Here is a 144,179-nt window from a genome sequence, read left to right as displayed (position 1 = left end):
TGCATCTACTCACACCACTCATACTGTAAAACCAGTCCAGTTCAAAGTGAATGGCACAGATCCATATATGGCAATGGCTATTTGCATATAGGCCTATTGCAGTTCTGATTGGTTATGGCGCACAGGTCTGTGTAGAGTACAGGACTGAGTCTTGCCTGTCAGTGCTATAAAATCCTACTTCAATGCCCTCTGCCTACAAGAAAATTGCTTGCACAGATAGTTTTGCATACTAAGTCTTGCCTAGGTTGTTGTGTTTCAGTATGTTACATTGAAAGTGACTAATATTGCGTTGATTCAGCACAATTCCCACAGTAGAGCGAAACATTGATAGTGTTAACTAACGGGGAATAGTTCAATCTCGTACAGCACAGGCTGATATTTCTTCTGCATGGCAGTCCGATGGGAGCTGCCAGCCGTGCAGGAGCGCTGCTTAGAGGGAACATTGCCACAAACCAACCACCCACTTATGCTCATACACACAAACTACAGGATTTACGTTGCCTCTGTTTAATATCATTGGGGGTAAAGTATGCATTCTGCATCACAATTCTGTCACTGTATGAGAAGTGTACAGATATTATTTACAGAAGGCATGGGTCTGCAGTGTGTGTGCATAGAGAAGATGTCAAGGGAAAGATTAGAGTTGGGACTCGTTTGTGTACAGTAGAGTGCTAGTCGCCCACAACAGACTCCCAGTTGAGTGGATATCCACACAGGATGTTATTTAAGGATGCTGACAACTGCTTGCCATCATGTAATGCTTCAGTTGGGGTTATGACAGGTTTATGTCCAACCCATCCCAAACGATCTCAATTGGGTTGAGTTCGGGTGATTGTGGAGGCCAGGTCATCTCATGCAGCACTCCATCACTCTCCTTCTTGGTCAAATAGCCCTTACACAGCCTGGAGGTGTGTTTTGGGTCATTGTCCTGTTGAAAAACAAATGAGCACAAATTAGATGGGATGGTGTATCGCTGCAGAATGCTGTACTGTTTTAGCGACTGCACTAGAAGAAACTTTCAAAGTTCTTGCAATGTTCCGGATTGATTGACCTCCATGTCTTAAAGTAATGATGAACTGTCATTTATCTTTGCTCATTTGAGCTGTTCTTGCCATAATATGGACTTGGTCTTTAACCAAATAGGGCTATCTTCTGTATAGCCCCCCCCCTGTCACAACACAACTGATTGGCTCAAACACATTAAGAAGGAAAGAAATTCCACAAATTAACTTTTTTTAAAGGCACACCTGTTAATTGCATTCCAGGTGACTAGCTCATGTAGCTGGTTGAGAGAATGCCAAGAGTGTGCAAAGCTGTCATTAATGCAAAGGTTGGCCACTTTGAAGAATCTTAAATATAAAATACATTTTTGGTTACTGCATGATTCCATATGTGTAATTTCATAGTTCTGATGTCTTCAATACTATTCTACAATGTAGAAAATAGTAAAAAATAAAGAAAAACCCTTGAATGAGTAGGTGTGTCCAAACTTTTGACTGGTACTGTAGATCCCAGAAGACTGAAATATAACAACACCGTTTGACTTTGAAACACTGGATTTTCTGTGTAAACATTCCACGCATGAGGCCACTAGAGGGCGATTTGGTCATTTGACTGCAGGAAAGGGCTACCTTCTGCTTCCTGTCAATGTACAGACACAGCTGCCTAGAGGTGTTTACACTCTTTGGCCATGTGACTGGCTTCTGAGCTCTCTCATTGGGGCACTATTCTGCTCTAACCCTGATTCCCCCTTCTATCCATGTGGATGTGTTGCCTTCAGTGGCTTTCCCCGTTGCATCTGACTTCTCTCTTTGATGCTGTCGCAGTCTATCAGAGCGATGCGGCCCAGTGAACGTGACAGGCTGGTAAGTTGGACTTTTTCCTTAATACTGAATGATAGACGGTCATGTTTGAAGAGATTCCAGAATATTCCCCTGAGCCAAAGCATCTCTTTTTCTTTCTCTTGGTTTCAGCTTTAAAAAATACAGTGCCGTCATTCACACGCTGAAAAGGAGTGGTTATGTCATTGGCAGACTCTGCAAAGTACACTAACTTTGCTACTGCGAGTATATTCAGAAACTCACCAACCTTGAACGCATTAAGACACATTACATTTATAATTCCTGAGCACATGATGTAATACGTTTCTAAAAAGTTCAACTTCTGAAGTGAGAGAAGGTTCTCCTGTTATCTGTTTCCCCCAAGGATGACATCTATCAAAGCGCATTGTATGATACATTACATTTATTACGTTATCAGAAAGTCCTCTCTCCCACAGTCCTGGACCAACAAGGCCTTATATTGTGCTTACTTCCTCTCCTATTCCAAGGGGCAACAGATTATTACTGCAGCTAAAAATGGCCACAGCTTCATATGGGGCGCCCCCAATAGCGGAGAGAACTGGGCCTGGGATGTGGAGAGAGGGGACCTATCAACCAGAATACACGTTTTTTCCTATGTAGGTCGAGTCTCAGGCACTTTTATGATTTATAATTGCAGATCCCTGACACTTAAAAGTCCTCCACTCCACGCCTCCTCAGATGACCGAGCGCTGGTGTGAGACACAATTAAGGGCAGGCTGTCTGTTTTTTAGCTCATTTATTTTTTATAATGATCGCATCAAATTTCATTCTCGCTAATCTGCAGACACTGTGGGGAGAGTCTATTAACATAGACTATACCCACAGACAGAAACTGGGAGCGTCTCAGTAAGAGGGGCATCTTTGAAAGTTAGAGCTAGTCTTAAAAATCGTTGCCCTTTCAGAGTGATGACTCACCAATTGAACACGCCAGCCTGGTTACAGGGACAACTGTCTGGGCTTGGCACTCTAAAAAGGGCAAGGACTTCGTCTCCATGGACATCGTCCTGACAATTTTCCACACCATGATAACAACTCACCTGGATTACTGTGCCACAGCGTGGCTTCCCACCCTACATCAGTGCAATAAGACAGGTCTTAACCAGCTACAGCTTCCCACCATGCATCACTGCAATAGCCAGCTACATTGTATCATCAACAGGGCTGCTCGTATCAACACATAAAGAAAGAGGTTCTTCTGCAAAAAGCTGGAACCACGGACGGCCAGGATCCATTACAACACCCTAGTGACTGTTTTCAAGGTGACACAGCACAAACTGCCTGAATACATGTCAGACCTGTTCAGGTGTGAGTCTCCACCCATCCTCCGGGGGACGCACCAGAGCAGCAGTCAAAGCCTATGACCAATGGGACAAGCACCTACTGGCACAACCCTCAGTTAAAACCATTTCAAGGCAGTCTGCAGTTCTTTGGACCATTGCTCTGGAACAAGCTGGACTTATCCACATGCCAGCTAGCTAGCATGTCTGCCTTCAGAAGAGCAGTGCACATCGCTGCAATGTGAGCGTGGTTTTGTACGTATGCCAATGTGTATGCTGTATATGTTTTCATTGATTCTATGGAACCCAAGACTCCCCGGCAAACAGTGGCGAATGTTACTGAGTGGACTATCCCGGCTAAATAAATGAAACACCTATTGTTTCATATATCTGAAGGGTTATTTAAGCAACACGGCACAAGGGGGTGTGGTATATGGCCAATATACCAGGGCTAAGGGCTGTTCTTATGCACAACACAATGCGGCGTGCCTGGATTACAGCCCTTAGCCGTGGTATATTGGCCATATATCACACACCCCAGAGGTGTCATATTGCTATTATAAACTGGTTACCAAAGTAATTAGAGCAATAAAAATAAATGTTGTGTCATACCCGTGGTATACAGTCTGATATACCACGGCTGTCAACCAATCAGCATTCAGGGCTCAAACCACCCAGTTTATAATTAGTCATTTTACCTTTTAGTGTAATGCCCATTTCTTATGGCAGTGGGGTGAATAGGTATGTCGAAAAATAGATTTATCCAATCATTCATGAAATCCCTATAAAGAATACTTGTTCATGCTTCATATCAATTCTTATTTTATCAATTAACAATACATGAGTCATTGCATGCAATCACATCCATTACAACATACTCACACAATTTAAGTTGGGTTAAAGGCCCAGTGCACTCAAAAATGTGAATTTCATGTGTCTTATATATATTTCCACACTATGAGGTTGGAATAATACTGTGAAATTGTGAAAATTATGATAATGCCCTTTTAGTGTACCATGCTGGGTGAAAAGGCCTGACATGTCAAATCACAACTGGATTGTACAATATTTGCCCATTATTCTTTTATCTTCAAGTTGGTTGTTGATCATTGCTAGACAGCCATTTTCAAGTCTGCCAGGTTTTCAAGCTGATTTAAGTCCTAACTGTAACTAGGCCACTCAGGAACATTCAATGACGTCTTGTTAAGGAACTCCAGTGCATATTTGGCCTTGTGTTTTAGGTTGTTATCCTGCTGAAAGCTGAATTTGTCTCACAGTGTCTGTTAGAAAGCAGACTGAACCAGGTTTTCCTCTAAGATTTTGCCTGTGCTTAGCTCTATTCCATTTATTTTGATCAACAACAAAAATAACCTAGTCCTTGCCAATGACAAGCATACCCATAACATGCTTGAAAATATGAGGAGTAGGTGCTTCTTAACATTTTTTAAAACAATGGCAGGGATAGCTTGGCAAAATCAGGCAGGAATGAGTTACAGGTAAGAGCTTCTATAGGTAATTCAGAATTGAGAATGAGTTGTTCTTGAATATGGGTGACATAGCTATTGTCTGTTTCTTCTTTCTAGTTATGGAATTCATTTGTGGCTGTAAAATTGTTTTTGAAGAAAGAGGGTAATAAGTGATTTAAAGTTCCGTAAAGAAATTGAGAAACTTGAAAAAAATGTTTTGATAAATATTCAGGAGAAAAGCGGTGCTGAATGGTCTCTAAAACAGAGTGTTTTTGCAGGCGATATTGATAGCAGTATGGTATGGTGTGTGCTGGCCCATATAATGTTACAGTAACTGATGAATGGGAAGATCATTGTGTAGTAGAGACTGAGAGCAGTGCTTCTGTTTAGGAGATCTAATTTTGCCAAGTATTTTTGCCGATCTTAGTGGTTTCCATGACAATTAAACATCAATCAGAACACCAAGAAAGCAGATTTTACAGGCATGATCAACAGGTATACAATGAATATGGATCCCTATATAATTTGTATTGTATTTGTATTTTTTGGACCAAATAATATATATATTTTTTTATTGAGTGACAATTTGTTCATTTTAAACCACTTTGAGTGTAAGGGTTGCGGAAGTCAGACGCAGGAGAGCAGAGATAGGTAATAGCCAGAGCAGTTTAATTACAATACCCACGGCATTATAAAAATAATCTACATGGGTACAAAACCCGACGCGCACCAGTAACATAGCTGTTACGGATACAGGTATCCTGTGTATGTATCCTGTGTTGTTTTCTCTCCTTCTCCCCTCACAGGTGAAAATCATCACTCCCCAATCAGTCAACAATCAAAAGACACACCTCCTCCTGTTTCCTACCCTATCACAGTTCCTTTCCCTTGGTTTAAAAACCCCATCAGTAGTTTGCTCTAGAGCTCAATCTCTCTGTAAATGCCATGTCTGTAGGTCTCTGTGTTTCACTCTCTCTGTGTATTAACCTCTCTTTTGTTTGAGCACCTCCATAGCACTTTGTCATCACCTGTGAGTATTGTTTTTGGTTATGGTGTTTGATTGGTGGTGGGAAAAGGGGAAACCAAGACAAGTCGCTCATGGGCATACACTACCCGTAGGTAAACTTTGTTAAATACACTAGTTAGAACTGGGTGGACCACCCACTGTATTTTTGGTTAGTCAGTTAGCTGTTGTTAAAGTAGGCTAGTCTAGCTTAGGGGTGTTTTTGAATACTTATTGTTTCTTTCTTGGGTCCAGCTCAGCCCCTTTTCCTGCTCCCCCCATTACCGTGTGTTTACAAATAAACCTTGAGTTTGATGGTAGATCTCAGTTGTCGTGGTTATTTCGTTCACTCTTTTATTTGTCACAATTCTAATTTGCATGAGTTATGTTACAGGTCTCACTACCATCCCCCACTAGACTGTCGGGCCAAAAGGGATTCGTAACAATAGCGTTCAAGGACTTACAAACCAAATATTCCACACAATGACATGGGGGGAACAGAGGGTTAAATACACAACAATTAATGATGGAAATGGTGTGTGAGACAAAACAAATGGAAAATGAAAAGTGGATCGACAATGGCTAGAAGACCAGCGACACTCCCCCAGAAACCTACCCACATCCTGATTTAACTCTCTCTACCTGGCCGTTATTCTCAGTGTGAAAACCTGAGGTAAGGCTGACCGAGACCCCAGGCGTTCCATAAACGCCCTTCAGACCCTGAGACATTTATGGTCTGTTTTATATATCTTAGAGGCTATTTATACAATGGTTATAAAACCTGTATAAGCTGTATTTATAATTACATGACAATACTTTTGGTTGACTATACTTCCTGTACACAATTTCTGATACATCACATACTTTTATTTTTCTGCATAACTAAAAGCAAGAAATGCATCAGGAAATGCGATCCAGAGGACTGATCTCGCTATCCAAGGCCAACATGAGTAAGGTCTTTAATCAGGTCAACACGGGCAAAATCACAGTCCAGAAGGTATTCCGGGGGGGGGGGTGAGTTCTCAGAGCATACGCAGATCAACTGTCTCAGAGCATACGCAGATCAACTGGCAGGCATAATCGAAGTCATTTCCGACCTCTCCTTGTCCCAGTCTGTAATCCCCATGTGTCTTAAAATGACTACAATAATTCCTGTTCTCAAAAGCACTTAAGGCTTTATGCTACAATGACTAAAGCCCTGTAGCACTCACATCTGTAATCATGAAGTGCTTTGAAAGTCTGGTTATGGCACACATCAACTCCATCATCCCAGACACCGTAGACCCACCTCAATTTGCATACTTCCTCAGCAAATCCATAGATAACGCAATCTCAATTGCACTCCACACTGCCCTATAGGAATACCTATGTGAGAATGCTGTTCATTGACTACAGTGTTCAACACCATTATTCCCTCCAAGTTTGTCCATCCAGGACCTCTATATCAGGCGATGTAAAAGGAAGGCTGGGAAAATCATTAAAGACTCCAGCCACCCAAGCCATAGACTATTCTCTCTGCTTCCGCATGGCAAGCGGTACCGGTGCATCAAGTCTGACACCAACAGGTGTCATCCCCAAGCCATAAGACTGCTAAATAGCTAACAGAATGGCTACACGGACTATCTGAGTTGACCCTTGTATTTCATTTTTATTTTTGCACTGTCTCTATGCACACTCACATGATTCTACACCTCATGCACACTGACTCTCCAACACACAAATCATATACACACACATTTACACAGGCTCTACACACACGCACTCACATACAATCATAATTTACACTGCTGCTATTCTGTTTATCATACATGCTGAGGCTTATACATACAGCCTTATACATACACTATACATATAGTATACTATATACAAAAGTAGGTGGACATCCCTTCAAGTTAGTGGACTCGGTTATTTCAGCCACACACCTTTTGCTGACAGGTGTATAAAATTAAGCACACAGCCGTGCAATCTCCATAGACAAACATTGGCAGTAGAATGGCCTTACTGAAGAGCTCAGTGACTTTCAACGTGACAACGTCATAGGGGGCCACCTTTCCAACAAGCCAGTTGTTCAAATTTCTTCCTTGCTAGATCTGCCTCTGGCAACTATAAGTGCTGTTATTGTGAAGTGGAAACATCTAGGGGCAACATCGGCTCAGCCGTCCACACAACCTCACATGACCGCCGAGTGCTGAAGAGCGTAGTGAGTAAAAATAATCTGTCCTCGGTTGAAACTCTCACTACTGAGTTCCTAACTGCCTCTGAAGAAATGTCAGCACACAAACTGTTCGTCTGGAGTGTCATTAAATGGGTTTGCATGGTCGAGCAGCCGCACACAAGCCTTAGATCACCATACGCTATGCCAAGCTTCGGCTGGAGTGGTGTAAAGCTCAGCGAATCTGGGTTTGGCGGATGCCAGGAGAACGCTACCTGCCCCAATGCATAATGCCAACTGTAAAGTTTGGTGGAGGTGGAATAATGGTCTAGGGCTGTTTTCATGGTTCAAGCTAGGTTCGTTAGTTCCAGTGAAGGGAAATCTTAACGCAATAGCATGCAATTACATTCTAGATGATTCTGTGCTTCCAACTTTGTGGCAACAGTTTGGGGAAGGCCCTTTCCTGTTACAGCATGAGAATGGCCCTGTGCACAAAGCAAGGTCCATACAGAAATGGTATGTCGAGATCAGTGTGGAAGAACTTGACTGGCATGCACAGAGCCATGACCTCAACCCCATCGAACACCATTGGGATGAATTGGAAAGCCAAATGTGAGCGAGGCCTAATCGCCCAACATCAGTGCCCGACCTCACTAATGCTCTTGTGGCTAAATAGAAGCGTGTCCTCGCAGTAATGTTCCAACATCTAGTCAAACGCTTTCCCAGAAGAGTGGTGGCTGTTATAGCAGTACAGTGGGGACCAACTCCATTAATTCTCATGATTTTGGAAAGAAATATTCAATGAGCAGGTGTACACATACTTTTGGTCATGTAGTTTGTCTACCTCTATCACTCCAGTATCCCTGCACATTGTAAATATGCTATTGGAACTGACCCTGTATATAACGTCTTACTTCTTCTGTTCATATTATTTCTTATTTTTATTTATTGTGTGTTTTTGTTCTATCTTATGGTATTTTTTGTACTATATTGATATTGATTACTGCACTGTTGGGTTTGGAGCTTGCAAGAAAGGCATTTCACTGTACTTGTGCACATGAAGCTTGTAACAACTTGAAACTTGACCTATGCCTCTACTGCCATGCATTCTAATTAGACTGGTTTTGGATTTCTCTCTGGCCAAGATGGCTGACATTTTGTCCCCATTCTGTAACTTTGAGGGTTTATGACATAGCCCCTCTAGTGATTTAATAAGATCTCTATTGTCATTGAACTGATAGAAGGTAGGTAGATAGGTAAGCAAAATGGTTAGTGAGGTCTCCAGAGAGACATGGCAAGGTAGAGGTACAGCAGGTGGTATATGTTCGGAAGTAGCTGTTTTAGGACCGAGAAGGGTGTGCTTGAAAGGATGTACATAATTCTGCAATCTTGGGTTGAATTGGAGAGAGTCAATAAATCTTAAATCATTTTCCACTCACAGTCTGTGCCTGTATTTAGTTTTCATGCTAGTGAGGGCTGAGAATCCACTCTCACATACTGTAGGTATGTGGTTGCAAAGGGCATTAGTGTCTTAACAGTGCAATTTACCAAGGCAAGAAACTCTGAGCGCAGCCCTATCCAGAAATCTCGCAGTGGCTTCTGATTAAATTCAATTTTGATGAGGCTCTCTTGTTCAGATATCGGTAGGTGAACTGGAGGCAGGGCATGAAAGGGATAAAGAATCCAATTGTTTGTGTCATCCGTTTCAGGAAGGCACCTGCGTAATTGTGCACCCAGATCACTCAGGTGCTTCGCTATATCACATTTGACATTGCCCGTAAGCTTGAGTTCATTTGCACACAAAAAACCACACAATTATGAAAAGACCTGTGTATTGTCATTGTTAATGCGGACAGAAAAGAGCTCCAACTTCTTAAGCATAGCCTCAATTTTTCCCCGCACATTGAATATTGTTGCTATTGGTGGATCCTGCAGTTGACCCAAGTGACGTCGGGAGAAACTACTTGCACGCTCGTTACCACTTCACTATGTCTCCCTGTCATGGCTTTTGCGCCATGTACAGATACCAACACATCTTGACCACCAAAGTCCGATTGATGTCACAAAGCTGTCCAGTACTTAAAAAAGATCCTCTCATGTTGTCCTGGTTTCCAGTGGTTTGCAGAAGAGGATGTCTTCCTTAATTGACCCCCCATAAACGTAACGGACATATACCAGGAGCTGTGCCAGGCCCACCACGTCTGTTGACTCATCCAGCTGTAAAGCATAGAATTCACTGGCTTGTATGCGAAGCAGTAATTGTTTCAAAACATCTCCTGCCATGTCACTGATGCACTGTGAAACAGTGTTGTTTGATGGAGACATTGTCAATATAGTTTTTGGCCTTTTCCCCCAGCATTGTCCCAGCCATGTCTGTGGCAGCAGGAAGAATTAAGTCCTCCATAAAAGTATGTGGCTTGCCTGTCCTAGCCACTCAGTAGCTCACCCTATAAGATGCTTCTAGCCCCTTCTTAATAATGGTATCTGTTGCTTTTATACATGTCTTACTACTCGAAAGTCATCTTTATTCTTAGCTCAAAAAATTCCCGTGGCTTATTTTTCAAATTGCATGTTTCATTTCTAAATGTCTGCGCAAGAGTGAAGGTTTACAGCGAGAGAGTAACGGTTAATGTGATTGGATGTTAATTATTTGACTAGGCTTCCTGTATTTGACATTGTGTTGTTATTTCACTGAACACTAGATGGTTACATTTTATTTTTGGCAGTGAAATGAGGCTATTCAGTTGAGAAAAAAACCTCACCCAAATGTATAGCCCAGTTGGAAAATATAAATGTACTGTTTGAAAATGTGAAAAAATATATATATTTGGCGTACCCCCAACGGCATTGCATGTACCCCTGGGGGTAAGCGTACCCCAGTTTGGGAATACCTGCTGTAGATGACCCTTGTGTAAACTGAAATGACATTTAATTTAAAAATATATATAATTTGTATTTATTTGCACCAAAGAAAATAAGTGATAGACAACAATGAAAATAAATAAATAGAAAAGTGTGCGGATGTGGTTGGAAGCACAAAGGCTTATACAAAAACAACAAAAACAACATACAATGTATAATCATAAAAAACTGTATTTGTTTTGTTTAAATGTGTGTGCATGTGAGTGTGTGAGAGTTAGGCTATATGGAGAACATTACTGGGTAGTTTGGTTCATCAGGCTGACCCTCAGTCACTTTTTAGTTATTGAGTTATTGAGGGATGATGATGTTTTGGCAATGTGAAGATAAAAATTCCAGAGTAAGGTACCTCTGTATCTGATAGAGAATTGACTATGTGAGGTGTGGCAGTGGGGAGGGTGAAGGTTATTGCAGTGGTGTCACGAAGTGGGCTAGTCCTCTAGCCATCACCGCTCCATCTTTCATTTTCCATTTGTTTTGTCTTGTTTTTCCGCACACCTGTTTTACATGCCCTCATCACTCTATGTGTATATTATCCTCTGTTGCCCCTATGTCTGCGTGTGTAATTGTTCGTTACGTGTCATGTGTGATGTTCCATGCTGGTTTTTCGCCGGGTCTTGTTTTTCGCCAGGTCTCGCTTTTCGCTTTTGCCTTTGGCGGGTGTGTCGTTACGCAGTTGTGTCCGACTGTTTCCCTTCTGCCAAATAAAGTGCGCCTGTTCATTCATCTCTGCTCTCCTGCACCTGACTTCAGTTAACCAGTTGCGCACACAGTTGACAAGTGGATTTCAGAATGAACCTGTAAGAATCCATCGAAGGGTTTAGGTAAACTGTCTGGGAGGTATGAGTAATTGTAGATGAAAATGCATAATTGGTGTAAATGTATTTCATATGATGTGTAATTTGTGTAGGTAGGAGGCATATGTACTGGCCCAGACAATATTACAGTAAATGAGATGTGGGTTAATTAAGCATAGTATAGAGTTAGGAAGCAAGCCTGATAAACCATACTGTCACAATCGTCGTATGGAGTAGACCAAAGCGCAGCGTGGTTAGAATACATTCTTCTTTATTAATTAAGAACACAAAAAACACAAAGAACACTTTGCGTGACAGTACCCCACCACAAAGGTGCGGACTCCGGCCGCAAAAACCTAATCTAAAAGGGAGGGTCCGGGTGGGCCTCTTTCACGGCGGCGGCTCGGGTGCTGGGCGTGGACCCCACTCCACCATAGTCTTAGGCCGCTTTTCTGGCATTCCTAGGACTGGCAACCCTACTAAAGGACCCCACTGGACTGAGGGGCAGCTCCGGACTGAGGGGCAGCTCCGGACTGAAGGGTAGCTAGCTCAGGACTGAGGGGTAGCTCAGGACTGAGGGGTAGCTCAGGACTGAAGGGTAGCTCAGGACTGAAGGGTAGCTCCTGGCTGACTGACGGCTCTGGCAGGTCCTGGCTGACAGACAGCCCTGGCAGGTCCTGGATGACTGATGGCCCTGGCAGGTCCTGGCTGACTGACTGCTCTGACAGGTCCTGGCTGACTGGTGGCTCTGACGGCTCAGGACAAACTGGAGACTCTAGCAGCTCAGGACAGATGGGAGACTCTAGCAGCTCAGGACAGACGGGAGACTCTAGCAGCTCAGGACAGACGAGGCGCACTGTGGGCCTGGTGCGTGGTGCCGGCACTGGTGGTACTGGGCCGAGGACACGCAGCTCAGGGCGAGTGCGGGGAGGAGGAACAGGGAGAACTGGGCTCTGGCGACGTACAGGAAGCCCGGTGCGGGGAGCTGCCACCGGAGGGCTGGTGCGTGGAGATAGCACCGGATAGACCGGACTGAGAAGGCGCACTGGAGATCTGGAGCACTGAGCCTACCCAACCTTACCTGGTTGAATGCTCCCCATAGCCAGGCCAGTGCGGCGAGGTGGAATAGCCCGCACTGGGCTGTGCAGGCGAACCGGGGACACCATGCGTAAGGCTGGTGTCATGTATGCCGGCACCGAGGAGACACACTGGAGACCAGATGCGTAGAGCCGGCTTCATGGCACCTGGCTCGATGCCCACTCTCGCCCGGCCGATACGATGAGCTGGAATGTACCGCACCGGACTATGCACACGCACCGGGGACACCGTGCGCTCCACCGCATAACACGGTGCCTGCCCGGTATAACGCCCTCTCTCTCCACGTTAAGCACGGGGAGGTGGCGCAGGTCTCCTACCTGACTTTGCCACACTCCCCGTGTGCCCTCCCACAACAAATTTTTGGGGCTGCCACCCGGGCCTCCAGCCGCGCTGCCGTGCTGCCTCCTCATACCGACGCCTCTCTGCTTTCACTGCCTCCAGCTCTGCTTTGGGACGACGATATTCCCCTGGCTGTGCCCAGGGTCCTTTGCCGTCCAGAATCTCCTCCCAAGTCCAGAAGTCCTTTGATTTCTGCTGCTGTCCATGACCATGTGAATCCATTATTTTATTGAATGATGAAAAAAACACAAAGAAGACTTAAACAAAAACAACAAAACGAATGTGACGCTATGATAACGAGTGCCGACACAGGCAACTACACATAGACGAAATACCCAAAGAAGATGGCTGCCTAAATATGGTTCCCAATCAGAGACAACGATAAACACCTGCCTCGACTTGAGAACCAATCTAGGCAAACATAGACCAACATAAACACCTAGATGAAAACAACCCCATAAATCTACAAAAACCCCTAGACAGTACAAACACCCTAGAATAAGACGAAAACACACATATCACTCATGTCACACCCTGACCTAACCAAAATAATAAAGAAAACGAAGAATACTAAGGTCAGGGCGTGACTGTCACGGGATACTAGGAGTGGTGGGTTGGAATCAGGCGCAGAGAGCAGGGTTCAGTATATCGTGATTTATTCTCCGGCCAAAAAATGGTCACGCCAACATAGAATAGACCAGCCCAAACACAGGACCAAACAGTCCAGAGAATACACACATCCAACAGAGTAACAAAAAAACAATCCCGCACAAAACAAGGGCGGGACAACCTACTACATATAGGGAAGCTAATTAAACTAAAATACACACAGGTGAAACTAACTAAGACAAAACCAACAGACAAACGAAAAAGGGATCGGTAGCGGCTAGTAGGACAGTGACGACGACCGCCAAGCACCGCCCGAACAGGCAGGGGAGCCAACTTCGGGGGAAGTCGTGACAGTGACACATACCATACATCTTTCTGACGATACCAACAGATTTAATCACTTTGCTGGAGACAAGTCGAATACTGTATGATCTTTCCAGGATAACTTTTCATCAATTAGAGCTCAGAGATCTAGTGGATGTGACTATTTCATTCCCACCAATTGAGATTATGGCTCTTTTTCATACAATATTTCTTATTCTTTCTAGTGAATACAATAAAGTTAGATTTTTTTTTACATTTAAAGATCATTTGTTTATCTGGAACCATTCAGAAAATTAGGCCATGCCTGAGTATGCTTCATTAATTAGTGAATCTAAATTATTGTGTGATAAAATCAAATTGGTGTCATCAGCAAATAGAATGGAAAGTACGGTAGAAGACACAGCAGCAAGGTCATTGATATAGATTAGGAATAATGAAGGTCAAATGATCAAACCCTGTGGGACGCCACAGGATATCTTGGCCCTGGTAGATGCATAGCCGTTTGCATAAACAAATTGTTCTCTATCATAAACATAACAACAGCATATAACTAATTATATGTCTAATCATGGAAACCGTAATAATGCAATTTAGAAAGTAATATTTCATGATCAACTGTGTCAAACACTTTGGATAAATCTAAAAAGATGCCAAGAGTGTATTCATTGTTGTTAAGGGCTGTAAAGATTTAATCCACAAATTGCAAAAGAGACTGTGGAATACTTTTTACCAAAGCCATATTGGTTCTCATATAGAACACAGTGTTGATTTAAATATTTCAACATTCTCATAAACACCACTTTTTCTAGTATTTTTGAAAAACATGGTAATACAGATATTGAGAGATAAATCGTGAAAGAAAAGGAGGATTATTTATTGACACAAGCGGGGAGCCCACCCAACAGTGAGTTGCAGTAGTCCAGATGGGAGAGGACAAGTGCTGATTAGGACCTGCGCCGCTTCCTTTGTGAGGTAAGGTCGTACTCTATGGATATTGTAGAGCATGAACCTGCAGGAGCGGGTCACAGCTTTGATGTTTGCGAAGAACGACAGGGTGTTGTCCAGGGTCACACCAATGTTCTTTGCACTCTGGGAGGGTGACATTGTGGAGTTGTCAACCGTGAAAGAGAGGTCTTTGAGCGGGCAGGGCTTCCCTGGGAGGAAGAGAAGCTCTGTCTTGCCAAGGATAAGCTTGAGGTGATGGGCCGACATCCAAGTTGAGATATCTGCCAGGAATGTGGATCGGGACCTGGCTGTCAAAAGGGGGGAAGGTGAAAAGATCATGTGAGGATATGACGGAGCCTAGTGACTTGGTGTATAGAGAGAAGAGGAGAGGGCCTAAAACCAAGCCCTGGGGGACACCAGTAGTGAGAGTACGTGGTGCCGACACAGATCCTCTCCACGTCACCTGGTAGGAGCGGCCTGCCAGGTAGGATGCAATCCAAGAGTGTGCAGAGCCTGAGATGCCCAGCCCGAGAGGGTGGAGAGGAGGATCTGATGGTTCACGGTGCCTAGGAGGATGAGAACAGAGGAGAGTCAGCTTTGGCAGTGCGGAGAGCCTCCGTGACACAGAGAAGAGCAGTCTTGGTTGAGTGACCCGTCTTGAAGCCAGAATGGTTAAGGTCAAGAAGATCATTCTGAGAGATTATTGAGTTATTGTGATGGGATTGTTGTAGATGTCTTTTTCTTATTCAACAGTTGATTGATGATTATCCAAGTTGACTTTAAATTATTTAATGGTTCTTGGAATTTGTTAGTCAAATATATTTTGGAGGATATCCGAAGAAGGTGACTAAATTTGTTCTTAAACTTTTAGTAATTTTCAGAATTCATGGGAGAAGGATTTGTGAGAAACTTTTTATACAAATTTTTTTTTTTAACATGATGTTTTGAGACTGATTGTAAACCAGGGTTTCCAGAACCCTTCTGCTGCTCTCTTACGTGGCATAACTGAGGGGAAACAATTCAGAGATGTGATAAAAGTCTGGTAAGCAGACTCCACATAAGCCTGATTATAAACATTTTCCCATGAAATATCATCAATCAACATCTTAAAGCGCTCACAATTACTTTTAATTTCCAACTGCCAAAAAGAAGTGGAAAATTGGAAAGTGGTCTGAAATGTCAGTATAATGTATGCCTGTATTAGCCACAATATTCATAAAAAAATCATATCAATAAGGGTGTCAGATAAACTGGTCATCTGGTTTGTAAGTCGCTCTGGATAAGAGCATCTGCTAAATGACTTAAATGTAAATGTGTTGTGATCGTATAGATGAGGGGATACAGATAGCTGGAGTATAAAGTATTCAAAAACACAGATCAGTGAGTGGTTCTCATTTTGAAATAGGTTTATGTTGTAATCACCCAATAGAAAACACATTTTATCTTATATTAATCAAATGTAAGGTTGATGCAAGGATATCAATGAAACTACCAATGTCAGAATCGGGTGGCCGATAGATTATCACTTTTTTTATTACCAAAAAATGAACAGGAGGGCATTTCTATGAAAAGAGATTGAACATCAATGTTATCATATGTAAGTGCAAGGTCCTCGCTTACAAAGAACTGAACATGTTTCTGAACAAAAATGGACACTCCTCCCACTCTTTATGTTCTACAGTGCTGAACAGCATTATAAGGAGACATGTCATGAAGCATGGTTGTATATATATAATATATATATATATATAAAAATATATATGCCATTTAGCGGGAGACACAGTCATGCATACAAGCATGGGTGGTGAATCTCATCTGTACCAACAGCTATGTTTCTGAATGGTTTCTGAATGGTCAACAACTATCACGTTTCAGGTATGACCCAGATGCAGACAGTGTCAAAGAAACAAAAGTTTATTTCTAAAACAGGGGCAGGCAAACAACAGGTTAAAGGCAGACAGGGATCAATACTCCAGAGAGGTTGCAAAGGGTCCAGAACGGCAGGCTGTCTCAGGGTCAGAGCAGACAGGGATCAATACTCCAGAGAGGTTGCAAAGGGTCCAGAACGGCAGGCTGTCTCAGGGTCAGAGCAGACAGGGATCAATACTCCAGAGAGGTTGCAAAGGGTCCAGAACGGCAGGCTGTCTCAGGGTCAGGGCAGACAGGGATCAATACTCCAGAGAGGTTGCAAAGGGTCCAGAACGGCAGGCTGTCTCAGGGTCAGGGCAGACAGGGATCAATAATCCAGAGAGGTTGCAAAGGGTCCAGAACGGCAGGCTGTCTCAGGGTCAGAGCAGACAGGGATCAATAATCCGGAGAGGTGGGGTAATGTACAAAAACGGCAGGTAGGCTCAGGGTCAGGGCAGGCAGAACGGTCAAAACCTGTAAGGACTAGAAAACAGGAACAAGAAACAGGCAAGAGCAGGTGAACAAAATGCTGGCAGGTTTCACAAACAAAACAAACTTACAACAGAAAAACAGAGAACACAGGCATAAATACACAGGGGATAATGGGAAAGACGGGCAACACCTGGAGGGGGTGGAGACAAGCACAAAGACTGTTGAAACAGATCAGAGTGTGACAACAACGGAAAGTTCATGACTGAAAGAAAATGGATAATGAACAAGGTGGTCAAGATTTTTAGGAAGAGTGTAAACGTTCAAATGGAAGGTAGTAAATAAGATTGTCTTGGTATTAGATCAACTGCTACACAGGTTGTTATATTGCTTAAGTTTATAGTAATCACAAGTGATAGACTTATTTCTGGATATTTCAGGAAATTTGAATCTGGATCAACACAAGAATTGTATTTATTGTTCGCTTCACTAATATATATATGGGTTAAAGACCATGTTTTCAGAGTTGATATCCTGCCCAACTAGAGAGATACACAGTCGAAATCAACCAGAGAGTGGAACAGAAACATAGAAGTGCATGCCTCACATGTCCAATGCAACCATACAGTTGTATTAGTTTTATCAATAAGGGTGGACATCCTATGGAATGCACATTGAGCCAGTCCACATAACACCACTGAAGACTTCAGAGGGTTGTGGCATTTGGAGCAATGTGTGTTTTTGGTCATGAGGTTAAGAGAGAGAGAGAGAGAGAGAGAGAGAGTGTGTGTGTGTGTGTGTGTGTGTGTGTGTGTGTGTGTGTGTGTGTGTGTGTGTGTGTGTGTGTGTGTGTGTGTGTGTGTGTGTGTGTGTGTGTGTGTGTGTGTGTGTGTGTGTGTGTGTGTGTGTGTGTGTGTGTGTGTGTGTGTGTGTGTGTGTGTAAGGAAGTAATCAGCCCATGCACCTGATTCCACAAAAGTATTGATTTCTATGTTTGTTTTCCAATGGTTGAATTATGGTATGAAGATCTGTGAAATATCATCAACAACAATTAAAAACACCTGCTTGTTGCTCAGATACAACCAATAGAACTGACAGAAGGTCTCAACTGCCATATGTCTTGGTCAAATATGCAATGGTTGTATAACACTCAATAACAAACGACGACAGTTCTGTACAAACTCTTAATGCTTTTAAACAAAAAGTTTGATTGTTGGGCTGAAAAAATGATCTGGCAATGAGTCTTGTTGGTTCTGATTTTTTAAAAGTGATTAAATGATTTTGTTGGAGCACATATATGCTTAATGGCGTTGGCAAATTAGTACAATTAATCAGGAGTGTAAATGAGTTATTGATTTAGCGCTTCAAAAGGAAAACATTCCATTCCGGCGTTCTAGCGAGGTAGCTATGAATCATGATGAAATGACCACCTTGTTTACTTTACTTTCTCATACTAGTTCAGAATCAATTGAGGCATTATATAATCATTTACTCACCCTTACAAAAAAAGACTGCCGTTTTGAAACTGCAGTAAAAGTGCAGTAACTGCAGTCGACTGTGGTATTTTTGACCCAATAATTGCAGAATAACTGTAGTGTACAAAATTACTGCAGCAAAAACACTGTTATTTTGGACAAAGTATTTTTTGCATACTGCAGTTATACTGCACTCTGACAGAATTATTTTATTCATAAAGGCATAAATAACCTATCATATCAGGCCTCCCCGAGACAAAGTCAATTCTCGGGTATGAATGTTTGCTTCAATGATGACAAATGTGCATTCATTTATTTAATACTGATACTGCATTTCAGTCACACAACTCATATAATAACGTCCATATTAAAATATCATGGCAATATGCACAGGTTCATCATGTGAGATTTGAATTTATTTTCCGGGTTTTATTGTTCCTACTATAAGCACATTGTAGGAGGTTATGAAATCTGAAATCTGTTTTACATTACATTTAGGATGTTACGTAAGTGACATCATCATCATGGGACTGACACGCATAACTGTGAGAGAGGCATTATCTCAGACAAGTCATGGCAGTGTGGATTGGATTCAACAACTGGGCTTTGATGATTGCAACATCACAGTGCTGGAGAAAAATGATATGCTCCATCAAAGTGCTGAGAGGTAAAGCAGAAAACTAGAAATGCTTCAGTGCCATCTAGTGGTGGATCTGGGGGGAACAGGTGGAATTCACAGCAAAAACTGCACTGTATATCAAGTCCCAACCAACAAATAGTTACAAAGAAAGGTCAGGGACCATAGATCCTAATAATTGTATGACATGTTAATGTATATGGAGTTTGTAGATCATTAAACTGTACTTCATTTGGATGGGAGTAATCGTCATTGGACTTATTAAGAAAAACATCATTGGATCTATTGGACTTCACCACCTTGCCATAAACAATGCAGATTGTTTGCGTCCTCACTCATCTGGGTATTATTGTCAATTCTGTAAATATTTGAACAAATTCTAATCAAGTATTGGGCATCTAGTTTTTTATCCTTAAAATCACATTCTGATGCCTTCATCGCTCACCTAGATCATTGTGAGACATCTGTATGAATGAGCCTCAAGATGACATTGCCCAGAATTAATTAACTTGCTCACTCAACAATTTCCAGGAAAAAAAAGCCATTTTCAGGGAGTACGTTTTCATCTAGCCACCAAGCTCATCATCTCTGTTACGCCATGATAACCATATCATTATGCCTAGACACTCTTGTACTTCAAAATGATTGTCTTTGCCCACATATGCAAAAAAAACAGGTCATCTTCTGTTAGATCCATGAAGAGCAAATAAGGAAAGAATAAAATTGAATCTAGTTTAACAAAGACTATACATTTATCTTTAACACATTATATCACACACGTTTGTCTGATCACACACACACACACACACACACACACACACACACACACACACACACACACACACACACACACACACACACACACACACACACACACACACACACACACACACACACACACACACACACACACACACACACACACACACACACACACACACACACACACAACACACCTTGCCCTCATGCACATTCATGAGCACACTCCATACACACACATCCTCAAATCCAGTTCTGTCCTTGACAGGGTCACATACAGCTCAGCTTGCACTCTCTCTTCCCTCTTTCTCACTACACTGTTTAATATTATGTATGTCTACTAGGCTGGTTTGATGTTATATATGCCTACTATATAGAGACTGGTTTAATGTTATATATGCCTACTATATACAGACTGGTTTAATGTTATATATGCCTACTATATACAGACTGGTTTAATATTATATATGCCTACTATATACAGGCTGGTTTAATGTTATTTTTGCCTACTTTATACAGGCTGGTTTAATGTTATATGAGTCCTATATTCAGGCCAACACTGGAATCTCAATCGAGCCCGTTGCTAACGGACTAAGTCCTACCTCCACGGCAAATGCCTGTGAATCTTAAGTGTGGCCCCGGACAGCGCCACTGAGCATGATGAATGGCCCTGTGCTGCACTGCGTTCCGCTGCTGTCACAGTTTGCCAGTTGGATGGCTCGCCTGATGGACATAATTGGAATGGACAAAGTCTGGATGGTGGCTGTTTGTAACACTACAGCACGGCATAGGCGCACACATTTACAAAAACGAATACGTTTCGTCTGTCAACAACGTTGAATACAAATATGTATTTGAACTAACTGCCAATTGCCCGTGGGGGTTGGTCCTTCAGTCGGTCAACATTGGAGACAAAATATCCCCATTTAAGTATTATTAACCCGACTTCAAAATGCGTATCTCTGTCTGTGGCCAATCAAGACGTGTTTGTTCCTGACCCTAAGACATGTTCACAAGACGGAAGGACATGCAGGCTGATGCACGCATACTTACTGACGTGTTGCAGGTGTGTAAATGGTTTAGCGCATGTGCCAGGTAATTGTCATGTTTTGTCTTATATTGTCTTGTCATTATGCTTTCCCTTCTGTTCGTTTCCCCCTGCTGGTCTTATTAGGTTCGTTCCCTTTTTCTATCCCTCTCTCTCCCCCTCCCTCTCTCTCCTCTCTCTATCGTTCCGTTCCTGCTCCCAGCTGTTCCTCATTCTCCTACTCAATCATCTAGTCTTTTCACACCTGTTCCCTATCTTGTCCTCTGATTTGAGTCCCTATTTCTCCCCTTGTTTTCCGTTTCTGTCCTGTCGGATCCTTGTATTATGTTCGCCGTGCTGTGTCTTTGTCTCGCCCTATCGTGTCTTGTTTCCCTCAGATGCTGCGTGTGAGCAGGTGTCTGAGTCTGCTACGGTCGGTGCCTTCCCGAGGCAACCTACAGTTAATGGTCGAGTCTCCAGTCTGTCCTCGTCACTACGAGTGGAATTAAGTTTTTTATGTTTTGTTTTCTGCTCTGATTGTCCAGGAGTATTGCCTATTTCCTTTACTGGAATAAAGACTCTGTTTTCGCCAAGTCGCTTTTGGGTCCTCATTCACCTGCATAACAGAAGGATCCGACCAAGAATGGACCCAGCGACTATGGATTCTCTCTACTCTACTCTCGAGTTCCAGGGAGCGATGCTCGGCAGACACGAGCAGGAATTGTCTGCTGCTCGGCATGCCGTTGAGACCCTGGCCGCTCAGGTCTCCGATCTCTCAGGACAGTATCAGAGTCTTCGTCTCGTGCCACCAGCTACTTCCTGGTCTTCCGAGTCTCCGGAACCTAGGGTTAATAACCCACCATGTTACTCTGGGCAGCCCACTGAGTGCCGCTCCTTTCTCACCCAGTGTGATATAGTGTTCTCTCTCCAACCCAACACATACTCAAGAGAGAGAGCTCGGATTGCCTACGTCATATCACTCCTTACTGGTCGGGCTCGGCAGTGGGGCACAGCTATCTGGGAGGCAAGCGCTGAGTGTACTAACGATTATCTGAACTTTAAAGAGGAGATGATAAGGGTTTTTGATCGTTCAGTTTTTGGGAAAGAAGCTTCCTGGTCCCTGTCTTCCCTATGTCAAGGTAATCGATCCATAACGGATTACTCTATAGAGTTTCGCACTCTTGCTGCCTCCAGTAACTGGAACGAGCAGGCGTTGCTCGCTCGTTTTCTGGAGGGACTCCACGCTAAGGTTAAGGATGAGATTCTCTCTCGGGAGGTTCCATCCAGCGTGGATTCTTTGATTGAACTCGCTATTCGCATTGAACGACGGGTAGATCTTCGTCACCGAGCTCATAGAAGAGAGCTCGCGTTAACTGTGTCTCCCTCTCTCCGACACTACCATCTTTCCCCACTGACTCAGGTGTTGAGCCCATGCAGCTGGGGGTATTCGCATTTCGACTAAGGAGAGGGAACGGAGAATCACCAACCGCCTCTGTCTCTATTGCGGTTCCGCTGGTCATTTTGTCATTTCATGTCCAGTTAAAGGCCAGAGCTCATCAGTAAGCGGAGGGCGACTGATAAGCGCTACTAGACGGTCCTCTCCGTCAAGTACCTGTACTACCTTACCGGTCCATCTACGCTGGACCGGATCGGCAGCTTCCTGCAGTGCATTAATAGACTCTGGGGCGGAGGGCTGTTTTATGGACGAAGCCTGGGCTCGGGAACATGACATTCCTCTCAGACAGTTAGGGAGCCCACGGTCATGTTCGCCTTGGATGGTAGTCCTCTCCCCAGTATATTATGTGAAACCCTACCTTTAACCCTCACTGTATCTGGTAACCATAGTGAGACCATTTCTTTTTGATTTTTTGTTCACCTTTTACACCTGTTGTTTTGGGTCATCCCTGGCTAGTGTGTCATAATCCTTCTTTTGAATGGTCTAGTAATTCTATCCTTTCCTGGAACGTTTCTTGTCATGTGAAGTGTTTAATGTCTGCTATTCCTCCTGTTTGTTCTGCTCCCTCTTCACAGGAGGAACCTGGTGATTTGACAGGAGTGCCGGAGGAATATCATGGTCTGCGCACGGTCTTCAGTCGGTCCAGAACCAACTCCCTTCCTCCTCACCGGTCGTATGATTGTTGTTCTGATCTCCTCAAGAAGCGTTTTGCATCCGCTCCTATCCTTGTTGCACCTGACGTCACTAAACAGTTTATTGTCGAGGTTGACGCGTCGGGGGTGGGCGCTCCGATACTGACGATGGGGTCCACCCTTGCGCGTATTTTCTCATCGCCTGTCACCGTCGGAACGTAACTATGATGTGGCTAACCGTGAACTGCTCGCCATCCGTTTAGCCCTAGGCAAATGGCGACAGTGGTTGGAGGGGCGACCGTTCCTTTTGTCGTTTGGACTGACCAAAGGAACCTTGAGTACATCCGTTCTGCCAAACGACTGAATGCGCGTCATGCTCGTTGGGCGTTGTTTTTCGCTCGTTTCGAGTTCGTTATTTCTTATTGCCCGGGTACTAAGAACACCAAGCCTCATGCTTTATCCCGTCTCTTTAGTTCTTCTGTGGCTTCTACCGATCCCGAGGGGATCCTTCCTGTTGGGTGTGTTGTCGGGTTGACTGTCTGGGGAATTGAGAGACAGGTTAAGCAAGCACTCACTCACACTCCGTCGCCGCACGCTTGTCCTAGTAACCTTCTTTTCGTTCCTGTCTCTACTCGTCTGGCTGTTCTTCAGTGGGCGCAGTATTTAATACTTTCCTTTATTCAACATTCAACCCACTGTAGGACTAACCACACAGACAACCGGTAGGGTATGTTCAAATGTAACTTTATTCAGCATTCTGGCTTCTAAGGAAACGTTCCACGTTTTTCCACTGCTTAGTTGTATGCTGTATACCAAAAGCTGGTTTTCACAGGCTGATTCATCAGCCGACACAACAGTTATAACATATTCTACTCACACGCTCTTCTCTTCATGGGTTCTGGATGCAGGATAAACACAGAGTTGATTGCACCATGCACTGTCAATGCTGAAGAGCATCCATCCCGTATTAAGAGGATCTTCCCATGTCTTCAAGGAGGAAGATAATGAAGCCGGACACTGTCCTTATGCATCAATACAAAACTTACTCCACTGAGATTGTTTGCTCTTCTGTCATGATCAGGCTGTGACCACATACAGTACTGTGTCTCATTTTTTCACGCCTTGGTCATTGTATTTTGTGTTTTTGTTATATGTTTGGGTAGGGCAGGGTATGACATGGGTTTATATGTTGTTTTCGTATTGGGGTTTGTATTATTTGGGATCGCGGCTGATTAGGGGTGTGGTATAGGCTTGGCTGCCTGAGGCGATTCCTAATCAGAGTCAGGTGATTCTCGTTGTCTTGGATTGGGAACCGTATTTAGGCAGCCTTAGTTTCGCTTTGTATTTCGTGGGTGATTGTTCCTGTCTCTGTGTAGTTTCACCAGATAGGCTCGGTCACTTTAGTTTTTCTTTTTACTTGTTTTGGAAGAAGAGAACGAGCGCCATTCTCCTTGCGGAGATGGTGCTAAATACATCTACACGGTCGGTCCCTGGGATTGGGCTGGCCAACACGATTCGGTTTGCTTGGAAGGAAAAGGAGTTGGAGCCTTTAGGACGGGAATCGTTTGGAAGGACAATATTGATGGGGATTCTAAAGCTGACGGTGAAGGACGTGTTTTGTTTCCAAGGCAACTCGTTGGAGGGAGCATACGATGTGGCGCTATATACAGAGGAAAAACACGATGATATCCTGAGGAGGGCAAGAGCGGTGGGAGGTGAGAGGCCGATGTGCCACTACGAAATAACAAGCCTGGCGAAGAATAACTTTAGGGTTGTAACTGTCAATATTTACAACCCTTACGTTAAGGACGAAGAGGTGAGGGCTTTTCTGGGGAGATACATGGATAACGTCTCCTCAGCAAGGCACCTCAAAGACTCCCTTGGGTTTTGGAATGGGAGGAGAGGATTCCATGCCCTCCTCAGAGAGGACCCAAGGGGACATGGTGGCTACCTCCATCCTCCTGCTATGTTCTCCCTAGGGGCTGACAGGGGGACGTTGTTTTATGCACGTCAGCCCCCATTTTGCAGGCGCTGTATGGCCTACGGTCACATATTCGCCTCATGCAGTGCAAGAAAATGCAGATTTTGTGCATCTGAGGATCACGAGGCGAGGGATTGTGACAAGCCTAAGACGTGCCATGGGTGTGGCTCGTCAGCACACCTGTGGAGGGGGGTGCCCGGCCCGTCAGAGGTCATATGTGTCTGCGGCTGGGGGGGGAGCAGGAGCGGGGGATGGGGGAAGAAGAGGAGGGGAAGGAAGCACGCCTCATGACCAGAGTTCAGGTCCAGAGGGGAAGGCCACAAGGAAGGAGGAGGAGCCAGAAGCGGCGGATGGAAGAGAGAAGGAAACAGAAGGCACAGGAGTAGGAGAACCAGAAAAAGCGGCGGAAGAAGGCAACCGAGTGGAGGAGCATGAGAGAGAAGAAAGCGAGGGAGCAGTGGTGGAGAAGGAGACGGTGGAAGAGAAAGTGGACTGGGGGGAAAGTGCCCTGGTGGAAGAGATGAGGGGTATGGTGGAGGAGCTGGCGGGGGGGGAGGGTGGTATCTCTCCACTGCCGCCATCACCAAAGAAGAGTATGAAGAGGAGGGAGCGATTGGCCGACAGTGAGGGGGAAGGGATGGCCAAGAGAGTGATGGGGCGGGAGAAACCTCTGGGTTGCTGCTGGTTTCCCCAGGCCCTCAACTTCTGTTGGGTGGGGACACACATAACAAGACTCAGGACTGGGTACAAGAGGAGGTGGGGAGTTTTTTGTTTGGGGACTCAGCCTCCCCAATTTTTTTCCAAACCAGCTGCAGCACTGGGGAGGGGGAGGATTGTGGGGGTAGACCCAGGGTGCAGGGCACCCCGGAGCCAAACACTATTCCTGCATCCTGGGATGGTGTGATGGAGGAAGAGGGGGGGATGTCTGGATTACGAATGGTGTTCTCACCGGTAGATATGGAGCAGGGGAGCATCGGGTGAATCTCCTGTTTATGGTTTCTTTCTGTCTGGGTTTAGAATTTGAGTGTATTACATGTTTTTATTTTTTTTCTTGGAGTCTAATTTTACTTTTGTTAGTTTAAATGTAAGGGGTTTAAGGGATTTTGTTAAGAGGAGGGCGGTTTTTAGTTATTTGGAGGGTGTGGGGTTTGATTTTTGTTTTTTACAGGAGGTTCACCTGAGGGATGGAGGGGATGTTATTAGGTTTAAGAGGGAGTGGGACAAGGGGGAGTCGGTTTGGGGTGTTGGGGGTGCACTCATCGGGGTAGGGATTTTGTGTGGGCACAGGGAGGTAAAAGTGGAGGATTCTTTTGTGGTAATGCAGGGGAGGGTTATAGGGGTGGATGTCACGATATGGGATTATAAATTTAGATTAGTGGTGGTGTATGGGCCACAGGTGGTGGCAGACAGGAGGGAGATGGTGGACTGTCTGACGCCCCTGTGTGTCACAAATAGGGAATTAGTGATAGGGGGAGATTTTAATACAGATTTAGGAAGAGGGGGGGGGATAGCAGTGCAGGCGCCATTGCCAGGCTAATGGATTGCCATGGTCTGGTAGATGGTGGTCTGCACACTACTCCAAAAATGGACGGTCCTACATGGCGTAACTCCAGGGGGGTTGAGTGGAGGCTCGACTATATTTTTGTACCCAGGTCTTTGGGTAAGTTGTCTGGGCAGCTGTTGCCTGTTTTCTTTTCGGATCACGACGGGGTGCTCCTGCAGGTGGGGTCGCCAGTCTGCCTCTTTGGTAGAGGGTACTGGAAGCTAGATCGGGATGTGCTGGAGGAGCAGGCTTTTGTTGACGGGTTTTATGGTTTCTTTTGGAGGCTTGAGGGCCTCCGGTCCATGTGCGAGGGGGTGTTAGAGTGGTGGGAATTAGTTAAGGTGAGGATTAGGGCTTTTATAATAGGGTATTGCAAGAGGGAAAAAGGGAGGAGAGGAGGGAGGTGGATCATATCCAGAGGTTAATTGAACTCGAATACGAGGCAGGCAACCTCGGCGGGTCGTTTGACTGGGAGAGATCCGCAACCCTAAAGGCGCAGCTCAGGGAGTTGCAGGAGCGGAAGGCTCGAGCTTTCCTTGAGCGTGCGCATAGTGGCTTTCTAGAACATAATGAGACTTGTTCTGCTATGTTCTTTAAGTTGGTTAGGGCAAGACAGAGTAGGAAGGTAATGCATGGTGTTAGGGAAGAAAATGGTAGTATAGTTAGAGAACCAGAGGATATGGTCAGGGTGACAACTGATCATTTCCAAGGTTTATTTAAGGAAAGGGAAATAGATGTAGAGCAGGGAAATGTGTTTTTAGAACACTTGTCCAGGCGGTTGCCGGAGGACATTAGAGAAGTGATGGAGGCCCAGATCTCACTAGAAGAGGTTGAGAGCGCTCTTAGGAGGATGGGAAAAGGGAAGGTGCCTGGGATAGATGGGCTGCCGGCTGAGTTTTGTCTCAAGTTTTGGGGTATACTTGGACCAGTGGTCCTCGAAGTCTTGAAGGCCATCCTTGAGACGGGGTCCCGGGGGGATCAATGGCTGTTGGTGTGCTGTCACTTTTATATAAGAAGGGGAAAGTAACAGACCTTGGCAACTGGCGGCCGTTGACCATGCTGTGTGTAGATTACAAGCTACTTGCAAAGGTTTTAGCAGACCGGTTGCGCACAGCCCTTCCCTACGTCATTCATGAGGATCAGACGTGCGGGGTAGAGGGCCGCTCTATTAGATGGAACCTACAGTTAATCAGGGACTCCATCGCTTGGGTTGAAGATAGAGGTCTGCCTTTAATGGTAGCAGCGCTAGATCAGGCGAAAGCCTTCGATCGCGTGAATAGATTATTTTTATTCAGAGTGTTAGGTCGATTAGGATTTGGGGAGAAGTTTATAGGATGGATTCGTACATTATATGTCGGAGTGGGGTGCCGAGTTAGTGTAAATAGTCACTTGGGTGACGTTTTTGACCTCTCGTCTGGGGTCAGGCAGGGGTGCCCACTCTCGGCTCTCCTCTTCGTTCTGTACATGGAGCCTCTGGGGGCTGCCATTAGGGCAGACGCAGGGGTGGAAGGCTTGCTGATCCCTGGAAGTGGTGGGCTGCGTGTTAAGATGACGCAGTACGCCGATGACACTTCCTTGCTGTTGTGCAAGGACTCGTGCCTGACAAGGTCCCTTGCCATCTTTGGGTATTTCACCCGTGCGTCGGGAGCAGTTCTGAAACATGCAAAGTCTTCCGTCAAGTTTTTCGGAAGATGGCGCGGTAGAACAGATGTGCCTGGGGGGTTATCTCTCTGTGAAGGGGCCCTGAGGATTCTCGGGCTCCATTTTGAGACCTCTGGCTCAGCGACGCTAAACTGGAACATGCGTATCGCAGTGGTACAGAGGAAGCTAGCAATGTGGAAGGATAGGTTTTTGTCTTTCATGGGCAAAGTCCTGGTGGATGTGTTGCCGTCTCTTTTGTATTTGGCATACATCTACCCATTGCCGGCTTGTCTGAGGAGGCCTCTAGTGAGACTTGTGTTTCAGTTTATGTGGAGTGGCAGGTGCGAGTGGGTCGCCAGGGCACGCATGATCTGTCCCATCTGGGAGGGAGGTAGGGGGTACCACATTTCCCCCTCAAGCTGGACTCAATTTTTGTTTCTTTCTTGTTAACGGAGCTTGCTCAGCCAGTGATACACCCGTCCGGTTACCTCCTGCAGGTGTTTTTCTCGTATCAGGCGAGAAGCATAATGGTGTGGTCTAACACGGGTCCTCGGGCGGAACAGCTGCCGTGGCACTTTGGTCATGCGGCCAAGTGGCTGCGTGCGCACCCTGAGGTTGAAGTTGCCCGAGTAGGTTTAGATCACAGGCACCTGTACGAGGAGGTCAGAAAGGCAGGGAGGCCGGCGCCTGTAGTGGGCATCTCGGAAGTGGTCTGGGAGGGAGTGCAGGCGCGGGGTCTGGATAACAGGCTCAAGGACCTGAATTGGTTGTGCCTTCATAAGTGTTTGCCGGTACGTTCCATCTTGTACCGGTATAATTTGGTGCAATCCCCCACCTGTCTAAGATCCTCTTGTGGCAGGGAGGAGACTGTGCGCCATGTCTTTTGGGACTGTGCCTTTGCCGGAGTAGTATGGGCTAGGGCACGGGTGTTGTTAAGTTTGGTAAAGGGGGATTTTGTATTGACGTGGGCCAGGTTAGAGAGGGGTGTAGAGAGGGGTGTAGGGAGAGCGAGAGGGACGGATAGGGACAGGTTTCTCTCTTTAAATGGGGGCTGTGGGAAGCAAGGCAGAACATGGTGAAGACAGGGAGAGATTGGGGGGTGGAAGGAGATTTGAGGGGGAGGATGAAGAGGGAGGAGAGGAAGTGGGGGCAGCATGTTGCTCGGGAGAGGTGGAAGGGGGGTTTAGGGCTGGGTGTCATTTAGATTTGTAAGAGGATAGATTAGGGACGGGGAGATAGGGAGAGGTATTTTGTAGGGTAACGGTGAGGGAAGATGCTCCCCTGAGGTTTTGTTTGGGGTTTATGTTTTAGTTTAATTAGTTTATTTAAAATACCATTATTTGTGCATGTATGTAAATTCTGAGTTGTAAAGAATGAATGGTATTGAAGATAATAAATTATTTTATAAAAAATACAAAAAATAGGCTGTAATAGTTTCACGTTCCGTTTGTTGTTTTCGTCTTTCATGTACCGCATTTCATTCATTAAAGTCATGAGTAACCAACACGCTGCATTTCGGTCCGACTCTCTTCCTTCAACAGACGAACGCCGTTACAGAATCACCCACCACTCATGGACCGAGCAGCGTGTAAACTGGCAGGAGCGAAAGGAGGACGTTATGGACGGTAGAGGCATGGAGTATACGATGTGGGAAGAAATCGACAGGTGGGCGGCCGACCCAGAGAGAGTGCAGGCGCCCGCTTGGGATTCGCTGCAGCAATGCGAAGAGGGCTATAGGCGAATGGAGTCAATAAAAAAGAGAAGGCGGCGCAGAGAGAGAGTGGCTGAGTCAGGGTTCAGACCTGAGCCAACTCTCCCTGTTAATCGTGAAGAGCAGTTGCAGTGAGAGAGGCTGCACCACTTGGAGAATTGGACATGGGAGGAGGAATTGGACGGGAAAGGACCATGGGCTCAACCTGGAGAATATCGCCGTCCCAAGGAAGAAATAGAAGCGCTGGTATGAGGAGGCAGCACGGCGACGCGGTTGGAAGCCTGAAAAGCAGCCCCAAAAAATTATTGGGGGGGGCTAGAAGGGAGTATGGTTATGCCAGGTAGGAGACCTGCGCAAACTCCCTGTGCTCACCGTTGGGCTAGAGAGACTGGGCAGGCACCGTGTTATGTTATGGAGCGCACAGTGTTTTCAGTGCGGGAGCATAGCCCGGTGCGGCACATACCAGCCCTTCCTATTGGCCGGGCTAGAGTGGGCATCGAGCCAGGTAAGCTTGGGTAAGCTTGGGCAGGCTCGGTGCTCACGCCTGCACGGTCCGGTCTATCCAGAGCCACCTCCACACATCAGTCCTCCGGTAGCAACTCCCCGCACCAGGCTTCCTGTGCGTGTCCTCAATCCAGTACCACCAGTTCCAGCACCACGCACCAGGCCTTCAGTGCGCCTCGCTTGTTCAGCGCAGCAAGCGCTCCCAGTCTGCCCAGCGCCGCCAGTCTGCCCAGCGCCGCCAGTGCTCCCAGTGCCCAGCCAGTGCCGCCAGTCAGCCCAGCGCCCCAGTCTGCCCAGCAGCGCTCCCAGTCTGCCACCAGTCAGCCCAGCGCCGCCAGTCTCCCAGTCCCAGCGCCGCCAGTCAGCCCAGCGCCGCCAGTCTGCCCAGCGCCGCCAGTCTGCCCAGCGCCGCCAGTCTGCCCAGCGCCGCCAGTCTGCCCAGCGCCGCCAGTCTGCCCAGCGCCGCCAGTCTGCCCAGCGCCGCCAGTCTGTCAGGATCAGTTAGATCCACCAGTCAGCCAGGATCCACCAGTCTGCCAGGATCCGCCAGAAGTGCCAGTCAGCCAGGATCTGCCAGTCTGCAGAGAGCTGTCAGCCTGCATGGAGCAGTCAGAGCTGTCAGTCTGCATGAAGCAGTCAGAGCTGTCAGTCTGCATGAAGCAGTCAGAGCTGTCAGTCTGCATGAAGCAGCCAGAGCTGTCAGTCTGCATAGAGCAGCTAGATCCGCCAGTCAGCCATGATCTTCCAGATCTGCCAGACAACCAGTCTCTTCCAGATCTGCCAGACAACCAGTCTCTTCCAGATCTGCCAGACAACCAGTCTCTTCCAGATCTGCCAGACAACCAGTCTCTTCCAGATCTGACAGACAACCAGTCTCTTCCAGATCTGCCAGACAACCAGTCTCTTCCAGATCTGCCAGACAACCAGTCTCTTCCAGATCTGCCAGACAACCAGTCTCTTCCAGATCTGCCAGACAACCAGAATCTTCCAGATCTGCTTGTCAACCAGGATTTACTGGAGCCTACTACCTGCCTGAGCTTCATCTCAGTACTGGGCTTCCTCTCAGTACTGGGCTTCCTCTCAGTACTGGGCTTCCTCTCAGTACTGGGCTTCCCCTCAGTCCCGGGCTGCTTCTGTCCCGAGCTGCCCCTCTGTCCTGAGATGCCCCTCTGTTCCGAGCTGCCCCTCTGTCCAGAGCTGCCCCTCTGTTCCGAGCTGCCCCTCTGTCCCGAGCTGCCCCTCTGTCCCGAGCTGCCCCTCTGTCCCGAGCTGCCCCTCTGTCCCGAGCTGCCCCTCTGTCCCGAGCTGCCCCTCTGTCCCGAGCTGCCCCTCAGTCACGAGCTGCTCCTCAGTTATGTGGGGATCTGGGTGAGGACTATTAGGCCATGGTCGGCGGAGAGGGTGGATTATCCCAGGACGCGAAGGGGAGGAACAAGGACATTAATGGAGTGGGGTCCACGTCCCGAGCCGGAACCGACACCATGGACAGACACCTATCCGGACCCTCCCTATGCTTTTGAGGTGCGTCCGGGAGTCTGCACCTTAGGGGGGGGGGGTTCTGTCACACCGTGGTCATTGTATTTTGTGTTTTTGTTATATGTATGGGTAGGCCAGGGTGTGACATGGGTTTATATGTTGTTTTCGTATTGGGGTTTGTATTATTTGGGATCGCGGCTGATTAGGGGTGTGGTATAGGCTTGGCTGCCTGAGGCGATTCCTAATCAGAGTCAGGTGATTCTCGTTGTCTTGGATTGGGAACCGTATTTAGGCAGCCTTAGTTTCGCTTTGTATTTCATGGGTGATTGTTCCTGTCTCTGTGTATTGTTCACAAGATAGGCTGTAATAGTTTCACGTTCCGTTTGTTGTTTTCGTCTTTCAGTTAATTCATGTACCGCATTTCATTCATTAAAGTCATGAGTAACCAACACGCTGCATTTCGGTCCGACTCTCTTCCTTCAACAGACGAACGCCGTTACACATTTGAACTATTTACAACTCCTTTCACATTCAAAGTCATCAATACGGAATCGTTCGTTCCTGTCCTTGTTGGCCACTGTGCTCAAACATATACTGAGTTTGTTCCAAGCTGTGAAAATACTTCTTGTTGTTATTCACCACCCCTTCAGCCATTACACATGTTTTCTAGAGGGAACTGGCAGTTAAGAGCAGCTAAATGCAATCCCCTGTGGAGAGGAACTACTGGTTCATGGCCATCGGTTTGTAAGAGAGGAGCTAGACTGTTTGCAGACATATCAATCAAATTAAATCAGTAAAATGTATTTATAAAGCACTTTTGTACATCATCAGCTATCACAAAGTGTTATACAGAAGCCCAGCCTAAAACCCCAAACAGCAAGCAATGAAGATGTAGAAGCATGGTGGCTAGGAAAAACTCCCTAGAAAAGCAGGAACCTTGGAAGAAACCTGGAGAGGAGTGAAAACCAAAAACAGTTGGTCCGGGACAATGTAGCACGTACAGTGAACGGGTCAGGGTTCCATTACTGCAGGCAGAACAGCTGAAACTGGAGCAGCAGCCTGACCAGATGGACTGGGGACAGCCAGGTGTCATCAGGCCAGGTTGTCCTGAGGCATGGCCCTAAGGGCTCATATCCACCGGGAGAGGAGGGAGAGAGGGAGAGAGAGAGAATTAGAGAGAGAATATTTAAAATCCCACAGGACACCAGATGAGACAGGAGAATTACACCAGATATAACAGACTGACCCTAACCCCCCGGCACAGAGACTATTGCAGCATAGATAATGGAGGCTGAGACGGGGGGGTCGGGGGACACTGTGGCCCCCGTCCGACGAAACCCCTGGACATATCTGCCCATCATAGATACTGGAGACTGAGACGGGGGGGTCGGGGGACACTGGGGCCCTGTCCGACGAAACCCCTGGACACATCTGCACATCATCAGTCAGGTGGTTGTATTCTCAAGTAAATAGGCTACCTTTCATAACTCCCACACAATATTTGCATGTTATAATGTCGCCACAGTGTTGTGTTGGCAACAACCATAATTCAACAAATAATTACTTGTGTACTACAGTATATAGAGGTTAGGGTTTTTCTAATTCCTAGCCTGGGTACCAGAGTGTTTGTGCTATCATTCCACTCCTTGTCACTTCTTGTCATGTGACACAGAGTACAAGGAGTGGAACATTAGCACAGACAGGCCTGGATTTCAGGCTACATTTCTCCTCCGTCTTATCTTCTAACTAAGCCGTTTGACAGGATGAGCTGAGCAAGGCACTGTACAGAATCACTGACCTACAAATCATTTTCCATCCCAAATAACTTTTCATTATGCTCTCGCAGCAGCTTGCACACACCTATCCCCTGGAACACCCTATAGTCTATGACCATGGAGGATTGCCATTGCTGCAGTACCAAGTGAGATGGCAGCCCAGGACTCCAGTTCACATATTCTAAAATCTTCCCTTGACTTTCCATCCTGCCGCCTTGTGACTTTGTCCTCCTGAATTGTCCCTTTATGATCCGTATTATCTTCCTCAATAAATCTTTAAATAACTATGTACTTTGAGGTGTTGCGTCAAGAGAATTGGGAAGTGTAGAGTATTGCTTGGCACACATACGTACCATGAATGGAACTTCCACAGGCACCGTAGTCCAATTACAACCCTCTTCCTGGAATCTGCCCAATGCCACATCACCTACAGGTACAAAGTGTAAACACATCAGGAAATGTTCCCACTTATAAGCACAAACATGTCTTGAGAAATGATCATCTTGAATACTCTGCTGCTCAGTCTGTGTGCACCACAATGTCAGCAGCCATGGACTCAATCAGTTGTTCAATATGTCTGGATCTACTGAAGGATCCGGTGACTATTCCCTGTGGACACAGCTACTGTATGGGCTGTATTAAAGATTGCTGGAATCAGGATGATCTGAAGGGTGTCTATAGCTGCCCTCAGTGCAGACAGACCTTCACCCCAAGGCCTGCTCTGAAGAAAAGCACCATGCTAGCAGAATTGGTGGAGACTCTGAAGAAGACAGGACTCCAAGCTGGTACCCCTGCTCACCATTATTCTGGACCTGGAGATGTTGCGTGTGATGTCTGCACTGGGAGAAAACTCAAAGCGGTCAAGTCCTGTCTGGTGTGTCTGGCCTCTTACTGTGAGACTCACCTCCAGCCTCACTATGAATCTCCTACCTTTAAGAAGCACAAGCTGGTCAAAGCCTCCACACAACTAGAGGAGAAGATCTGTTCTCATCATGACAAACTGGTGGAGATTTACTGCCATACTGATCAGCAGTTTATCTGTTATCTGTGTACAATGGATAAACATAAAGGCCATGATACAGTCTCAGCTGAATCAGAAAGGACTGAGAGACAGGTAAGGACAACAACTCTGTAATAATTGTTCATTCACAGTATCAATGTGAGAATACTATCAATTACAAAATATTATTCACTGCACATATATTTCTGTATGACATTGAAAAGGAAGTCAGCCCACACCCAATAACCTAAGGCTGGCAGGTAGCCTAGCAGTTAAGAGCATTGGACCAGTAACTGAAATGTGTCTGGTTTGAGTCCCTGAACCGGCAAGGTGGGTGGGTGTGTGCCCAGGACCGAGTTAAGGAAATCCTGGATTAAGGCAGCCACTGTCACCTCTCTGATTCAGAGGGGTTGGGTCAAATGTGGAAAATATATATTGGTTGAATGCATTCAGTTATGTATATCTCCTATCCCTGAGCTAATGCCTAGGCGTTGAGTGCTTTTGCAGGCTTATGTGCTTTTTTGGCACACAGGAGACCTGGGATAGAATATGATTGGTCATGTGCATACAGACACGCATGTGACTTTTCTTCCATAAGTAATGGACTTTGACCTATCATGAAGTTTGATCTGTTCTCAGTAAGACAGAGTCACTTGTACACATGAACAATGGACTGACATTTGTTTTTTTACACCAGAGTCAACTGGGAGAGAAACAGAAGGAAACCAAACAGAGAATCCAGAAGAGACAGAAAGAGATACAGGATGTGAGACAGGCTGTGAAGTCACTCAGGGTGAGAGTTGTTGACCATTTGGATGTATTTACTTAGAAGATAGTCCCCTTTAAAGTAAACTACAGTAAAACTGAAGCTGGGCCATGTTCCATTCCCACTGATCCCACTGTTGGGAACAAGTTGTCTGGGTTTCTTGTGAGAGCTGAGTGAATGAACTGGTTGAAATGGAACCCCTCCTCTCTTTGTTTGTTTCCTAAAAGCGCTCTGCACAAGCAGCAGTGGGAGACAGTGAGAGGATTTTTACCGAGCTGATCCACTCCATTGAGAGAAAGTGCTCTGAGGTGAAAGAGCTGATCAGAGCCCAGGAGAAGGTTGAAGTGAGTCAAGCAAAAGGACTTCTGAAGCAACTGGACCAGGAGATGGCTGAGCTGAGGAGGAGAGAGGACGAGTTGGAGCAGCTCGCACACACAGAAGACAACATTCAATTCCTCCAGGTGATACTCTCTGTCCCCAGCATCAGGTGTTACTGCTGAAAGTGAAATGTTTGTATTTCTCAACAATAATATTTTCTGTTTTTTTATGTCTCTGTAGAGTTTCCAGTCTCTCTGTGTCCCTCCTCAATCTGAACACTTACTCAGCATCACTGTCAACCAACACGTCTTCTTTGAGGATGTAAGGAAATCAGTCACTGAGCTAAAAAGCCAATTAGGAAAAATCTGCTTTGGGGAAATTGCCAAGATCTCTGTAAAAGGTAGGTAACCTAGGCAACTACTGAGCCCTTTGACTTTCTGTAATGTTTTTGTCATGATCAGTATTGAACTGTGTTTATATATTTCATTTCCTATGTTTCCATAGTGACAAAAGTCCACATTGTTCCACCTTCTGAGCCCCGTTGTCTTCCGTCATTTGGCACAACTCAGTCTGGACTGTCAGTTGGTGGATTAGCATCACATGGGAATGACACCACCTGTCAGAAGACAAGGCCTGAACCCAAGACCAGAGAGGAGTTCTTAGAATGTGAGGAAAGAATATACCCCAGCTAGTGCATAACGTTCTGAGAACCATTCGTTTCTTTGAGCTTTGTGAGAGCATGGTTATTTTGCATACAATCTTTCCACAGTATTCTGAGAATGGTGCAGGATACCCAACTAGCACATAATGTTCTGAGAACCATGTTTCTTAGGTAGGAATTTTAGTAGTTCAGCATACGGATTTCTACATGTTTCCTCATTCTTTAAAAAAAAAGTGCTACCGGTTGCCTTCAGACAAGTGCCGTGACACTTGTGGGGGTCGTAGAGCAAGTTAGTTTGTAGCCCAAATGGTTCGGACACTACCAAACAGAGGTTGGCACATCGAGATCGCCACTTTACATAAAAACCACAAGAAAACATTAAGTTCAAAGAACATGCTATGAGTGTTATTTAAAAACATATACATTCCGTTCTCAGCATCAACAAAACTCTATCTTGTTCATAAGTGTGTTCAGGTGTGTCGGCCGCATCCACTAATTGGCCACACCTGCTCTTAATGAGTGCTTGCCAGCCAGCACATTTTGTTCCTTGGAAGTTATGGGAATGTACGTTTTTGGTTTCCCACTGGTTCTGGGAACGAAGCCATACATTTCTTAACCGGTAAAACTGAGTGTTTTATAAACGTTCTGAGAATGAAAGTAAAAAAATGTAAATTACTAGGCTGCAGGAGGTTCTGAGAATGTTTTACTACGGTTCCCTGAAAGTTTTCCTGGGAGGTTTTATTAACTTTCTGTGAACAGAAATGATAGATTATTTGAAGGTAATTAAATAACATTCTAAGAACATGTTTCAATAAGACGTTTAATTACACTGCTAACTCAGTTTGGGTTAACTGTTTACAACTCCAAGCACAGATAGGACACCTAGGAAAGTCATTTGCTTAGGCATTAATTATGCATTTATTTTTTATTGTGGCACGGTGTCAGTGAGCCTCAAACCTATGATCTTCTGTTCTCTATTCATGGAATTAGTCCACTACACCACCAGGACAGTTGTGATTCATTTTTTAAACTTATACAAACCTGTTTATTATAGTCTATTCAAACAGACCATATTTCAACATAAAAAATCACTCATTAATATCAATTAGTGGGCGTGGCCAGCATACCTAAACACACTTCAGAAGATAGAGGATAGAGAGAGTTTTGTTGACGCTGAGAACTGTTTTTTCCTTCCCACCTTCTGACACCCAGGTGGCAGCACACATTGTTGCGTGCCTAGCAGATATCTTAGCTTGGATGTTGGCCCACCACCTTAAGCTCTACCTCGACAAGATGGAGCTGCTCTTTCTCCCGGGGAATGCCTGCCCACTCAAAGAAGTTTGACAACTCCACAGTGTTCCCCACCCAGAGTGCAAAGAACATTGGTGTGACCCTGGACAACGCCCTGTTGTTCTCTGCAAACATCAAAGCAGTGACTCGCTCCTGCAGGTTCGTGCTTTACAACATCTGTAGAGTACAACCCTACCTCACATAGGAAGCAGTGCAGGTCCTAATCCAGGCACTTGTCATATCCCGTCTGGACTACTGCAACTCTCTGTTGGCTGGGCTCCCCGCATGTGCCACCTGGAACTTGACCAGAATGCTGCAGCCCGCCTGGTTTTCAACCTTCCCAAGTTCTACCATGTAACCCCACTCCTCGGAACACTGCACTGGCTTCAAGTTGAAGCTCGCATCCACTACAAGACCATGGCGCTTGCCTACGAAGCAGAAAGAGGAACTGCCCCTCCCTACCTTCCGGCTATGATAAAACAAAAAACTTACGTTCACACAGCTTCCAAAGAACCAAATGTGCTAACTGGGACTGTACAATGCACATGAATATACTACACACACCAACACCTGGATGCACACATACATTTCACCTGTTGTTTTGTCTTCCTCCTCAGATTCCTGTCAGCTCACATTGGATCCCAACACGGCATTTAACTGTCTGTGTCTGTCTGAGGGGAACAGAAAGGTGACACGGCGTTATAAGGACCAGCTTTATCCTGCCCATCCAGACAGATTTACCACCTACCCCCAGGTGTTGTGTGGAGAGGGTCTGTCTGGAGCCTGCTACTGGGAGGTGGAGTGGAGCGGGGACTGGGTTGATATAGCTGTCTCATATAAAGGGATAAGCAGGAGTGGACCTGACGAGGGTTTATTTAGAAGCAGTAAACAGGCCTGGTGTTTGGAGTGTGATGCTTCTGGTTGCTCTTTCTATCACAATAATAAACCGATTGTCATACCTATCTCCTGCTCCACCAGAGTAGGAGTGTACCTGGACCACAGTGCAGGAACTCTGTCTTTCTACAGTGTCTCTGACACAATGACACTCCTCTGCAGAGTCCAAACCACTTTCACTCAGCCCCTCTATCCTGGGTTCACTGTCTCTAGAACTGTGAATATACTGAAACCAAACAAGATTATTATAGCAAACTAAAACGAATCTTGAAAAAACTATTTAGTAAACCGAAATAAAATAACAAACTAAATTGTAAAAATACATAAATAAATAAACAAACATAACCTAACTAGGCAAGTCAGTTAAGAACTAATTCTTATTTACATTGACGGCCTACTTGGGAACAGTGGGTTAACTGCATTGTTCATGGGCAGAACGACCGATTTTTACCTTGTCAGCTTGGGGATTCAAATCAAATCAAATCAAATTTATTTATATAGCCCTTCGTACATCAGCTGATATCTCAAAGTGCTGTACAGAAACCCAGCCTAAAACCCCAAACAGCAAACAATGCAGGTGTAAAAGCACGGTGGCTAGGAAAAACTCCCTAGAAAGGCCAAAACCTAGGAAGAAACCTAGAGAGGAACCGGGCTATGTGGGGTGGCCAGTCCTCTTCTGGCTGTGCCGGGTAGAGATTATAACAGAAAATGACCAAGATGTTCAAATGTTCATAAATGACCAGCATGGTCAAATAATAATAAGGCAGAACAGTTGAAACTGGAGCAGCAGCACAGTCAGGTGGACTGGGGACAGCAAGGAGCCATCATGTCAGGTAGTCCTGGGGCACGGTCCTAGGGCTCAGGTCCTCCGAGAGAGAGAAAGAAAGAGAGAATTAGAGAGAGCATATGTGGGGTGGCCAGTCCTCTTCTGGCTGTGCCGGGTGGAGATTATAACAGAACGTGGCCAAGATGTTCAAATGTTCATAAATGACCAGCATGGTTGAATAATAGCAAGGCAGAACAGTTGAAACTGGAGCAGGAGCATGGCCAGGTGGACTGGGGACAGCAAGGAGTCCTCATGTCAGGTAGTCCTGGGACATGGTCCTAGGGCCCAGGCCAGTTGAAACTGGAGCAGCAGCATGGCCAGGTGGACTGGGGACAGCAAGGAGTCATCATGTCAGGTAGTCCTGGGGCATGGTTCTAGGGCTCAGGTCCTCCGAGAGAGAGAAAGAAGGAGAGAAGGAGAGAATTAGAGAACGCACACTTAGATTTACACAGGACACCGAATAGGACAGGAGAAGTACTCCAGATAAACAAACTGACCCTAGCCCCCGACACATAAACTACTGCAGCATAAATACTGGAGGCTGAGACAGGAGGGGTCAGGAGACACTGTGGCCCCATCCGAGGACACCCCCGGACAGGGCCAAACAGGAAGGATATAACCCCACCCACTTTGCCAAAGCACAGCCCCCACACCACTAGAGGGAAATCTACAACCACCAACTTACCATCCTGAGACAAGGCCGAGTATAGCCCACAAAGATCTCCGACACGGTACAACCCAAAGGGGGGGGAAACCCAGACAGGCCGACCACAACAGTGAATCAACCCACCCAGGTGACGCACCCCCCCAGGGACGGCACGAGAGAGCCCCAGCAAGCCAGTGACTCAGCCCCGTAACAGGGTTAGAGGCAGAGAATCCCAGTGGAAAAAGGGGAACCGGCCAGGCAGAGACAGCAAGGGCGGTTCGTTGCTCCAGAGCCTTTCCGTTCACCTTCCCACTCCTGGGCCAGACTACACTCAATCATATGACCCACTGAAGAGATGAGTCTTCAGTAAAGACTTAAAGGTTGAGACCGAGTTTGCGTCTCTGACATGGGTAGGCAGACCGTTCCATAAAAATGGAGCTCTATAGGAGAAAGCCCTGCCTCCAGCTGTTTGCTTAGAAATTCTAGGGACAATTAGGAGGCCTGCGTCTTGTGACCGTAGCGTACGTATAGGTATGTACGGCAGGACCAAATCAGAGAGGTAGGTAGGAGCAAGCCCATGTAATGCTTTGTAGGTTAGCAGTAAAACCTTGAAATCAGCCCTTGCTTTGACAGGAAGCCAGTGTAGAGAGGCTAGCACTGGAGTAATATGATCAAATTTTTTGGTTCTAGTCAGGATTCTAGCAGCCGTATTTAGCACTAACTGAAGTTTATTTAGTGCTTTATCCGGGTAGCCGGAAAATAGAGCATTGCAGTAGTCTAACCTAGAAGTGACAAAAGCATGGATTAATTCGAGCTGACAAACCCGTTTTAAAAACTAAAACTATACTGAAACTATTATCTTTGACTCTGCAAATATCTAATAGGGTTTTCAATGGGGTTTTCAAGCTTTTAAGGTGTTTTCAAGCTAGTAAATCAGGAGAAGCCGATGTTTAAAATAGACATAGCTTGTGCATCACTATCACTAGGGACAGACTTTGATTTGGAGGCCACAGGCAGATGCCAGTCTGAGCCCACCCTCCCCCCTTGAACGAAGCAGATTAAAAAGGCTAATTGAAAACCTTTGAAATACCCTTCATTAGTAAAGGTCTTTGCATCACCACCTAAAGGGGTGGGCAATCATTTTGGCTCGAGGGGCACAACTGGAATCTAAAATTCAACAGACTTTTTTTGGGACCAGTTTGTGTGTCAAAAGCAATTTGCGGCCCAGAAACAGGGCAGTTGTTTGAAAATAAGTATCATTATAGTTTCTACATACAGTGGTTCCTCCCTTAAAAGTTACGTCATACTGAAGCACACCTTGTGTGCTGCCGCAGCATTCTGTGGCACGTCATTTAATTCTCAGCCATTTCTTCTGTTACTGCAAGTTATTGCTAGTTTGACCACCAGAGGGCATCCTTGAGAAGCATTTGATAGTACTCCCGTATTGGCATTACCAGAGAATGTAAAACCTTTTTTGTAATAACATAGTATATGGGATTAATTTTAAGAAATTTGGCTTAATTAATTTGATTAATATTATGATGTTTCTATTCAGAGAAAAAATATGCACAGTTTGTCTCTACGTTAGCTAACATATTCCTCTCAATTGTACATTGTACATTTTTGGCTTGACTCGTTATGACGTTATAACTACTTACATTTGCCTCCCGTAATGTTTTGTCAGCCATGACCGGACCAAGGTTCAGCGTTGTAGGCGTACATAGTTTTTTATTTGATGACACCAAAAGCAAAATAACGACTAAAAACGAATGTGCACAGTTCAGTAAGGCAAAGAAACAATACAGAAAACAAGATCCCACAAAACCCAAATGGAAAATGACAACCTATATTAAATCCCCAATCAGAGAAAAACGATAGACACACTTGAACCACACTCGGCCAAAACCAAGAAATAGAAAACATAGAATGCCCACCCAAATCACACCCTGACCTAACCAAATAGAGAAATAATAAGGCTCTCTAAGGTCAGGGCATGACAGGAGGCTACTTTGAAGAATATACAATATATTTGAATTTGTTTAACACTTTCTGGGTAACTACATTGTTCCATATGTGCTATTTCCTAGTTTTGATGTCTTCACTATTATTCTACAATCTAGAAAATAGTACAAATCAAGAAAAACCCTTGAATGAGTAGGTGTGTCCAAACTTCTGACTGGTACTGTATGTGGTAGTGGAGTAGGGGCCTGAGGCACTCACTTAGTGTGTTGTGAAATCTGTTACGAATGTATTGTAATGTTTTTAAATTGTATTTTGCCGGACCCCGGGAAGAGTAGATGAATGGTGATCCATAAGAAATACAAATACAAATGATACATTTTGTGTTGTGGTGGTGTGACAGTGTTATATGATGCACTATTTTATATTTTATTTTATGTGTGATGTAAGTGTCTTAATGTGTTTGGACCTCAGGAAGAGTAGCTTCTGCCTTGGCAGGAACTAATGGGAATCCCTAATAAAATAAAAATACAAATGTCCATGTACTCTTATAATCTCCACCCGGCACAGCCAGAAGAGTACTGACTACCCCTCAGAGCCTGGTTCTTCTCTAGGTTTCTTCCTAGGTTCCTGTCTTTCCAGGGAGATTTTCCTAGCCACTGTTTCCTACATCTGCATTATTTCCTCTCAGGGGTTTTAGGATCAGGTCTCTGTAAAGCACTTTGTGACCACTACTGTTGTAAAAAGGGCTCAGTAAAGACAATTGATTGACTGATTTATACTAAGCCTAACCCTAAACCTGACCCAATAGACAGTTCACTAGACACAGACCACACCTCCAAATGCATAGTTATTACAAGATTTATTTAGGAAGATTAAAATGATGATTCATGAGGAAAAAGTCACAAGGTGGAACGATGGTTGAACAGTTGGAGAACTGGAATATGGGAAATGGCTCTCATTTCCCTTGGCAGGGTGATTGGCGTGAGCGAGGTGCTGCGAGAACATGCCCACTGGGCTCACATGTCAATTCAACACCTATTCCACTTTGGTTCAACGTCATTTCATTGAAATGGCGTGGAAATAAAGTTGATTCAACCAGCGGGTAATGTGTTGTTATTTAAGATGCAACTTGATTTATTGATCAGTGATTCTGTACAGTGCCTTGCTCAGCTCCAAATTTGAGATTTTTTGGATTCAAGCACAGTGTCTTTGTGAGATGCAGAGTAGGTGAACGGATGATCTCCGAATGTGTGCTTCCCACCATGAAGCATCTAGAAGGAGGTGTGATGGTGTGGGGGTGCATTGCTGGTGACACTGTCAGTGATTTATTTAAAATTCAAGGCACAATTAGCCAGCATGTCTGCCACAGCATTCTGCAGCGATACGCCATCCCATCTGGTTTGCGTTTAGTGGGACCATCATTTGATTTTTCGACAGGACATTGACCCAAAGCACACCTTCAGGTTGTGTAAGGGCTATTTGAGCAAGAAGGAATGTGATGCATCAGATGACCTGGCCTCCACAATCACCCAACTTCAACCCAATTGAGAGGGTTTGGGATGAGTTGGACCACAGAGTGAAGGAAAAGCAGCCAACAAGTGCTGAGCATACGTGGGAACTCAAAACTGTTGGAAAAGCATTCCAGTTGAAGCTGGTTGAGGGCATGCCAAGAGTGAGCTTGGTGTCATCAAGGCAAAGGATGGTTACTTTGAACAATCTCAATAACACTCATAATTCCATGTATGTTATTTCATAGTTGTGATGTCTTCACTATTATTCTACAGTGTAGAAAATCCCTTGAATGAGTACATGCATCCAACATTTTGACTGGTACTGTATGTGTAGTACGTTATTTTACTGTAGTCATAGTTTCACCTAGAAGTGTGCATCACTGAAGAACTGGTAGTTCACTGCTGTTTGAGAATGACTCAACATTTGGGCTGATCTATGACCTTACAGAACCTCCCCTGGTCAGAGGGGGATGAAGCGGCCTCACAGAGCAACACACAACGGCACTTTATGGACATACATCAGACATAGATTGGTGGTTCTGTAATGGCCAGAAAACAGAGTTAATGAATATACTGTGCACAATACAATCTCTGACACTGCTTGAGGAACACAGAGTAGGACGGTATGTGACATGCAGTAATGAGGATGGACATGTGTCCAGTGCCCTAACAACTGGCCCCTAGCAACCAACCAGTGGTCAGAGCCCCAGGTCACAGAGGGGGCAGAGATCAGCAGGCAGACACCCCGACTCTTGCCGGAGAGGGCTCCTACTACAGAGGTTTATGAGGGCTGTGAATTACAGACACCGACAGGGAATTCATAACAATTGCCGTGGGTTTGTAATAGAGGAGCAACCAATCCGTTTTGTGGTTATGTGCCCAAGTAAATAAGCTACTTTTCACAGCTTTCCCACACAATATGTTTTGCCACATTGTTATGTTGGCAACAACCACAATTAAACTAAACGATTGCTTCTGTGCTACAGTATATGGAGAATAGGGTTTCTATGTCTCCAGTGTTTGCAAGCCTCCCTCCTTTCTCCTAGCTTGAGTACCAGAGGGTTTGTGCTATCGTTAGCACAGACAGGCCTGGATATCAGGCTACATTTCTTCACCCTCGTATCTTCTAACTAACCAGTTTGACAGGATCGGCTGTCAAGGCACTATACAGAATCACTGATCTAGAACTCATATTCCATCACAAATAACTACTCATTATGTTCTCGTAGCACCTTGCTCACACCTATCCCCTAGAACACACTGTAAGTCTATGACCATTGAGGATCGCCACTGTTGCCAAGTGAAATGGGAGCCCAGGACTCCAGTTCACATACTCCAGATCACCTCCTGATCTACCATCATACTGCCTACAGACTGTTCTCCTGAGTCGGCACTTTAATCTTCCTCAATAAATCTGGTTATAGCTATGTACTTGGAGGTGTAGTGGTCTGCATCGAGTGAATTGTCAGTTTGGGAGAATGGAGTGTTGCATGACACACATACTATAAATAGAACTTCCTTAACCACCTCTGTCCAATCACAACCCTCTTCCTGGTGTCTGTCCAACACAACACTGTGTACAACCAGGAATGTTCCCACTCAAAAACACAAACAATTCTAGAGCAACGAAAGTAGTATCATTCGGCTAGTGTTTGCACCACATTGGCAGCAGCCATGGACTCAATCAGTTGTTCAATATGTCTGGATCTACTGAAGGATCCGGTGACTATTCCCTGTGGACACAGCTACTGTATGGGCTGTATTAAGGACTGCTGGGATCAGGATTATGTGATGGGTGTTCTGATCAGCTGCCCCCAGTGCAGACAGACCTTCATCCCAAGGCCTGTTCTGAAGAAAAGCACCATGCTAGCAGAATTGGTGGAGACTCTGAAGAAGACAGGACTCCAAGCAGGTACCCCTGCTCACCATTATGCTGGACCTGGAGATGTTGCGTGTGATGTCTGCACTGGGAGAAAACTCAAAGCGGTCAAGTCCTGTCTGGTGTGTCTGGCCTCTTACTGTGAGACTCACCTCCAGCCTCACTATGAATCTCCTACCTTTAAGAAGCACAAGTTGGTCAAAGCCTCCACACAACTAGAGGAGAAGATCTGTTCTCATCATGACAAACTGGTGGAGATTTACTGCCATACTGATCAGCAGTTTATCTGTTATCTGTGTACAATGGATAAGCATAAAGGCCATGATACAGTCTCAGCTGAATCAGAAAGGATTGACAGACAGGTATTGACAATCTATAATTCTGCTCATTCAGAGTATCACTGTGAAAATACCATTCATTGCTGAACATTAGTCACTACTGTACAACATAGCTTTGAAAAGGAAGTCAGCCAACACCCAATAATCTAGCTGTGCTAATATACACACTCATGTGATGTTACCTTTACTGAGACCTGAATAGTTGCATTGGCTCTTTCAGCTAATGCCTAGGCTTTGGCTTAGCAGGCTAATGATATTTTCTGGCACGCAGGAGATCTGTGATCGAACACGATCGGTCACACTCATACAGACTCACACAGACACGCGCATGTCTTTTCCATATTGCATAGACTTTGACCTATCATAAAGTTTGATCTGTTCTCATTAAGACAGAATCACTTGTACAAAGGAACCATGGGATTACATGTGTTTCCCTGCAGAGCCAGGTGGGGGGAAAACAACAGAAATCCAAACAGAGAATCCAGGATAAAGAGAATGAGATGCAAGAGGTGAGACAGGCTGTGTATTCACTCAAGGTGAGTGTTGTTAACCATTTACATCTATTTACTTAGCAGTTAGCCCTCTAAAGTGACTTATTCCTTCTAAACTAAACTGCAGAAAAACTGGAAAATATGTTCCAATCCTATTGAGCCCCTCTGTAGGGAACATGTTGCTGGGGTTCTGACGAGAGCTGAATGAATGGGCTGGTTAAAATGCAACCCCTCCTCTCTTTTGGCTTGTCCTAACAGTGCTCTGCAGAGACAGCGGTGAAGAACAGTGAGAGGATCTTTACTGAACTGATCCAGTCCATTGAGAGAAGGCGCTCTGAGGTGAAAGAGCTGATCAGAGCCCAGGAGAAGGCTGAAGTGAGTCGAGCTGAAGGATTGCTGAAGCAACTGGACCAGGAGATGGCTGAGCTGAGGAGGAGAGAGGGCGAGTTGGAGAAGCTTTCAAACACAGAAGACAACATTCAATTCCTCCAGGTGATATCAGTGACTCTCTGTCCCCAGCATCAGGTGTTTACTGCTGAAAATTATTTTTTAAAACTTTCACAGCAATAATCTTTTTTCTGTTTTCTAATCTTTTTTTGTTTCGTGCATCTGTAGAGTTTCCAGTCTCTCTATGTCCCTCTTGGATCTAAGGCCTTACCCAGCATCACTTTCAATCAACACGTCTCCTTTGAGCATATAAGGAAATCAGTCTCTGGCTGAAAAGTCAAGTTGAAAAGATCTGCTCTGGGGAAATTGCGAAGATCTCTGTAAAAAGTAGGTAACATACTGTATTAGGTCAGTATATGCGATGCAAGTTAGGGTTCGATTAAATCCATAGAGCAGATAATCTGCATTGTAGCGAGCTTGATATTTAAGGGTCATTTCCGATTGAGCCGACACATGCAGCGTTTACTTGTCACGCCTTGGTCATTGTATCTTGTGTTTTGTTATATGTTTGGGTAGGCCAGGGTGTGACATGGGTTTATATGTTGTATTTCGTATTGGGGTTGTATTAATTGGGAGTGTGTATTATTAGGGGTGTGTCTAGTTAGGCTTGGCTGCCTGAGGCGATTCCTAATTGGAGTCAGCTGATTCTCGTCTCGGATTGGGAACCGTATTTAGGCAGCCTGAGTGCGCGTTGTATTTCGTGGGTGATTGTACCTGTCTTTGTGTTAGTCACCAGATAGGCTGTAATTAGTTTCTCTCGTTTGTTGTTTTCGTATTTCAGTTATTTCATGTACCGCTATTTTCTTCATTAAAAGTCATGAGTAACCTACACGCTGCATTTCGGTCTGACTCTCTTCAAACAGCAGACAAACTACATTACAGAATCACCCACCACCATTCACAGACCGAGCAGCGTGTGAACTGGCAGGATCTGAAGGTGGACGTTATGGACAACAGAAGCAAGGAGTATACTACGTGGGAAGAATTCGACAGGTGGGCGGCCGACCCAGAGCGAGTGCAGGAGCCCGCCTGGGATTCCCTACAGCAATGCGAAGAGGGCTATACACGTATGGAATCGAGAAGGAAAGCATTGCTATACAGAGCGAAAACTGAAGGTAACAGGGGAAAGCGCAGAGAGAGAGTGGCTGAGTCAGGAAACAGACCTGAGCCTACTCTCCCTGTTAATTGTGAAGAGCAGTTGCAATGGTAGAGAATGCATCATTTGGAGATTTGGACATGGGAGGAGGAATTAGACGGTCAAGGACCCTGGGAGCAGCCGGGAGAATATCGCTGTCCCAAGGAGGAAATAGAGGCAGCTAAAGCGGAGAAGCGCATGTATGAGGAGGCAGCACGGCGACGCGGTTGGAAACCGGAAAGTCACCCCAAAAAATATTGGGGGGGGGGCTAAAAGTGAGAATAGTTATGCCAGGTAGGAAACCTGCGCATACTCCCTGTGCTCACCGTTGGGCTAGAGAGACCGGGCAGGCACCGTGTTATGCTATGGAGCGCACGGTGTTTCCAGTGCGGGTGCAGAGCCAGCTGCGACACATACCAGCCCTTCCTATTGGCCGGGCTAGAGTGGGCATCGTGCCAGGTAAGCTTGGGCAGGCTCGGTGCTCAAGAGCTCCAGTGCGCCTGCACGGTCCGGTCTATCCAGAGCCACCTCTACACACCAGTCCTCCGGTAGCAGCTCCCCGCACCAGGCTTCCTGTGCGTGTCCTCGCGCCAGTACCACCAGTTCCAGCACCATGCACCAGGCCTCCAGTGCGCCTCGCCTGTTCAGCGCAGCCAGTGCTTTTCTCCCCTCCTGCGCTGCCGGAGTCTCCCGCTTGTTTAGCGCAACCAGAGCCTTTCTCCTCTCTTGCGCTGCCGGAGTCTCCTGTCTGTCCAGCGCCACCAGTGCTCCCAGTCGGCCCAGCGCGTCCAGTGCGCCTCGCCTGTTCAGCGCAACCAGAGCTTTTCTCCTCTCCTGCACTGTTGGAGTCTCCCGCCTGTTCAGCTCAGCCAGAGCCTTTCTCCTCTCCTGCGCTGCCGGAGTCTCCTGTCTGCCCAGCGCCGCCAGTCGGCCCAGCGTTACCAGTCTGCCAGGATCCGCCAGAAGTGCCAGTCTGCCGGGATCCGCCAGAAGTGCCAGTCTGCCAAGATCTTCTAGATCGGCCAGACAACCTGAATCATCCAGGTCCACCAGCCAGCCAGGATTTACCGGAGCCTACTACCTGCCTGAGCTTCCTCTCAGTACTGAGCTTCCTTTCAGTACTAGGCTTCCTCTCTGTACTGGGCTCCCTCTCTGTACTGGGCTCCCTCTCAGTCCCGGGCTGCCCCTCAGTACTGGGCTGCTTCGGTCCCGGGCTGCCCCTCTGTCCCGGGCTGCCCATCTGTCCCGGGCTGCCCCTCTGTCCCGGGCTGCCCCTCTGTCCCGGGCTGCCCCTCTGTCCCGGGCTGCCCCTCTGTCCCGTCAGCTGATTCTCGTCTCGGATTGGGAACCGTATTTAGGCAGCCTGAGTGCGCGTTGTATTTCGTGGGTGATTGTACCTGTCTTTGTGTTAGTCACCAGATAGGCTGTAATTAGTTTCTCTCGTTTGTTGTTTTCGTATTTTCAGTTATTTCATGTACCGCTATTTTCTTCATTAAAAGTCATGAGTAACCTACACGCTGCATTTCGGTCTGACTCTCTTCAAACAGCAGACGAACTACATTACATTACTGTGAATGCAGTCTCCACGAACTCGCTACCATTGCCTTTAAATGCCATTCACGCTAGAACGCAGATATTCCACGCTACGGAATTAATCGAGATCCTATCTGCCATTTAGTAAGTTCAGTACATTTGGTGAACTTTATGCTTGAATGTTTGTTCTCAATGGAGAACCTTTTTCAGTTACTTATCCCATTGACTTGCTGTAATGTTTATGTCATGATCAGTGTACACAAGTGATACTTGATTTCCTGTTGTTTCCATAGTGACAAAAGTCCACATTGTTCCACCTTCTGAGCCCCGTTGTCTTCCGTCATTTGGCACAACTCAGTCTGGACTGTCAGTTGGTGGATTAGCATCACATGGGAATGACACCACCTGTCAGAAGACGAGGCCTGAACCCAAGACCAGAGAGGAGTTCGTGGAATGTGAGGAAAGAACATTCTGTACATACACGTGTACAAAAACACACACACACATGCATACGCATGAGGACACAAACATGCACACATACATTTCACCTGTTGTTTTGTCTTCCTCCTCAGATTCCTATCAGCTCACATTGGATCCCAACACAGCACATAAAGAGCTGCGTCTGTCTGAGGGGAACAGAAAGGTGACATGGAGTGACAACGACCAGCTTTATCCTGACCATCCAGACAGATTTACCACACGCCCCCAGGTGTTGTGTAGAGAGGGTCTGTCTGGGGCCTGCTACTGGGAGGTAGAATGGACCGGGGTGGAGGTTTGTATAGCTGTCTCATATAAAGGGATCAGCAGGAGAGCACATAATGAGTGGTTAAGAAGCAGTAATAAGTCCTGGTGTTTGGAGTGTGGTGCCTCTAGCTGCTACTTCTATCACAATGATAAACAGACTGACATACCAGTCCCCCGCTCCACCAGAGTAGTAGGAATGTACTTGGATCACAAGGCAGGAACTCTGTCCTTCTACAGTGTCTTTGACGCAATGACCCTCCTCCACAGAGTCCAGACCAATTTCACTGAACCCCTTTATCCTGGGTTCTATGTCACTACGTCTCTCAAGATAGTGACACCGACTCAGTGATGAGTTACAGTTAGTTACAGTGATACATTTAGAATAAAGACAAGCAAAAGGGTCAGAATAGTGAGCGGAAAGATCCATATTATAAGATTAAGAAGTATTATGAAGTTTAAATAAATGTGCACATAAATTACCGTGATTCTATTGCCTTAGTGCATTTTTCTAAAATGGGTTTTGTATAAAACTCCCACTTACACAGTCAGCATGAGCCCTCTACCAGAGAGGAACAGAGGCAGGTACGGTATGTAATATAAATACCTTGTCTTTATACTGTGGCGTGTATTCACGGACGGCAAGGGTAGCCAGGCTTCCCCATATATTTAAAAAAAAATGTCTCATTCATCTCTCTCAGTGTGTTTATCATTTTCCATCAATTCGCAAGGGGCTGAATCTCACCGAAGAAATCATTTGAGCGAGGGAAACAGTGCCCCTCTGTCTCAGTATGTGTAGCCCAAAATAGTATAACATGTTGCCGCCGTAGCATTTGATTGATCGATGCCAGCAAGCATTTGGACTTCCTTGATTAAAATATTATAAAATAATTAGCCAATCAGCATTGAAATGTGCTGAACTCTGGGTTGTCCTGGTGCAGTAAAACGCCCCCCAAGGGAGGGTAGTTTGGATTTGGCTTCACACCATTTAAATCACCTCCCTATGCTAAATGTAATTTTCACGAAAACGTGTCTGTTTCTGGTCTGCTTGTGTTGATGTCTTGCAGTAGCTAGCTTGCTAAATCGTCCTTTTCCTAAGCCGTGGGATGGAGATGGGGACTTGGAATTGTGGTTTTGGCTTAATTCTCTGTACAGGTCAATGATTATGATCTAACCAAAAATGAAAAGGTTGTGTCACCGGCCTTTTTTAGCTCGGTAGCCTCTGGCAACAAAAACAAAGAGTGTACTGTACGACAGAGTCATAGACTGTTTTGCCAACATGAAAGATAGGAGGATGGTATTGGCGTTCAACTAGTCTACAAGAAGTGTGAACACGCAGACATATACACACACACACAAATCCGTACCATGGACAGCCGCACAACATTTATTGGACTAAATTGTTTCTGATATCATTAAGTTTGTTTTCAGTGTATTAAACTAAGCATAAATAGCCTTATTGATTTGATGATGTTTACATTTTTTAATTGAAATGGTGCTGGAATAGCAGAGGCGGTGCTCCTGTTGTGTTTGTGCTGACTTGTGGTAACTCCGTGATTCTAAATCAGTAGTTGTTTAGTAAACTGTTGAAAACATTAACTTGCTTGACCGTACTGCAGGTGATATAACTATTTGTTACAGCTTTGTGGGCTTCACCGGCACAGCCAGAAGAGGACTGGCCACACCTCATTGCCTGGTTCCTCTCAAGGTTTCTTCCTAGGTTTTGGCCTTTCTAGGGAGTTTTTCCTAGCCACTGTGCTTCTACACCTGCATTGCTTGCTGTTTGGGGTTTTAGGCTGGGTTTCTGTACAGCACTTTGATATATCAGCTGATGTAAGAAGGGCTATATAAATACATTTGATTTGATTTGATGCTCTTCGGTTTTGTAATGAAACAAATGTATGTGTAGTTGAATTTATTCCACCACTGTGTGATTGTTGTTTTTTTGTTGTCACTGCCTTATTGTATATCATGGTGGCATATGAACAAATGGGTTATAGAGCAAACAACACTATCATCACAACAGGTTGTAATATGGCTATTTCACTGGCTTGGCTTATTTTCCTTAGTGATTTTACCCACACACCACTACTGTCTTTATATCACAAACAGTATACTACATTACTATTACTATCACAAACAGTATACTACATTACTATTACTATCACAAACAGTATACTACATTACTATTACTATCACAAACAGTATACTACATTACTATTACTATCACAAACAGTATACTACATTACTATTACTATCACAGTCTTACTACATTACTATTAATATCACAAACAGTATACTACATTACTATTACTATCACAAACAGTATACTACATTACTAATACTATCACAAACAGTATACTACATTACTATTACTATCACAGTCTTACTACATTACTATTAATATCACAAACAGTATACTACATTACTATTACTATCACAAACAGTATACTACATTACTATTACTATCACAGTCTTACTACATTACTATTAATATCACAAACAGTATTACTACATTACTATTAATATCACAAACAGTATTACTACATTACTATTAATATCACAAACAGTATTACTACATTACTATTAATATCACAAACAGTATTGCTACATTCAATAATTGTATTGTCTGAGCATTAATACCAGTTACTTTGATATTTGGATCAACTTCTCTGGGACCGTTACAAGCATCAAATGATCATAGACAGATGGGATTCTTATAGATGGAAGACACTACCTATTGTTGACATCCTGTATACTCCTATACTAGAGCGGTCCCTATGTTATGTTACATTGCTATAAAATTACAAGATTGTTACTTTGTAATAAATACTCTCTTTGTAGTTTCTCATTTGCACCGACTAATGTGTTTGATACAATTCAAACATGTGATCAGTGTTAGGCATGAATAAAACCCCGTCTTTGAGAATAAGTTGAAATAGTAATATAATTAAAATTATTATTCTGTTTTTCACATTTTGTAAAAACATACTTTACCATAAATTAGTGCTTAATATTTCAGTAAAAATTATATTTTCACAATATATATTTAAACAAGCAGCCATAAATCTGTGCTGTATTGTTCAGGTCAGATTTGTGTTGATCATTTAGTCCACCAGGTGGCAAACTATGCATAGTTTACGAGACTACAGTAAGGTAGGCAGAGCGCTGGTGTTTGGAGTAGTACAGAGCTAGGATTTACACCTAATCCCAATCGCATCTCTCATCATTTTAAAGGTAATGAGATAAATGCACATAGGATTATCAATTAAGGACATGCATACACCAAGCAGCACTACCAAGCATACACCAAGCAGCACTACCAAGCATACACCAAGCAGCACTATTAATTGAGGGCAGTAAGATACAGTAGTTACCATTCTGCCTGATTTAAAAGACAAGTGGTTTAATAAACTATGATCACATGAAAAAATTATAATCGCTGGATTAATAACTCTACTCTACCTACTCTGTACTGGTACCCCCCCTGTTTATAGTCTCGCTATTGTTATTTTACTGCTGCTCTTTAATTACTTGTTACTTTTATTTCTTATTCTTATCCATATATTTTTTAACTGTATTGTTGGTAAGCACTCGTGAGTAAGCATTTCACTGTAGTAAGGTCTACCTACACCTGTTGTATTCGGCGCATGTGACTAATACAATTTGATTTGATTTGATCAGCTTTGCATCTGGATTTGTGGATTTTCTCCCATTCATCCTTGCAGATTTTCTCAAGCTCTGTTAAATTACATGGGGAGTAGCGATGAACAGCAATCTCCAAGTCTTCCCAGAGATGTTCAACGGAATTCAAGTCTGGGCTTTGGCTTGTTTTAAAGTAATTCCAGTATTGCTTTGGCTGTATGCTTGGGGTCATTGTCCTGCTGGAATGTAGATCTTCTGCCTAGTCTAAGGTCGTTTGCACTATGGAGCAGGTTTTCATCAAGGATTTGCCTGTACTTGGCTCCATTCATTGTTCCCTCTATCCTTACCAGTCTCCCAGTCCCTGCCGCTGAAAAGCATCCCCATAGCATAATGCTGCCACCACCATGCTTCAGGGTACGGATGGTGTTAGATGGGTAATGAGCTGTGCCTTCTTTCCTTCAGTCATAGCGCTTTGCATTCAGGTCAAAGAGTAAAATGTTTTTTTCATCAGACCACAGAATTATGATCTCAGAGTCTTTCACGTGTCTTCTTACAAACTCCAGGCGTGCTGTCATGTGCCTTTTTCTCAGGAGTGGCTTCCATCTGGCCACCCTACCATAAAGTCCAGATTGGTGAAGTGATGTAGAAACAGTTGTCCTTCTGGCAGGTTCTCCCATCTCAGCCGAGGAATTATGTAGTTCCTTCACAGTGGTCATTGTTTTCTTGGTAACTTCCCTGACCAAGGACCTTCTTGCCCAGTGGCTCAGTTTGGTTGGACAACTAGCTCTATTTTTTTTTCCATTTCCCAATGATGGAGACCACTGTGCACTTGGAAAATTTCAACATTCTAGAAATTGTTTAGTACCCTGATATATGCCTCATCACAATTCTATATCGGAGATCTACAGACAGGCCCTTGGACTTCATGTTATAGTTTCTGCTGTGACATGCACTGTCCCAGAAACACACTGGGACCTTATATAGACAGGTGTCACGCCTTGGTCACTGTATTTTGTGTTTTCGTAATATATTTGTTCAGGCCAGGGTGTGACATGGGTTTATTGTGTTGTCGTATTGGGGTTTTTGTAGGCATTGAGATTGTGGTTGATTAGGGGTGTGTCTAGTTTAGGCTTGGCTGCCTGAGGCGGTTCTCAATCAGAGTCAGGTGATTCTTGTTGTCTCTGATAGGGAACCGTATTTAGGTAGCCTGGATTTCACTGTGTATTTCGTGGGTGATTGTTCCTGTCTCCGTGTTAGTGTTCACCAGACAGGCTGTATAGGTTTTCACGTTCCGTTTGTTGTTTTTGTATTTATTAAGTTATTTCATGTATCGTCATTTGTTTTATTAAAGACATGAGTAACCACCACGCTGCATTTCGGTCCAACTCTCTTTCGACAAACGAAGAACGCCGTTACAACAGGTGTGTTTCTTTCTAAATCATGTCCGAACAATTGAAATAGCCACAGATGGACTCCAATCAAGTTGTACTGACATCCAAAGGATGATCAAAGGGAATTGAATGAACCGAGCTCAATTTGAAGTGTCGTAGCAAAGGGGTGTGAATACTTAATGTAGGGAGATATTTATGTATTTCATTTTCAATAAATGTGCAAAAATGTCTAAAAACGTTTTCACTTTGTCATCATGGGGTGTTGTGTGTAGATGGGTGAGATTTTTTATATTTTTTTTATCAATTTTGAATTCAGGTAACACAAAAAAAATGTGGAATAAGTCAATGTCAGTACATACACATGGGGGTTTTGCTTTATACATTTTTTTAAACCAGGTTTTCTGTTGACTTGCACTGTATGAAATGGAATGGAGTTCCAGGCATTTATGTCTCTGTATAGTTTTATTTAACTTGGCAAGTCAGTTAAGAACAAATTCTTATTTTCAATGACGGCCACGGGGGAACAGGGGCCTTGCTCCGGGGCAGAACGACAGATTTTTACCTTGTCAGCTCAGGGATTCGATGTAGCAACCTTTCAACCTCTCAAACCACTAGACTACCCGCCGCCCCAAAATAATACTATACGTTTCCTTGAATTTGTTCTGGACCTGGGGACTGTGAAATGATCTTGTGGGGAGTTGTGTGAGGAGGTGTGTGTGACAGAACTGTGGGGTAAGTTGACTATGCAAACAATTTGGAATTTTCAACACATTAATGTTTCTTATAAAAAGAAGAAGTGATGCTGTCTGTCTTTCTTAAATTCTTAGCCAGCAGAGACTGGCATGCATAGTATAGTACTGATATTGGCTCTCTGATCACAATGAAGAGCAAATCGTGCCGCTCTGTTCTGTGCCAGCTGCAGCTTAGCTAGTTCCTTCTTTGCAGCACTTGACCATATGACCAGAGGATAATCAAGAGGAGATCAAACTAGAGCCTGCAGTACTTGACCATATGACCAGAGGATAATCAAGAGGAGATCAAACTAGAGCCTGCAGGACTTGACCATATGACCAGAGGATAATCAAGAGGAGATCAAACTAGAGCCTGCAGGACTTGACCATATGACCAGAGGATAATCAAGAGGAGATCAAACTAGAGCCTGCAGGACTTGACCATATGACCAGAGGATAATCAAGAGGAGATCAAACTAGAGCCTGCAGGACTTGACCATATGACCAGAGGATAATCAAGAGGAGATCAAACTAGAGCCTGCAGGACTTGACCATATGACCAGAGGATAATCAATAGGAGATCAAACTAGAGCCTGCAGGACTTGACCATATGACAAGAGGATAATCAAGAGGAGATCAAACTAGAGCCTGCAGGACTTGCTTTGTGGAGTGTGGAGTCAAAAAAACATCTACGTTTTAACACCAAGTAATTCAGTCTCCTCAACTTGCTCAACAGCTACAACAATAATTACCAGATTCAGCTGGTGTATAGAACTTAGGGAATTATTCATACCAACACAATGCTTTAAATTATGGGTTAAAACTTTATATGGTATTCTTCTGTATTTACAAAATCTCAATTGCATGGCTTAGTCTTTTGGTCTCTTAAATTAAGAATACACATTATTGAAACATTCAAACCAGCACTTCAGAAATGCACTTTGGTGAAAAACAGACTAAAATGAAAAATAATTACAATTTTAATTGACAGGTACATACATTCTATTTTGCGACTATATTATGACGTGTTTGGAAGAGTTTTAGAAAACAGGGGAAAACAGGGGGCATCTGTGTATGTGAGGTGGGCACATCTACCACTTTGTGTAGCCATTAGCGACGTTACTGATGAAAAGTCTCTGGTAGATGGGAACGCTTCCCCAAAAACCTTCTCAATTACAGTAAATGTCAGCTACAAAGTAGCTTATGTTAGCTGGCAGAATGATATCATGATTATTTGCATCACATGTGGTCACAAAGTGCTTTACAGAAACCTGACTGTAAAACCCCAGAGAGCAAGCTAGGAACAACTCCATGGAAAGGCAGGAACCTAGGAAGAAACCTAGAGAAGAACCAGGCTCTGAGGGGTAGTCAGTACTCTTCTGGCTGTGCCGGGTGGAGATTATAAAACTACATGTCCATTTGTATTTGTATTTTATTAGGGATTCCCATTAGTTCGTGCCAAGGCAGAAGCTACTCTTCCTGAGGTCCAAACACATTAAGACACTTACATCACACATAAAATAAAATATAAAATAGTGCATCATATAACACTGTCACACCACCACAACACAAAATATATGATTTCTATTTGTATTTCTTATGGATCACCATTCATCTACTCTTCCCGGGGTTCGGCAAAATACAATTTAAAACATTACAATACATTCATAACAGATTTCACAACACACTAAGTGAGTGCCTCAGGCCCCTACTGTGACAATACAGAGGCGGATGCAAGATGCAAGCAACGATGGTTTAATGAATACAATTTATATCAGCAACAGGACAGACAGACTGTACTCAGACGGAATCCGACCCAGGGACTAGAGCGCATCTTCCGATGATAGCGTGCTGAGAAATCCAGGGGAGTGTGTCCGGATGGGAAGGAAGGAGCACAGCAGATAATCCACACAAGGGCGGCGAGAGATGAGCACGGACACACGACACAACCTCAGGGAAGTAACAACGATCTGACAACAAGAAACACTGGTTACAGAACATATAAAGGGAAGATAAGTGGTTCCAGCTGGCGCAGACAATCAGGCCGAGATTGGGAACCACGCCCACACAAACACGGGAGAGAGAGAGAGAGAGAGAGAGAGAGAGAGAGAGAGAGAGAGAGAGAGAGAGAGAGAGAGAGAGAAAGAGAGAGAGAGGCAGTGGATTCATGAACCGTGACAGTCTTCTGTGTTTGAGAGCTGCTCCAGCTTGGCGTCTCTCCTCCTCAGCTCAGCCATCTCCTGATCCAGTTGCTTCAACAGTTCTTCATCCCGACTCACTTCAGCCTTCCCCCGGGATCTGACCAGCTCCTTCACCTCAGAGTACCTTCTCTCAAGGTGGCAGGTAGCCTGGTGGTTAGACTGTTGGCCTAGTAACCGAAAGGTTGCAAGATTGAATCCCCGAGGTGACGAGGTCAAAATCTGTCGTTCTGCCCCTGAACAAGGCAGTTAACCTAAAACAAATGTTCCTGAATAAAGCCCTGATCATCTACATACAGTGGGGCAAAAAGGTATTTAGTCAGCCACCAATTGTGCAAGTTCTCCCACTTAAAAAGACGAGAGGCCTGTAATTTTCATCATAGGTACACTTCAACTATGACAGACAAAATGGGGGGAAAAAAATCCAGAAAATAAGTATTTGGTCACCTACAAACAAGCAAGATTTCTGGCTCTCACAGACCTGTAACTTCTTCTTTAAGAGGCTCCTCTGAACTCCACTCGTTACCTGTATTAATGGCACCTGTTTGAAAATGTTATCAGTATAAAAGACACCTGTCCACAACCTCAAACAGTCACACTCCAAACTCCACCATGGTCAAGACCAAAGAGCTGTCAAAGGACACCAGAAACAAAATTGTAGACCTGCACCAGGCTGGGAAGACTGAAACAAGCAAGATTTCTGGCTCTCACAGACCTGTAACTTCTTCTTTAAGAGGCTCCTCTGAACTCCACTCGTTACCTGTATTAATGGCACCTGTTTGAAAATGTTATCAGTATAAAAGACACCTGTCCACAACCTCAAACAGTCACACTCCAAACTCCACTATGGCCAAGACCAAAGAGCTGTCAAAGGACACCAGAAACAAAATTGTTTGCTAGAGAGCATTTGGATGATCCAGAAGAAGATTGGGAGAATGTCATATGGTTAGATGAAAACAAAATATAACTTTTTGGTAAAAACTCAACTCGTCGTGTTTGGAGGACAAAGAATGCTGAGTTGCATCCAAATAACACCATACCTAGTGTGAAGCATGGGGGAGCATGCTTTGGGGCTGTTTTTCTGCAAAGGGACCAGGACAACTGATCCGTGTAAAGGAAAGAATGAATGGGACCATGTATCGTGAGATTTTGAGTGAAAACCTCCTTCCATCAGCAAGGGCATTGAAGATGAAACGTGGCTGGGTCTTTCAGCATGACAATGATCCCAAACACACCTCCCGGGCAACGAAGGAGTGGCTTCATAAGAAGCATTTCGGGATGAAGGACTGTTGAAGCAACTGGACCAGGAGATGGCTGAGCTGAGGAGGAGAGACGCGAACCTGGAGCAGCTCTCAAACACAGAAGACAACATCCAATTCCTCCAGGTGACATCAAGGGTTCTCTTTCCACAGCATCAGTTGTTACTGCTGAAAGTGAAATGTTTGCATTTCTCATCTTTTCTCTGTTTTTCTGATTTGTCTTTGTAGAGTTTCCAGTCTTTCTATGTCCCTCTGTTACCCAGCATCACTGTCAACCAACACGTCTTCTTTGAGGATGTAAAGAAATCAGTCTCTGAGCTGAAAAGTCAAGTTAAAAAGATCTGCTCTGGGTGTATTGCCAAGATCTCTGTAAAAAGTTGGTAACTTATCTGGTCATTGATATTACTAAACCAATTACCTAAACATCTTTCAACTATTGAGCCTATTGAATTCATGTTTATGTCATGATCAGTATTGAACTGTGATATTTCATTTCCTATGTTTCCATAGTTACAAAAGTCCACATTGTTCGATCTTCTGAGCCCCGTTGTCTTCCGTCATTTGGCACAACTCAGTCTGGACTGTCAGTTGGTGGATTAGCATCACATTGGAATGACACCACCTGTCAGTAGACGAGGCCTGAACCCAAGACCAGAGAGGAGTCTTGGAATGTGAGGAAAGAACTTACTGTACAATGCACATTAATATACTACACACACAAACACCTGGATGCACACATACATTTCACCTGTTGTTTTGTCTTCCTCCTCAGATTCCTATCAGCTCACATTGGATCCCAACACAGCACCTAAAATGCTGTGTCTGTCTGAGGGGAACAGAAAGGTGATACGGAGTGATAACGACCAGCTTTATCCTGACCATCCAGACAGATTTACCACACGCCCCCAGGTGTTGTGTAGAGAGGGTCTGTCTGGAGCCTGCTACTGGGAGGTGGAGTGGAGCAGAGGGGCTTATATAGCTGTCTCATATAAAGGGATCAGCAAGAGAGGAAATTATGAGTGGTTTGGAGGCAGTAATCAGGCCTGGTGTTTGGAATGTGGTGCCTCTCGCGGTACTTTCTACCACAATGGTAAACTGACTGCCATGTGTGTCCCCCTTTCCACCAGAGTAGGAGTGTACCTGGACCAAAGGGCAGGAACTCTGTCTTTCTACAGTGTCTCTGACACAATGACCCTCCTCCACAGAGTCCAGACCCCATTCACTGAACCCCTCTATCCTCGGTTCTTTGTTGATAGATCTGTGAAAATAATGACATCAACACAGTGATAAATGCCAGGATTCAATCTGAGCACTCTAGTCAACAATGCAGCTTCTGGGTCAATCATTATAGTAAAATATTTCCATTGATGGGTCAATTCCCTTCCCATGATTTTACTGTAGTCACATAGTGTTACCTCACTGTGATTCAGTTATGGTGTTTATTGATCATGTATGGATCGACAGATTATAATCATATTGTATTTCGGTCAAATTAATATTTTCACAATGATGTACTTAAAACAAGCAGCAATGAATCTGAGCTGTTTAGTTCAGTTCAGATTTGTGTTGATCGTTTAGTCCACCAGGTGGCAAACTATGCATAGTTTACGAGACTACAGTAATGTAGGCAGAGCACTGCAGTTACAATGTCTTTGAAGTGCAGGACTAGGATTTAAACCTAATCTCAATCTCTCATCAATTTAAAGGTAATGATATAAATTAGGATGATCATTTAGACATGCATACAATATTCAGAGTAGTGCTGCTATAAATTGACGACAATTAGATAGAGTAGTTATCATTCTGCCTGATTTTTTTTTAAAGATACGTGGTTTAAACTATGATTAGGAATTATAGGCCTAAAGGATCGTTTGGAGGAAAAAAACTTAGTGCTGGATAGCTAGGTTTTCAATTACACTTGGTCTTCAACGTATTACTACTGACATTGTGTTTTCAGATGTATGTTTAGAAGTGATATATCCAGTCATCAATGTTATGAAATGTGTCTCCAGTCTACAGATGGCTGAAAGCTGCAAAGATGGCTGCAGCCAGATATGCCTGGAATTGCAGACACCCACTCAAACGTTTTGAGTTAAAACTATCTACAACATTCTTCTGTGTTTACAAAAGCTCAATTCCATGGCTTGTTCTCTTGGTCTCCTATATGAAGAATTCACATTAATGAAATAATCAAACCAGTGGTGAAAAACAGACTAAAATAAATACACTTCATTAGGACGATATGATTGTATCTGCAGTGAAATAATGAGTGAAAAGGAAATACAATCCATAATCATGATTTTTTTTCTGAATACTTGTACACCACATTACCTAACATGACTACAAAGGACGCAGAGGAACACGCAAACCATGCAAATGAACCCATCAACCCCTTCCATCATCCCGACCGCGCACTTGGGACAAGACTGCCATTGTCTCAGAACCCAGCCACCGTCCACCCCCATTCCCACTCCAAGCTCCCTGCACACTTCAAGGAGAAACAAGGAGACTGTTGGTGACCTAAAAGTAACTGCCAGTGAAGAGCAGGCTTGGGCCCATTGTTTCAAGAAGTCTCATACACCACTATTGTAAAGGCCCCCCCCCCTAATGATTCGTGTAATTGTGTTCATGTCCTCAAGTTGGACAGGGGTTCTCATCAAGCCGCATGCACAGTATCTTTGTTGTCTCATATTACATACAGTATTCTGCAACAGGACTATGTTAGGTTTCTATAAGGCTTTCTAAATCGCCATCCACTACTACATGACTGGAGAATAGGAAGCGAGTCCCACACACACATCACATTCAAGTGTGCGCACACACATGCACGCACACACACAAATGCACACACACACACACCATCTCAATAGACTGTGTAGTAGGGTGATGAATGTGTGTGGTGCAAGACTCTAAAAATTATGTTTGAGGGATTCTCTTTCATGCAAGGAGCTATAGCCCAAACCAAGAACTTCTGAACATGGACCCCTAGGAGATGAGTTAGTGGTGGGGGGCTATGGTTAGATATGGGTCAGTGAACTGGAGGCAGGGATTTTTTATATCCAATTCTCATTGGTTCCAATAGTGTCCATTTATCATACCTTTGTAACATTCATATTAAAAATATAAGAGTTGTGGTGGTATACCTTTAATGTAGCATATTTACCATACATTTTGATGTCTATTTGATCCATACATTTTGAGGTTTATAATGTATTGTCTTTGTTGAGGCATCACTTTACTTTATGAAGACATTAGGCTTATCCTGTAACTACACTTTCAATACTTATTCCACTTTGTAGGCTGGGTACTCTGTTATAACATCTGTCAAGTGTTAACGTGTACAACGCAAACAGATGACCATCATATAAATGATATGGCCATATTCACTGCACATAACGACAAGAAAAGATTGAATGGGAGTGACGTAACTTGACGGAAGTAGCCTACCTCACCGAGAGGGAGTGAGTGGCTCGCCTATGTGGGAGTGAACGAGAGAAAGCAGTTGCAGACAACCCTTGGATAGGAAGCCCCTTCTGGAGCTGGCTGCATGACCAAGCGTCGCTGAAATCGTCGGCAGAGAAGCCACAAAGTAACCTGCGCTGTTCAATTCTTAGAAATCTTCTTCCTTGTGCGTATGTTTTTTTTTTGTGTTAGCTATTTCTCTGTGAAATAAGAGTAGTCTTTTAAGAGCAGCCTTGCAAAGTATTCCTCTTCCGTCTTTCTGGAACTGTAGTAAATGTCAAGAGTATTGAACCCCAGAACGGATAACTGTAACTTAATCAACAACTTCGTTTTTCCAGATAAATACACAATATCGATTGACGCAAGCGATTGAAACTCTCGGACGCTCATGTTGACGTGAGGGTCAGCTGAAAGGATATCCAAAACTTATTACTGTTCGGTCTTGTTCCAATGGATTCCTGAAAGGGGGCGTACCATAAGCAAGGAGAACCAGACATTGCGCGCCGATCATGCTACAACATGGACGCATTATACTGTAAAGTTGACTTGCTACTGGAACTCGAAATGCATGTGATAGAATAAGAATAGCATTATTTATTTGATCTGATTAGATATGTGTATGTGCATGTTTTAATCAATTTGTTCAAGAAAACAGTATTTCCACTTTATTTTATTTGAGGCTATATGCCATTCGGAAATACTGTTTGATTTCATGTATATTTCTTTTTTTCAGAGCTGGAACAAGTGTTGCTATGCAAGTAATGTGCTGTAGCAATATGTTAGAGATGCAATTTATCGTCTGATACCATATCTAATTTTAGGGGATATCTTGTAGGTCGTCTCAACCAACCATTGGAAATGTATTCTGCGTAAAAAGCTTGCTGGGTATTAGGCTATAGCACCATGATGGCAAACGATAATCCTTATAACAGTCGCTTTATTGTTGAAAAATACATACATCACAAACTGTTGAAGAAGGGATTTGTATGGGAATTTTATCCGGAAAACGATTCCCCAAATAATGGTTTTGGGGAGCCCTCTCCCCCTAACTCCCCCGAAGTTTTTGCACGGAGGTCCCAACCCTCCGCGGAAGGCGTGGACACTGACTCTCCGCTCCAAAACAGGATCCCGCAACCGGACCGACATGCCCGGCTCCATAGGGTGCTGCGCGAGGCGGGGGACGAGATTGAAATCATGTATCAGCGGGACTTTACAGAGATGTCGGGGCAGTTGCATTTTACGCCCAGTACAGCACAGAGAAGGTTTACTGCTGTTATAGAGGAGCTCTTCAGCGACGGTGTAAACTGGGGTCGGATTGTGGCTTTCTTTGAGTTTGGAGGGACAATGTGCGTGGAGAGCGTCAACCGGGAGATGACGTCCCAGGTAGACAACATTGCCCATTGGATGACAGAGTACCTGAACGGACCCCTGCAGAACTGGATCCAGGAGAATGGTGACTGGGTATGTCTGTTAATAAATCATTCCACATTTGCTCAGCCTCTATCCACCTATCACACCTTTGCATCAGTTGCAAATACAATCACTTCTCATCAGTGCCAAGTGCATAAATATACAGTTTATGAATCCCTTCAGGTCTGCTATTTTGATTGACCAAAAAAATTCTGTCTACTAACACATGTCCACCACCATCGTCTAACATTTGGGACTATATTTCAGCCAACCCTGTTATCATGACTAGGGCAGTAGCCTGACCCTACATGGACAATGATTGATTTGTTGTCTGTTTCCGGGGTCCTTATATCTCCTGGCCAATATTTCAGTCAATCTAGGGAAACCGTACCCTAACCCTATTCTGACTGAAGGTCAAGCAGACACATTCAGAAAGCCCACACTGAATTATCTTCACTGCATACCACTCTGTCATTAGTCCACCAGATGTTTGGAAACGCCTGACTTCCTTTCTCTCCCCCAACATCTGTGGTTTGAGTGGAACTGCTACACAGTATGATGTCTCTGAGGAGAAAATTGGCTTGTTTCCGCAATTCAAGTTTGAATGAATGAACACAGCGTTTCCCTATTTAGAATCCACATCAAATGGAGAGAAAAAGCCTTCCCTCTTTTAGCCTCTGCTCTTAGTTCATTAAATCCCATCCGTCTGCTTTACCGCATCGCACTAGCATTGAATAATTGAAGTCTGAAATTGGAACAGGCACACCATGCTTTCATACCCACCAATCCTGGTGTAATAGATGTCTATGTTGTAATAATAACAACCACACTCCTTATGTTGTTAATTCACTCCTCTGTCATTTATTTACACATTTGCAACATGAGCAAAGGAACTGGTCAAACAGTGAACATTGGTTACAGGGACTTACATTTTAATTTGGGGTGAAGTGAATTGAAATGTCATGATATTGATGGGGTAATTTTGCTGGCTCTTCATGTCCTCTATACTTGACCTGTCACCGTAGTTGGGGTGGAGTGCATGGTTTCCAAGACACAGGCAGATCTTTCCAGACAAGCAGATACTGTATGCATAGACTGCTGTATAAAGGGAGAGTGGAGGTGGTAGCTGTCTGGACTGAGCATCAACTGGAGCAGAATAAATGGCAGAGGCCAAAGGCTTCCCCCACCAACTCCAGGACGGCTAGGGAAATCACATTCTCATTGTATAGTTATGTGGTGTTGTCCCCAGAAACAAGAAGAACTGTGTGGATGTGTGCATGTTTGTGTGTCTTTATAATATATTATTGCATAGCTGTAGTAATTTCTACTCGTTCCATCAGAAAACTATTAGGAAGCAGTCAGCACTGAGGTACTTTTCAAATTAAATCAAAGTTTATTGGTCGCGTATACTGATTTGCAGATGTTATCGCAGGTACAGTGAAATGATAGGAACACAATCTTCAATAGTGCAGTAATACCTAGCAATATTTTTGTATTTTTAAAAACACAAATAATCCAGAAAAATTAAGAAATATCAGGAGTGTTACGCGTGCTCCCTCTCCGGCCTCTAGGTCACCAGGCTGCTTGTTATGGTGCACACCTGTCACCATCGTTACGCGCACCTGCACGTCATCAGACTCACCTGGCCTCCATCACTTCCCTGATTACCTTCCCTATATAATTTATGTCACTCCCTTTGGTTCCTTCCCAAGGCGTCATTGTTTCTTGTCTGTGTGCTGTGTTTCTTGTTTTGTATTATGTACCGTTTATTTTATTAAAACACTCACTCCCTGAACTTGCTTCCCAATTCTCAGTGCACATCGTTACAGAATGATGCCTCATCTAAGGGAAGCATCAGGGAGTGTTTTTTTTGTATCGGTGAGAATGACGTCGGGTCCAGGAGCCGCTATAGGCTCTCATGCCTCAGACAGATCGCCAGGCTCCCCTGCCCTCCGCCGGATTGCCAGGCTCCCCTGCTACAGCTGGCTCGTTGGGCTTTCATGCCTTCACCGGCTCGTCAGGTTCTCATGCCTCAGCCAGATCTCCAGGCTCCCCTGCCTCAGCCGGTCTGTCAGGTTCCCACGCATCAGCAGGGGTGACCGGTCTGCTCCTGATCCACGGGATTGTCCCTCTGGTTGACGTCCTGCAGTGGAGCCGAACGCGCCGGGTAGGGAGTACTGTCACGTATGCTCTCTCCGGTGCTCTAGGTCGCCCTGCTCCCACGTTTCAGCCGGACTGACAGGTTTCCCGCGCCTCAGCAGAGGTGACCGGTCCGCTCCTGATCCCCGGGATCTTACTTTTGTTCGGTGTCCTGCGGCTGGAGCCATGCGTCATGGAGGGGGTACTGTCACATATGCTCCCTCTTCGGCCTCTAGGTCACCAGGCTGCTCATTATGCCGCACACCTGCGCGCCATCAGACTCACCTGGACTCCATCACTACCCTGATTACCCTCCCTTTATATGTCACTCCCTTTGGTTGCTTCCCCAGGCGTCATTGTTTCTGTTTCTTGTCTGTGTGCTGTTAGTGTTCCTTGTTTTGTATTATGTTCTGTTTATTAAAACACTCACTCCCTGAACTTGCTTCCCAACTCTCAGCGCACATCGTTACAACAAGAAATGTCAGAGACCGGAATATATACTGTACAGTTGAAGTTGGAAGTTTACATACACTTAGGTTGGAGTCATTAAAACTAGATTTTCAACCACTCCACAAATTTCTTGTTAACAAACTATAGTTTTTACAAGTCGGTTAGGACATCTACTTTGTGCACGACACAAGTAATTTTTCCAACAATTGGTTACATACAGTGAATTATAAGTCATAATCTGTATTTATTTTTTTTTTTTTTACCTTTTATTTAACCAGGCAAGTCAGTTAAGAACATATTCTTATTTTCAATGACGGCCTGGGAACAGTGGGTTAACTGCCTGTTCAGGGGCAGAACGACAGCTTTGTACCTTGTCAGCTCGGGGGTTTGAACTCGCAACCTTCTGGTTACTAGTCCAACGCTCTAACCACTAGGCTACGCTGCCGCCCCGTATCACAATTTCAGTGGGTCAGAAGTTTACATACACTAAGTTGACTGTGCCTATAAACAGCTTGTAAAATTTAAGAAAATTATGTCATGGCTTTAGAAGCTTCTGGTAGGCTAATTGACATAAACTGAGTCAATTGGAGGTGTACCCGTGGATGTATTTCAAGGCCTACCTTCAAACTCAGTGCCTCTTTGCTTGACATCATGGGGAAATCAAAAGAAATCAGCAGACCTCAGGGGGAACAAGGTGTAGACCTCCACAAGACTAGTTCATCCTTGTGAACAATTTCCAAATGCCTGAAGGTGCCACGTTCATCTGTACAAACAATAGTACGCAAGTATAAACACAATGGGACCAATGCAGCTGTCATACTGCTCAGGAAGGAGAGACGTTCTGTCATCTAGAGATGAATGTACTTTGGTGCAAAAAGTGCAAATATTTCCCAGAACAACAGCAAAGGACCTTGTGGAGATGCTGGAGGAAACCGGTACAAAAGTATCTATATCCACAGTAAAACAAGTCCTATATCGACATAACCTGAAAGGCCGCTCAGCAAGGAAGAAGCCACTGCTCCAAAACCGCCATAAAAAAGCCAGTCTATGGTTTACAACTACACATGGGGACAAAGATTGTAATTTTTGGAGAAATATCCTCTAGTCTGATGAAACAAAAATAGAACTGTTTGGCCATAATTGTCAATTTGTGTGTGTAGGTGGCTGGAAAGTCGGAGGGGCAGGTTTCAGGTCGAGAGCCAGACCCAGAGCCCCGGTGCCTCACTGCGGTGACGATCTGCGGCAACTTTCTGGTGCAGTACGGCGCTCTAAAGGTGGACATGGGCGGCGTCCCATGTTTCCTCTGCGCGCCGGAACCAGTCGTCCACCACAGGAGCCTCTGTCTGATACCCCAATACACACTGAAATAGAGAAAGGTTAGTGGAGGAGTGGCGGAGCGAGTTCTGGGCCACCTCTGCCCAGGGCACGAACGCCGCCCACTCCCCCAGCCGGTCCTGGCAATAAGACCTCAGAAACCTACCCACTTCCTGGTTAATGACCATAATAATGATCCACAACGACCAAGATTGTGGTGTTACCCTATGAAGGTGGAAGATCGGTTATAAAATCCACCGACAAGTGTGACAACAACCGTTGTGGAACGGGTAAGGGTTGTAACTTACCTCTGGGCAGGTGTCTAGGAGCCTTGCACTGGGCGCACACTGAGCAGGAGGAAACATAAACCCTCACATCCTTAAATAAAGTGGGCCACCAGTACCTCCCACTAAGACAGCGCACCGTCAGACCGATCCCAGGATGACCAGAGGAGGGTGACGTGTGTGCCCAATCGATCAGCCGATCGCGGACTGCAGATGGAAAGTACAGACGCCCAGCTGGACACTGAGGGGGAACGGGCTCTGCATGTGACGCCCGCTCAATGTCCGCGTCCAGCTGCCACACTACCGGCGACACCAAACACGAGGCTGGGAGTATGGGAGTGGGATCCATGGACCGCTCCTCTGTCATACAGCTTGGACAGTGTGTCTACCTTAACTTTCTGGGAGCCTGGTCTGTAGGAGAGGGTAAACACTAAACGGGTGATAAACATGGCTCACCTTGCCTGGCGAGGATTCATTCTCCTCGCCGCCCGGATGTACTCCAGATTGCGGGGGTCAGTCCAGATGAGAAAGTGGCGTTCAGCTCCCTCAAGCCAATGTCTCCACACCTTTAAAGCCTTAACGACAGCCAACAGCTCACGGTCCCTCACATCATAGATTTGCTCTGCCGGGCTGAGTGTCTTAGAGAAGAAGGCACATGGGCGGAGTTTTGGTGGCGTACCCGAGCCCTGAGAGAGCGCAGCTCCTATCCCAGCCTCGGAAGCGTCCACCTCCACTATGAACGCCAAAGAGGGATCCGGATGGGCCAACACAGGAGCCAAGGTAAACAGAGCCTTCAGGTGCCTAAAAGCCCCGTCCGCCTCAGCTGACCACTGCAAGCACACCGGGCCCCCCTTCAGCAGTGAGGTAATGGGAGCAGCTACCTGACCAAAACCCCGGATAAACCCTAAGAATCGCTGCACCTCCTTCACCGTGGTGGGAGTCGGCCAATTACGCACGACTGCAATGTGGTCACTCTCCATCTCCACTCTTGACGTGGAAATGCGATGCCCTAGGAAGGAGACGGACTGTTGGAATAACAGGCATTTCTCAGCCTTGACGTACAGGTCATGCTCCAACAGGCGCACCAGGGACACATGCTCGGCACGTGTAGCGGAGTATATCAGAATGTCATCAATATACACCACTACACCCTGCCCGTGCAGGTCCTTGAAAATCTCGTCTACAACGGATTGGAAGACTGATGGAGCATTCATCAACCCGTACGGCATGACAAGGTACTCATAATGCCCCGAGGTGGTACTAAATACCATCTTCCACTCGTCTCCCTCTCGGTACGCACTCCGGAGATCCAGTTTAGTGAAGAAGCGCAACCCGTGCATTGACTCAATCGCCATGGCGATAAGAGGTATCGTGTAACTGTACCTCACCGTGATTTGGTTTAGACCTCGATAATCAATGCACGAGTGCAGACCTCCATCCTTCTTATTCTTCTTCAAAAAAAAGAAAGTTGAGGAGACAGGTGAAGTGGAGGACCGAATGTACCCCTGACGCAGGGAGTCGGAGACATATGTCTCCATAGCCACCGTCTCCGCTTGCGTCAGGGGATACACGTGACTCCTGGGAAGTGCAGTGTCTACCAGGAGATCAATCGCACAGGCACCCGTTGATGGGGTGGTAATTGAGTCGCCTTTGTTTTTACAGAAGGCGAGAGCCAAATCGGCATATTCCTGGGGGAATGCGAACGGTGGAGACCTGGTCTGGACTTTCCACCGTAGTAGCACCAATGGAAACCCCTAACACCTACCTGAGCACTCTTGTAAACACCCTGTGAGAGCCCTCTGTGGCCAAGAAACAGTGGGGTTATGATAAGCTAACCAGGGTAGGCCTAGCACCATGAGGTAGGCCTAGCACTGCGAGAGGCCAGCAGGTTGTCCAGCCGGATGATCAGGTCCACCAGCTGGTCGAAGGTCCACCTCCATATCCGGTGTACTTTCTCCTGCTGACTTCATATTTAGGGTCAGAGATTATGTCATGTCGTGTGTGTAGGTGGCAGGGAAGTCAGGCGCAGGAGAATCAAACTTGGTATAATGGAGTAGTTTAATAACGTAAAACACACTCCAAAAACAAAGTACATAATCAAATAAAATGTGGGTACAAGAACCCGTCGCACACCAATCCATAAATCACGAGCATAACAAGAAACAATCTCTGACAAGGACATGAGGGAAAACAGAGGGTTAAATGCACAACAATTCATGAATGGCATTGGAACCAGGTGTGTAGGAAGACAACACCAAACCAATGGAAAATGAACCGCCGAGCACCGCCCAAACAAGGAGAGGCATCGACTTTGGTAGAAGTCGTAACAATAATGACCATCGTTATGTTTGAAGGAAAACGGGAGAGGCTTGCAAGCCGACGAACACCATCCCAACCGTGAAGCATGGGGGTGGCAGCACCATGTTGTGGGGGTGCTTTGCTGCATGAGGGCCTGGTGCACTTCACAAAATAGATGGCATCATGAGGTAGGAAAATTATGTGGATATATTGATGCAACATCTCAAGACATCAGTTAGGAAGTTAAAGCTTGGTCGCCAAATGGGTCTTCCAAATGGACAATGACCCCAAGCAAACTTCCAAAGTTGTGGCAAAATGGCTTTAGGACAACAAAGTCAAGGTATTGAAGTGACCATCACAAAGCCCTGACCTCAATCCTAAAGAAAATTTGTGGGGAGACCTGAAAAAGCGTGTGCGAGCAAGGAGGCCTACAAACCTGACTCAGTTACACCACCTCTGTCAGGAGGAATGGGCCAAAATTCACCAAACTTATTGTGGGAAGCTTGTGGAAGGCTACCCGAAACGTTCGACCCAAGTTAAACAATTTAAAGGCAATGCTACCAAATACTAATTGAGTGTATGTAAACTTCTGCGACACTGGTAATGTGATGAAAGAAATAAAAGCTGAAATAAATCATTCTCTCTACTATTATTCTGACATTTCACATTCTAAAAATAAAGTGGTGATCCTAACTGACCTAAGACAGAATTCTTACTGAAAACCAGACATCTACATTCAATAAGAGTCGAAGGACAGAGGGATACACTAGCTAGAACCTTCTCATCATGGATCTGGTAGGACAAAAAAGCATGACGGTGGCTGGCCGATTTGATTGTTTCCCCCCATGGTGTTCATGTACTGTATGATCAAATTAATTAATTTTGAGAAACATTGAGAAATAGTTTGACCGATTAATTTTTTTCATCTAATTGATTTCCCTTTTGATAATCAGCAAGCTAGCTAGTTAGCTCTCATGCCAATTTCAGGTCTTTCTAAAATAATATCTGACACTCTGAAATATGAAGTTAACTTTCTAGCGCATCATGCTTTGTGACATTATGTTAGCTAGCTATCTCCAGTTATATGTGTTTTCAGTTATTGCATCTGCATGCCTGTTATGTTCTCCCTGGTGCACTTGTTCGTTCGTGAGCTGGCTGCTCATTCTAAATTGTATAATCTAATCTGTTCAAAACAGTAGCAGCGTGTGCAGCAATAGCCATTCCGTTTTTGACATGCAAAAGTGAAATAGGTGTATTTATCCTGTTGTGCAAATGCACAAATCGTTTTATATATCATCTAAAAGAAATTACTTGTAGTTGGAAAACTTGGCATCCTATTTCCTACTCAAACCACCCTGCACCCCGGGTATTCAGCCAATCAGCGACCGCCACTGGCTGTACTTATTATCCTTTCTTTTGAATCCATGTGATTCATTAGTCCTCGGATAAAGCCTGCCGAATAATTGCACCGTCTGTGGAGAGGACATGGTTCAGCTGCGCTACCCTGTGCTTTTTCAGTACAACTGATATTCCAGATCCCCTGCTGGGACAACCCCAGTTTACCAGCATGTGATAAGACCCTTGTTTTGTATTAACCCTCTTTGATTTCTGTTTTCTTTTGAGTTTCTACAGAATTTCCTCTAGACGTGCTTTTGTATTTAGTCTACAGTCAACTGTTTGTGGTGACTTAACAACACCTGTGAAATGACACAGCAAGACATGATATCTAGTTGTTTATTCCCCCGAAAAGATTTTGACTTTGACTGCGGTCTTTGTTTTGGAAGTTTGATCGTCTGGGGGAATCCAGCCCAAACAAATCAGTGCTGATGATATGCGTTGTAAATAAGGTGGGGAAAAGGATAGGAATATTTAGAGGCAGGTAAAGGTCACTTGACATTGTGGTAACGGGACCACTCTTTGCCTCGTGGGTGTCTTGCAATCGAGTTTGGATATTTTCATGAACCCCTTTACTAAAAATAGCCCATAGCTACATTGCAGTTATCCTAATGACAGCTTAGGATAAAGACTTATGTATTGTACTAGTATAGGCTACAGCAGAGAACATCCCAATTATACTCTGATTCCCTATCTCTGTTATTGCAGAGTAGCCAGAGTATGCTCTGTGGGCCCATTATGGAACGCACTCTCTCTGTTTGTCCAGCTTCTTCTACGCTGGGAAGATTTTCCAGCAAATAACCATTTCTGCTTTGTCCGTCAGAAAATGGTTTCATCACAATCAAGGAGCTGCATATAGTAGTCTTCAATTAGTTGGATGAGTTTTGATGTTCTTTAGGTCTTGGATTCGAGCATTGTTCTTTGTTGATGTGAGGGGATAGAGAGCCGACTTTGCTCTTTCATGTCTAAATGTAAAAAATGAACAAAAGGCTCCTCAAATTTAAAGTCACTCACCCTCTAGTACTGTGTAGTTGGGAATGTGTCAAGGTAAGACATGAATGGCATGATGATTTGCACTTGCCTGACGACTCAAACTGAATTCTTCCGCTGCTCTATTGTCTGCTACATACTTCAGTCTGAGACTGCCATCTTGAAGTAATTTGTGATGGGTGTCGTACAAAACAAAGTCCTCAATGATTGGATCATCTCTAACCAATCACAGTATCAAAGCCAATGCCGAATTTTCAAAATGCTGCTATAACTGTGTGTGTTCAGGCCCTGGCCGAATCTCCTGCTATCTGTGACCAATCAGACAGTCTAGAATGGATTTCCATTCTCAAAATCGTTGGGGAGGTACTCAGCTCCAGACTCATTGCAGAGAAGAAACTTACATCAGTGGGCGTGGCGTAGCACTTGGCCTGAGCAAGGAGTTTGGGTAGCCAGGCAAGAGGTGCACTACACCATGCTGTAGTTCACAGAAGACAGTCCAATAGTTAAAATCACTAAACTGGAAATATCAGTATCACCAACCAGATAAAATAATTTACACATTTCTTTACAAAGTAAAAAACTAAAAAAAATACATTGGCAGGAAACTACTTGGCTATGCAAATGAGGACAGGTGAAGGGTGTTGATTTGCAAGTGGCAGATTGCAGTTTGCCTAACAAGTTTTATCTATCTCTTACCATGCTACAAATGATCAATGGTGGTTATCATAATCACTGTACATATTCCTAACTGCCTATAATGTGGACGAGGGAGAAATTACATGAATTTAATTGGAATAGCCCACTTGTTAATGTACTCCTCTGCTCTTACCTTTTGGCTCAGTTTGAGATGATTGCAGTTAGCCTATTGCTATTAAAATCATTGAAATAATTCCTTTGAGCAAAATCAAAACTAATGAGCGATAACAAACTATTAATTGCCTTAATAGAGCATAAATATCTCTGCAAACTTAATAGTAAATGTATTTTTTATGCTCAATCAGGGTGGGATGCTCGGTGTCATTAAGTTAACAACCTTTCCGCAGTTAGTTCGTGTAGACATTCAGGTGCTCAACCCACGCATCACATACCTGTGGCTCTTGCCATTTGTTTGTCTCGATGAAGGACACTAATTAGCTATGTTTAGCAACAGGTGGAGCTCAATTAAGCATGTTTGACCTTGTTGATATTTCTGGGGGTTTAATAGTAGAAAGGTGTTCAAAGGAAGAAAAAAGCGAAGGCGCTTCAATCAGTGGAAAGCTACTCTGTTATTAATTTCCCTGTGTATGTACTCCTTACCAAGCACTTACAAGTGGCATTATTTATGAAAGCCAACTGGACACAGAGTTGTATGTGAAAATCCCCAAAGATAAAGAAAAGAAAAACCAAGGGGGAGCTTTTCTCTTTCTGTTGTTTCCCCCGAAAAATGGCTTCAAACGAACCCACTGTATATCCTGCAGCTGCTGTACTTACCCTCACCACCTCAGGCTATGAGGGCAGAGGAGAGTGAGGAAAAGAACCAGGAAGAGTTTGAAAAGAGAAGCGAGCCAAGCTGATTGTAGAGATACAGCTTCCAATTGACTCATTCATCCCCCCTCTCCCCTGTAACTATTCCACAGGTTGTTGCTGTAAGTGTTCTCAGTCAACTTACCTTGAAAAGGAAAATCAAATAATAATACAATTGTATCCCCCTGTTGCAGGATAATTTCCTGGACATGTGAAACTCCTTGTGTATTTGAGGTTTAAAAAGGCTTCTAAAGTTTGTAATTTTTGACTTTGAAATTTCAGACTTGATTTTTCCCTTTCGAAAAATGTCCAGTTGTTGCAGGATAATAACCCAAACGTTACACTGTTGAATTCATGTGCATTTGACATTTACTGTACTTTCCACTGCATTTGTTGATAACAATATCTCAAAATATTCAGGGTACATTCAGTAACATAATAAGAATATTCATGGTAAATGTGGGGTAGGTGCAACATAAGACAAAGTAATGACAAAGGTTTGAGTGAGAGGACTAATTAGTGGTCTCAAGTGGCCAATACACCTCTCCAAAGTGTGCAAGGTTCCTAAGTAATTTCAATGCACTTTTATGACTCAAAGAATAGTCTTCAACTATAAGGTGCCTTTTTTGAGCTCTCCTAAATGGGCCGTTGAGGAACTAGAGCAAGTACACTTGTAGTTGTTTTGTTGGGACACAACCTTGCATCCCCGCCATCACACAATTACTGTTGCTGTTTATGCAATCCAAAAACGGCCCATTGCGCAACCTGGGTCAGGTGGGCATCATTTGAAAGTCTGTTCTATTGTCAAAATGACTAGCTAAGTTCTAAAATACAATCTTACAGTGTTAGGCTTTCATAAGACAATTCTGAGAAAAAATATCGTAATTTTGGTGGCATAGAAATGAGTCATGGATGCTTTCAGGTACATACTCCGCAGCAAATTTATCACAATAGACAAACATATGCTCATTCTGTTCAGAACCACTTTTTAGTTCTTTATATAAAATGAATGTGAAAAAAACCATAGCAGAATTTCAGAAAACTGCCGCAAAATCAAGCATTTTTGGCCACAGAAATCACAAACAAAAAATTGCAAAATCCTGGAGGGACCGACTAACCTAATTGACAGAGTGAAAAAAAGAAGCTTGTACAGAATATAAATATTAGCAAACATGCATCCTCTTTGCAACAAGGCACTAAAGTAATACTTCAAAAAATGTGGCAAAGCAATTTATTTTTGGTCCTGAATACAACGATTATATTTGGGGCAAAAACAGTACAACACATTACTGAGTACCCCTCCTGGGGAGTTTTTCAGAATAAAAACTAAAAACAATGGAGCTAAGCACAGGTAAAATCCTAGATAAAAGCCTGGTCCAGTCTGCTTCCATCAGACACTAGGAGTTGAATGTACTTTTCAGCAGGATAATAGCCTAAAACACAAGGCCAAATCTACACTGGAGTTTCTTGCCACGAAGACGGTGGATGTTCCTGAGTGGCCGAGTTACAGTTTTGACTTAAATCTGCTTGTAAATCTATGGCAAGACTTAAATGGTTGTCTGGCAATGATCAACAACCAATTTGACAGACCTTGAAGAATTTTTAAAATAATATTTTTTTAAATCTTCTTCACTTGTGTTGAGAGGTTCAGAGTTTCATACCATTTCAACGTGGAGCCATCGCATTAAATTATTAAGTATGAGAGTATTTTTGAAAAGATAGAAATTTGATTTTAGTTTTCTAATGAGATAATTGTTTTTCATATAAGCTATGCACAGTCAGTAGCCACGGCAAAGTAATAATAATAATAATAATATATGCCATTTAGCAGACGCTTTTATCCAAAGCGACTTACAGTCATTTGTGTCAGCATGACAGAACGCCCCCTTTGGCCAGAGTGCTTAAAAGGACTCGCTAAGAGTTAACATAAAAGATCAAGCAGAGGTACAGTGTGAGCCGGACGTTACGAATGGTTAGACTAGACTAGAAAGCGTGGAGCAGTGGCTCCACGTTGAAATGGTAAGAAACTCTGAACCTCTCAACACATGTGAAGAAGATTTAAAAAATTACACCAGAACATTCACAGTCTGCAGCTGTGGATGTAAAAGTGGTCCGATAACTTTGACTCGAGGGGGGAAGGATGACATCCCTTCTCGGACAACCGTTGGTGCATCTGAAGTATCTGTCTAACAAAGCTCTTACAACTAAGGACATTCTGACCTCTGGTGGACAACCAGAGCATTACACCCATCCAGCTCCTTCCTCAAAGAAGGATCGATTGGTTTCAACAGAAACGACAGAGAAAGACATCTACGCGTAAATATATACATTGTATTTCTTATCCAAATGAGCAGTGGGTCATTGACCCCTCCCTTTTATAACCAACCGGGTTTTCATTGTATTACATTTCTAATCAATAATCTATACTGTTTGTGTTTATGTATTCTGTGTTATTATTTAGTTAGTAAATAAATTTTCAGCCAATTTGTGTATTGCTCATTCATCAACAAGGTTAGTGTGTATGCGACGTTCAGAAGGAGATTGATATTAGGTAATGATTATTAAGTGACTGTTATCGATATAATATATATCTATATATCTTCCAAGAGATTAATTCAGGAGATGGAGATGGTAACTCGTGGGGCGGCAGGTAGCCTAGTGGACAGAGCGTTGGACTAGTAACCAAAAGGTTGCAAGATTGAATCCCCGAGCTGACAAGATAGAAATCTGTCCTTCTGCCCTCTGAACAAGGCAGTTAACCCACTGTTCCTAGGCCGTCATTGAAAATAAGAATTTCTTCTTAACTGATTTGCCTAGTTAAATAAAGGAAAAAAATTAAAACAACATATTCCGTGGTGCCCCAAATTTCTAATAAGTTAATTGTTATGTGATTCATTTACTCAAGTCGATAAATAACAGTCGTCAGATTAACGATAGTCACGTCACGACACTGGGTACTAATTAAGTATCTTACTGTGATTGTTTTCAATTGAAATGGTCAAAAAGAAACAAAAATAGCTTCTTAGCAAAGAGTAATTTCTCAAGCAAGAATTTTGCGAAGACTGGGTGGGGGCGGGAAAAAAGAAAATGTGCTGTTATTGGCATAGAAGTTTGGAATTATCTTTCTTATTGGTCTATTAAATATTTTACTGCATGATGTCACCATGGAAGGCCCAAACTTTATCCCGCCAAAACAGGCAGAAATCAGGCAGTATTTTTCAAACAGCTCTTACGCTAAAAGGGCATTATCATCATATTCACAATTTCACAGTATTAGTCCAACCTCATAGTATGGAAATGATATAAATCACAGTTTTTGACTGCACTTGGCAATTAGAATTGCAGGAAATGAACTTTAATACTAAAGCTGTCTCCACACACACACTTACTATTCACCACAAATGACTATTTATGTATATGCCAAGCAAACCTGGGTTCAAATTATATTTGAGCATTTTTTATTTATTTATTAGCCTGCCTGAGGTGGCAGATGGGTGGTGTTTACTTTTGTCCTGGTTCCTTTTCACCAGGCAAGCTGAAACAAATCCAGATAAAATAGCATATGAATCCAGATCCAGATCCAGTAAAGGACTGTATAGAATACAGCCGGTTGGGGTCGCCCCAGTCTCTGCTGCAGACTGGCTTGGGTGATCCTTTGTTGACCAAAGCAGATTTGTCTTTTGTGAGGACTGTGGACATCTGATCGTAAATTATTTCAATCCCATTTTAAAGTGACGGGCTACTCGTATATGTTTTGCAAGACTTTTGTCCATCTGCTTTGGCTCAAAGCTACCAGCTTCCAATATGCTACCCCTCAGTCAGTTATTATCAATTACTGTGAGTGAGAGAGAGTAAGAGGGATGATTGAGAGACATATACAACAACATAACTCAGAAGAATTGCCAACATAAAAAGCCATAGGCTTTGGAACGTAAAAGCTGTACAGTAGCATGCTATAAATTACTTCAGAGCTCAGGCTCTGCGCATCACAGCTCTGTATAAATTTTGACTGACAGATATTCTGAACTATGCGTGACAAGAAGTTGTCCCCATCCCTCCCGGTAAATGGGTAACTTTTGCACATTTTGTTGTCTGAGTGAAGGAAATACTGTAAATTAAGATGACTCAATGTATTTTGAAAGATGACACGTTGAGGATTATAATGAATACCGCTTTGATGTCATACAAGCAATTCAAACACCCGTGAGTCCAAATGTGCACTCCACGTAACCCTAACCCATAGGGTGCTCTTTAATGGAAGCCTCTACAACATAATCCAGGTAGAATCAGGAATTCCCCAGGGCAGCAGTCTAGGCCCTTACTTTTTTCAATCTTTACTAATGACATGCCACTGGCCTTGAGTAAAGCCAGTGTGTCTATGTTTGCTAATGACTCTATACATGTCAGCTACTACAGTGAGTGATATCACTGCAACACTTAACAAAGAGCTGGAGTTAGTTTCAGAATGTGTGGCAAGGAATAAGTTAGTGCTAAATATTTAAAAAACTTAAAGCATTTTATTTGGGACCAATCATTCACTAAACCCTAAACCTCAACTAAAACTTGTTATAAATAATGTGAAAATTGAGCAAGTTGAGGTGACTTAACTGCTTGGACTAACTCTGAATTGTAAACTATGGGCAAAACATGTTGATACAACAGTAAAATGGGGAGAAGTCGGTCCCCCTTTTTAACAACACTATCAAGGCAGGTCGTACAGGCTATAGTTTTGCTGGACTACTGTTCAGTCGTGTGGTCAGGTGCCACAAAGAGAGACCTCTGAAAATTAAAATCAGATTCAGGTATCATTAATAATAAGCATGTAAATCTCTCAATGCTCAAAGTGGAGGAGAGAGTGACTTCATCGCTACTTTTTTGTAAGAAGTGTTGAAATACTGAATGCACCGAGGTGTCTGTTTAAACTACTAGCACACAGCTCGGACACACATGCATACCCCACAATACATGCCACCAAAGGTCTCTTCACAATCCCCAAGTCAAGAACAGACTATGGGAGGCGCACAGTACTACATAGAGCCATGACTACATGGACCTCTCTACCACATCAGCTAACTGATACAAGCAGTAGAATCAGATTTAAAAAATGGATACAAATACACCTTATGGAACAGTGGGGAATGTGAAGACACTCATACTGTACACATGATAAAACATGCACTCTACACACACGTACACATGGATGTTATATTGTAAATATGTGATAGTGAGTGGTAGCCTGAGTGAACGCACTAAATGTATCGAGTAAAGTGTTATTTTAAATATTATGTAACTGCCTTAATTTAGCTGGACCTCAGAGTATGGAGATCCTTAATAAATAGATTGTGATTTATAGTGGACCGATTTTGGATTGCGTAAACAACAACAGTAATTGTGTGATGGCGGGAAAACAGGGTTGTGTTCCTAACAAAAGAACTACAAGTGTGCTTGCTCTAGTTCCTCAACGGCACAGCTAGGAGAGCTCAAAAAGTGCCTCATGGTTGAAGACTCTTCTTTGTGTTATAAAAGTGCATTGAAATGACTTAGGAACTGTGCACACTTTGGAGAGATACGTGGCCCCTTGGAGACACCAGTTAGTCCTCTCTCATATTTTTTTGCCTTATGTTGCACCAACCCTACATTTCCAGGAATAGTCCTATCATGTTACTGAATGTATCCAGATTAATTTTCAGATTTTGTTGTTAACAAATGCAGCAAAAAGTACAGTAAATGTGAAATGCACATAAAATCAACAATGTAATGTTTGGATTCATAGTTGTCAGGTGAACTGAATCTTCCCATTATCTCTAAACTGTTTCCTTTCAATTGCTACCATGATTATACATATGCTTTTCATATTTGTTCTGTAATAAACATTTCAATTTAGCTCTTCCTCTCTATATAGGCCATATATGGTTAAAAACTGTTTATGAAAGTATCCCCCCCCCGAACCCTACACATCTCCAGACTCATTCGATTAATGACACACCATCATCCGCCTCCGGAGGGACGTTGCTCATGCCATTAGGTGACCAAAAATGACGTCCATGGGCTTTGTTCCGGTATGGGACATCAACATCAAACCCTTTTCCCAACAATGTCTAGTGTTTGGAATGTAGCCTGAAGATAATGATCTTTACGTGAAGATGTCAGTTTAGTTTCGTACGGTGTTATGTATTTCGGCAGCGCTAAGGTATCCAATGACTGTCCTGATCTTGCACGGAGATGGGGACAAAGCACCCTGTCAAGTCTTAAAAAGGGGAGGCTTTTTCCCCACTCCTTTAGCTGTGGAGTCATCTGTCTCCCGCACAAAGGGAAATCCGATTTTGTTTGACAAAAAAACCCTGCCGGTACCATGCAAGCCACCCCCCTCCCCTTCAAAACACGGCTGATTCAACCACCCACACAAAAGTTGTCAGCCCTGACGGTTGGCACATAGGAACACTTAACTGTAAATCCATGTCTCCCGCTCAAAGCGGGTACAGACACATACTGTACACATAAACAGACAAGTACAAAGACACAACAGACTGCTATTTGCACAAAAGGACATACTGTACACCCATGAAAATGATTCAGACTTGCATAAGAACATAATACTGAATATATACACACATAATACATACACACACAGGGTGCACATGCTGAAAACAGAAATGGGCAAAAGACACATGTTCAGATCAATATAAAGGCTATGTATTTGGTGTGCTGGTTGCACCACACGGGTCTTACGTGTGGGAGGGTGTGTGGGCAGGTTTGGTGGGCTTGCTAATGGAATTAGTCTGGGAGCAGGGTACGGATTGCTTTGTTCCCTTAGATGTGTTGCTTGTAAACAGTCTGTTCTGCCATTGCCTCAGTCTCAATTCTGTGATTTGTTAATTTCCTCAATATACACCGATATAAAAGTCTCTTGCATGTAAATACTGGTTATCCACCATGTTTGTTTGTGTGTTGTGCTTGTCTTCATGTTTTGCTACATTGCTGTGCTTCCAATGTCTCTTTGTTTCTCTCTTGTGTACAAGCACTAGTTTGTTTTATTGTCCATTTCCATCCTGTATTTGGGTCTATTAAAACACAATTATGTGCGCTAGTTGTTGAAAATTGTATGATGCAAATACTGTATATGAACATTTCTCTCTGCACTGATCTGGAATCAGGAAGGAATGACGAACTGTCCTTAAGGACTCGATTTAATCCCTATTGCTGAAGATCTGCGCGATTGAAATGAAAATGTAATTTCCGATTGAGCCGACATACAGTATGCAGTGTTTACCGGGAATGCATTCTCCGCGAACACCTTTTAATGCGTTGCGCTAAATAACCCGTGTTTTCATTAACATGCCATTACAAAACCAATTTGTCTCAGTGGAGGTTTGTCAAAAGTGTGGCACAGCACACACACGTCCATTCCAAGTTGTTTCTTTCCCTTGGCTCGCGTTGTCTGGAGAAAACAGATTCTGGTTCCCCTTAAAGCAGTGAAGAGGGGCTGAAGCCAAGTGGTCCCCCTCTCCGGCACCTCCAGGACGGGTTCTGGCTCTGCCGCCGACCATCTGCTGCACTGTTTGCACCCGTCATTGCAGGGCCTGTAATCCCGGAAAAAGCGCACACACAAAAAAATGTATTTCCTACCAACGGTCCAACTGGAGCTCAGTACGTAAAAGCATGAATCCCCCTCTTTCATATGTCCACAGTAAGATTCTCTCTCAGGACTAGAGATAGCCAGCAGACAGCAGATAGCCAGTATTTTGTGTGTGCTTTACACTGTTGTGCCCTCTATTGAACAAAATTAAGAGGTTGGTAATCCTAAAAAACAGTGTTCCACCCAGGAGCCGTTGCTCCCTGCCACTGTTGAATGCTAATAAGCCATTGTTAAAAAGATTCAGCAAAGTTTAGGCAGCACTGATGTCAGATATGACAGAATCAAAGTTTGGATAAGTCAACCCGTAACTATGTATTTTAGGTTCCCTCCAATGTGCAATGAATTATTAATCATGCTGGGGAAGGAGGCAATCTTCTTATGTTAACATTAAACATACTGACCCTTTGAAAAATGAAGTCGCTCATTAGCTAGCGACTTCAAGTCTCTCTTGACTGGGTAATGCCTCGGGTCATCCAATAGACCTGAGATATTACTCAGTGCTTCAGTGGTGCTTTGAGTTGGGGCCATTTAAAGCTCACATTTAGGTTGTGTCCCAAATTTGAATACCTCTCCTATTAGAATACTTTTTATTAGAAATGTCTCAAAAATCAACACTTGTGTTTTGGAGACTCAACTCATCCATGTTCCACTGAACTGCTCATAGGCACATGGCTGCATACATGATTATTCTATTAGCTGCATGTTATCAGTCATTTAATCAAATGATTGTAGGTTTCCATAGAAGCTGGTGGATATGCAAGATCATTGGCAGGCTTCGGTCTTCTAAATAAATAATGCATCACTCTGTCTGTCTGTCTGTCTGTCTGTCTGTCTGTCTGTCTGTCTGTCTGTCTGTCTGTCTGTCTGTCTGTCTGTCTGTCTGTCTGTCTGTCTGTCTGTCTGTCTGTCTGTCTGTCTGTCTGTCTGTCTGTCTGTCTGTCTGTCTGTCTGTCTGTCTGTCTGTCTGTCTGTCTGTCTGCCTGCCTGCCTGTCTGTCTGTCCTGCCTGCCTGCCTGCCTGCCTGCCTGCCTGCCTGCCTGCCTGCCTGCCTGCCTGCCTGCCTGCCTGCCTGCCTGCCTGCCTGCCTGCCTGCCTGCCTTCCTTCCTTCCTTCCCGCCACCCGTTCCTGGAGCCAATTTCCTGTGTAAATGAATCATTAATGGTGATGTTAATATCCAACCCCTAAATGTGCCGCGCTCACAACAAGAGGGCCATGTCCTCTTCTCTGCCGCCCAGTCATGTTCTTGTATGTGGACACAGCTGGAAGCGAGGACGTGTTCACACCTCACAGATGCGTATCGTGTCGTCACAAGACGTCATGGGGAGGGTTGACAGCAAGCTAAACATAGCAACCCCTGCAGTGCAGTGTACACATCATGCGCAACACATTTACTGTAGAAATGTATTAACATGCAATGTACAGAATGCTTCCTGCTTTCCTCACATTGTCCTCCATTACTGGCTGTAAATATAGGCTATATGAGAAAGCATCTAGCAATGTTCCGTTGATGTGCTAGTGTTCTTGCACTTAAGGAGCTGGGTTGAACACTTTGACTCTAAGAAATAAATTGTATCATCCATAGGAATCACAAGTGAAAAATACACTACTGTTGCGAATCCTGGCTTGAGACTTCCAATTGTTTTTCAAACAACCAAGCTCTATCACATGTGTCGAACTCATGGCCCACGAGCACATTCAACACTTCCTGCGGGTGTTTGAGTAAAAGAATATTGACATGTATAGAAATGATAATAACCCTACATTTTACAACCCAACATTTATAGTCTCTTCACTCTGTCCAACATTCATCGAAACAAAAGCTAGACAGTCGTGGAACATCAAAAATTCCAAAAGCGTTGATAGAGAACTATTTTTTGCAAATGTTGATATCGAGGAAATATTATTCATTTGAAATATTACCCTCTGAATTTGGCCCGCGGGGAAAATGAATTTGAGGCCACTTCTCTATCAGAAGTGATTGTCCACTCATAAGACTGAGGACATGCAGTACCAATTCCAACCCCACCCTACCCTCAATCTTCATTGTGTCTGGGGATTGTGGGGGGATTTCCTGGATCATACAGAAGCCATGGTCAGTGCAGCTGGATTAGTGAAAGGCACGCCAGGGTCGTCAGTTGTCCCCATGCCTCATTCACAAACCACCATGGTTATTATCCCAACAATTCATAAACTGTGTCGTAATTGGGTCGAGCCGTGGCCACAAGCAGACTGAAACAGGAAGTCTTTGTGTGGGGCGCCATGATGTCTTCCTCCTATAGCCTCAGGGTTACCCCTGCCTTGGCAACACATTTCAACCGTCCATGCCACAGCTGAGGCTTCTGGAAGGGCAACAGCTACATATTAGGCCTTTTCAAAATATATATAACTAACTTAAGTTCAAGTGTTCACCCCCTGCTCATGCCTATTTTTTACAACATCACATAATCAGCAAGAGACTGCAAAAAGATGCTGGTATGATCCAATTCTAATTCAAATCGAGATTCGTTATGGCTACTAAAAAATACCATTCTCATTCACTAACTCTGCCAAATAAGTGTCCATTTCCAATGATGCTTCTTTTGCAAGGGGGATGTCATTGACAGTCGCGGTATTGTAGTCTGTATTCAGTCAGACAAGGGCTTTCTTCAGAGAGAGGAGGAAGGCAGGACCCACCTCCTATCCCAGGACCGTAGTGATACGGTTACATATCGGGATATTATTTTTGACAATATTGCAATATTATTTTTGCGCTAGTCGGCTGTACCTACACCAAAATTCGAGTATTTCTTTTACATAGTGAGCCAATATTTTTTTCAGCACTTTTATTTCCCTGACTGATCAAAACTCGTTTCATCATGCACTCTCTTGTCTCTGCAGCAGACATATGGTGAGCAATATGTTTGGAACATAATCGCAATAAAAAATCATCACAGTATCGAATCGCAATACCTATAGAATCGTGAAAACCTCAATGTATATCGTTTTGGCACCTAAGTATCGTGATCACATAGTATTTTGAGGTCCCTGGCAATTCCCAGCCCAACAGGACCGCATCATGATTGATAAGCATCTAAACTTTTAAGTTGTCAAAAAGTTCAGGTGGTGCTGAAGCTGGCAATGGTGGTGGCAGCAGATTGGAGTCCTCTCATAGGCTAAATCGGGCTCCTCCCACGGCTCAGCGTTCACCTTTGATGAGAGCTGATGGGGTTTGAAGATCCCGGGAGAGGTGGAGAGGGGGATGGCGAGGAGGGGGTATACCTGAGTGATGAAGGGAGATGAAAGTGAGGGAACTGTCACATTCCAATGTAGTCGAGTGAAGAAACTTTCTCACAGATTTGCATGCGCACACACACACACACAAACACACACACACACACACACACACACACACACACACACACACACACACACACACACACACACACACACACACACACACACACACACACACACACACACACACACACACACACACACACACACACACACACACACACACACACAAACATATACACACACACATGAACCCAAATACACATCTAGGTGCTAGTGTTTATAACAACATTCATGTACAATATATTGTATGTACTCACACATACAAACACACATTTGTACTTTGTTGCAAAGAGAATGCCTCATAACCATCCTTGTGTTTGTTTGGCAGACAACACTCTTGGGAAGGTTGCGAAATGAATTCCTCCTACAAGCTGCTTTGTGGGTGTTCTGCTCAGCTTAGCTTCAGAAACAGAATCTGTCCATGGATAAACTTCACCATCCCTGATGTTATTAGGCTTGTAGTGAGCTGTCTCTACTCCAGTGAGCTGTCTCTACCCCAGTGAGCTGTCTCTACCCCAGTGAGCTGTCTACCCCAGTGAGCTGTCTCTACCGCAGTGAGCTGTCTCTACTCCAGTGAGCTGTCTCTACTCCAGTGAGCTGTCTCTATTCCAGTGAGCTGTCTCTACCCCAGTGAGCTGTCTCTACTCCAGTGAGCTGTCTCTAATCCAGTGAGCTGTCTCTAATCCAGTGAGCTGTCTCTACCCCAGTGAGCTGTGTCTATCCCAGTGAGCTGTGTCTATCCCAGTGAGCTGTCTCTACCCCAGTGAGCTGTCTCTACCCCAGTGAGCTGTCTACCCCAGTGAGCTGTCTCTACCGCAGTGAGCTGTCTCTACCGCAGTGAGCTCTCTACTCCAGTGAGCTGTCTCTACTCCAGTGAGCTGTCTCTATCCCAGTGAGCTGTCTCTACCCCAGTGAGCTGTCTCTACTCCAGTGAGCTGTCTCTACTCCAGTGAGCTGTCTCCGCTCCAGTGAGCTGTCTCTACTCCAGTGAGCTGTCTCTACCCCAGTGAGCTGTCTCTACCCCAGTGAGCTGTCTCTACTCTAGTGGAGCTGTCTCTACTCTAGTGAGCTGTCTCTACCCCAGTGAGCTGTCTCTACCCCAGTGAGCTGTCTCTACTCTAGTGGAGCTGTCTCTACCCCAGTGAGCTGTGTCTATTCCAGTGAGCTGTCTCTACCCCAGTGAGCTGTCTCTACCCCAGTGAGCTGTCTCTACCCCAGTGAGCTGTCTCTACCCCAGTGAGCTGTCTACCGCAGTGAGCTGTCTCTACCGCAGTGAGCTGTCTCTACTCCAGTGAGCTGTCTCTACTCCAGTGAGCTGTCTCTACTCCAGTGAGCTGTCTCTACCCCAGTGAGCTGTCTCTACCCCAGTGGAGCTGTCTCTACCCCAGTGAGCTGTCTCTACCCCAGTGAGCTGTCTCTACCCCAGTGAGCTGTCTCTACCGCAGTGAGCTGTCTCTACCGCAGTGAGCTGTCTCTACTCCAGTGAGCTGTCTCTACTCCAGTGAGCTGTCTCTACTCCAGTGAGCTGTCTCTACCCCAGTGAGCTGTCTCTACCCCAGTGAGCTGTCTCTGCCCCAGTGAGCTGTCTCTACCCCAGTGAGCTGTCTCTGCCCCAGTGAGCTGTCTCTACTCCAGTGAGCTGTCTCCGCTCCAGTGAGCTGTCTCTACTCCAGTGAGCTGTCTCTACCCCAGTGAGCTGTCTCTACCCCAGTGAGCTGTCTCTACTCTAGTGGAGCTGTCTCTACTCTAGTGGAGCTGTCTCTACTCTAGTGAGCTGTCTCTACCCCAGTGAGCTGTCTCTACCCCAGTGAGCTGTCTCTACTCTAGTGGAGCTGTCTCTACCCCAGTGAGCTGTGTCTATTCCAGTGAGCTGTCTCTACCCCAGTGAGCTGTCTCTACCCCAGTGAGCTGTCTCTACCCCAGTGAGCTGTCTCTGCCCCAGTGAGCTGTCTCTACCCCAGTGAGCTGTCTACCGCAGTGAGCTGTCTCTACCGCAGTGAGCTGTCTCTACCGCAGTGAGCTGTCTCTACTCCAGTGAGCTGTCTCTACCCCAGTGAGCTGTCTCTACTCCAGTGAGCTGTCTCTACTCCAGTGAGCTGTCTCTACTCCAGTGAGCTGTCTCCACTCCAGTGAGCTGTCTCTACTCCAGTGAGCTGTCTCTACCCCAGTGATCTGTCTCTACTCCAATGAGCTGTGTCTACTCCAGTGAGCTGTCTCTATCCCAGTGAGCTGTCTCTACCCCAATGAGCTGTCTCCACCCCAGTGAGCTGTCTCTACCCCAGTGAGCTGTCTCTACCCCAGTGAGCTCTCTCTACTCTAGTGAGCTGTCTCTACCCCAGTGAGCTGTCTCTACCCCAGTGAGCTGTCTCTACTCTAGTGGAGCTGTCTCTACCCCAGTGAGCTGTGTCTATTCCAGTGAGCTGTGTCTATTCCAGTGAGCTGTCTCTACCCCAGTGAGCTGTCTCTACCCCAGTGAGCTGTCTCTACTCTAGTGGAGCTGTCTCTACCCCAGTGAGCTGTGTCTATTCCAGTGAGCTGTCTCTACCCCAGTGAGCTGTCTCTACTCTAGTGGAGCTGTCTCTACCCCAGTGAGCTGTGTCTATTCCAGTGAGCTGTCTCTACCCCAGTGAGCTGTCTACCCCAGTGAGCCGTCTCTACCGCAGTGAGCTGTCTCTACTCGGGTGAGCTGTCTCTACTCCAGTGAGCTGTCTCTACCCCAGTGAGCTGTCTCTACCCCAGTGATCTGTCTCTACTCCAATGAGCTGTCTCTACCCCAGTGAGCTGTCTCCACCCCAGTGAGCTGTCTCCACCCCAGTGAGCTGTCTCTACCCCAGTGAGCTGTCTCTACCCCAGTGAGCTGTCTCTACCCCAGTGAGCTCTCTCTACTCTAGTGAGCTGTCTCTACCCCAGTGAGCTGTCTCTACCCCAGTGAGCTGTCTCTACTCTAGTGGAGCTGTCTCTACCCCAGTGAGCTGTGTCTATTCCAGTGAGCTGTGTCTATTCCAGTGAGCTGTCTCTACCCCAGTGAGCTGTCTCTACTCTAGTGGAGCTGTCTCTACCCCAGTGAGCTGTGTCTATTCCAGTGAGCTGTCTCTACCCCAGTGAGCTGTCTCTACTCTAGTGGAGCTGTCTCTACCCCAGTGAGCTGTGTCTATTCCAGTGAGCTGTCTCTACCCCAGTGAGCTGTCTCTACCCCAGTGAGCTGTCTCTACCCCAGTGAGCTGTCTCTACTCTAGTGGAGCTGTCTCTACCCCAGTGAGCTGTCTCTACCCCAGTGAGCTGTCTCTACCCCAGTGAGCTGTCTCTACTCTAGTGGAGCTGTCTCTACCCCAGTGAGCTGTCTCTACCCCAGTGAGCTGTCTCTACTCTAGTGGAGCTGTCTCTACCCCAGTGAGCTGTCTCTACCCCAGTGAGCTGTCTCTACTCTAGTGGAGCTGTCTCTACCCCAGTGAGCTGTGTCTATTCCAGTGAGCTGTCTCTACCCCAGTGAGGTCTCCCTAGACCTGATTGTACTCATGTATTATGAAGGTAGCAATATATTTTGTGTGTTTCATGGACTGTCATAATGCACAGAGTGAGTGGCCAAATCCTAACTGAAAATGAGTTTGTGTATCTCAGACTAAATCATGCAGTGATTTTATTGGTAGACCTGAGCGATTTATGCACAAATCTCAGTTAGGATTCGGGCCCAAGAGTATATAATAGGTTACCCATATTCTTCTTGTTTAAATGCCATTTCATTTGAGCAGAAAATGATACATTGATTACAAGAGTGAGCCAAACTATGGTAGTTAGTTCTACGTATTGAAGTGTCAGCATTTTCATGGAGGCCCTCAATCTGAAGATGTAACTCTCATATGGCTTTTTTCGGTTCACTTCCTGTTTTTGGATTTACCTCGAACAATTGCAGTCTGGGAAAATGAGCTTTCTAGATGTGGTTCCATGGTACAATAAAGACCATGGCGAGGCGAAATTCAAACTTGAACCTTTGCATTTTAACATTGGGACCTATAACGTTCTGAAATGTAACCCTTTGTTCAATTGTCAAAGTATTTAGGGGGAATAGTGAACATCCTAATGAAGGAAGAAGAACAAGGTGAGCACCTGGTTGTCTCATGTTTCTCGTCTTGTCACTAGGTAACGTTATAGCAGTAACTTCTCCGTGTGGGATGGATCTGCAGAGGAGTATTAACCAGAGACTGTGGTGGAGACAATTTGTGTGGAACTGTTTCTGTTTGTTTTGATAGTCTGTTAATTTCACTGGCATAACACACAGTCATTAAACCCATAAAGGCAGTTTAACACCTCTGTGATAGTGACGGAGAGTAACTGTCAATCACAAGTGGCTAGAACAATTGATGATGTTGACAACGGCACAACACAAGGCGGGCATACATGCCCACACACACACAATATCAGTGCACACATTAGTGCCACTGCCACACACATGCTGATTACACTTCCTCTCGCTCATGCAAACAGACTTGCATTATTCAAACCCAAACATGGGCTGCTGTTACACTCAGACACTACCACACACACATTCTGAAGCGGGAGATTGTATCTCCATAGGGGCAAGGGGGCGGGCATAACGGGAACACAGTGGCAGATGGGTGATTTAGCATTCTGCGAGCCCAGAGGGGCGCCCCACAACTTCAGACTGGGGGGGTGTACAAGATGGAGAGGGGTGCTAGATGAGATGCATAGCAACACACTCTCTCCTTTCTGCTCAACACAAATGTATGTACCATTGTCTGTGTATTTGTTTGTATTCCTTTCAAGGTTGTTTTTATCACATTGCCCTGTGCCCCACTCGTCCTTGAGGCTCAATCTGTCAAACTACGCTTTGGAATATGTGCTTTTTAAGATCTCTGGGGTTGATTTAGAAGGATGGTCTTAAGGGGCTCCAATGGATAGCTGGGTAGTTGGGGGGGGGTGCTATGGTTCAGAGAGGACAGAGAGTGTGGCTGTCTGAGTAACGAGCGTTAGCACTTTGACTCGATGCCCCTAGGACTTCCACTGAAGGGGACCAGACTGAATGGTTAACAACGCAATGGGGACGATTGATTTGAAGGCAGGCTAGAGGTTGCATTTGCCGTATGTCTTCAGTCACAGTGCTATAAAGACAGAGATGGATAGTGAGCCCTTGAGAATGGAGAGCTGACACCAGTTTGGTAACCTTGACCCCTCAGATGTTACCGGGACCGGTGGTTCCACCCTGTCCTCACCCTGCTTCCTTGTATTGAAAACACCAGAGGGACTATTGTGGCTTTGGCAGGACATTTGTCATCATTTGACTGTTTCCATCGTTTTTTGGACAATGCACTTGGCTGTCTTTCCTAGCAGAGGTACAATGTGTTGTGAATGAGAAGTCATCAAATGCTGACTTAATATTAGTATGGTACAATGCGACAGAGATGGTTGTGATCATTTTTTTGTTGTTTAATTGCCTCCGTTTGTTTATTTTGAAAGAACCGATTGGCCCTTGCAGTGATTATAAAACAAGTTCTGAGTCTCAAACTGTTTCGAAATTGAAACAGAGAGAAAGGGCCCAACTACTGTTTTGAAGTGAATGCAAATATATGCAAAGGAGAAAAATCCCCATTTTATCAGGCATTATCTCTGTTCTGTTTACCATCTTGTTCCCCTGACAGAAATTGAAAGTCCCCTCGGTATTCCCCCCTGCAAAAGGAGAACAAACTAAAACTTCATAACAAAACCCCTGGGGGTTTAGATGCTTAGTTGTAAGTACCATAAGGCTGGCAATAGGTAATAAAGCCACTATAAAGCTATAAGAAATGCTTGATGAATTATGCTATTATGAATATTTTAGGACATGACATATATTTTCACATGAAAATACATAATTACATTGTGAAATGTTTTTTTTTGTTGGGTCTTGATACAATGTGTGTCTTTGAACGCAGCAAGTAACAGTCATTCAAACATATACGTGCCTCCTAAATCCAAGACATAATAGCCCCATTTGAGATGTTTTCACGGCAAGGATGGGGAAAAAACTCTAGCTGATCTAACACCAGACAGCCTGCCTCATAGGGGGAAATGGTTTGTTCCATAGTTTTATCTGGTGATGAGGTCACCGGCCCCGGCGTCGCTCTTTGTGTTTTGCAAAAAGCCGCTTTATGGTGGATTACGCCCGGAGACGATCACACAAGACTAGGCCTCGCAGCAAAAAGATTTAACAGGAGAGGGGGTCGACCTGAATCGCTGATCCTCATTGTTCTGTTTGGAAAGACATAACTCTGGGGTGGAAAATAACATCTTTCTGGGCTAATTGGTAACCCTGCATTATGTCAATTTTTATTTGATGATCCAGATGGATGTGAAGCCCATGCTGGTGTAACAGTATTGCTTCCATCCCTCTCCTCGCCCCTATCTGGGTTTGAACCAGGGACCCTCTGCACACATAGACAACAGCCACCCTCGAAGCATCGTTACCCATCTCTCCACAAAAGCCGCGGACCTTGCAGAGCAAGGGGAACAACTACTTCAAGGTCTCAGAGCGAGTAACATCACCGACGATTGAAACGCTATTAGCAAACCCAGCTAACTAGCTAGCCATTTAACTTCGGTTACACTGGCCATGTATTCACATTGCTTAATACTGTATTGATAGAGAAGGTCTTACTGGACTAATTCAATCAGTCTGTTGAACCTTGAATACTGATTAATAATCACTAACTTACATGTAGCATCAGAGACCAGCAAAGTTGTGATGGCATTGACCTTGCATTTGGAGAATTCCAAGAAGAGACACTTATTTAAGGCATTGTGTTCCTCAAAAGTTCAATAACGCATACTCAGGAATCCTAAAGTCCTACATTTGGTAGATAATCTCAGGTTTTCTGTCGGAGTGTTCAGAGCGCTGGCCGTGGAGTAGGGTTGATCTGATCGTTCTGACCTCACAACAGCAGTCAAGCACCCAAGCTAACTGGCTAACGTTGGCTAGCTCGCTAGCTACTTCCAGACACAAATGAGAACATTTTGCCAACGTTTACTGACACTGGCCATATTCAACGGGTGTTGAGCGTTCGTAAATTCATCAGTTATTCTGCGCTCAGATGAGAGTGCTCTGAAATCAGAGTAGATGCACCCACTGTCTTCCTCTCTCTCTGTGGCTACCCAAGCCTGTTAGTCTGGGTGCCCGTCTGTTTAGTTATCATTCCACACCTTACCACTCCTGCAATGGCATAATAAGAGTACATGGAGTGGAACGCTAGCTTAACAGACTGGTACTCAGGCTACAAGCCTATTCCACAGGGAGCAAAATAAAGCCAGATTGTCTTACCCACCCCTGTATTAATGCTTTCCTCTCATTCATTTTCCTGGCCAGGGTGAGATCAGCTGATACCCAAGAAGACACAGAACGAATGTGAGAGAGGTAAAAAGGTCATTTAACGTTTCCCTGGTTCAAGCCCCAGACAGAGGAAAGGGGGAGGCATGCGTGGGTGTTGAACGAGAGAGGGAGTCAGTCAGCAGTAGGCGTGCGTGGGTGTCAGGGGAAGTTGGGGGTGGCGTGGGTAGAAGAGGTGAGACTGGCGATGACCTCTGCTTACAGCGTGGTTGGGGGGGGGATACATGAGAGGCCCCAGCTTGAAGCATTTCCAGCAGCAGCTCCCAAACAACCCCCTCTTTACCGTTCGCCCATGAGCTAATGCTGAAAACATGTTTTCTCTTTCTGCTTTCCTCTCTTTTGTCTGGTCGAATCTGTTCTGGGCCTCCACGTGGTCTGGTCACCACCCACAAAGCTTCTGTGGCCTGGAGAGAGGGAAGATTTGGTAGAAGGACATCTTTCTTTCTTACTTGTTCTTTCTAGTCGTCTTTTTCCATCTCTCATTCTGTCTTCATGTCTCCTTCCATCAACCTTTTTCTTTCTTTACCATCCTTCATGTCTTTTTGTACATTCCTCTATATCTCCCCGCAGTCTGGAAATGGCTGTTTACCACAGAGATGTATCAAATCAGATGAATGTGAAACAACATTAAATAATGTAACCCTGTGCAGGCGTGTGGATTCCCAGGCTTAGGGAAAAGACCATGGTGGTGAGCGTAGGCAGGAAATGGACTTTCCCTGCTTGTAAAAGCAAAGTGAGCTTTTTTGTTTTCAACATACCAGTCTTCATTTAGTTGTTTTGTGGTGATATGTATCCTTGATTCCCCTCTGTATGGGATGAACTCCTGAGAGAAAATGCTTTTTTTCCAATGCATTTTGGTATCATCTTCACTAATGGAAATGGCTGTGAAGTAACAGAAGGTGATAATAGGAACATAGCTGTTGTTAATTGAGATGTATGAGGCAATTGTATTGAAATACTGTTCAATAAGAGCATTCGATGTTTGATCTGATGTTCACTAGCCTTGAAAAGCACAGCAATATTCCCCTGCAATGTTTCTCTCAGCAGTGATGTGAAGCTATTTTAATGTATCCCCTCCTTTTCCACCCAACAAGTGGGACAGAAAAACGCTCATCCTATCATGCTGGCTATTACATAAATCTCTGTATGACGAAAATAGGTTGAACCAGGGGGTAGAAAAAAACATGAAGCTGTCTGGGCCCCACCGGACATGTGTGTGTGTGCGTGTGCGTGTGTGTGCGTGTGCGTGTGCGTGCGTGAGAAACAACAACCCTAGAAGGATGTATTACCGTGTCACATGGTATGAAACTGGACATGCCAGCACTGCAACGTGTTCAAGCACCAAGAGAACATCAACATTAACTTAAGGACACTTCCATTCTTAGAATGGACTTGTTGACATTCTTTACATGCCTTGTTGCAGTCAGTGGTGACTCATTCCTACCACTAAAATAAACCTTCCTCTTTAAGATGAAATAACATGTCTCTATGATGTAGCTCATGAAGGGGACATTCCCCTTATTTGCACTGGCTGACTCATAGCCAGACACTAGGGGATTGGGTTGCCATTTCTGGACCATAATGATTTAAAGGGAGGAGGGGCGGAAACGATGTGTTTTCGAACACACATGGGCGTTTGTTCGTGTTTTGATATCCCCCCTACTAAACATAATGGTCTATCATTATAACTCAGGCGTCATCACTGTAGGCTGTCAACTTTACGTAATACTGCAATGCCAACTCTGAATTTTCCTCAGTGGGGTTACCCATTATAGTGAATCTGAAACTGTTTTATTCAAGCAAAATGACCAGAATGTTAAAAGTGGCTGAGCTAGAGCGACAGGCATTATATTATTAAGTCTGGGCAGAACCGGAATATTTTGTTGCACTTGCTGCTCACACTGTCAAAAAATGTATTTTGGAATTCATCACCTGTACCCACATCAAAGTCAGGTCCATAGCGCTCCTGAAACACATCAGTGTTACCTCTCCCATCAATAGCTATAGGAGTTTTGCTCAACCAACGTGTATGGAACTGCGTAGCGCCTCCATTTGCGGCTTTGTAAATGGCTAAGATCTGAATGTGAGCAAATGAAACATCAAAAGGGTGTTGAACTAATGTGTTCTACATCAAGAATACGTTGATGCAAGGGTGAAGTCTAGACTGCTTTGAAATCATTCAATGTTTTACAAGAAGGGAAGCTGATTTGGCTGTTGTGTCATGTCTTATTTTGTTTATTATTATTGACGACTAACATGAGGGAAAGTTAAGGTTATTTGTTAATTCGGCAATTTTTTCACAACAGGAAAAGAATCCTGCAGCAACAGGAAATAGGAATTATTGTATGGATTATGATTCATGGACATTTTTGTAGGGGGTGATATTTTTAGTTCGGGCAAATCAAGTCTGACATTTACAATGGAATTTACAGACTTTAGAAGCTTTTTTAAACCTTGAATACATTACAAGTTTGCATTTTCTGCTGTGGAGGACATTTCCTGCAAGTACAGGGTGATCAACGAAATCTGAATATCTTCTGGATACATTTGAGTAGCATGATAAGAATATTCATGGTAAATGTGGGGTAGACAAAGTAAGACAAAGTAATGACAAGGTTTTGAGTGAGAGGACTAACTGGTGTCTCCAAGGGGCCATACCTCTCCAAAGTGTGCACAGTTCCTAAGTCATTTCAATGCACTTTTATGACTCAAAGAAAAGTCTTCAACTATAAGGTGCTTTTTTTGAGCTCTCCTAAATGGGCCGTTGAGGAACTAGAGCAAGTACACTTGTAGTTGTTTTGTTGGGACACAACCTTGCATCCCCGCCATCACACAATTACTGTTGCTGTTTACGCAATCCAAAAACGGCCCATTGCGCAACCTGGGTCAGGTGGGCATCATTTGAAAGCTTGTTCTATTGCCAACATGACAAGCTAAATTATCAAATGTGATCTTACAGTGTTTGGCTTTCACAGGGCAATCCAGAGAAGCAGATGGTATTTTTGGTGTGTAGAGAATGAAGCCATGAGTGCATTCAGATGTGTGGTCCAAATGTTCTTCACAACAAACATATTCTCTTCAGGACAACCCAGGGTATTGTGAAGTGCACATTTGGACTCACGGGTGTTTGGCTTGCGTGTATGACATCAAAATTGTGTTTATTATAATCGTCAACGTCTCATCTTTCAAAAATACATAAGAGTCATCGTAATTTACAGCATCACTCAGGTAACTTTTTTTTTTCAAAAGTTCCCCAATTAGCGGAAGGGATGGGGGCACCGTCTGGTCACACACGGTTCTCAAGTTCAGAACGGATGTCAGTCAAAACCCATACAGAGCTGTGAAGCGGAGACCCTGAGCTCTGATGTCATGTATAGCACGTTACTGTACAGCCACTGCGTTCCAATTTAGCTGGTTATCCAAATCTGCCATTTTCAGCCTGAGTGTAAAGGGCTGCCTCAACCAGACCAATTGGAACAGCTGTATAGAACATGTTCTGTTAACAGGGAGACGAAAATGTTTGCTTTTCTTTTTTCTGTCTGTATGAGTGTGTGTGTGAGAGAGAGAGAGAGAGAGAGAGAGAGAGCCTTTATCACTACTTTAAACGCCGCCACTTGGCTTGTAGGGCAATAAATGCACAGTCTTCAGGGTACATGGTATGGAATGCCATTCTGCATCTCTCTGCTACGCAAGAGATAGGCATAGCAGAAAGAAAGTAGTGCAGAGAGATTGTGAGCACTGCATTACAAATTTAGACGATAGATAGTTCAGGCCCTACATTTGCTCTAACTCTAAGAATACTGGTTGTGGTGAATCTCTGCCATTCTCAGAACTGGTGAGGCGTTCTAGAGATTACAGGACGATGGCATTTGTGAATATTAAAGAGATCTAAAGCGAAGGGAGTTGACCTGTTAATGGAGTGGTGCCAAGTCAAAAAATGAAAGACAGGAAACAAACCTTCCAAATCTATTTGCGGGGAAATGGTCGCTTCTGTACAATTCACCTTTTTTTACACTGAACAAAAATATTAACACAACATGTAAAGTGTTTGTCCCATGTTTTATGTGCTGAAATAAAAGATCCCAGAAATGTTCTATATGCACAAAAAGCTTATTTCTCTCAAATGTTGTGCACACATTTCTTTACATCCCTGTTAGTGAGCATTTCTCCTTTGCCAAGATAATCCATCCACCTGACAGGTGTGGCATATCATGAAGCACCTTGTACTGGGGATAATAAAAGGCCACACTAAAATGTGCAGTTTTGTCACACAACACAATGCAACAGATGTCTTTTGAGGGAGCGTGCAATTGGCATGCTGACTGCAGGAATATCCACCAGAGCTGTTGCCAGAGAATTTAATGTTAACTTCTCTACCGTAAGCCACCTCCAAAATATTTGTGGATAATTTGGCAATACATCCAACTATCCTCACCACCGCAGAGCATGTCACGATCGTGTGTAGAGACGGACCAAGGTGCAGCATACGTAGAGTTCCACATCTTTATTATCAAGTGAATCTTAGAACTAAAACAAATAAAGAACAAACAAAACGTGACTACGTGGTGCGCAAACACAAAATAATATCCCACAAACACAGGTGGGAAAAACAGCTACTTAAATATTAAGTACGATTACCAGCTGCCTCTAATTGGGAACCAAACCAAAACACCAACATAGAAATGGTAAACTAGAACACCCCCTCATCACGCCCTGACCTACTACACCATACTACAACATTATAATTATAATACACCCTTATACACAATTATAGTCATTCGGGGACAGGTCAAAAAGCTAGCTTGCAGTTGCTAGCTAATTTGTCCTATTTAGCTAGCTTGCTGTTGCTAGCTAATTTGTCCTGGGATATAAACGTTGAGTTGTTATTTTACCTGAAATGCGCACGGTCCTCTACTCCGACAATCAATCCACACATAAAACGGTCAACCGTATCATTTCTAGTCATCTCTCCTCCTTCCAGGCTTTTTGTTCTTTAAACTTTATATGGCGATTGGCATCTAAACTTTCATAGTATTACCACGACGACCGACGAACTCTGTTGTCTTTCAATAACCCACGTGCCATCTCCTCATTGGTTATACCCACATGGGTGATTGAATCTGCTTCTATAAACCAATGAGGAGATGGGAGAGGCAGGACTTGCACCACGATCAGCTTCACAAATAGAACTGACTTCTATTTTAGCTCTTGGCAACGCAGACACTCATTGGCGCACGCGAGCAGTGTCGTCAACATGTAACTCAGTCAAATATTTTACATTTATTTAACTAGGCAAGTCAGTTAAGAACAAATTCTTATTTTACAATGACGGCCTTATGACGTCATTGTAAATGGCCTTATTTTACAATGTTGCATGTTGCGTTTATATTTTTATACAGTGTAAGTATTGTGCAAGCATTGGCCGTTTTGGTTTCAACTCACATTTAGGTCATGTACAACCCTTCCTAATCTGAATGAGATAACAGAAATGACGTTATGGGAACCTCACCTACACTGTAATATCATTATCATCGAAGTGATTGTGAAGTGGTTGTTGAATCAATGGCCATATCCGAAACCTGTCTTACCTACTACTTACAAAAACAACTGTTTGTGTACTAATCATATTACATACTATTAAATAACATACTGTTTAGTATAAATGTATTCAGTAAGCAACCAACATCAACATACTAGGATCACCCATACTGCCAGTGCGTCACCTAATGGGCTTTTGAATTGTTTCCTGTCATTGGTTCATTTTGGTACAGTCGAGTTTTAATGACACTTCTGACTTCAACTGTATATTCAGACCCATGTCTGTGTTTGAGGATTATTTGATGGTTTCCTGGTGAACAGACCTTTATACCTAGAAAAAAAGGACAGACAGTTGAAGTCGGAAGTTTACATACACTTAGGTTGGAGTCATTAAAACTTGTTTTTCAACCACTCCACAAATGTATTGTTAACAAACTATAGTTTTGGCAAGTCGGTTAGGACATCTACTTTGTGCATGACAAGTAATTTTTCCAACAATTGTTTACAGACAGATTTTCACTTATAATTCACTGTATCCCAATTCCAGTGGGTCAGAAGTTTACATACACTAAGTTGACTGTGCCTTTAAACAGCTTAGAAAATTCCAGAAAATGATGCCATGGCTTTAGAAGCTTCTGATTGGTTAATTGACATAATTTGAGTCAATTGGAGGTGCACCTGTGGATATATTTCAAGGACTTCCTTCAAACTCAGTGCCTCTTTGTTTAACATCATGGGGAAATCAAAATAAATTAGCCAAGACCTCAGAAAAAAAGCCAGACTACGGTTTGCAACTGCACATGGGGACAAAGATTGTACTCTTGGAGAAATGTCCACTAGGTCTGATGAATCAAAAATAGAACTGTTTGGCCATAATGACCATTGTTATGTTTGGTAGAAAAAGGGGGAGGCTTGCAAGCCGAAGAACACCATCCCAACCGTGAAGCATGGGAGTGGCAGCATCATGTTGTGGGGGTTCTTTACTGCAGGAGAGACTGGTGCACTTCACAAAATAGATGGCATCATGAGGTAGGAAAATTATGTGGATATATTGAAGCAACATCTCAAGACATCAGTGAGGAAGTTAAAGCTTGGTCGCAAATGGCTCTTCCAAATGGACAATGACCCCAAGCATACTTCCAAAGTTGTGGCAAAATGGCTTAAGGACAACAAAGTCTTGATGGGGGCCATCACAAAGCCCTGACCTCAATCCTAGCAAACATTTGTGGGCAGAACTGAAAAAGCATGTGCGAGCAAGGAGGCCTACAAACCTGACTGAGTTACACCAGCTCTGTAAGGAGGAATGGTACGAAATTCACCCAACCTATTGTGGGAAGCTTGTGGAAGACTACCGGAAACATTTAACCCAAGTTAAACAATTGAAAGGCAATGCTACCAAATACGAATTGGGTGTATGTAAACTTCTGACCCACTGGGAATGTGATGAAAGAAATAAAAGCTGAAATAAATCATTCTCTCTACTATTATTCTGACATTTCACATTCTTAAAATAAAGTGGTGATCCTAACTGACCTAGGATAGGGAATCTTTACTAGGATAAATGTCAGGAATTGTGAAAAACTGAGTTTAAATGTATTTGGCTGAGGTGTATGTAAACTTCTGACTTCAACTGTAGGTGTCTAGGAGCAGTATTGCTTCACCCACCTTTCTTTAATTTGATATAGCAATCCTCTGAGATCTATGGTGCGACTGCAGAAAGATCACATGGAATACCCCAGTATGGTCTTAGAGAAAATGAATCTGATGGGCATGAATTCCATGTTTGGTGTCTAGATATCACAGAAGGGGTCTTTTAAGACTTACAGTATATGAATTCGAAATGATGATCTTTAAGGTATGACTAGACTGCATTTCTCCATATCATTTAATCCAATGTCTTTACATTTACTGTTTGTTTGCTGGTTACCATAGTTACTTGGACTCAGAAAGGGGGGGAAGGCACTGTACAACTAAGCCCCAACTGTACAATTATGGTACTTATATCTGCAGTGTGGGCTCCAAGTTTTGGAGTTGGCAGCCTTAGGTAATGCATGGAATGCAACCAAAACACCAATGTTTTATTTTGTACCGCTTACTGTACCTAAATGAATGTGCACTCTGCTGAATATGTGCAGGTTTTGACATCAAAAGTCTCTCTCTCTCTCTCTCTCTCTCTCTCTCTCTCTCTCTCTCTCTCTCTCTCTCTCTCTCTCTCTCTCTCTCTCTCTCTCTCTCTCTCTCTCTCTCTCTCTCTCTCTCTCTCTCTCTCTCTCTCTCTCTCTTTTCCTCCAAGACCATAAACAAGCTCGGAAATGCTTGCCAGAGCGTAAGGAATCATTATGTAAATTCTTAAGAGTATATTCCCAAGAAGCATGAATTGCTGAAGAAATTGCACGAGCAAGCTGTCTCAGAGGGTCAAGATAATTTGACACGTCTCCCCAAACCATGTTGTGAGGTGCATGCAGCCCCTGCTTGCAGAATATATTTTATAGCATTTCTGCGATGACCCATAGCGTTAGCGTATGTTAGCTAATGAGGAGCTATCTAGCATATCCCACACAAAGACCCTTCTTTTATCATCGCCATCTTGATCGATTGTGGTCTGGCTCTGACTTTGAAGATATAGAACTTTGATCCAAGAAAGCCTGTTGGTGGAATGTTTTAAACTATACTTGAGGCCTTTTTTTATTCTCCAAAGAGCATGCATTGTAGGCCTATATAAGCTACATTTTTAGTTGAACTGCAGTCATTATAACAGTTCTGTAGGTAATATAAGTACTTTCCCTCAGACTGTTTTGTTTTGGCTAGTTGGCAGGCATTTCGTGCCTGAGAAAACACACACAACTTACAACTTATGTCATGGTCTCAAAAATATATATATACTTATATACTGCTCTACAAATTCAATGTGTTTCACTTGCCTGAATGCCTTTCCTTTTTCTATCAGGACAGTCAATAGTCTTAAAGCAGTTTGCTGAGGTAACAATACCTCCTACCTAAGCGGGTTAAAGGAAATATTCCTTCTTTTACAGATTAAGCTCAGTCTACCATTTCAACAACATCATATTGTTCTATAAAGAGATTGCAGAAAATCTGAATTTACATACTTCTGTCATAACAACACGGGTCAATGTTTAGTAACATCTCAAAATCACCCCAACCCATATTTCACAAAGAAGCATCTCAATATAGGAGTGTCTCAGTAAATGTTTTATCAAATGTATAGATTTACACTTCAATGTATCATGACGTAGAAGCAGTTATGTTGGACCATGGTATTTTACAGCAATTGTTATTACATATCTCAGTGTTTTGAGAAATAACATAGTGGTATGTTAAATGGAATTTTCTAAAATGTTATTCTTCATATTCATCATCTTTTTAGCACCACCCCAACCATCAACATACTGTACGTGAAAATGGCACGTTTTTATGTTTTGTAGTGAAAAATATAGAGGAAGATACATGTTTCCAATGACATCATCATCCAACTGGTAGACAATTAGTAAGTAATGCCTCCTCATTGGTTAAAATCAAACCATGCACACCGATGTCATTGGAAACACGTATCTTCCTCTATCTTTTTCACTAAAAAACATAGAAACGTGCCATTTTCACGTACAGTATGTTGATGGTTGGGGTGGTGCTAAAGAGATGATGAATATGAAGTAAAACATTTTTTAAATGTCCCTTTAGGTGTCATCACTCTTTCTTGATATTGAAACATGTAGCCTCATAACCCTTGAGACTGATAACTCTCACCACATGCCACACCCAAGGGCTTTTTAAAATATGAAATCTCCTAACTATGACCCTGGGGCCTTGTGCTAGTTGGCTGTTGCTAAACCCACACTAACGCTGTGCAACCTCGGTGCAATGGCTTCTCCCTTTTGAATGTGTGGGATCTTCAGTCGCACACTGGTTCCCCCTCCTCTTCTGTAGCAATGGTTTCCTCCCAGCCTGGGTTGCTTGTGGAGATTCTGAGCTAAAGTAACACAAAAGCTTTCACTGGTTTCAGAGGCTAAATGGTTAGCTTGGCCCTTAGCCTGCAGGGTCCTCACATTGCATTATTTATTCCTCATCCATTATTGCGCATTCTCACTTGAAAGTGGACATTTCGCCCTTGAATTAGTTGTTGAATTCAATATAATTGACTTGGGATTCAAATGGAACAAGATCAAGGGCAGAGAGACCAGTCAAAGTGTGGGCTCTATTCAATCAGTATGGCGGAAGTTCAGCTTTACAGCGTGATTGAAATGTAAAGGCAATGTTCCTGCGTCAGCGGAGACTGCATTCACAGTAAACACTGCATATGTTCGACTCAATCAGAAAAGACCTTTATGTTTTCCATCGCTCAATCTGTAATGCTTCAGCCATACAGATCGAATAGAGACTATTCTTCCTAACAGGTTTTTATCAGGTCTCAGTAAAGGTCATTATATTTGAGTTGAGTTAAACTGGTTTAAACCTTTAAAGCACTGAGAAGGAATACCAACAGGAACTGCTGATGTAGACTTCTACTGGGAGAGAGATTTATTTAGAAGTGCACATCGTGCCTCTCAGGGTAGAGGCAAAGCACTTGTTCCCTTCCCCCAGTCCGTGAGAGATCTGTGCCAATCCCAGAGAAACTGCAGCCAAAATCGCCCTCGCACTACCGCCTCTTACCACAATCACGCCTCCATCTCACGCATTCCAATAGTGCACATCGACCGCACATTCAAAACAGTTTGCAGATTAGACATCTCTACTAACTACAATACTAATGTTATACACTGGACTAAAATATGAACGCAGCATGTTTCATGAGCTGAAATAAAAGATCCCCAAATTTTCCATAGGCACAAAAATGTTATTTATCTCCAATTTTGTGCAGAAATATATTTACATCCCTGTTAGTGATCATTTCTCCCTTGCCAAGATAATCCATCCACCTGACAATAATGGCATATCAAGAAGCTGATTAAACAGCATCTTGTGCTGGTGAGAGTAAAAGGCCACTATAAAATGTGCAGATGTGTCACACAACACAATGCCACATATGGCTCACGTTTTGAGGGAGTGTGCAATTGGCATGCTGACTGCAGGAATTTCCACCAGAGCTGTTGCCATAGAATTTAATGTTCATTTCTCTACCATAAGCCACCTCCAACATCGTTTTAGAGACTACGCCAGCCCAGGATCGCCATATCCGGCTTCTTTACCTGTGGGATAGTCTGACAAGCCACCCAGATAGCTGATGAAACTGAGGAGTATGTCTGTCTGTTATAAAGCCCTTTTGTGGTGAAAAACTCATTCTGATTGGCTGGGCTTGGCTCCCCACCTCTGCCCAGTCATTTGAAATCCATAGATTAGGACCTAATTAATTTATTTCAATTGACTGATTTCCTTATATGAACTGTAACTCAGTAAAATCATTGACAATGTTGCATGTTGCATTTATATTTATATTCAGTATATAATCCCCCTCTTTAGAAATCAGACTGAATGTTGCAGAACATTAGCCAACTTCTATATTTAAGTTAATTGTCTGTTTGTTAGAAGCAAACACACCTGGGTTCAAATACATGTGTATTTCAGTATGTAGTATTTAAAATAAAATAAAATCCAAAACAAGTACTTTTATTTGAGTAGTTGAACGGTTATTTATAAAAACCAAATAGCCTACCAAATTGTATTTGAGACTATTTTCAAATATCTGGGTTAAATGCATGGGGCTGTATTGAGTCAGTGTATTTTAGTATTTTCAAATACTTTCCAAGTGTATTTCCAAATACATTCAACATCATATGTGTTGTAAAACTAATTTGCGAGTTTAAGAACCCAACATTGAAATAGGTTTTGAATATTTATTGAGGAAATGGAATGGACGTGAGAATGAGGATTTGGGAGGTGAATGAGAATGGAGCGGGTGAAGCCAAGGGCTGCAGATGAAGGATCCAGGGGGTGTACTCTGTTTGGCTTGGATACTCAGCTCGACATCATCGTCAGTTAGGCTGCCCCCCCCCCCCCCCCCCCCTCAGGAGATCTTTGGAAGAACCTAAGAGATACTAGATAGAAGTGGAGGGATGTAAAGCTTGTTAAGGCTAGAAATACACAGTTTCATGCAATGTGACATGCACTGCAGAACAAAGAGGAGGAATGTTAGTTTGGTCAGGTTTAAGTAGGGTTGCAGTGGTTAAGGAGAGTGAGGACAGGTGTGGAGGCTGATGAGCAATTAGTTGCAGCTGATGCTTGTTGAGGAGCTGCATTCAAGGCAACTAGAATAGTTCATTTTTAACACCATTAAAGTCCATAAAAAATATTGACTTAATTAATTTAACTAACTTAAAGAGAGATATGACACATGTCATCAATGGGGATATTTTTTCCTCAGAAGAAGAAGTAGATAAAGTCTGGATGGAAATGTTACCTCAACTACTTCGTACCCCCGCACATTGACTCAGTACCGGTACTCCTTGTATATAGCCTCGTTATTGTTATTTTGTTATTGTGTTATCATTTCCTTTTTATATTCAGCAAATGTTTATTGTTTTTTAACTCTGTATTGTTGTGAAAAGTGCTCGTAAGTAAGCATTTCACTGTAAAGTCTACACCTGTTGTTTTCGTCTCAGGTAACAAATACCATTGGATTTGATTTTGATTGGAAATGTCATACTGGAGTGTGTCATGTACAGTCAACCAGCTGCTGCTGCTGTTGTTGTCTCTTGCCCATATAACTCTGTCTATGTAATAACCAAGAGCAGGTTACCAGTGTGTAACTGTATGCCCCTCTGTTCGGTCCTCCCATGCCTCTTTGTTCCAGTAAAAGACTCTCTCCCCCTCTCTCTCATTTCTGGGCAGTCTTCACAAAAACAGGGCACCACTTAAGCTATCTCTGATTCATAATTACAGGGAAATGTGAACCGGGCCTTAATGTATATTTTGTGCGGTTTCATGGTGTTATTTGTTACAATAGAGCCATTTGTTGGTAGGGCTCTCCAACACTGTCCTGGAGAGCTACCAACCCTAATCTAGTGCACCTCATTCTAATAGTTATCTGGTTGATAAGATTCATCAGGTTACAACGAGTTAGAGTGAAAACCTACAGGAAAGTAGCTCTCCAGGAACAGTGTAGGAGAGCCCTGGTCTCGTAGGCCTTGGGCCCTTTAAACGTTTAAGCAATGCTAAGCCATTAGAGTTAGTAGGCCTAATTCAATTAACATCACCAATTTCCTCTAAATTAGCATTAGCAGTGCTAATAACACTAATGTTCTTTGCCCTAGAAAGCCCCTTTCTTCCATGCATGCCAGCTGGGATGTTTTAGCAGGAGATGGGTGGGTAGAATGGGGAGGGATAGTGGTTAGGTTACTAATCGTAACTCTATTGCCGGGCTGCTGGGGTGGAATTCACCAGCACATGTTGTCAGCTGGTGCCAGTCATCGAGTGATGACTCTGTGTGCTAGTCCATTTTCCTCTTAATGCGCCAGCTCTGCTTTCAGATGAAAGAGTTTTATTGAGCGCCAACACACTGCCACGCGTCTGCTTATTTTTAGCATTAGCAGCACCTATAGTACAGTAGTGTTCTCTGATAGCACTGAAAACTCAGATATTGTCATTTGAAGTTTCTCATTGTTAAATTGTTTTAATAAATGGTACAGTAGTGTAATGATTGTAATAAAGTATGCACCTCCTATTTGGTGAGGTTGTTGACCCTTTAAATATAAAAGTATTCTCCCTCTATTTCATCTCCCACAATCAGAGAATCCTTTCTGGGAGTTCATTTAACTTTTCCAATTATCTATACATTGTTTTTAGTAAATGAATAATGATTTTTTAATTTCCACATAATGGATCACTGGAAGAAAATTAGTATTTGTTTCCTTGAGAAAGTGTTGGGCCTTACCGGAAGCCAATCCTTAAGGGGGTTCCGCCTGACACGTGATGTATTGCATGTAACACCATCTTAATCCCTTGCTGGATTCATATTTAATGCCCTGGTCGTAATAAGGGAGTATGTATTTACAACAGGCATCAAGCTGCTAAATGATGTATAAACGTTGAGTTGATAGACATCAGGTATGAGACCTGATACTCTTCCAGGGAACACTTTGGGGGATGATTCTCCACTTCTCCACAAGATGGAAGTTTGTTTATGGCAGATGTTGAATTTGATGCCTTGATTATTCCTCCCAAATCGTCAAGGTTATGATGCCGTGGAGCATCTAGAAAGTGAGCCAGGATACTGCTATGCCTATCCTAATGTGGAAACAGAATCGATGGATAGGTGAAGAGGTCATTGTGTGTGTGCGTGCGTGCGTGCGTGCGTGCGTGCGTGCGTGCGTGTGTGTGTGTGTGTGTGTGTGTGTGTGTGTGTGTGTGTGTGTGTGTGTGTGTGTGTGTGTGTGTGTGTGTGTGTGTGTGTGTGTGTGTGTGTGTGTGTGTGTGTGTGTGTGTGTGTGTGTGTGTGTGTGTGTGTGTGCGCGTGCGTGCGTGCACACTGGGAGGGATAATGTTCACTCAGACACACTCCAATTGTAATTATGAAGTGTGATGAGACAAAATCCATCTACAAAGAATTTAAATGTTTTCAGCAAAGCCTTAAACAAATACTCGTGGCTAAATGTTACCTCAGACCTGCCGCAGATACAGTAGGCCCACCTCTTTAAATACCCCAGTTTTCACTCTCCGTAACAAACTACTAATACTAATAATGCTCAAGGTAACATGTAGTAATAAACTGTTGGTAATGGGATAACGGAAACCAAGGACGTACAAATCTATACAAAAGCTGGATTTTCAATAATTTAATTGTTCAGTCAAGTCATAAAAGGCCCCGGTTTTAAAGGCTGAATGGGTGTTGGGTTTCAAAGAAGCCTCTATGAAAGTGCCCGACATGATATGGAGCCAGCCGTTCAAACAGAACAGTGGACCGAAGCTTTACGATGGTGAGCCAGGCTTTGACTAAATAAAAAATAGATACTGTACAGTATATGAATAAAAGATATCTTGAAATTCATAACTTGACAGTGTCAAGTAAGAATACATGTTGTGCTTTCTCTTTAACTGAATGAACGTTTTATTTCAATTTACCATTTCAATTTAAATACTTAGTGTTTGTTGGCACTTTGCTTGGTGAGACACTTGAAAGTGCCGAGCAGGGTTATTCTTCAGTCAAAAGCCTTTTTTTCCATGCCCTCGATTGTTGCCAAAGCAGTCTTGCGAAGAAAATGTTTCTTGTTCCTTCTGATAGTGACATTTTGTAAGAACTTTGAACATCCTCTGACAATGCCCCCTGACCCTGAAGGATTTATATGCTATCAGTGCTTCAAAAATCCAACCACAACAATCAACCTGTAGATGCCTCATCGAGTAACACAGTCATCGAAAATATCCTCCTGCGGCATGATGTTATAGTCTCTGTCATTAGGAGCACAGCAATAAGGCAGTATGAATATGTACATTATTCCTCACCAAATAGTTTGGGGTTTTGTTTTTGTTTCTTTTCATCTTTTTTGGCCTCTGCTTTCGGGGGGAGAGATTGAGTTGCGGCTCTCACGGGGAGTGAGCGAACTTGAGCTGCCATGGGAACACAGGGTATGGTTGAAGCCGGGGGACTAGATTCTGTGGCTCCAACATCAAACAACCTCGATGCCATTGTGTGACTAGTCACACACATACAGTCACTCACACACACACATTCTGAATGTATGTGGTTGACGTGAAGGAGAGATTGAACGAGAGAGAATTGACTGAGGAAGGGAGGCGCATGCACGTACCGATAGGACACATGGGGTGTGAGTAGGTCCATTTTGTATGAAACTATGATTATATGTAGAAACCAGACAGCAAACTTTAAATCAATCCTCTAAACTTGATAAATCAACATATCCCCAAGCAACTGGGAGAGTGTGAGCTTTCATTTTTGTACCACAGCAAAGCAATCAGCTGGTAAAACAGCGCAGCGACACAACAGTCCAATGGAACATGGCCTCCTTCAAAGGTAAAGGAAAGGACAAAGGGCAACAAGAGTAATAAACAGTTAAATGCTATCCAGGAAAACATAGCTAAAATACTCTCAATGCTCACAAAAACGATCAAAAAGACAAGAGGCTATCGTGTCAGACATGTACAAACAAGGCGTGCGCGTGAACAAACAAGACAAAAAAATGGGCCTTTTGGAAACAAAGTTAGAAACTTTAGAAGAAGAATCGGACCAGCATGATAACAGAATGAGAATATTGTCCTTGCAAGAAAAAAGGAGACCTTTTCAGTTACGTTGTCAAACTGATATCAGAGAAACTTGACGTGGGTATATCACCAGAGGATCTGGACCGATGCCAAAGGATCGGCGTGAAACAGAAGAACCCTAAACACCCACGGGTAGTAATCTTCAAACTATGGAACTATCAGACCAAAGTCAACATTCTGAAGGCACAAGGGGGGGGTGAGATCAAAATCCAAGGCCAGACCATGCGATTCGTCAAGGACATGTATCCTAAACTGAGAAAGAAATGCAAAGAATACCTGCCTATCAAAGTCACTGGAGGAAAATGGGACCAAATCTCAACTCCGCTTCCCAGCAGTGCTGCAGGTATGGAAGGGAATGCAAAGGATGGAATTCACAAGCGCAAATGAAGCCTTAATCAAGCTGCAAGAAACCTTTCAACTTGAAGGCCTACAAACATTACTTCCAGACTTGGAATCGTATCAACTCGCCACCCAAGGCTTTTACTTAAGACATATTGTGCATTGCACTAAAGAGGAACAATGGGTACATATTGAAGATGAGCATGCTCATCCCCAGAATCTTTTCAAGTGTCTGTTTTCAAAAGGTGGATCTAACAACATTAAGAACTTTTACATCGGTTTTGCACATCGTTGTTAAACTAGACATTGAGCCGATACCGATGTTGGCATTTTTAGCTAATATTGTCCGATTCCGATATGTTCACCGATATATTGTGCATCCATATAAACTAATGTACAGAATTTATTGTACAAGAGACAAAATTGACAAATACTAGCACAACAGCAGAGTCATGTCTTAAGTGTAAAACGAACAGTGACTCGATGTTTCATGCCTTCTTTGAGTGCTATAAAGGTGGAATTAAACATATTACAATATAAATGTACTTTTAATCCATCGATCTGCATATTTCAAGACATGGCATATGTGACCGACCACCTTGATTTAGTCTTATGTAGCAAAATTTGAATTTTTATTTTTTACATTGGATAAAAGCAGAGACACAGAGCTACAACATGGTATATCATACACTGCATTTAAATGAACAATGGGAAAGTCATTCTGCTTTGAAAGTTGATCAACTTAACCTCACTTTTGAGAAAATGGCCCTTCAAATGTTTTGGTACTACTACTGGAGAGCCCTCCCTTGTCTACACCCATTCAGCATTGTTCACACCCTTTTAAGCCAGCCCCACTCATCTCTTTAAGGATTCACATGTGAGGTCATGTGCTAAACAGTGAGTAATGTAGTAAAGATTAAGACTAAACGTGGTAAAAGTAGTCGCCTACAATAAGGAAAAATTCCAGGTAAACAAAGTGTCCAGATAAAAATATGTGTTTCAATATTAGATGACATTTACCCAGACACACTTGTCTAAATTGGTGGGTCAAATGACTAAAACCAAAGGGAAAATGTGTATAAATGATAATGGCCCGACATTCTTCACTTTTTCCAGCTCGCTAATAATCACCCAAATTAAAGCTAGACAGTCAGATTATAGAAAATTCCAAAAACAATGGATATAGGATTATTTTTTTCACATTTTGACGGAGAGGAAATGTAACCAATTTTCAGTGCAGCCCTCCGGAGCTTGTTGAAGACAGATTTTACCCCAGGTGCTGCATTGATTTGGACACTCCTGTTCTAGGCAGTCAATCCATTATCTGTCAGACGAGTGAGAACTTGAAAAACATGACCTTGGCAGTGTGTCTCAGTCTCTGACTCAGCTCTTGACACCCCGCCCCATGACGGAGAGAACGCCATCCCGTCCATTCTGGAACACTGTGGTTGTTCACAGGTTTGCAGGTGCTGGGCGGTCGTGTCTCAGTCTCTGACTCAGCTCTTGACACCCCGCCCCATGACGGAGAGAACGCCATCCCGTCCATTCTGGAACACTGTGGTTGTTCACAGGTTTGCAGGTGCTGGGCGGTCGTGTCTCAGTCTCTGACTCAGCTCTTGACACCCCGCCCCATGACGGAGAGAACGCCATCCCGTCCATTCTGGAACACTGTGGTTGTTCACAGGTTTGCAGGTGCTGGGCGGTCGTGTCTCAGTCTCTGACTCAGCTCTTGACACCTCGCCCCATGACGGAGAGAACGCCATCCCGTCCATTCTGGAACGCTGTGGTTGTTCACGGGTTTGCAGGTGCTGGGCGGTCGTGTCTCAGTCTCTGACTCAGCTCTTGACACCTCGCCCCATGACGGAGAGAACGCCATCCCGTCCATTCTGGAACACTGTGGTTGTTCACAGGTTTGCAGGTGCTGGGCGGTCGTGTCTCAGTCTCTGACTCAGCTCTTGACACCCCGCCCCATGACGGAGAGAACGCCATCCCGTCCATTCTGGAACGCTGTGGTTGTTCACGGGTTTGCAGATGCTGGGCGGTCGTGTCTCTGTCTCGCTCTGTCTCGCTTCTAGACACAAGCGGGTGTCCGACACTGCAGGGATTGCACCCCATGCAAATTAGTAGCAAGCCATGGATGTGAGTCAGATTCTCAACAGCTGTGGCTTTTTACACGTGCACACACACACACACACACACACACACACACACACACACACACACACACACACACACACACACACACACACACACACACACACACACACACACACACACACACACACACACACACACACACACACACACACACACACACACACACACACACACACACACACACAGTTACACATATACAGGAACATTCAAGCACCCAAATCATACTTCAGCTTCATATGGCTTCCTGTGATTTTGTGTTGTTGTGTACAATATGCAGCACCTGTTCATCCTGCAAAATATCATGCCTAAATTACCAAGCCAAAACAATCTCAAGTCTCACTCAATCCTGTAGCCAAGCTCAAGGAATGTCTCACAAGGCTCCTCTGTTCAATCATGAGGAAACATGCCTCTGGGTCAGTTTTTTTCCTCTGTGATGGTTTAAACCCTCAGAGCAGTTGAATTAGCCGGCCGCATAACAATAGCTAACGCGGCCAACCACAGATGCTAAAGGCCAAGCAGGTCTTCACTGCTCTGTGGTGGAAGAGGCCAACAGTTCCTCTGGCCATTAATACATCAGATTATAAATAACTCCCAGCACCTTTTAAAGAAGAGAGGAAGAGAGTCCTGGTGAATGGGGGAGACCTAATGCCTCCATAGACTTTGCGAATGGCCTCCTGACTCTGTTGTGGTCAGTGTGTTCCATCCTTATAAGGATGGTGACAGTTGTCAGTGACACAGGGTTGGATTTCAGAGTGACAGAGGCATCATTTCTTCAGATTTCCTGGGCGGCCTGGCTTGGCACTAAACCAAGAGATGACTTAACCTCCCCCACAGATTTAACAGCATAGACACAGCAACTCTAGACTAGGAACTAAGAAACTCTTCTTCCTTTGTCGTATTTTACAATTTGGACTAAAAGAGAGAACGGTTTATATTGGGGCAGGGGCGTGCATCTTCTCAGTGACGGTTCAGCACCCACCCAACCTATCTGCCTTTTCTTCCTCCCTCATACATCATTCACTTTGACTAGCTAATACACACACAGTAATGGTCCATATCCCCTACACAGTAACGGTCCATGTCCATCACACAATAACGGTCCGTGTCCCTCACACAATAACGGTCCATGTCCCTCACACAATAACGGTCCATGTCCCTCACACAATAACGGTCCATGTCCCTCACACAGTAACGGTCAATGCAATGTTGAGCATTTCACACAGTTAGGGCTTTATTTTCAGCTGGCTTTAAGGTGGCGCTACTGTTAAACGCCTGTTAGTTTGCAATTTAGTTATGTAAATACTGGTGCACTGGCATTTTCCAGTTCTAACGCCAGGTTCAGCAATTTACCTGTCTAACATCAGCACACTTGCGCTCAGATGGGAGGGGTGGAAATATTTGAGGTGTGTCCTTAAAAACATGATCCAAAGTGCTTATTTCAGGGAGGTCTGGCAGGGATATTTAAGACCAACTAAAAGCTGGTTTAAGAGGTAACACGGATGGTTATGTCATGAATGTTGACGGCAGAAAACGCAGCCTATCCAGCCGTGATACACACTGCCCATATGAGCATGGACCAAGATGTGCTTTTGGTGCTATAAACATAGAAAACACTCATGCTATGCTTAAACCAAGCATATCCTCCCTTCTTCTCAATGAAGTCTGTTTTCTTTTTGTCCTGACCAATGTAGCTAATCAAGTAGGCTAGTCAAGACTGTCAAAGTGTTTGGCTTGTGTGACTGCTTTTTAAATAAATCTTAATCACCAAAGCTTTATTAAAATATCAAGTTTGAGAGGAGCTAAACAGTGAGCGGACGTTCCCTTTTTATCTATGCATTGTTGACATTATCTTAGCCATGCTTTGGACGTGCCTAAAACCTCCTCCATGATGTAGGCTAAAGGTATCCATTGTTTTTCGTTGAATTTTATTAAAACCAAAGTTATTAGAATGATTCACTGTCCAATGCAAATTCTGGAGAAGTGTAAATACGATCTATAAGATGGTTCCAATATGTACACTACCGTTCAAAAGTTTGGTGTCACTTAGAAATTTCCTTGTTTTTGAAAGAAAAACACATTATTTTGTCCATTTAAAATAATATCAAATTGATCAGAAATACAGTGTAGACATTGTTAATGTTGTAAATGCAGTTTACAGTAGGCCTAGCCCCTTTATCAGTGTGAATGCTATGTATATATTTCAATATTGAAGCTATGCAATTACTTACAACAGTGGAACAACAGGTTCAAGTGAACATATTTAGCAAAGATGGGATAGGTATACATTTAGTTATTTTGTTTCTGTAAGCTGTTTAACATACTATAACAGACTAAAATTGAAGTTGTTTCCAAGGCAATACATCAAAGACCTTTCGCGCCAATGCCAGCCACTTTCGCCAATAATTGTGGTTGTGAAAACAGCAAAAATATTTCTGAACCGACAGCAAAAATATTTCAGTACCTATAGCGGTACCTATAGCGGTACCTATAGTGGTACCTATAGCTCTACCGCCAGCACTTTGATTGACCGTTGCGTTAGGTTTGTTAAAATAGATCCCTAAAGGTTAGCTAATGTTTTTACAGCTTTTAACTCCGTGTTTAAAAAAAACTTTATTTGCTTCTGTTCAAGGACAAGAAATTTGTCACGGATACTAAATGGTAAACTCTGGTCTTTTTCCATTGGCTAACATCAGAAATGGACCAGTAACTGAAAGGTCGCTATTTCGAATACCCGAGCCGACAAGGTGAAAAATCTGTTATTGTGGCCGCCGTACTACAATGGCTAACCCTGTAAAACAATATATTTTACTGCACCTATGTGGTGTATGTAACAATTTAAAAGTTTGCATGTGACACTTTTTATACTTTCTGTGGGAAAGGGATTTTCACGGAAGACCCTGTTGTCTTCACTACATTTTGGGCACATGTATATGGGGACAGGGAAACAGGACGGAAAGGAGAGACAGCTGGATTGGCTCTCTTGGAACTTTTGGCAGAATGGTGACTGAAACCAGATCGGTGGACCGCATTGGCTCGGACTAGATTGACCCCATCCCACTACTTCCACTTTCTGTCCTGTGCATCGGTTGTTGATAGCTTTGCTCAGCCACGAACAGGATTTACACACTCAAATTACCAATGTGACTCTCAATGGCCCAAAGCAGGCTTTGAGAAGTAACACATGCAACATGTCTGTTTATTGCAGAAACAAACAAGCATACACTATGTGACAGATGGGAAAGATATATTTTTAATCTTCATTACAAATTCGATTATTGGTTACTAGGGATGTTTATACTTACATTTTATTCATTTAGCAGACGCTCTTGTCCAAAGCGACTTACAGGAGCAATTAGGGATAAGTGCCTTGCTCAAAGGCACATCGACAGATTTTTCACCTAGTCGACTCAGGGATTCAAACCAGCAACCTTTCAGTTACTGGCCAACGCTCTTAACAGCTAGGCTACCTGCTACTTATGTGTGTGATACCATGAACTGTAAAAGAGGCCGCTGTAAGCAGATCTAAGCCCTTGGCCCCAAAACAACAACAAACAGTACTGTATCCGGAGATGAACCAAAACAGGACCGGCAGAAGGTAGCTTCAATAGGAAGAGAGGGCAAGGGGATGAAATAAAAACCCATTAAGTAAAGTGGAGATGGGAGAGGACATGCCCCCACCCACCAAGATATAGGGCCTGCCACGTGTGCCAATCTCATTACCCATAAGGCTTTCCTGAAAAAGCAACAGTCTGGGCCTCCTCTAGGTTCAGTATCTAGTGTTCTGTTTCAACTCTCCCGGCCCTCCTAATCCTCTCATATCAGTGTGAGGCTGCCCTCCCCCGGTCACAGGGTTCAATGTCCCCCCCCCCCCAAAAAAAATACAAGCCGAGAAGGGGAGACATAGGAGGGAGGGGGGGATTGCACCTTGACCCAGTAATCCAATGCATCCTAAAAAGGTAATTACTTGCAGTTTAATCTCCTGACTCTGGTATAGTGCAATAGACAAAATACAAATCTCTCTCCCTCCAGGCTTTGTACATTTAACAGCATTATTCATGTCTCACTCTTACTTATGCCAATAGCATTGTTAGGCCTTAAAGAACAACAGTCAAACTGTGTTTCATCATTAAATTAAGGATATTCTCTGAGGTATAAAGTGTGAGGAAAGAATCATATAACGTCTTGACTAAGCTGCAGCTCTGTGTGCTACCGCAAGTTAGTTACATCTCCCTGAGAATGTCTCAGTATCAGTTTTTGTATTAAACACATAATAACATGATAGCAAAATAAAACCTATGAAACTGGGTTGACAAGATGTTCATCTTTCCTCTGTGGAATTTTTTTTTTTAAACATCACACAGGGATAACATTGCATTTGCCCCAAACTACTTCATATAGACAAAATAATTTACTGCTTCCTGCGTTGCACTCACCCAGCCGTGGGGTGCATACAGATGGAGGTGCACGTTCAGGCCCTGTGGCTACTACATCAAAGTGAACAAAACCCCCCTCCCCAACCCTACTCTCTCTCTACCACACATGCATGCACACGCACACACACCATGGCCTACACACTGATTGGATAGGACTGGGAGGATGTGTGCTTTTTAATTCCCTAATGCGTTTTTATCTGTGATACTGACCCCCTGAGGGAGGGCAACCTGGGAAGGGCCACAGGGGCCCCTGAAGTCAGAGATGGGTCAACCTGTGCACAGCAGGGGGGGTCCATCTTCACCTCCGTTACATTGCCTTAATGACTGAATCTTGTTTATCTCAAAGAGAAAAAACAGCTTTTAAGACCTCATTAGTCCACGGGGCTCCATGAAAGTGCGCTGTAAGGAGAGGAACTGTTGCTAGGGTAACAGCTAAAAGGAAGGTTCCTTGAAATTAACAAATATCATTTCAATGTCGTGGTCAGGGGCAATAAGGGCATAGTTTGTGTGCTTTTGTCGCATGTTAATTTCCCCAGGTAGTCACACTATTTTGTTTTATTATTTGGCATCGATGTATCTGTGACAAGCTATACAAAAGGTACTATGCATATATCCCATGTTGACGTAGTTATTTCTGTATTTGAAGTGTACTGTATGAATCATTCTAAAACGTTGAACCCTTCTCACGCAGTGGTCCTTTTGATTAGATGAATGCACTAATTGTACGTCTCTCTGGATAAGAGCGTCCGCTAAATGACTAAAATGTCAAATGTAATTGTTGTTTGTATATCCCAGCATGCATCTGTTCCAATGAGAACACTCCTCTTCTTAGGCAGCTCAGTATAGTGTGAACTGTGCTCTGTTCCCTTTCCCATGGTGCCTTTATATCTATGACCAGCTAATTCATTTGTTCAACTGAAAACATGGCAGGGGTCAAAAAAAACAGACCCAGAGGCATCCTTCCACGTGATTGAATGGAAACATTGTACGATATTCCTCCTGTTCAGCTCAGGGTTGTGTGAAACTTGAGGTCTTTTTAGCTGTATGATAAAGTTGTCGGATGTTACACGTTAGCTCTGCTTAGTGGCTGTGGGAAAGGATGTCATAATGTGTATGGCTCGTAGGAGGCCTGTGGGCCAAACACACATCATGGGATAGGCAGCAAGTAGATCAGCAAATTGTCACACGCTTGAACTCAGGAGTGTGTGAGTGTGCATCTGAGCTCATCATGGGACAACTCACTCACTTCTAAACTCAGACACACATAATACAGCCACATCTGAGTACAGTATACACACACAGCACACACACATACATACACACACAGCACACACACATACATACACACAGCACACACACACATACATACACACACAGCACACACACACCCACACAGCACACACACATACATACACACACACATACATACACACACAGCACACACACATACATACACACAGACACACACACACACATACATACATACACACACACAGCGCACACACACATACATACACACACAGCACACACACATACATACACACACAAACATTGTTAAATCTTATCACGTCACTCTGTCAAGTTGTCTTTTCCAGGGCTGGCTACATTTGACATGTGATGTGACAAAGCCAGAGACATGGAGGCTATAACATGAACTATATTTCCTTGAACTTACAACAACAAATCAAATGGCCCAGCTATTGAAGCCGATAACAGGTCCACTGTCATCTGACAGAGTGGGTGGGCCTGGATTGGAAGCCTCCCCATTTTCTGAGAGTCTTGCTTCCTTTCTCCTCGATTGCGATATCCCTCTGGCAAACTCTTTTTAGAATGTCTGCCAGGAATGAGGCCCTCACACTAAAATCTGTGTGTCTGCCGAGGCAGGGGGACGAGGTTGGGGGGGGGGTTCAGCACAAATGAGAGACAGGGACGTGTTGTTGCCAACGTGTGACAGGTGCCTGAGCAGGGCAAAGCCCTCAACGTTCCTGTTCTCATTCTCAACTCCCTGTTTAGCCTGACAAGAGTCCAAGAGGAGCCCTTTTCTCACGAGGAGAGTCCTTTGTTGGAGCTTTGAGAACTAATCTCTTCTTGTTTTCTCAGTCATTCCACCTTAAGAAGACTACCATACCTCGAATTGACCCACCTACATCATTTGATCAAAGCGATTGAATATCTGAGAGAGAGAGAGAGAGACACAGAGAGAGAGAGACAGAGAGACACGGAGACAGCAACACAGAGAGAGCGAGAGAGACAGCAACACAGAGAGAGTGAGAAAGAAAAACTGAGAGTGAGAAAGTGAGACACATAGTGAGACAGAGAGAGAGAGAGTGAGAAAGAGAGAGACTGGAATATGAGAGAGAGAGATGGGAATATGAATGGGAATGAAATTGGAATGAGACAGAGAGAGATAGGAATGTGAGAGAGAGACAGAGAGAGAGAGAGAGAGAGATGGGAATGAGATGTGAATGTGAATGTGAATGTGAGAGAGAGAGAGAGAGAGAGAGAGAGAGAGAGAGAGAGAGAGAGAGAGAGCTGGGAATGAGATGTGAATGTGAATGTGAGAGAGAGAGAGAGAGAGAGAGAGATATGGGAATGAGAAAGTAGAAGGACGAGACCGAGGGAGAAAGGAATGAGAGAGTTGGAAATTAGAAAGAGAAAGAAAAAGAGAGTTTGATTGTCTCTCCACGATAAGCCATTTTATCATGCTGACCCTCCAATGAACCGAGAGAGGAAACTCCCCAGACGAAGAATTCCCCCATTATCCAGTCTATGCCCTAATCAGCATATCATGCAAATTTGTCTAAATCCCATCCATTTGTCTAATCCCCTGGATTAAACGACCTAATCAAGCCCTTATTAACCCATGTGTGGGTACAGTGAGTCAGAGACTGTCACATTTGGCAGGCTATGTTACAATACCTGGGCTTTGATCCAAGGCATTAGGGAAAACTCTGGGAAAGGGCTTGGTTGACTTCTTGGGCTGCATACAAAGCAAAGTCTGTATAACAAAGAATTACATATGTTTATTTAGCAGTTATTGGATGTGGCATTCTGAAGATTCACAACTTAGTCTAACCCTTTGTAAAGAATCTCAGTAAATATTAGTACAAAGGCAAGTGAATAACCATATTTTTTATTCACCTAGGGAAGATCTCAAATGAATACTCCTCGCGTCTTCTTTCGTCATCTCCTTCTCAAAACCCATTGGATGAAAAAGTCAGAAGTCCCTCCCCTCTGACCTTCTCCAATTGGTTTTGAGAAGGAGATGAGGAGAGAGGATGCGAGGAGTATGCAATTGAGATATTCCCCTAGACACGGTTAGCATTAGCAGTATGTAATCCAAAACAACCCACTCAACGTCGACTAGACGTTGAATTGACGTATGTGCCCAGTGGGAAGTAGGCTAGTATATCCTAGTGACCATGACAGCACTGGTAAAACCTGCTGGGTTCCTGCTCGGTTACCTCAGTTAGCTAGCTCAGCTCCTCCAGCAGGTCAGAGTTGTGTTCAGAATCCATTAGCGCTGGCTTTGGGCAAACCTAGCTCGTCGGTTTAAACACACGCTGGAAGCTCACCTAATGACATGTTTGCCGAGGTGGGGGGAAAAAAGCAAACAGAGATGACAACATGTTGGAAATCCAAGGGCCCTGTCTGTTACCAACCCTCTGGCTAGTAAACAGGACCATAGAGCAACCTGGAAAGAGAGATATTAAGACAACACCATAGATAAACCTGAAGATAGAGAGAGAATAGGACAGCACCATAGAGCAACCTGAAGAGAGAGAGATATTAGGACAGCACCATAGAGCAACCTGGAGAGAGAGATATTAGGACAGCACCATAGAGCAACCTGAAGAGAGAGAGAGAATAGGACAGCACCATAGAGAAACCTGAAGAGAGAGAGAGAATAGGACAGCACCATAGAGCAACCTGGAGAGAGAGAGAGATATTAGGAGGACAGCACCATAGAGCAACCTGGAGAGAGAGAGAGATATTAGGAGGACAGCACCATAGAGCAACCTGAAGAGAGAGAGATATTAGGAGGAAAGCACCATAGAGCAACCTGAAGAGAGAGAGAGAATAGGACAGCACCATAGAGCAACCTGAAGAGAGAGAGAGAATAGGACAGCACCATAGAGCAACCTGGAGAGAGAGAGATATTAGGAGGACAGCACCAAAGAGCAACCTGAAGAGAGAGAGAGAATAGGACAGCACCATAGAGCAACCTGGAGAGAGAGAGATATTAGGACAGCACCATAGAGCAACCTGAAGAGAGAGAGAGAATAGGACAGCACCATAGAGCAACCTGGAGAGAGAGAGATATTAGGAGGACAGCACCAAAGAGCAACCTGAAGAGAGAGAGAGAATAGGACAGCACCATAGAGCAACCTGGAGAGAGAGAGATATTAGGACAGCACCATAGAGCAACCTGAAGAGAGAGAGATATTAGGAGGAAAGCACCATAGAGCAACCTGAAGAGAGAGAGATATTAGGACAGCACCATAGAGCAACCTGAAGAGAGAGAGAGATATTAGGAGGACAGCACCATAGAACAACCGGAAGAGAGGGAGATATTAGGAGGAAAGCACCATAGAGCAACCTGAAGAGAGAGAGATATTAGGAGGAAAGCCACATAGAGCAACCTGAAGAGAGAGAGATATTAGGACAGCACCATAGAGCAACCTGAAGAGAGAGAGAGATATTAGGACAGCACCATAGAGCAACCTGGAGAGAGAGATATTAGGACAGCACCATAGAGCAACCTGAAGAGAGAGAGAGAATAGGACAGCACCATAGAGAAACCTGAAGAGAGAGAGAGAATAGGACAGCACCATAGAGCAACCTGGAGAGAGAGAGAGAATAGGACAGCACCATAGAGCAACCTGAGAGAGAGAGAGATATTAGGAGGACAGCACCATAGAGCAACCTGAAGAGAGAGAGATATTAGGAGGAAAGCACCATAGAGCAACCTGAAGAGAGAGAGAGAGAATAGGACAGCACCATAGAGCAACCTGGAGAGAGAGAGATATTAGGACAGCACCATAGAGCAACCTGAAGAGAGAGAGAGAATAGGACAGCACCATAGAGCAACCTGGAGAGAGAGAGATATTAGGAGGACAGCACCAAAGAGCAACCTGAAGAGAGAGAGAGAATAGGACAGCACCATAGAGCAACCTGGAGAGAGAGATATTAGGACAGCACCATAGAGCAACCTGAAGAGAGAGAGATATTAGGAGGAAAGCACCATAGAGCAACCTGAAGAGAGAGAGATATTAGGACAGCACCATAGAGCAACCTGAAGAGAGAGAGAGATATTAGGAGGACAGCACCATAGAACAACCGGAAGAGAGGGAGATATTAGGAGGAAAGCACCATAGAGCAACCTGAAGAGAGAGAGATATTAGGAGGAAAGCCACATAGAGCAACCTGAAGAGAGAGAGATATTAGGACAGCACCATAGAGCAACCTGAAGAGAGAGAGAGATATTAGGACAGCACCATAGAACAACCTGAGGAGAGAGATATTAGGAGGACAGCACCATAGAGCAACCTGAAGAGAGAGAGAGATATTACGACAGCACCATAGAACAACCTGAGGAGAGAGATATATTAGGAGGAAAGCCACATAGAGCAACCTGAGGAGAGAGAGATATTAGGAGGACAGCACCATAGAGCAACCTGAAGAGAGAGAGAGATATTACGACAGCACCATAGAACAACCTGAGGAGAGAGAGATATTACGACAGCACCATAGAACAACCTGAGGAGAGAGAGATATTAGGAGGACAGCACCATAGAACAACCTGAGGAGAGAGATACTACAGTGCCTTGCGAAGGTATTCGGCCCTTTTGCCACATTTCAGGCTTCAAACATAAAGATATAAAACTGTATTTTTTTGTGAAGAATCAACAACAAGTGGGACACAATCATGAAGTGGAACGACATTTATTGGATATTTCAAACTTTTTTAACAAATCAAAAACTGAAAAATTGGACGTGCAAAATTATTCAGCCCCTTTACTTTCAGTGCAGCAAACTCTCTCCAGAAGTTCAGTGAGGATCTCTGAATGATCCAATGTTGACCTAAATGACTAATGATGATAAATACAATCCACCTGTGTGTAATCAAGTCTCCGTATAAATGCACCTGCACTGTGATAGTCTCAGAGGTCCGTTAATAGCGCAGAGAGCATCATGAAGAACAAGGAACACACCAGGCAGGTCCGAGATACTGTTGTGAAGAAGTTTAAAGCCGGATTTGGATACAAAAAGATTTCCCAAGCTTTTAACATCCCAAGGAGCACTGTGCAAGCGATAATATTGAAATGGAAGGAGTATCAGACCACTGCAAATCTACCAAGACCTGGCCGTCCCTCTAAACTTTCAGCTCATACAAGGAGAAGACTGATCAGAGATGCAGCCAAGAGGCCCATGATCACTCTGGATGAACTGCAGAGATCTACAGCTGAGGTGGGAGACTGTCCATAGGACAACAATCAGTCGTATATTGCACAAATCTGGCCTTTATGGAAGAGTGGCAAGAAGAAAGCCATTTCTTAAAGATATCCATAAAAAGTGTTGTTTAAAGTTTGCCACAAGCCACCTGGGAGACACACCAAACATGTGGAAGAAGGTGCTCTGGTCAGATGAAACCAAAATTGAACTTTTTGGCAACAATGCAAAACGTTATGTTTGGCGTAAAAGCAACACAGCTCATCACCCTGAACACCATCCCCACTGTCAAACATGGTGGTGGCAGCATCATGGTTTGGGCCTGCTTTTCTTCAGCAGGGACAGGGAAGATGGTTAAAATTGATGGGAAGATGGATGGAGCCAAATACAGGACCATTCTGGAAGAAAACCTGATGGAGTCTGCAAAAGACCTGAGACTGGGACGGAGATTTGTCTTCCAACAAGACAAAAACATAAAGCAAAATCTACAATGGACTGGTTCAAAAATAAACATATCCAGGTATTAGAATGGCCAAGTCAAAGTCCAGACCTGAATCTAATCGAGAATCTGTGGAAAGAACTGAAAACTGCTGTTCACAAATGCTCCCCATCCAACCTCACTGAGCTCGAGCTGTTTTGCAAGGAGGAATGGGAAAAAATTTCAGTCTCTCGATGTGCAAAACTGATAGAAACATACCCCAAGCGACTTACAGCTGTAATCGCAGCAAAAGGTGGCGCTACAAAGTATTAACTTAAGGGGGCTGAATAATTTTGCACGCCCAATTTTTCAGTTTTTGATTTGTTAAAAAAGTTTGAAATATCCAATAGATGTCGTTCCACTTCATGATTGTGTCCCACTTGTTGTTGATTCTTCACAAAAAATACAGTTTTATATCTTTATGTTTGAAGCCTGAAAAGTGGCAAAAGGTCGCAAAGTTCAAGGGGGCCGAATACTTTCGCAAGGCACTGTATATCAGGACAGCACCATAGAGCAACCTGAAGAGAGAGAGATATTAGGAGGACAGCACCATAGAGCAACCTGAGGAGAGAGAGATATTAGGAGGACAGCACCATAGAGCAACCTGAAGAGAGAGAGAGATATTAGGAGGACAGCACCATAGAACAACCTGAGGAGAGAGATATATCAGGACAGCACCATAGAGCAACCTGAGGAGAGAGAGATATTAGGAGGACAGCACCATAGAGCAACCTGAGGAGAGAGAAATATTAGGAGGACAGCACCATAGAGCAACCTGAAGAGAGAGAGATATTAGGAGGACAGCACCATAGAACAACCTGGGAAGAGAGATATATCAGGACAGCACCATAGAGCAACCTGAGGAGAGAGGAACAGAAGAAAGAAGGGGGGGGGGGACAAGAGAGAGTGTGTGTGTGTGTGTAGGGGGGGGGTGTATCAGGTGATCAACAAAGCAGCTGTTGTTGCGGGTGTAAACACCTAATAGCCCTTGCTTGTGGAATAAACCGTGACATCAAACCAGCGTTGTCCATGTTATGGACAGCTCTCTATCACGGTACTACTGTGTAGCCCCATACTGTAGAAGTATGACCGTGACAGCAGAGAGCCAGTGTGACATTTATGGTTTACAGTACATGCACGAGGTTGTTCTGTTGACACTGGATATGCATGATGAACTGTACTTTCCTGGACACCTGTTCCCCTCGCTGGAATCGATGAATTGGAATTACCCGTGATATGACTTTTATTAATATGCTAATGAGGTATGTATGCTAATGATGCAGTTCCTATGGTGATGCTGATGTGTCCAGACTGAGCCAATCGAGGAATTTCCCACGATGTCATCAATCAATTTTTTTGTTTAATGTGTGTTCTCGTAAATGTAAACTTTGAAAGATGCTCCCCTCGACTTCCTACTTTTATTACAGTAAGCACCTTGGTGGAGATTGGAAGTGTAAACAATGGCTATGTACGTCATATTGCTGGAAGAGAGGGGTGTTTTGTACATAATATGATGCGGTGCTCTTCATGCTCCAAGACACAGGATATCGACCTGTGGCTGTCAGAGAAATGGTCAAAGACGTGCACTTTTCTCATAGTCATATAGTTTCAAATTAGGGAAAGTACGTGTGTATGGGAAATTGGGAACATTACATACTGGAAGGCTACTTTCATATCCTATCCATTCTGACTAGAGGATTATCCTAGGTTATGAAGACAGACTTTTGTGTGAGCTACACTAATGAATCTATGGTGCTGAATATTGCATCGACACTCTGACTTTAGCTCAGAAGAAGCGTGAACTCTAGCCAGAGTACTCAGCAGCACATTTCCTGTCTCTCTCTCCCCTTCTACTCTGAGTCATTTTGACTGGAACGAACTGCAAAAATCGCTGAAGTTGGAGACTTTTATCTCCCTCACCAACTTCAAACATCAGCTATCCGAGCAGCTAACCGATCGCTGCAGCTGTACATAGTCTATTGGTAAATAGCCCACCCATTTTCACCTACCTCATTCCCATACTGTTTTTATACTGTTTTTTATTTATTTACTTTTCTGCTCATTTGCACACCAATATCTCTACCTGTACATGACCATCTGATCATTTATCACTCCAGTGTTAATCTGCAAAATTGTATTATTCGCCTACCTCCTCATGCCTTTTGCAGACATTGTATATAGACTGCCCATTTTTTTCTACTGTGTTATTGACTTGTTAATTGTTTACTCCATGTGTAACTCTGTGTTGTCTGTTCAAACTGCTATGCTTTATTTTGGCCAGGTCGCAGTTGCAAATGAGAACTTGTTCTCAACTAGCCTATCTGGTTAAATAAAGGTGAAATAAAAAATAAATAAAAAAATAAAATATTTTTTTTTTGATGTGCAGCAGTTGTGGGTTAACCTCCTCCCAGCACCAGAAGCATGCCGTTACCACTTCTTCTCTTTCCACCCTTTCCTCTCGGTCTCTCCTCTTCACTTCTCATCATCTGCTCTAGCTGGTTTTGATGTGCAGCAGTTGTGGGTTAACCTCCTCCCAGGCAGCACATTGGCGAAGCTTCCTTCCTGCAAGCTGTTCAGGGCTAAGAAGCTAAAAAAACGGGTCTGCCCTGCAGATATTCTCTCCACTGACAAGATGCTGGAACCAGTGGGAAGGGGAATCATACAATCCAAACAATTGCGCACGAGCCGGCCCCTCACTGGGCTAGAACACTGGGGCCTGAACGCAGCCTACGGGCTTGAGCTGTAGATGAGAGTCTGTGCCAAATGTAATGTGGTACAAGCACGCTGCAATAAAAACACGGCTTTACTTATTAAGCAGTCTACTCCACTGTGTATGGGGTCTGGGGAGGGGAGGAGAAAACGGAGGCACACTAGTATTCAGTTTACCAACCACACACACACACACACACACTGGGATCTAGGGTTCTGGAGCTTAAAGCTACAATATGTAGCTTCGCTATACTCGCATTAAAACCTGCTAACCATGTGTATATGACCAGTAGAATTTTATTTGTATCTTTTTGTGCGACCATACCAAATTCACATAGAAATGTGAGTTATAGATCTTTCTCCTTGAAAGCAAGTCAAAGAAGCGGTAGATCTATGTGCGCTATTTCTATGCTTCCCGTTCTTCAGTTTAGTTTTAGCGTCTTCTACTTTCAGTTTTGTGCCCCAGCTTTCAACAGCTGAAAATATCATATTTTTGGTTGTGGAAAATATATTTCACAGTGGTTTAGATTGTTTAATTATTTTCTACACAATGACTACTTATTTAAATTTCAGCAACCAAAGGCCATAGAAAAGACACACACACACTTAGATTTCACAAGGTCTGGGAATACAGTGTTACATATCCAGCTCTTAGTACACAACCTGGGTCGCATACACACAGGAATACAGTTTACAGTGCTAAAAAACCTTAAAATATGTAAAACACTGGAGGCAGTCTAGCACTGGAGGCAGTCTAGCACAGGAGGCAGTCTAGCACTGGAGGCATTATTGTATGCTCTAAATTTGTAAAGATCTAACCTCAAGATGCTGTACTGTGTATTGTTATAGTGTACTGTGTATTGTTATATTATACTGTGTTGTTTTATTGTACTGGACTGTGTGTTGTTATATTGTACTGTACTGTGTATTGTTATAGTGTACTGTGTTGTTTTATTGTACTGTACTGTGTGTTGTTATATTGTACTGTACTGTGTATTGTTATAGTGTACTGTGTTGTTTTATTGTACTGTACTGTGTATTGTTATATTGTACTGTGCTGTGTATTGTTATATTGTACTGTGCTGTGTATTGTTATATTGTACTGTACTGTGTGTTGTTATATTGTACTGTGTGTTGTTATATTGTACTGTGTGTTATATTGTACTGGACTGTGTGTTGTTATATTGTACTGTACTGTGTATTGTTATAGTGTACTGTGTTGTTTTATTGTACTGGACTGTGTGTTGTTATATTGTACTGTACTGTGTATTGTTATAGTGTACTGTGTTGTTTTATTGTACTGTACTGTGTATTGTTATATTGTACTGTGCTGTGTATTGTTATATTGTACTGTACTGTGTGTTGTTATATTGTACTGTACTGTGTGTTGTTATATTGTACTGTGTGTTATATTGTACTGTGTATTGTTATATTGTACTGTACTGTGTGTTGTTATATTGTACTGTACTGTGTGTTGTTATATTGTACTGTACTGTGTGTTGTTCTATTGTACTGTACTGTGTGTTGTTATATTGTACTGTACTGTGTGTTGTTATATTGTACTGTACTGTGTGTTGTTATATTGTACTGTGTATTGTTATATTGTACTGTACTGTGTGTTATTATATTGTACTGTACTGTGTGTTGTTATATTGTACTGTACTGTGTATTGTTATATTGTACTGTACTGTGTGTTGTTATATTGTACTGTACTGTGTGTTGTTATATTGTACTGTACTGTGTGTTATATTGTACTGTGTGTTGTTATATTGTACTGTACTGTGTGTTGTTATATTGTACTGTGTGTTATATTGTACTGTGTGTTGTTATATTGTACTGTGTGTTGTTATATTGTACTGTGTGTTGTTATATTGTACTGTGTGTTGTTATATTGTACTGTGTGTTGTTATATTGTACTGTACTGTGTGTTGTTATATTGTACTGTGTGTTATATTGTACTGTGTGTTGTTATATTGTACTGTGTGTTGTTATATTGTACTGTGTGTTGTTATATTGTACTGTACTGTGTGTTGTTATATTGCATCAGATATGCATTCATACTTTTTCCATCCAGTTTTTAAAAAGCAACAAATGACCAGGAACAGCTATTCATTAGGGTTATCCCCTTGCTTGTCATATTAGTATTACACTCTATTACATTCCACTAAACATGTTGGGGAAGAACCTGAACGTTTCCTTGTAACCGGACCAGTGGACAGATTTGGGAAAGAACCTGAACGTTTCCTTGTAACCGGACCAGTGGACAGATTTGGGGAAGAACCTGAACGTTTCCTTGTAACCGGACCAGTGGACAGATTTGGGGAAGAACCTGAACGTTTCCTTGTAACCGGACCAGTGGACAGATTTGGGAAAGAACCTGAACGTTTCCTTGTAACCGGACCAGTGGACAGATTTGGGGAAGAACCTGAACGTTTCCTTGTAACCGGACCAGTGGACAGATTTGGGGAAGAACCTGAACGTTTCCTTGTAACCGGACCAGTGGACAGATTTGGGGAAGAACCTGAACGTTTCCTTGTAACCGGACCAGTGGACAGATTTGGGGAAGAACCTGAACGTTTCCTTGTAACCGGACCAGTGGACAGATTTGGGGAAGAACCTGAACGTTTCCTTGTAACCGGACCAGTGGACAGATTTGGGGAAGAACCTGAACGTTTCCTTGTAACCGGACCAGTGGACAGATTTGGGGAAGAACCTGAACGTTTCCTTGTAACCGGACCAGTGGACAGATTTGGGGAAGAACCTGAACATTTCCTCTTGTTTCAAAACCAGATAATATGCACAGATACATTTGTTTGTTGTTTGTAGTTGTGTGGGATCGGATGTTTTGGTCTTACTTACTGTATGCCTGGTATGCAAAGAAGCTGTGTGTGTGTGTCTGGGGACACACACACACACACACACACGCTAAGGAGCTTTCTTGCAGAGATGCTGGCTGTGAGACATGGTTGTCTATTCCTCTGTCTTTTGTCCCTGTGTGTACCACAGACAGAGGAGGCTCAGGGATAGAGCCACAGAGATATGGGCCCCATGTAGCCATGGTCATTGAGACATTTTACTGATGCATAGTGTCTATATAGATCTATGACAAAATTACATTGAGAGCTTGATGGGGCACGAACTGATATTATAACAAACTAATTTACATGGTGAGTGAATGTTCAGTAATTAGAATAAAGAACAGTTGTAGTGATGATACTAACCTCTCTCTCTCTCTCTTTCTTAGGACGCCTTTGTGGAGATCTATGGGCAGCAGAGGATCTCTGCCTTCCACTCCTGGCCCTACCTAAAGACAGTGTTCGGCCTGGCCGCCCTGGGTGCAGCCGGAGTCACCATTGGAGCCTTGTTCATCCAGAAGTGATATAAAAAACCCTCCCTCTCGCCTCTCCTACCAGGTTCTTACCCAGTAGCCCAAAAAAGAAAGGCAAACAGCACTTTTTTCCCTTGAAAAAACTGGCGACCTATAACTTTGCTCTGCACGGACTACAATATTTCGTCTCTCGTTCCTCGCTTTTTCTTTTCTCTTTGAAAGCACCTCACAGCTCAGCACTGCCCATCCCGGGCCTATAGCCCGGTTCAATCCCAGAGCTGCCGGATCTTCAAAGGAGACCGCACCGCTCTGTTGCTTGGTTGCTTATTTCATATTCCATGACCCGTCCTCTTGCGTATTGAAAAGATGAAAAAGAAAAATAAGTATACAAATCAATCACACGGAACGCAACATGTTTTTTCTGACAAATGCAGCCTTGTATATTCATACAGACTTACAGATGGATTCACCCAATGCGTACTGTATACTAGACAGCTACCAACAGGGAATATCATTGGAAAGATTGCATACACACTTGATCATTTTATACTAATGCATAAACACATACCAACGGGTAGATACTGAATGTTGCAGGCAAACATATTCACACAAACTCATGTGTGTGCTCTAACAATTAAACAAATGACTTTTATGATGTATGGTTAATGAACATAAGAAAGGTGATTGTTTATTCATAAACTGAAAAACAAGATTTTCTTTCTTTTTAATAACTATTTTCAGCATGATTCTGTGGTGTATGTAGCATGTGACATTGACAGAAAAGTAAAACATTTTTAAAAAACATCCCAAATGTACTGTACATACAGCTTCCATCGCCAGCATGAGTGGTGAAAGTGGTCGTTTTTGCCTGAGTGACCATTTATGCATGATGACTTTTGATGACAGGAATTATTGGTTTGTTTTTCTAGTTTGGGTGGTGAAGGCTCACTGTGCACAAACCCCCAAGGGAACTTCAATCAAATCCAATAGATGTGAGAATTTCCTATTAAAGTTCTTGTCTCTGATTCGTCCCCCATGTTTCTTTGTTTGTAGAACACAAGAGCGTGACCTAAATGTTGAGAAGGAATATTCCCCGGAGTTTCTCTCGCATGCTGTATATTCTAAGGATCGAAAGCCATTTTCAAGCACACCTGATTGTATTATAGCCAGTCCCAATGTGCCACCTACCCAATCCCTTTGGCCCAAACCCTGATGGGATAGTAAAACGAGGATAGTAAAACAAGAACAATTTGTCAGTCCCCACATGGAAAAAGGCTGTTTTAAGCTTAGGGCTTAGGTTGAGGGTTTTGGTTGCAATTAGGGTTTGGGTTAAGTTAGGGTTACATGCTGACGACACCGGCCACGCGCATGCGTCCACATGCTTCATTGCACTCCTGTTGATTTCATCCATCCACACCAGACGTGATCACGACACGCAGGTTAAAATATTAAAACCAACTTTGAACCAACTATATTCATCTGGGGGCAGATCAAAACACACGTTCATGGGCATTTAGCTAGCTAGCTGTTGCTAGTTTTTCCTAGGAGATGAGCATCGGGTTGGTATTTCACCTGACATGCATGCGTATGGTCTTCTTTTTTAAGATGGTTCTTTGTAGAATTTTGACCCGGAGTCATACATCATCGTGTGTTTCTCTACTCCAACTATTCACAGATAAAAAGGGAAACCTAGTTAGTTACCTTAATTTCTCTCTCCTCGTTTGTCTTCCAAGCCTCCACATGGGGTTGGATCTTCTGGATATCCAATAAGGATCTCCTTCCAGAGAGACATAAGGGACTTTAACATATGGGGGTTGAATGGAGGTTGAACAAAGAAAACAGACAAATCTAATCGGTCTGTTGCTGCTTCTCCCTAAGCGAGAGACGCATCGATCATCTGGTATCAGATAACGGCCCAAGTCTACTCCGATGGGAGGCTTGATTTCCGATCAGCAGAGACAGACATTGAGGCATGACTATCTGTCAGAGGGACACATGAGGACGTCGCTGAAGGGGTTTTCCATGGACTCTGGTTGGTTCCTCCTGATGTCTAACTACTGTCACGGTACCTCCTGATTAGCTATATCCATAGAAAAGCAGGGGACTGCTCAGGAGGGTTAAGGATTAAGATCGAAATGTATTGTGAGTTGAGATTAATTTGACTGAAACTTCCAGTCGCATAGAAACCAAAAGGAAGCCGTGGAGTTTGCATATAGTATCTTAACTAAGGGTTGTAGGATCCACCAAATAAATCTATTCTATTTCTGCCGATTGTGTGATAAGTCTGTTAAAGCTGAACATACAAAAGAAGCTCCAAAAAAATGTTGGTTGGTTGGCAGCTTTTTTATTTTCCCACAGCTCGCTCTCTTATCAGGCAAGACAGATCAGTTCATTCATTTTCTTTTGAACTTCCATCCTCTAGAACTTATACATTTTTTTTTTCTATCCTCAGTTTTCACAGTTTACATTGCCTTTTTGTATGCATCGTAAAAATATAAATCCTATATGCAACAATCATAGCTACATTCTGTATTAATTTGCTTTTACTCATTAGAGCACAGGTCCATGAAATGTCTTCCTGACGTTGCAGATTGAAATGAAAATAGCAAATATAACGCATAACAAACGGAATCATTATTTCCATATGGAAAAATGTAAAGTTTTACTGCACTATTTCAAATGAATACTCAAATACTTCTCAAGTATGGCAATGTCAATGATAGCAGTACTGTACTTTGGTACATTGCCCTGTATCATCAAGAAAATGTCTGATAAAACCCAGACACCCCATACACAGCAGACTGATGACATCCATCACGTTCTTTGACAGCAATGAAGATCCCATATCTTTTTTACACCAGCGGTTTTGAACAGCACATACAGACTGTATGGATTAGTAACTGTATATTGACCTAAACAAAAACCACAAAGATGTGATAGCCAACCAATCTTAACCAATCTTAACTGTTATATGTTTACAGATTTACATGAAATATGACCTATAATTAATTAAAATATGAGGAAAGGTAATTAAGTATGTTAAAAAAAAGTGCTTTTCTGTATTGGAAAGGTGTGGGCGTACCCCAACAACAGAATGGTGGGGGTGTATAGCACTCAAACAAAAATATTTATGACAAGTTAACAGCTCATTGGCCAGCTCATTGGCCAAGATGAAGTCACGTTATATGAGGAAATAGCAAGCATTTTTGAGATGCAAGTTTGAGGTGGGTTTTTTATCTAATTCAACAAATACGAGCATAGGATGAGTAAATATTATTTGGGTATGAGTTAACAGAATATGAACTTTTAAAAGTGAGATTTTCACTGGATAGTTACTTTAATTTATGCATATTTCACTTCTAAGGCAGAAATCGTTTTTGATAAACTGTACACACATTCCATCTAGTAGTATTTGACTGGTCCAAACTAAAAACTTTCTCCATCTTGAAAAAGGAACAAAAACTAGAAATAAACGAGAACATTTTCATGACATGGGTTTGTTTTATTTATTCTTGGAGTCAAAGGACAAACATGCAGGTATTTTGGCAGTGACTTTGCACCTGATTTGCGCCTGTTGTTGTTTGGGACTAAAACTAGAACACATAGGACAAGCAGAAGAAAATAAGATCGTAAAATGTGGACAGTTTTGTATCTTTCTTTATTCCTTCTGTTGTTGATTCACCTCTTAGCGATCTTTTTTCTCAGGGAAATCTAACTATATTCAATAATATTGCATTGATACTGTATATGCACATAAATAGGTTTACAATTAAGTTATTTCATTATAATTCTGTATGTAGACCACATGTCTCTAGTCTCCATGGTAGTATCTCATTGTATAGCCATGCTACTTCATTATGTATGATGATAACACTTTAATCGCTCTGTGTACATTTAATATCTTTGATAATAGTTCAAGCATGCCTATCTGGTTATTTAACATCATTTTTTTATCATCTGAAATATTGAAATAATTCTAGTAAAAATAGAGAGAAAAAAGGTCATTTGTGAAGAAAAAAGCAAGGCTTGAGATCCTAGTTTGCCAAGACACACGCATTCATGGATTTTTTTGAATATTTGTTTTGCTTCTGACAATGAGATCAGGTTGTTTAATGTGTATGCTTTGACATATATTTTGTAGACCTTACAGTGAAATGCTTACTTACAAGCCCTTAACCAACAATGCAGTTTAAAAAATGGAAAAAAGCATTAAGTTAAAAAAAAATTTAAGTAACAAATAACAAAGTGCGCTTTGTCCGTAGATTGCTAACAATGAAACTAAACAAAGATGTACATTTGTAATTTGGGTGTACTTGTCACGAACGTCGTCAGGGAAATGACCAGACCAAGGTGCTGCGTGGTGAGCGTGCATTTTCCTTTATTAAGAATGTCGCCAACAAAACAAGAAACACCAAAAAACGAACATGCCGCTTACTAGGGCTATAGAGGCCACTAAACAAAGACAACTACCCACAACTAAGGTGGCAAAACAGGCTGCCTAAGTATGATTCCCAATCAGAGACAATAATAGACTGCTGCCTCTAATTGGGAACCACACTCGGCCAAACATACAGAAATACAAAACATAGAATGCCCACCCCACATCACACCCTGACCTAACCAAATAGAGAAATAAAACAGCTCTCTAAGGTCAGGGCGTGACAGTACTATTCCTTTAACATGCTGTATAAAACAAGAATGGTTTACTTAGACTCCATGAATAGCACTCACATTATGCTATCTTCAAAATGCACAGTACTGTATGGAAGACATTAACAGCTCCATACACTCAAGTGCAGTAAGGTGTGTGAGCGTGCGTATGTTTGTCCGTGTGTGTGTTGTGGTATTTATCAGGGCTTCCCATTGCAGTATTACAGTAATAATCACCTAAGAGAAGGAACAAAGCTGTGAAGTGTGACAATGACTCAGTTCGAGGTCGCTAGCATCAAAAAGCCCCCTGGTGTATGCCTGTACCAAATAGCAACCCCTGCTCTCTATTCTGCCTGCCTCTCTACTACTGTTACAGCTGCTACAGAGGACGATGATGATGAGGATGATGATAATGATTGTCATCATCAGGTAGTCATCATATCACTGATAATAATTTACATTTACATTTACATTTAAGTCATTTAGCAGACGCTCTTATCCAGAGCGATTTACATCTGGATTAATCCAATGCCAACAGTCTAATTACTGCTGTTTATCTCCCTGGGTTCAACCAGGGTTCCAAATTATGATGCAATAACCACTCTTAGCATCCTACATCCGCAGGACTTAACCCCCGTCCTCAGACTCATAACATACTGTACCATCATGATACATGGGAGGGCCACAGTGTGGGATCTACATCCCGCATGGAACTGTGAAATGCATTTAATTTGTGTCCAGAGTTCTCACTGTTGAAAAGAAAACCACACACTCAATGTATGAAATACTTGAGCTGCAGAGAAGAAGGAGAATTAAAAAAAAACGTTTTTAGTTGGCAGTTTCGCTTGTGGGGTTGGTAATTGTGTGGATAGCTAGATAATTGCTGGCATCGAGTGCTGTTTTCTCGCACTCTCGGGTATCGCAAACTGATGACTGTGACGGAATTTAAGACAGTGTTTAATTTCAGGGTTAGAAATGGAAGTGGAGAACAGGAGTATGTTTAGTTTTGCTTTTTGTACAGAAAAAAATGTATACAATTTCAGAAACTTGTGCTTAAAAAGTTTGATTAGCTGCAGCTAATCATCAGTTTAACAGATTCTGCAGGATGAACAACATTTAGACTTTATAGGAATTCATCCACAATTAACGTTGGTCACAATATGTTTTACTTTGTTTATAAAAAAGAATCCATCTTAAAATAAGGCTCCAAAAGAAGAATAGATTCTCAGCAATCTCAAGAGATAGACATGACTGTGTTGCATAAGACTATGTCAATCTCAAGAGATAGACATGACTGTGTTGCATAAGACTATGTCAATCTCAAGAGATAGACATGACTGTGTTGCATAAGACTATGTCAATCTCAAGAGATAGACATGACTGTGTTGCATAAGACTATGTCAATCTCAAGAGATAGACATGACTGTGTTGCATAAGACGATGTCAATCTCAAGAGATAGACATGACTGTGTTGCATAAGACGATGTCAATCTCAAGAGATAGACATGACTGTGTTGCATTAGACTATGTCAATCTCAAGAGATAGACATGACTGTGTTGCATAAGACTATGTCAATCTCAAGAGATAGACATGACTGTCTTGCATAAGACTATGTCAATCTCAAGAGATAGACATGACTGTGTTGCATAAGACTATGTCAATCTCAAGAGAAGAGATAGACATGACTGTGTTGCATAAGACTATGTCAATCTCAAGAGATAGACATGACTGTGTTGCATAAGACTATGTCAATCTCAAGAGATAGACATGACTGTGTTGCATAAGACTATGTCAATCTCAAGAGATAGACATGACTGTGTTGCATAAGACTATGTCAATCTCAAGAGATAGACATGACTGTGTTGCATAAGACAATGTCAGTCTCAAAAAATAAGACACACTATGACAAAACTGTGTTAGAAGATTATATGTGGATCATATGGAAACCAAATGGGTAAACATCTTTTATAACAAACAATTATTTATTGTTTCAAGACTCTTTCAGGTCACTCCTCTTGTAAGAGCATTGTCAAACTGAGCCAAACTGTTTAGATCTGTTTCCTGGACAGAAATTAGTCCTGGGCTAAAAAACAACTCTAAATGCAGGATCTCCACTGAAAACCCTTTTTAGTCCAGTACTAGGCTTAAACTGTGTCTGTGAAAACCAGTCCTCAGAATCAAGTGGTGTGTTGTCTTCATCAGTGTATGAAGTTGGATGAGACCAAAGAGACATTAGGGTTTGAGTTTCGTCAGAAACCGTTGATGTCACTTTCCGTGTATAGTCATGAGGTAGTTTGTCTTGAGTCTCAGGCGATGGTCACCAGTAAATGCAAAAGCGGAAGTGAGCTCAGCCACACTTGAGATTAAAAAAATAGTATTTTAGTTAAGGTTAAATATTATAACCACTTATGTTGTGAGTCAGCAATGCACAAAATGGGCTATGAAGTCATTTGGTTGACTTGAGAAAAAGTGATTCAACCGATTCGACCAAATCATTGGGCACAATGTCTCTGTTCACATGTTCACACTACCATTAGATTGAAGCTATGTATTGGATATGCATTGTAAGTGGTTTGCTAGTATATCTATTGTAACTTTGCCATTATTTCCAAAATGCCTTGAAGTGGATTTCTATCTCTCTATTAATGATTGTTTTATTCAATAACTACTCTCATGGACTGTCGCTCAGCCACGAGACTGTCGCTCAGCCACGAGACAGTTCACTTCACACATTAAATAATAACATAAACAAATGCCAACAGTTGAAAGAAAAAACTTGATTATTTTAACCATCGATACACTGGAGAAACAGGTAAGGTAGCAATTCATTGTGGCACCAGAGCAAACAGCAGACAGAAAAGTGCCAAATGCCCTTCTGCCGTGTTATCTTCAGGGGTAGAGTGAAAACAAATCAAATCAAAGTTTATTTGTCACGTGCGCCGAATATAACAGGTGTACCTTACAGTCCGGGTGGCCATTTTATTACCTGTTCAGGAGTCTTATGGCTTGGGGGTAAAAGCTATTGAGAAACCTTTTGGTCCTAGACTTGGCGCTCCAGTACCGCTTGCCATGCGATAGTAGAGAGAACAGTCTATGACTAGGGTGGCTGGGGTCTTAGACAATTTTTAGGGCCTTTCTCTGACACCGCCCGGTGTAGAGGTCCTGGGTGGCAGGCAGCTTAGCCCCAGTGATGTACTGGGCCATACGCACTACCCTCTGTAGTGCCTTGCGGTCGGAGGCAGAGCAGTTGCCGTACCAGGCAGTGATGCAACCAGTCAGGATGCTCTCGATGTCAGTCTCCTGAGGGGGAATAGGTTTTGTCGTGCCCTCTTCATGACTTTCTTGGTGTGTTTCGACCATTTGTTGGTGATGTGGACACCAAGGAACTTGAAGCTCTCAACCTGCTCCATTACAGCCCCGTCGATGAGAATGGGGGCGTGCTCGGTCCTCTTTTCCTGTAGTCTACAATCATCTCCTTTGTCTTGATTACGTTGAGGGATAGGTTGTTATTCTGGCACCACCCGGCCAGGTCTCTGATCTCCTCCCTATAGGAAGTCTCATTGTTGTCGGTGATCAGGCCTACCACTGTTGTCATCTGCAAACGTAATGATGGTGTTTGAGTCATGCAGTCGTGGGTGAACAGGGAGTACAGGAGGGAACTGAGCACGCACCCCTGACGGGCTCCAGTGTTGAGGATCAGCGTGGCAGATGTGTTGCTACCTACCCTCACCACCTGGGGGCAGCCTGTCAGGAAGTCCAGGATCCAGTTGCAGAGGGAGGTGTTTAGTCCCAGGATCCTTAGCTTAGTGATGAGCTTTGAGGGCACTATGGTGTTGAACGCTGAGCTGTAAGTAAATGAATAGCATTCTCACGTAGGTGTTCCTTTTGTCCAGGTGGGAAAGGGCAGTGTGGAGTGCAATAGAGATTGTATCATCTGTGGATCTGTTTGAGCAGTATGCAAATTGGAGTGGGTCTAGGGTTTCTGGGATAATGGTGTTAATGTGAGCCATTGCCAGCCTTTCAAAGTACTTCATGGCTACGGACGTGAGTGCTACGGGTCAGTAGTCATTTAGGCAGGTTACCTTAGTGCTCTTGGGCACAGGAACTATGATGATCTGCTTGAAGCATGTTGGCCTTGTGAATGTTGACCTGTATAAAGGTCTTACTCACGTCGGGTACAAAGAGTGTGATCACACAGTCGTCCGGAACATCTGATGCTCTCATGCATGTCTCAGTGTTGCTTGCCTCGAAGCGAGCATAGAAGTGATTTCGCTCATCTGGTAGGCTTGTGTTACTGGGCAGCTTGCGGCTGTGTTTCCCTTTGTAGTCTGTAATAGTTTTCAGGCTTTGACACATTTGACAAGCATCGGCGCCGGTGTAGTACAATTCAATCTTAGTCCTGTATTGGCGCTTTGCCTGTTTGATGGTTTGTCTGAGGGCATAGCAGGATTTCTTATAAGCTTCCAGGTTAAAGTCCAGCACCCTGAAAGCGGCAGCTCTAACCTTTAGCTCAGTGCGAATGTTGCCTGTAATCCATGGCTTCTGGTTGGGGTATGTACGTACAGTCACAGTGGGGACGATGTCCTTGATGCACTTATTATCAAGCCAGTGGCTGATGGTGTACTCCTCAATGCCATCAGAATAATCCCTGAACATATTCCAGTCTGTGCTAGGAAAACAGTCCATCTGACCACTTTTTTATAGACCAAGTCACTTGTGCGCCCTGCTTTAAATTTTTTGCTTGTAAGCAGGAATCAGGAGGATAGAATTATGGTCAGATTTGCCAAATGGAGGGCGAGGGAGAGCTTTGTACACGTCTCTGTGTGTGGAGTAAAGGTGATCTAGCACAATAAATAAATTAGGGTGAGTTAATTCCAGAGGCAGTATCCTGTCAGGGTCAACTGCAGTATACCGTCTGAGAGTCAACTACGGTATACCATCAGAGTCAACTGCCGTCTGAAAGTCAACTGCAGTATACCGTCTGAGAGTCAACTGCAGTATACCGTCTGAGAGTCAACTGCAGTATACCGTCAGAGTCAACTGCAGTATACCGTCTGAGAGTCAACTGCAGTATACCGTCTGAGAGGCAACTGCGGTATACCGTCTGAAAGTCAACTGCAGTATACCGTCTGAGAGTCAACTGCGGTATACCGTCTGAGAGTCAACTGCAGTATACCGTCAGAGTCAACTGCAGTATACCGTCTGAGAGTCAACTGCTGTATACAGTCTGAGAGTCAACTGCAGTATACCGTCTGAGAGTCAACTGCAGTATACCGTCTGAGAGTCAACTGCAGTATACAGTCTGAGAGTCAACTGCAGTATACCGTCTGAGAGTCAACTGCAGTATACCGTCTGAGAGTCAACTGCAGTATACCGTCTGAGAGTCAACTGCAGTATACCATCAGTCAACTGCAGTATACCGTCTGAGAGTCAACTGCAGTATACCATCTGAGAGTCAACTGCAGTATACCATCTGAGAGTCAACTGCTGTATACAGTCTGAGAGTCAACTGCTGTATACAGTCTGAGAGTCAACTGCAGTATACCGTCTGAGAGTCAACTGCAGTATACCCTCTGAGAGTCAACTGCAGTATACCGTCTGAGAGTCAACTGCAGTATACAGTCTGAGAGTCAACTGCAGTATACCGTCTGAGAGTCAACTGCAGTATACCATCAGTCAACTGCAGTATACCATCTGAGAATCAACTGCAGTATACCGTCTGAGAGTCAACTGCAGTATACCGTCAGAGTCAACTGCAGTATACCGTCTGAGAGTCAACTGCAGTATACCGTCTGAGAGTCAACTGCAGGATGCTGTCAGAGTCAACTGCAGTTTACCATCAGAGTCAACTGCGGTAGACCGTCTGAGAGTCAACTGTGGTATACCGTCTGAGAGTCAACTGCAGTATACCGTCTGAGAGTCAACTTCGGTATACCGTCTGAGAGTCAACTGCAGTATACCATCAGTCAACTGCAGTATACTGTCTGAGAGTCAACTGCAGTATACCATCTGAGAGTCAACTGCGGTATACCGTCTGAGAGTCAACTGCTGTATACAGTCTGAGAGTCAACTGCTGTATACAGTCTGAGAGTCAACTGCAGTATACCGTCTGAGAGTCAACTGCAGTATACCGTCTGAGAGTCAACTGCAGTATACCGTCTGAGAGTAAACTGCAGTATACCGTCTGAGAGTCAACTGCAGTATACAGTCTGAGGGTCAACTGCAGTATACCGTCTGGGAGTCAACTGCAGTATACCATCAGTCAACTGCAGTATACCGTCTGAGAGTCAACTGCAGTATACCATCAGTCAACTGCAGTATACTGTCTGAGAGTCAACTGCAGTATACCATCTGAGAGTCAACTGCGGTATACCGTCTGAAAGTCAACTGCAGTATACCGTCTGAGAGTCAACTGCGGTATACCGTCTGAGAGTCAACTGCAGTATACCGTCAGAGTCAACTGCAGTATACCGTCTGAGAGTCAACTGCTGTATACAGTCTGAGAGTCAACTGCAGTATACCGTCTGAGAGTCAACTGCAGTATACCGTCTGAGAGTCAACTGCAGTATACAGTCTGAGAGTCAACTGCAGTATACCGTCTGAGAGTCAACTGCAGTATACCGTCTGAGAGTCAACTGCAGTATACCGTCTGAGAGTCAACTGCAGTATACCATCAGTCAACTGCAGTATACCGTCTGAGAGTCAACTGCAGTATACCATCTGAGAGTCAACTGCAGTATACCATCTGAGAGTCAACTGCTGTATACAGTCTGAGAGTCAACTGCTGTATACAGTCTGAGAGTCAACTGCAGTATACCGTCTGAGAGTCAACTGCAGTATACCCTCTGAGAGTCAACTGCAGTATACCGTCTGAGAGTCAACTGCAGTATACAGTCTGAGAGTCAACTGCAGTATACCGTCTGAGAGTCAACTGCAGTATACCATCAGTCAACTGCAGTATACCATCTGAGAATCAACTGCAGTATACCGTCTGAGAGTCAACTGCAGTATACCATCTGAGAGTCAACTGCAGTATACCGTCTGAGAGTCAACTGCAGTATACCGTCTGAGAGTCAACTGCAGGATGCTGTCAGAGTCAACTGCAGTTTACCATCAGAGTCAACTGCGGTAGACCGTCTGAGAGTCAACTGTGGTATACCGTCTGAGAGTCAACTGCAGTATACCGTCTGAGAGTCAACTTCGGTATACCGTCTGAGAGTCAACTGCAGTATACCATCAGTCAACTGCAGTATACTGTCTGAGAGTCAACTGCAGTATACCATCTGAGAGTCAACTGCGGTATACCGTCTGAGAGTCAACTGCAGTATACCGTCTGAGAGTCAACTGCTGTATACCGTCTGAGAGTCAACTGCAGTATACCGTCTGAGAGTCAACTGCTGTATACAGTCTGAGAGTCAACTGCTGTATACAGTCTGAGAGTCAACTGCAGTATACCGTCTGAGAGTCAACTGCAGTATACCGTCTGAGAGTCAACTGCAGTATACCGTCTGAGAGTAAACTGCAGTATACCGTCTGAGAGTCAACTGCAGTATACAGTCTGAGGGTCAACTGCAGTATACCGTCTGGGAGTCAACTGCAGTATACCATCAGTCAACTGCAGTATACCGTCTGAGAGTCAACTGCAGTATACCATCAGTCAACTGCAGTATACTGTCTGAGAGTCAACTGCAGTATACCATCTGAGAGTCAACTGCGGTATACCGTCTGAGAGTCAACTGCAGTATACCGTCTGAGAGTCAACTGCAGTATACCATCAGTCAACTGCAGTATACCATCTGAGAATCAACTGCAGTATACCGTCTGAGAGTCAACTGCAGTATACCGTCAGAGTCAACTGCAGTATACCGTCTGAGAGTCAACTGCAGGATGCTGTCAGAGTCAACTGCAGTATACCGTCTGAGAGTCAACTTCGGTATACCGTCTGAGAGTCAACTGCAGTATACCATCAGTCAACTGCAGTATACTGTCTGAGAGTCAACTGCAGTATACCGTCTGAGAGTCAACTGCGGTATACCGTCTGAGAGTCAACTGCAGAATACCGTCTGAGAGTCAACTGCTGTATACCGTCTGAGAGTCAACTGCAGTATACCGTCTGAGAGTCAACTGCAGTATACCGTCTGAGAGTCAACTGCAGTATACCGTCTGAGAGTCAACTGCGGTATACCGTTTGAGAGTCAACTGCAGTATACCGTCAGAGTCAACTGCAGTATACCGTCTGAGAGTCAACTGCAGTATACCGTCTGAGAGTCAACTGCAGTATACCGTCTGAGAGTAAACTGCAGTATACCGTCTGAGAGTCAACTGCAGTATACAGTCTGAGGGTCAACTGCAGTATACCGTCTGGGAGTCAACTGCAGTATACCATCAGTCAACTGCAGTATACCGTCTGGGAGTCAACTGCAGTATACCATCAGTCAACTGCGGTATACCGTCTGAGAGTCAACTGCAGTATACCGTCTGAGAGTCAACTGCAGTATACCATCAGTCAACTGCAGTATACCATCTGAGAATCAACTGCAGTATACCGTCTGAGAGTCAACTGCAGTATACCGTCAGAGTCAACTGCAGTATACCGTCTGAGAGTCAACTGCAGGATGCTGTCAGAGTCAACTGCAGTATACCGTCTGAGAGTCAACTTCGGTATACCGTCTGAGAGTCAACTGCAGTATACCATCAGTCAACTGCAGTATACTGTCTGAGAGTCAACTGCAGTATACCGTCTGAGAGTCAACTGCGGTATACCGTCTGAGAGTCAACTGCAGAATACCGTCTGAGAGTCAACTGCTGTATACCGTCTGAGAGTCAACTGCAGTATACCGTCTGAGAGTCAACTGCAGTATACCGTCTGAGAGTCAACTGCAGTATACCGTCTGAGAGTCAACTGCGGTATACCGTTTGAGAGTCAACTGCAGTATACCGTCAGAGTCAACTGCAGTATACCGTCTGAGAGTCAACTGCAGTATACCGTCTGAGAGTCAACTGCAGTATACCGTCTGAGAGTCAACTGCTGTATACAGTCTGAGAGTCAACTGCTGTATACAGTCTGAGAGTCAACTGCAGTATACCGTCTGAGAGTCAACTGCAGTATACCGTCTGAGAGTCAACTGCAGTATACCGTCTGAGAGTCAACTGCAGTATACCGTCTGAGAGTCAACTGCAGTATACCGTCTGAGAGTCAACTTCGGTATACCGTCTGAGAGTCAACTGCAGTATACCATCAGTCAACTGCAGTATACTGTCTGAGAGTCAACTGCAGTATACCGTCTGAGAGTCAACTGCGGTATACCGTCTGAGAGTCAACTGCAGTATACCGTCTGAGAGTCAACTGCAGTATACCGTCTGAGAGTCAACTGCAGTATACCGTCTGAGAGTCAACTGCGGTATACCGTTTGAGAGTCAACTGCAGTATACCGTCAGAGTCAACTGCAGTATACCGTCTGAGAGTCAACTGCAGTATACCGTCTGAGAGTCAACTGCAGTATACCGTCTGAGAGTCAACTGCTGTATACAGTCTGAGAGTCAACTGCTGTATACAGTCTGAGAGTCAACTGCAGTATACCGTCTGAGAGTCAACTGCAGTATACCGTCTGAGAGTCAACTGCAGTATACCGTCTGAGAGTCAACTGCAGTATACCGTCTGAGAGTCAACTGCAGTATACAGTCTGAGAGTCAACTGCAGTATACCGTCTGAGAGTCAACTGCAGTATACCATCAGTCAACTGCAGTATACCGTCTGAGAGTCACCTGCAGTATACCGTCTGAGAGTCAACTGCAGTATACCGTCTGAGAGTCAACTGCAGGATGCTGTCAGAGTCAACTGCAGTATACCGTCAGAGTCAATTGCAGTATACCGTCAGAGTCAACTGCAGTATACCGTCTGAGAGTCAACTGCAGGATGCTGTCAGCGTCAACTGCAGGATGCTGTCAGAGTCAACTGCAGTATACCGTCAGTCAGCTGCAGGATACTGTCTGAGAGTCAACCCAGAGAGAGTACACAACATGCAACCAACAATTAATAGATCATTATGTTATGAAACAGCTTCTCAGTATGAACTGTTCACAATGGTACTGTAATACACTACACAGTGAGGAGAAGAAGGGTACTAACTATGCCAACTGAGAAGTAAAGGGTCTATACCATGGGGAAATTTCAAACGTCAATGTTCCAGTCCTTAGAGAGTTACTCTAATATCACAACTTTCAACTCCAATATCAAAACCAACCTTTGTGGTAAAGTGATGCTATTGCGCTGAACCACTAAAAGGCAGGCAAAATCTTGAAACTACAAGGAATACCAAACATTCTTCAAGGGAGCGTTCCTGAAATGGGAATTTTGTGGGAACGGTGAAAGTCACTTGTATGTCGGAATGCGCCGGAGGCGGAGGCTCGGAGTGAACCTGTATCCTGAAGGGATTGGGAAAATCACTTTATCCGTCCTCTTAGTAGAGTGGAGCCTGGTAACGTATATCCTGGGAGGAACTCTTTTTCTGCCTTCCCTAATTAGGTGGAGGGAGTCCTTCAGCATAGCACGAACCCTGCTTTTCAAGTCTCAACTCCAGCTCCAAACTGTGGGAAATACCCAATCCTCAACTGAAATGGCTTAATCTGTCTTTCTCTCCCTCTCTCTGTATCTGTCTTTTTCTAACTCGTTTCTTTCAATTTCCTTTATCTCATTGACACATTTCACATCAGCCTATTTATTTTTTGCGCTTTTATTTAATTTCTACATCTCACTGTATTCACTTCTACTCCATCTCTTCCCCTCTGCCTCACTTTTTATACCTCCCTCTCTTGCCCTGTGTCTGTCTTTTCTCTCTGTCTATTCTCTGCCTTGCCTCACTCTGT

The 144,179-nt window shown here is 43.7% G+C and overlaps 3 protein-coding genes and 1 pseudogene across 3 annotated transcripts; all 4 read left to right on the top strand.

Annotated features, from left to right (window-relative positions):
* Positions 1-34,232: 34,232 nt before the first annotated feature.
* LOC124039601 (E3 ubiquitin/ISG15 ligase TRIM25-like) lies at positions 34,233-39,046 on the top strand. The gene is made up of 6 exons (XM_046355750.1): positions 34,233-34,859; positions 35,443-35,538; positions 35,739-35,972; positions 36,070-36,229; positions 36,334-36,495; positions 38,398-39,046. Exons 1-6 carry the CDS (start codon positions 34,284-34,286, stop codon positions 38,931-38,933), a joined length of 1,764 nt encoding a protein of 587 aa, XP_046211706.1. The 5' UTR covers positions 34,233-34,283; the 3' UTR covers positions 38,934-39,046.
* A 6,205-nt stretch (positions 39,047-45,251) lies between these two features.
* LOC124039598 lies at positions 45,252-47,244 on the top strand (annotated as a pseudogene).
* A 2,207-nt stretch (positions 47,245-49,451) lies between these two features.
* Positions 49,452-52,089, top strand: LOC124039600 (stonustoxin subunit beta-like). The gene is made up of 3 exons (XM_046355749.1): positions 49,452-49,586; positions 49,736-49,897; positions 50,015-52,089. Coding segments are annotated over exons 1-3 (684 nt in total). The 5' UTR covers positions 49,452-49,585; the 3' UTR covers positions 50,536-52,089.
* A 10,812-nt stretch (positions 52,090-62,901) lies between these two features.
* Positions 62,902-129,687, top strand: LOC124039599 (apoptosis regulator Bcl-2-like). The gene is made up of 3 exons (XM_046355748.1): positions 62,902-63,035; positions 63,208-64,330; positions 128,579-129,687. Exons 2-3 carry the CDS (start codon positions 63,773-63,775, stop codon positions 128,711-128,713), a joined length of 693 nt encoding a protein of 230 aa, XP_046211704.1. The 5' UTR covers positions 62,902-63,035; positions 63,208-63,772; the 3' UTR covers positions 128,714-129,687.
* Positions 129,688-144,179: the final 14,492 nt, after the last annotated feature.

This window comes from Oncorhynchus gorbuscha, linkage group LG07 (assembly GCF_021184085.1).
Source record: "Oncorhynchus gorbuscha isolate QuinsamMale2020 ecotype Even-year linkage group LG07, OgorEven_v1.0, whole genome shotgun sequence".
Lineage (NCBI taxonomy): Eukaryota > Metazoa > Chordata > Actinopteri > Salmoniformes > Salmonidae > Oncorhynchus > Oncorhynchus gorbuscha.
The sequence above is the reverse complement of the archived record's forward strand: the minus strand, read 5'-3'. Positions and strand labels throughout refer to the sequence as shown.

What these genes read in the sequence shown, in the direction of transcription:
- LOC124039600 (XM_046355749.1), top strand. An exon ending in CAGAGAGGAGTTCGTGGAAT is followed by an intron (nt 49,898 to 50,014) that starts GTGAGGAAAGAA and finishes CTTCCTCCTCAG; the next exon opens with ATTCCTATCAGCTCACATTG.
- LOC124039599 (XM_046355748.1), top strand. Translation starts at nt 63,773, where the DNA reads ATGATGGCAAACGATAATCCTTATAACAGTCGCTTTATTGTTGAAAAA. An exon ending in TCCAGGAGAATGGTGACTGG is followed by an intron (nt 64,331 to 128,578) that starts GTATGTCTGTTA and finishes TCTCTTTCTTAG; the next exon opens with GACGCCTTTGTGGAGATCTA.
- LOC124039601 (XM_046355750.1), top strand. Translation starts at nt 34,284, where the DNA reads ATGTCAGCAGCCATGGACTCAATCAGTTGTTCAATATGTCTGGATCTA. An exon ending in CAGAAAGGACTGAGAGACAG is followed by an intron (nt 34,860 to 35,442) that starts GTAAGGACAACA and finishes TTTTTACACCAG; the next exon opens with AGTCAACTGGGAGAGAAACA. An exon ending in CAGAGAGGAGTTCTTAGAAT is followed by an intron (nt 36,496 to 38,397) that starts GTGAGGAAAGAA and finishes CTTCCTCCTCAG; the next exon opens with ATTCCTGTCAGCTCACATTG.